The 109,543-nt window shown below is 43.9% G+C and overlaps 3 protein-coding genes across 6 annotated transcripts; 2 read left to right on the forward strand and 1 right to left on the reverse strand.

Annotated features, from left to right (window-relative positions):
• Positions 1-41,460: 41,460 nt before the first annotated feature.
• On the forward strand, positions 41,461-67,778 carry ift22 (intraflagellar transport 22 homolog (Chlamydomonas)). Of its 4 annotated transcripts, none has more exons than XM_060848076.1 (6): positions 41,461-41,539; positions 45,811-45,893; positions 49,983-50,072; positions 51,506-51,708; positions 66,786-66,977; positions 67,077-67,778. In XM_060848076.1, exons 1-5 carry the CDS (start codon positions 41,501-41,503, stop codon positions 66,932-66,934), a joined length of 564 nt encoding a protein of 187 aa, XP_060704059.1. In that variant the 5' UTR covers positions 41,461-41,500; the 3' UTR covers positions 66,935-66,977; positions 67,077-67,778. The 4 variants fall into 4 exon arrangements, with proteins under 4 accessions (XP_060704059.1, XP_060704058.1, XP_060704060.1 ...); XM_060848075.1 differs by having other exon boundaries at positions 66,786-66,955; XM_060848077.1 differs by lacking the exons at positions 66,786-66,977; positions 67,077-67,778 and adding an exon at positions 57,153-57,233.
• Positions 67,779-76,626: 8,848 nt separating this feature from the next.
• Positions 76,627-79,059, reverse strand: mis12 (MIS12 kinetochore complex component). The gene is made up of 2 exons (XM_060848032.1): positions 78,955-79,059; positions 76,627-77,746 (listed from the first exon to the last, which is right to left on the reverse strand). Exon 2 carries the CDS (start codon positions 77,736-77,738, stop codon positions 77,052-77,054), a length of 687 nt encoding a protein of 228 aa, XP_060704015.1. The 5' UTR covers positions 77,739-77,746; positions 78,955-79,059; the 3' UTR covers positions 76,627-77,051.
• Positions 79,060-79,088: 29 nt separating this feature from the next.
• Positions 79,089-97,941, forward strand: derl2 (derlin 2). Its single transcript, XM_060848031.1, has 7 exons — positions 79,089-79,214; positions 85,287-85,352; positions 86,765-86,838; positions 87,066-87,159; positions 88,213-88,408; positions 94,663-94,753; positions 96,141-97,941. Exons 1-7 carry the CDS (start codon positions 79,122-79,124, stop codon positions 96,244-96,246), a joined length of 720 nt encoding a protein of 239 aa, XP_060704014.1. The 5' UTR covers positions 79,089-79,121; the 3' UTR covers positions 96,247-97,941.
• The last annotated feature ends 11,602 nt before the right edge of the window (positions 97,942-109,543 follow it).

A 109,543-nucleotide genomic window follows, 5' to 3' on the forward strand; every position in this document is an offset into this window, starting at 1 on the left:
ACCGGCATCTCCAAATCATAATTTTATAGACTTCTATCAAGTCTCCCCTCAGCTTCCACTGCTCCAGAGAAAACAACCTGAGTTTTTCTAGTCCCTCCTTATAGCTCATACCCTCTAATCCAGGCAGCATCCTGGTAAACCACTTCTGCACTCTTTCCAAAACCTTCACATCTTCCCTGTGATATGGCTACCAGAATTGAATGCAATACTCTAAGGGTGGCCTAATCAAAGTCTTATAGAGCTGCAGCATGACATCCTGACTCTTGTATTCAATAAAACCAAGCACATTATATGCCTTCTTTACCACCTCTATCTACTTGCATGGCCAGTATCAGGGTGCTATGGACTTGAACAAGATCCCTCTGTACATCAGTGCTGTTCAGGGCCCTGCTGTTACCTGTACACTTTTCCTTAACATCTGATCACCTAAAGTGCAGTACTTCATGCTTACCCAGATTAAACTCCATCTGCCATTTCTCTGTCCATATCTGCAACTGATCTAGATTCCTCCATATTCTTTGATAACTTTCTACACTATTCACAACTCCACCAATCCATCATCTGCAAACTTACTAACTCACCTAACTATGTTTCCATCCAAGGCATTTATATTTATCACAAACAGCAGAAGTCCAGTATGAATCTCTACAGAACACCACTACTCACAGACCCCAGCCAGAAAAGCACCCTTTCATCTCTCACCTGTTTTTTATGGGTAAGTCAATCCTGAATACATGCTGCCAGGTCACCATGGATTCCATGCATCTTAATCTTCTGCATGAGCCTACCATGAGGGATCTTATCGAAAGGCTTTCTGCAATCCAAGTAGACAACATCCACAGTTCTACCCTCATTGAATTTTTTAAGGAGGTAACAAAGATGATCAATCAAGTTAGTAAGACATGACCTACCCCGTACAAAGCCATGCTGACTGCCATAATTAGAACATGCTTTTCCAAATGCGTATTAATCCCATCACTAAGAATTCACCGATGAGAGACTCACTGATCCATAGTTTCATGGATTATCCCTATTTTTCTTCTTGCATAGCGAAAGAACATATTGCATTCTTGAACAGAGGAACAACGGTATGTACTTGCCAGTCTTCTGGGACCTCTCCAGTGGCTAGTGAGAATACAAAGTTCTTAGTCAAGTTCCCAGCAACTCCTTTCTTGCCTCTCTCATAACCTGGGGTAGATACTATCAGGACCTGAAGACTTATCCACCTTAATGCTCTTCAAGAGACCCAACACCAGTTTTTTTTTTGATCTCAAAATGTCCTCGCATATTAGCATGCTCCACACAAGTCTCACCATCCTCCATATCCTTCCTCTGGGTGAATACCGATGCAAAGTACTCACCCACAACCCCTGCTTTCTCTCTATGGATGCTGCCAGCCCTGCTGAATAGGTACATTGAACACAGAATGTAGAATGTACAGCACGGGCTATTGCCTATCCACACTTCTTCACCCGCTCCCTGAGAGCAGTTGAACCATCATCATGCCATACCTTTAGCTCTGGGTGGTTTCTCTGAGAGACTGTCATTCTCTGGTATTTTCTAAGCCAAAAAACAATTTGAGAGTGAGACACATTTAGGGGATTCCCTCACTACCTGTCTGGAACCCTTCTATAGTATGGCAGTCCCCCATTCCTGCTTTCCCTCCACTTCCTTCAGTTGCATGGTGACCACATCCTGAAACTTACAATCACAAACCTCACAGCCTCATGAATGTACCATGGTGTCCCCAGCCTCACTAACTCCAGAATTGCTCCCGCTGGAGGTACTTGTTGCTCATGAACATTCAGACCATCAGGGCGTCAAGTATCTATTACATATTGCAAGATGTCAAATCATAGCTCCCCAGATGTATCCGAACTAAATCAAACATAGACCGTTGCCTTGATCTTAACCTTTCTCCTACTCAAGTGTAGACTCGAACAGTCCTATTCCTATCTGATGAGCTCATGCTCAAAACATCAGGCAGCAAAAAGTGAGAATGGTGTGATACCTCCCTGGTGCCAGGATCAAGGATGTCTCAGAGAGAGTACAGAATGTTCTCAAAGGGGAGAGGGACCAGCAGAAGGTCATTGTACACATTGGAACCAATAGCCAAAGAAGGGAACAGGATGAGAATCTGAAGGACGAATACAGAAAGTTAGGCAGGAATTTGAAAAGGAGTCCTCGAGGGTAGTAATATCTGGATTACTCCTGGTGTTACAAGCTAGTGAGGGGAGGAATAGGAGGCTGGAGTAGATGAATGCATGGCTGTGGAGCTGGTACAGGGGAGAAGGGTTCATATTTTTGGATGATTGGAATCTTTTCTAGGGTAGAAGTGATCTGAATTGGAAGAGGACAGGGAGATTTGCTCAAGCTGCTCAGGAGGATTTAAACTATTAAGATTGGAAGGTGTGTGGGTGGTGGTGATGGGGGGGGGGGGGAGTGAACCCAGTGATCTACTGAGGAAAAAGATCAATCTGAGACCGGTATAGTTGGGGAAAGGAGCAAGTCAAATAGTCAGGGCAGACAGGGACAAAGCAGAGAACAAGGTAGGACTGATAAATCAAACTGCATTAACTTCAATGCAAGAGGCCTAACAGAGAAGGCAGATGAACTTATGGCATGATTGGGAACATGGGACTGGGATATCATAGTGACTACAGAAATGTGGCTCAAGGATAGACAGGACTGGCAGCTTAATGTTCCAGGATAAAAATGCGATAGGAAGGATAGAAAGGGAGGCAAGAGAGGAGGGGGAGTGGCATTTTTGATAAGGGATAGCATTACAGCTGTTCTTAGGAAGGATATTTCAGAGAATACATCCAAGGAAGTTATTGGGGTGGAACTGAGAAATAAGAAAGGGATGATCACCTTATTGGGCTAGTATTATAGATCCTCTAACAGGTAGCAGGATATTGAGAAACTAATTTGTAAGGAGATTTCAGTCATCTGAAGGAATAATAGGGTGGTTTTCGTAGGGGATTTTAACTTTCCAAACATAGACTGGGACTGCCGCAGAGTTAAGGGTTTGGACAGAGATATAGCGTCAAAGAGATGTACGGCACAGAAACAGACCCTTCAGTTCAAATCATCCATGCTGACCAGATATCCCAAACTAATCTAGTCCCACCTGCCAGCACCCAGCCCACATCCATCCAATCCCTTCCTATTCATATACCCATCCAGATGTCTTTTAAATGTTGCAATCACACTAGCCTCCACCATTTCCTCTGGCAGCTCATTCATTACACTGTGAAAAAGTTGCTCCTTAAGTCTCCTTTATATCTTTTCCCTCTCACCCTAAACAAATGCCCTCTGATTCTGGACTCCCCCAACCCCAGGAAAGAGACTTTGTCTATTTACCCTATCCATGCCCCTCATAATTTTATAAACTTCTATAAGGTCACCCCTCAGCCTCCAATGCTCCAGGGAAAACAGCCCCAGCCTGTTCAACCTCTCACTGTAGCTCAAGTACTCCAACCCCAGCAACATCCTTGCAAATCTTTTCTGAACCCTTTCAAGTTTCACAACATAGGAAGGAGACCAGATTTGCACACAATATTCTAAAAGTGGCCTAACCAATGTTTTGTACAGATGCAACATGACCTCCCACCTCCTGTACTCAATACTCTGACCAATAGAGGAAAGCATACCAAACACCTTCTTCACTATCCTATCTACCTGCAACTCCATTTTCAAGGTGCTATGAACCTGCTCTCTAAGATCCCTTTGTTCAGCAACACTCCCTACGACCTTACCATTAAATGTATAAGTCCTGCTAAGATTTGCTTTCCCAAATGTAGCACCTTGCATTCATCTAAGTTAAACTCCATCTGCCACTTCTCAGCCCATTGGCCCGTCTGATCAAAATCTCATTGTAATCTGAGGTAACCTTCTTTGCTGTGCATTATACCTCACATTTTGGTGTCATCTGCAACTTACTAACTGTACCTCTTATGCTCCCATCCAAATCATTTATATAAATGATGAAAAGTAGTGGACCCAGCACTGATCCTTGTGGCACTCCACTGGTCACAGGCCTCCAGTCTGAAAAACAACACTCCACCACCACCACCCTCTGTCTTCTACCTTTGAGCCAGTTCTGTATCCAAATGGCTAGTTCTCCCTGTATTCCATGAGATCAAACCTTGCTAACAAGTCTCCCATGGGGAACCTTGTCAAACACCTTACTGAAGTCCATATAGATCACATCCACTGCTCTGCCCTCATCAATCCTCTTTGTTGTTTCATCTAAACACTCAATCAAGTCTGTGAGACATAAATTCCCACACATAAAGCCATGTTGACTATCCCTAATCAGCCCTTGCCTGCCTACCTTTTACCTGCGAACATCTGCATCCAATCAGCTTTTGAAAGTTCTTGCCTAATACTGTCAAAATTGGCTTTTCTCCAATATAGAAATTCAATGTTTAGATCTGGTCTATCCTTTTCCATCACTATTTTTAAACTGATAGAATTATGGTCTCTGGCCCCAAAGTGCTCCCTCACTGACACCTCAGTCACCTGCTCTGCCTTATTTCCCAAGAATAGGTCAAGTTTTGCACCTTCACTAGCAGGTACATCCACATACTGAACCAGAAACCTTTCTTGTACACACATAATAAATTCCTCCCCATCTAAACCCTTAACAATATGGCAGTCCCAGTCAATGTTTGGAAAGTTAAAATCCCCTACCATAACCACCCTATTATTCTTACAGATAACTGAGATATCCTGACAAATTTGTTTCACAATTTCCCTCTGACAATTGGGGATTGTATAATACAATGCCAATAAGGTGATCATCCCTTTCTTCTTTCTCAGTTTCACCCAAATAACTTCCCTGGATATATTTGTTCTTTCCTTTATTGGTCAGAACATTGACAACATTGTTGGAAGGTCATGTTGCAGCTGTACAGGACATTGGGTCAGCCACTTTTGGAATATTGCGTGCAATTCTGGTCTCCTTCCTATCAAAATTATGTTGTGAAACCTGAAATTATTCAAAAAATTTACAAACATGTTGCCAGGGTTGGAGTATTTGAGCTATAGCGAGAGACTGAATAGGCTGGGCTGGTTTCCCTGGAGCGTCGGAAGCTGCGGGATGACATGATAGAGGTTTATAAAATCATGAGGGGCATGGATAGGATAAGTATAGAAGGCCTTTTCCCTGAGGTGGGGGAGTCCAGAATCAGAGGGCATAAGTTGAAAGTGAGAGGGGAAAGGGACCTAATGGGCAACTTTTTCACTCGAGGGTGGGGTGTGTATGAAACGAGCTGCCAGAAGAAGTTGTGGAGGCTGGTACAACTACAGCATTTGAAAGGCATCTGGATGGGTATATGAATAGGAAGGGTTTGGAGGGATGTGGGGGTCGTGAGTGTGGTGCTGGAAAAGCACAGCAGGTCAGGCAGCATCTGAGAAGTAGGAAAATCAATGTTTTGGGCATAAGCCATTCATCAGGAATGAGGCTTGTGGGCCGGGGAGAAGGGGCGCCGAGATATAAATGGATAAATGGGAGGGGATGGGGCTGGGGGCAAGGTAGCTGGGAATGTGATAGGCTGGGGGGGGGGGAAGGTGATAGGTCAGAGAGGAGGGTGGAGCGACAGGTGGGAAGGAAGATGGACAGGTCAAGAGGGCAGTGCCAATTTGGAGGCTTGGGACTGGGATGGGTGGGGGGAGAGGAAGTGGGGAAACTGGTGAAATCCACATTGATCCCGTGTGGTTGCAGGGTCTCAAGGCGGAGGATGGGGCATTCTTCCTCCAGGTGTCAAGTGCTCAGGGCGATGGAAGAGGCCCATGACCTGCATGTCTGTGGTGGAGTGGGAGGGGAAGTTTAACTGTTCAGTCATAGGACGGTAGGGTTAGTTGGTGCGGGTAACCCAGAGATGCTCTCTGAAACAATCCACAAATTGGAGTCCTGTCTCCCCAATGCAAAGGGGACCACATCGAGAGCATCGGTCACAGTAGGTGACATGTGTGCAAGTACAGGAAAATTTCTGATGGATGTGGAAGGATCTTTTGGGGCCTTGGACAGAGGTGAGGTGGAGGAGGGGGGGCAGTGGGGAGGAGTGTGCACAGGTTTTGCACTTCTTGCGGTGGTAGGGGAAGGTGTCGAGAGGGGAGGGTGGGCTGGTGGTGGGCGTGGATTTGACAAGGGAGTCGTGGCCTTACCCACGCCCTTCACTTCCTCCAAGACTTTTCTTTCCTCAGCCCCCAATACATCCAGCTCCTGTCCACATCTCTCTGCCATGACGAAGGCCCCCAAGTCCTCCATTTCTTCCTCTCACACCAACTCAATCAGTACCCTTCCACTGACACCCTCATCTGGATTGGGCTGAATTGATCCTCACCCTTAACCTCTCCTTCGAATCCTCCCACTTCCTCTAGACCAAAGGGGTAGCCATGGGCACCTGTATGGGCTCCAGCTATGCCTGCCTCTTCATGGGTATGTGGAACATTCCATCTTCCACAGCGACACTGACACCATTGCCCACCTTTTCCTCTGCTACATCAATGACTGTATCGGCGCGGCCTCATGCTCCCATGAGGAGGTTGAACAATTCATCAAATTCACAAACATATTCCACCCAGACCTTAAGTTCACCTGGACCATCTTGGACATCTCCCTCCCCTTCCTAGACCTCTACACCTCAATTTCTGGCAGCCAACTAACCACGGATATCTACTAAAAACCCACTGACTCCCACAGCTATCTGGACTACAACTCCTCTCATCCTGCCTCCTGTAAAAATGCCATCCGTTATTCCCAATTCCTCTGCCTCAGCCATGTCTGTTCCCAGGAGGACCAATTCAACCATAGAATATCCCAGATGGCCTCCTTCTTCAAAGACCGCAATTTACCTCCCCATGTGGTTGATGATGCTCTCATGCACATCTCCTCCACTTCCCGCACCTTTGTCCTTGAACCCCAACCCTCCAATTACAACAAGGACAGAACTCCCCTGGCCCTCACCTTCCACCTCACCAACCTCTGGATACATCGCATCATCCTCTGCCACTTATGCCACCTAGAAACAGACCCCACTACTGGGGATATATTACCCTCCCCACTCCTATCTCCGTTCTGGAGAGAAAATTCTCTCCGCAACTCCCTTGTTAGGTCCACACCCCCACTAATACTCTCCACTCCTAGCTCATTTTCCTGCTGCTGCAAGAAGTGCAAAACCTGCACCTACACCTCCCTGCTTACCTCTGTTCAAGGCCCCAGAAGAGCCTTCTACATCCGACAGAGATTCCACACATGTCACCTACTGTGTTCAATGCTCTCGATGTGGTTTCCTCTGCTTTGGGGAGACAGGATGCCAATTTGCGGATTGTTTCAGAGAGCATCTCTGGGACACCAGCACCAACAAATCCCAAAGCCGAACACTTTAACTCCCCCTCCCGCTCCACTAAAGACATGCAGGTCCTGGGCCTCCTCCATTGCCAAACGCTAACCACTCGCGCCTGGAGGAAAAATGCCCCATTTTCCACCTCGGGACCCTGCAACCACACAGGATCAATGTGGATTTCACCAGCTTCCTCGTTTTCCCTCCCCCCACCTTATCCCATTCCCAAGCCTCCAACTTGGCACCGCCTTCTTAACCTGTCCATCTTCCTTCTCATTTATCCATTCTACCCTCCTCTCCAACCTATCACCTTTCCCCCAATTTCATCTACCTGTCACATTCCCAGCTACTTTCCACCCACCCCCCCAGCCCCATCCTCTCCCATTTATCTCTCAGCCCCTCAGGCCACAAGTCTCATTCCTGCTCCTCAGATGCTGCCTGAATTGCTGTGCTTTTCCAGCACTATACTCTCGAATCCGATCTTCAGCATCTGCAGTCTTCACTTTCTCCTTATGGACCAAGTGCTGGCAAATGGGACTAGATTAATTTAGGATATCTGGTTCGCTTGGACGAGTTGGACTGAAGGGTCTATTTCCATGCTATACATGTCTATGAATCTGTGACTCTATGACTCTCCTGCTCCATGGATGCTGCCTGACCTGCTGTGCTTTTCCAGCACCATACTTTTTGACTCTGATCTCCAGCATCTATAATCCTCACTTTCTCCTATTTCTATTTGTGTCAGACAACCACCAGAACCCCCTAACATTATCAAGCAAGTGAAGAAATTTAGTTTTGAAATTCTAAATTATTAACCACCTGTGTTAATAGAAATCAATATCCAGTCACAAGAGCCTAGACAGAAACCAGGCAATTACCTACGACATCACACATGGATCATTTTGACACAGCTCCAGCCCGTCTGGTTCTAAGAACTCTCCACTCTCTGGCGTAGATTGACAGTAATTGATGGAGGGATTATGTCAGGTAAAGGGTATTATACCTTTACACCAAATAAAATTCCTGAACATGTGGAAAAGGAGCTTTGCCTTATGATGTCAGAGCACAAGGAAGTGGGGCCCAAGGCTCCAAGACTAATGTCCTTTCTCTGTGAGCTCTATGTATAAAGTTTTATAAAATCTCTTACTGCTCACTCATAAGAGTGTCCATCTCATGTCACTACGTGGTTGTAGCTGTGGAGAGTATTCAAGGATCAAAAGAATTCTATAGTTGGGAACAGGGAGCAGACAGTATTCAGCCTCAAAGCTGAAGCAGTACAGCAAGTAAAACACGGGCCATAGCAATCTAGATTCACAGAAATAGGGGCAAGGCAGAATGTACTTCTGCTTGGGAATGTGATAGACACACAGTAAGAACTTAACTTCCTTGATGGTACAGATCCACAGGATGAAGTTTGGGCTGTCTCTCCTCAGTCTCCCTTCAGTTTCTGATCCATCTGCCCTCAGGCTCTGATCTGTCACTCGTCAGTCTTCCCTCAGTCTCCTTGCAGTCCTCTGTCTGTCTCCCCTCAATATCTGGACAATCTTGCTCAGTTTCCGGTCCATCTCCCCTTAGTTTCTGGTCCATCTCCTCTCAGTCTCCTGTTTCTCTCCCCTCAGTATCTGGTCCACCTCCCTCAGTCTCTCCTCAGTCTCTGGCCCATCTCCCCTCAGTTTCTGGTCTGTCTCCTCTCAATCTTTTCTCAGTCTCTTTTCCATCACTCCTCTGTCTCCCATTAGTCTCTGGTCCACCACTCCTTAGTCTTCCCTCAGTCTCTGGTCCATCTCTGGTCTGCCACTATTGGTTGATGTGTTGTGTTTCCTGAACCTCCTGTTTTCCTACATTAGCCTTCCTGCTCCCCTCCTCTCTCTCTCCACTATTTACCCCCTCCATCACCCAAAATCTTCTTTGTCCAACTCAGTATTTACCCCCCCACTGCAACAATTAATTTCACCACAGTCCAATCATTACTCCACATCCCAGACAAATAGTTAGCCCTTATCCCATCCATGTAATTATCCCCCCTCCCATTCTCAATCATTACCCACTCCTCCTGTCTCCATGATTATCTGCACCTATGAGCCTGATAACTCACTTTTCTCTCAGTGTGATAATTAGCCCTCTTCCCAGCTCAATTGCCTCCTGACCAGCCAATGAACAAAATTTGGTTCCTGACAGCTGTTTCCAGCTGCTAAGAAGTTCCCATTCCTGTTCTCTTCTCGCTGGTATTCCCAGCTGAATCTGGCTGTAGCTAAAATGACTCCTCATACAGCACAGGTGAAATCGGGGTCAACAGGTTCATTTCTTGTTCTGAGGAAAGTGCTGCTAATGCACAGAGCTCAGTTATAGCTGGTTCCAAACACTTTTAAAACAAATCCACTGGGCTCTTGTACAACCAGCTGTGAGCTTGGAAACACTGACTATGCACCTACTGTGTTATGCTCAATTGGAGACCCTTTAACTACCAGGTTGCCTGTTATATAGGAATACAGCCAATTATGAAATATGACTTTGTCTCAAAGATTTGAAACACGGTCATCAATTAAACTCACCTTTCCAGGCTCATTCTGGAAACATCACAACCTCCAAACCACTCACCATCCCAACTTGCAAATATATTGCCATTCTGTCAGTGTTGCTGGGTCAAAATCCTTGAATTCCCTTCCTCAAGGCATTGTGGGTCAACCTACAGCAAATGGACTGCAGCAGGTCAATAAACCAGCTCACCACCCCCTGCTCAAGAGCAACAATAAATATCCATGAAGAAAAGACATGATAACCTCAGCAATACATTATCAATAGACAATAGACAATAGGTGCAGGAGTAGGCCATTCAGCCCTTCGAGCCTGCACCGCCATTCAACATGATCATGGCTGATCATTCCTAATTAGAATCCTCTTCCTGCCTTATCTTCATAACCCTTGATTCTACTATCTTTGACAGCTCTATCCAACTCTTTCTTAAATGAATCCAGAGTCTGGGCCTCCACTGCCCTCTGGGGCAGAGAATTCCACACAGTCACCACTCTCTGGGTGAAGAAGTTTCTCCTCATCTCTGTCCTAAATGGTCTACCCTGTATTTTTAAGCTGTGTCCTCTGGTTTGGCACTCACCCATCAGCGGAAACATGTTTCCTGCTGCCAAAGTGTCCAATCTTATATGTCTCAATCAGATCCCCTCTCAGTCTTCTAAACTCAAGGGTATACAAGCCCAGTCGCTTCAGTCTTTCAGTATAAGGTAATTCCGCCATTCCAGGAATTGACCTCGTGAACCTACGTGAATCAAGAAAACTCAGTGAATAATGTAATTATAGAGACATGTACTTGTGAAATAACTCCGCAGAGGCCGGAATTCAGTTACCAAGTCACCCTTTATTTACACATGCATAGTACTCGAGCTCGCTCCGAACCAGCTCACAGAGTGAACAGAACCTCAGATGCTCCTGTGTGTGGTTTTTTTTCTTTTTCACCTAAAGGGGACTGGAGTATATTTTCCTGAAATCACCTATGTGCGTATATGTAGTCATGCAGTAAAACGATGTCATTGTGCTAAAACTTCATTCTGTATTTTCCACCACCAGGAAAGTACCCATGTGGCTATTGAAACATTAACAAGCTCTGCCAGTTTGTGACTGTCAGCCAGGGCTCCTTGATTGAGCCAGATTAACAGCTCCAATCAGTGAATTTATTTATATGATGTCCACCTGACAGGCGTTATTGCGATCACTACATCCCTCTCCCACTGAGTGTCAGGATGTAGGCCTATCCTTTTTCTTGAAGTGCTTCCTGGTCAAGTCATTTTAGCACCAGGTCAGGTTCCTTTAACACTGCATGGGATAGATGCGACATGTAATGCACAGGAGCTCACTTCTTGTGCTGGAATGTCTCGGGAGAACTTTGACTCTTCTTCCAGTGACAAAGGTGGCGATGCAGCAAGATCCACTGTGTCCATCTCAAATTCAGAGATCTCTTTAATGCTTGACAAAGAAGGAGGATCTTGGGTTCCAACACCCTTGTGACTGTTCTGAGGAGCTAGGCATATTTTGCTCCTACACCATTTGCAAGTTCAGGTCTTTCATATGGTCCACGTGCTTGTTCATGACTGTCGTTTCTATCCAAATATTATACATCATTGCTCCTGACCTCATATCGACCATGCGTCTGACACATACAGAGCCATTTCAGTGGTTCCTATGCTAAATTTCCTCCCCTGTATGAAACCCTCTCTCACCCTTGGCAGAGTCTGGCATCCAACACTGATGTTCCTGAGGCCATTTCACCCTCACCCCAGGTCTGGAAAGATTAGATTTAATCTGGTGCGTTGTCTTCTCTCTATGAGCAATGCTGTTGGAGCTATGCCTGTAGTTGTGTGTGTATGTGTGTGTGTATATATATATATATATATATATGTACACACACACACTAGGAGCGGGAACAGTTTGGTATATTGTGAAACTTTAGTCTGTTTCTTCAAGCCTGTCTTCAAAGCTTGGACTGTTCTCTTTGCCAGGCCATTGGCTGATGGATGGTATGGAGCTGTAATTACATGTTAAATCCCATTCAACTTTAGGAAATACTCAAATTCCCTGCTCGTAAACAATGGCCTGTAATCTGTAACCAAGGAAGCACTGCTGCTTCACAGCGCCAGAGACCCAGGTTCAATTCCCGCCTCAGGCAACTGACTGTGTGGAGTTTGCACGTTCTCCCCGTGACTGTGTGGGTTTCCTCCGGGTGCTCCGGTTTCCTCCCACAGTCCAAAAATGTGCGGGTCAGGTGAATTGGCCATGCTAAATTGCCCGTAGTGTTAGATAAGGGGTAAATGTAGGGGTATGGGTGGGTTGCGCTTCGGCGAGTCGGTGTGGACTTGTTGGGCCGAAGGGCCTGTTTCCACACTGTAAGTAATCTAATCACTTCAGGGAGTTCGTGTATTGGAAAATAAGCACGCAGTCTTTCTATCATCATTCCCATGTTTAACGAATGAACACTATGCAAGCCCAACCATTTTGAGTGGGCATCAGGACTTGCAAAGTCGACATGTAACCAAGTCCAGGGTTTACCCAGCTATTCCCATGAATGTGGGGAAGCTGCAAGTGGTTACTTTTGTCCTTGTGCCCCACCAAACAGCTATGTCTGCATTCAAGACTGGCCACCAGACATAATATCTTCATTGCTAACATTTTCATTGTGGAGACTCCTGGCTGAGTTCATCCAATACCTTTGTTCAGGACAATCACTGTTGTTCCCCATAATAATATGCCATCCTTTACTGTGATCTGGTCTCTCCAGGTCCAAAAGGGTTTCAGTTCTGGTTGTGACAGCCCTTTGATTTTCCCCATCACCACCAGCTGGTTCAGTTTTGCCAGGACTGGATCTTTCTGTGTCCAAAGTTTGGTATTGAAATCCTTAACTGCAAGTGTGTTCAGAAAACTTTGTTTGGGAGTTTTGCTGTGAGCTGACTTCACGTTCTTCTGTTCAGGATATGTCCTGAGTGTGACTATGCAATTGCTTGCACTCAAGTACTGATCCCCAAGCTCAGTCAGACCGGTGAGGACGTCCACTTCCACAGAATACCCTGCAACTCATATGATCCTCTTGTCACATTTTCCAGTGATAAAGCCAGATTTTGGGTCTTTGAAGTCTGGGTGGGCTTCAGCTGGTAGGCCCTTTTGCATGGTTACATCATTAATCCCACATACCAAATGGTTTCTCAGTGCCTTACCCGGCAAAGACGCGTTAACCTGTCCTCACCCAATGTGTCTTTGTCAGAGTGCGACGAGTAAACTAGTCCAAAACATACAATTTCAAAAACAGCCACAGACGAGTTTATACGTCAATTCTCGGCATTTCTGGGCCCTTCGCAGCTAGAAACGAGGATACTCGGTGACTCATACGTCTGTTAGCTGTGTCTCTTTCGCCTCAGGCATTGCAAGAAGCGTCGCGCACCACTTTTGGGCACACACTATCATTCATTTTTTTCTGTTTTTTTTTACAAATTACGCCCAGATGTCGAGCTCAGAAGATGACAATGAGTATGAACCTTCTATTAGAAGCTTGGATACATCAGATGAGAGTACAAGCATTAAAAATACTATTAAAAAAAGCAATACAAAGATTTGTCTGAAAATGAAACGTTTTCTCCAAAAAAAGACACTGGGGAAGGGGTTAAGGGTTAAACCAAAGTCACATGCCTCTATGCCTCTGCCAGTCATTGTAACCTTGTCAATAATCCCAATACGGACACCCCTGGTTCTTGAACTGACAAGTAAAAATGATCGTCTTTCAGAATTAGAGAACACTTAACTTTAATTTGTCAGCTCTTAAAAGGGTTAGTGCTGAAGATGTGTTGCTGGTTAAAGCACAGCAGGTTAGGCAGCATCCAAGGAACAGGAAATTCAACGTTTCGGGCCAGAGCCCTTCATCAGGAATGAGGAGAGTGTGCCAGGCAGGTTAAGATAAAAGGTAGGGAGGAGGGACTTGGGGGAGGGGCGATGGAGATGTGATAGGTGGAAGGAGGTCAAAGTGAGGGTGATAGGCTGGAGTGGGGTGGGGGCGGAGAGGTCAGGAAGAAGATTGCAGGTTAGGAGGGCGGTGCTGAGTTGACGGAACTGACTGAGACAAGGTGGGGGGGAGGGGAAATGAGGAAACTGGAGAAATCTGAGTTCATTCCTTGTGGTTGGAGGGTTCCCAGGCGGAAGATGAGGCGCTCTTCCTCCAACCGTCGTGTTGTTATGTTCTGCCAATGGAGGAGTCCAAGGACCTGCATGTCCTCGGTGGAGTGGGAGGGAGAGTTAAAGTGTTGAGCCACGGGGTGGTTGGGTTGGTTGATCCGGACGTCCCAGAGGTGTTCCCTGAAGCGTTCCGCAAGTAGGCGGCCCGTCTCCCCAATATATAGGAGGCCACAAATGTAAAACTTGCGCCCACACCACCTCCCTTACTTCTCTCCAAGGCCCCAAGGGATCCTTCCATATCCGCCACAAATTCACCTGCACCTCCACACACATCATCTATTGCATCCGCTGCACCCGATGTGGCCTCCTATATATTGGGGAGACGGGCCGCCTACTTGCAGAACGCTTCAGGGAACACCTCTGGGACGCCCGGACCAACCAACCCAACCACCCCATGGCTCAACACTTTAACTCTCCCTCCCACTCCACCGAGGACATGCAGGTCCTTGGACTCCTCCATCGGCAGAACATAACAACACGACGGTTGGAGGAAGAGCGCCTCATCTTCCGCCTGGGAACCCTCCAACCACAAGGGATGAACTCAGATTTCTCCAGTTTCCTCATTTCCCCTCCCCCCACCTTATCTCAGTCGGTTCCCTCAACTCAGCACCGTCCTCCTAACCTGCAATCTTCTTCCTGACCTCTCCGCCCCCACCCCACTCCGGCCTATCACCCTCACCTTGACCTCCTTCCACCTATCACATCTCCATCGCCCCTCCCCCAAGTCCCACCTCCCTACCTTTTATCTTAGCCTGCCTGGCACCCTCTCCTCATTCCTGATGAAGGGCTCTGGCCCGAAACGTCGAATTTCCTGTTCCTTGGATGCTGCCTGACCTGCTGTGCTTTAACCAGCAACACATCTTCAGCTCTGATCGCCAGCATCTGCAGACCTCACTTTTTACTTAAAAGGGTTAGTATCTGGTACATCAGGGAAAGTTAGGTTCCTAATAATAAAAGAAACCTGCAGGTCCACAAGCTATCTAGAGAATTATTTATTGCTTTTCAACTGCTTCAATGTCATTTGTCTAGACAAAACGTTTTTCTACATCTGGGTCCAGGCTTTAACAGCAGGGTCAAACAAGTCAAGCTTTCCAAATAACAACTAAAGCTCGAAATGTTTACCCCAATTCAAAGACAACTGTTACGAGTGAGTTTCTTCAGGAGCCTGCTTTAATTTTGTTGCCACTGAAATAATTCCATGGAGGTCAGTATTCCATCATCAAGTCGCTCTTTATTTACACATGGACAGTCCTTGACATTGGTTCAGTTCCCTCAGAGCCGGCTCTGAAAGTGTCAGAATGTCCTGACACTCCTTTTTTTTATCTAACAGCCAGAGCTCCCTAATTAGACCAGATTAACAGCTTTAGTCAGGGAACTCATATTCTCTGGCTGAGCTTGGTATAATCACTGCAATTTGAATCATTTATTTTATATCAGTAATTATTTATTTATCCTCAAATTACAAAGAATTATTTCACTTTGTACATTTAAATTGTGTTGTACAAATTCCCATTTATGAAAACGTTAGTTTTTGGAATGTTTTGTAATTGATGGAACATCTAGAAATCAAATAATACGTGACTTGAATATTGCTGTCACACTGAACAATCTGTGCCTTGATGAAAGATTGCACTTCTGTTATATAACATCATTTAACTAGCTCCCATTGGCAAGCGAGTCTTATTTTAATTGATTCCCAAAGTGTGGAAACAGGCCCTTCAGCCCAACAAGTCCACATCGACCCTCCGAAGAGTAACCCACCCTGACCCATTTCCCCCTGACTAACGCACCTAATCTATGGGTAATTTAGCATGGCCAATTCACCGGACCTGCACAACTTTGGACTATGGGAGGAAACCAGAGCACCCTGAGGAAACCCACGCAGACACGGGGAGAATGTGCAAACTCCACACAGACAGTCGCCCAAGGCTGGAATTGAACCTGGTACCCTGGTGCTGTGAGGCAGCAGTGCTCACCACTGAGCCACCGTGCCACCCCAAGTCCTGGGAGTATTTATGTATTTTATAATCTGTTCTATTCTTTCATGCATGTTTATTCCATCTTCATCCCTGGTCATTTATAAACATTCTGAAGAGGTCATACCATGCTTAAAATATTAACTCTGGTTCTCTCTCCACAGATGCTGCCAGACAGATTGAGTTTCTCTTGCATTTTTTGCTTTATTTCAGATTTCCAGCGTCTGTAATGTTTTGCTTTAATTTATAAATTTGGTTTATCTTGTCTGATATAAGTAAATATTTCTAACATAATTACATACAAAATAGGAGTGGATGGAGACCCTTCGGCCCTTTAAGCCTGCCCCTCCATTGAAGATGTTCAAATTTTAAAGTCTTTGTCTTTGTTTCAATTTCATGTTCACATTTATCTTCCTCCATTAATCTTTGATTTGTCTGCCTAATAAAAATCTAACTACCTCTGCTTTGAAAATATCCAGTGACCTTGCTTCTCGAGCCGTGTCTGAACTCCTTTATTTTTCCTCCTCAGACCCTGGCTGAGCTGCTGAATATTTCCAGCGCTTTCTGAGTTTCTGTCAGACAGCTGAGTTAGCAGCTTTTGTTTTCCTCTGCACTAAAGGAAAATGACACCAGACATTCAGTGAGTATCCAATTCAAAAAAGTGGAATCTTTCCATGAACCAGTCTAGCCATTCTCTTCCATGGTCCACACACAGAGGGTGGTTCACTTGGCCAAAGTTTAAATAACCGGTTTCCACTCATTACTGAGATCAAAGATTGTGTGTGAATTAATGGTTGGGTAATGATTTTAAACAAAAACATGTGACTTGTTTGAGCCACGTCGACAATGTGACCTGTTTTGAAAGGGAAAGTGTTGTGCTGAATTAACACCGTTGTAAATGAGATGAAATAAAGAGCCAATACTGTTTCCTCCACTGAACTTTTTCCAATAGTTAGATTGCCAATTATGCTTTGTTTTTCAGGCACTTGTGACAATATCACTAACATCACCTTAATTTCTTTATCTTTCACTATCTTACTATATTAGTTGAAGGTGCAGCATAAGGACCAGACAGAGACGGTCAAAAGTCACACAACACTGGGTTATAGTCCAACAGGTTTATTTGAAAACACAAGCTTTTGGAGCCTCACTCCTTCTTCAGGAGCTAATGAGAGATGTCAGTAGCAAGCCCAGTGGGACAACCAACGAACTGGAACAGTGGACAGAGAGATCCGTGGTGTAACAGCCAAAGAAGGAGTCAAGTTGGATCCCTGTGAAGGACTGTGGCCCTGGGCATGACTTTTGTGCTCAAACTATCAGGAAATACTAGATTCATCAGCCGCATTCTAAAGGTAGTGCAAGAACAAGCACAACGCAATGCCATCCATGCTCTCCATACCAAGCTCAACATTGTCATCAAACCAGCAGCCAAAGGAGGAGCGATTGTCATACAGAATAGAACAGACTACTGCAAAGAAGTGTACCAACAAATGAACAACCAGGAATACTACTACCTGCTGATCTGACCAAAGAACACACCTGTGAACTCAACAGACTGTTTAAGATTAGATTACTTACAGTGTGGAAACAGGCCCTTCAGCCCAACAAGTCCATACCAACTCGCCGAAGCGCAACCCACCCATACCTCTATATTTACCCCTTATCTAACACTACGGGCAATTTAGCATGGCCAATTCACCTGACCCACACATCTTTGGACTGTGGGAGGAAACCGGAGCACCCGGAGGAAACCCACGCAGACACAGGGAGAATGTGCAAACTCCACACGGTGGCACAGTGGTTAGCACTGCTGCCTCACAGCGCCTGAGGCGGGAATTGAACCCAGGTCTCTGGCGCTGTGAGGCAGCAGTGCTAACCATTGTGCCACCGTGCCGCCCACTAAGAAGGGTGGTAAAGACAAGCCAGGGAACTATAGACCAGTGAGCCTGACCTCGGTGGTGGGCAGGTTGTTGGAGGGAATCCTGAGGGACAGGATATACATGTATTTGGAAAGGCAAGGACTGATTCGGGATAGTCAACATGGTTTTGCGCATGGGAAATCATGTCTCACAAACTTGATTGAGTTTTTTGATGAAGTAACAAAGAAGATTGATGAGGGCAGAGCAGTAGATGTGATCTATATGGACTTCAGTAAGGCGTTCAACAAGGTTCCCCATAGGAGATTGATTAGCAAGGTTAGATCTCATGGAATACAGGGAGAACAAGCCATTTGGATACAGAACTGGCTCAAGGGTAGAAGACAGAGGGAGGGTTGTTTTTCAGACTGGAGGCCTGTGACCAGTGGAGTGCCACAAGGATCGGTGCTGGGTCCTCTACTTTTTCTCATTTACATAAATGATTTGGATGCGAGCATAAGAGGTACAGTTAGTAAGTTTGCAGTTGACACCAAAATTGGAGATGTAGTGGACAGCGAAGAGGATTACCTCAGATTACAACAGGATCTGGACCAGATGGGCCAATGGGCTGAGAAGTGGCAGATAGAGTTTAATTCAGATAAATGTGAGGTGCTGCATTTTGGGAAAGCAAATCTTAGCAGGACTTATACATTTAATGGTAAGGTCCTAGGGAGTGTTGCTGAACAAAGAGACCTTGGAGTGCAGGTTCATAGCTCCTTGAAAGTGGAGTCGCAGATAGATAGGATAGTGAAGAAGGCGGTTGGGATGCTTTCATTTATTGGTCAGGTTATTGAGTACAGAAGTTGGGAGGTCATGTTGAGGCTGTACGGGACATTGGTTAGGCCACTGTTGGAATATTGTGTGCAAGTCTGGTCTCCTTCCTATCGGAAAGATGTTGTGAAACTTGAAAGGGTTCAGAAAAGATTTACAAGGATGTTGGCAGGGTTGGAGGATCTGAGCTACAGGGAGAGGCTAAACAAACTGGGGCTGTTTTCCCTGAAGCGTTGGAGGCTGAGGGGTGACCTTATAGAGGTTTACAAAATTATGAGGGGCATGGATAGGATAAATAGGCAAAGTCTTTTCCCTGGGGTTGGGGAGTCCAGAACTAGAGGGCATAGGTTTAGGGTGAGAGGGGAGAGATATAAAAGAGACCTAAGGGGCAACTTTTCACGCAGAGGGTGGTACATGTAAGGAATGAGCTGCCAGAGGATGTGGTGGAGGCTGGTACAATTGCAACATTTCAGAAGCATTTGGATGGGTATATGAATAGGAAGGGTTTGGAGGGATATGGACCGGGTGCTGGCATGTGGGACTAGATTGGGTTGGGATATCTGGTTGGCATGGACGGGTTGGACTCTATGACTCTATGACTCTATGATTCTATGATACAGTCCTTCAGAGTTCCCTACTCACTCTCATCCCACGTACTTCTCACATGGGGGTCTTCTACCGCCTTCTGAAGATACACCTGGACGTCGCATCACATCAGGCAAAGGGACTCTGTGTGAGAACCTCTCTGTCTATGTCGAAGGCAACTTGAAACCCACTGCACAGAGAACCCTCAGCTTCTGTCCCGACACTACAGATTTCTTACAGAAACTCAGCACCCAAGGACCAGTTGAACCAGTAATATTTCTCATCACAATGTACGTTTCAGCACTCTACACCAGTATCCTCCACGGTGACAGCATTGCTGCAACAGCCTCAGTACTCAATACCAACAAATGCCAATCTCCAGGCACCATCCTACAACTCATCCATTTCATCATTGACCACAAGGAATTCACCTTCGACAACCAGTTCTTCATCTACACAGATGGAACAGCTATGTGGAACAAATTTGCACCCCAATGTGCCAACATTTTCATGCACAAGTTCGAACAAGATTTCTTTGCTGTGCAGGACCTCCAACCAATGCTATACACCACATACATTGATGATATTGTCTTCCTTTGGACTCTTGGTGAAGAATCACTGAAACAACTATTAGCGAAACCAACAAGTTTCATCCCACCATCAGACTGATCATGGACTACTCTTTAGAATCACCCTCAATCATGCATCTCCATCAAAGACAGACACCTCAATAGCTCACTCTACCACAAGCCTATGGATTACCTCACAATGTTGCACTTCTCGGATTTCTACCCTAAACATAGTCAAAAAAACCATCTCCTATAGACAAGCCCTAAACATGCACAGGATCTGTTCAGATGAGGAGGAACGTGACTGACACCTGAAGATGTTGAAGGATGCCCTCATAATAATGGGATATGATTCTCAACTCACTGATTGCCAGTTTTAATGTGCCACAGCAAAATAACAGTAATGACATCCACAGAGAACAGACTGGGATATTACCAATATTCATTGTTCAGTACTTCTCACAAGCGGAGAGGTTACACTGTGTTCTTTGCAGCCTGCAACACATTATTGCTGATGAAAAGCACCTCACCAAGATCTTCGCTACACCTCCACTTCTTGCCTTTAAACAACCGCCAGACCTTGAATAAACCATTGTTCACAGCAAACTATCTAGCTTTCGGAACAATATTGACCATGACACAACGGCAACCATTGCAAGACAAATCAGAGCACTGAAATGGATTACACGTGGAGACACCACCGACCACATGCATGGCAGATTCTCTTCTGACTCAGCCAACGTTGTCTATCTCATACGCTGCAGGCAAGGATGTCCCGAGGAATAGTATATTGACGAAACCATGCAGACGCTATGACAACAGATGAATGAACACCGGGCAATATTCGCCAGACAGGGATGTGCCCTCCCAATGGGGGATCACTTCAGTGGTCAAGAACATTCAGCCTCAGATCTTTGGTTAAACAGCGACCTTCATTTGCAGCAGTGGGAATGGTGAGAGTATGGACCAAGGGGCTATCAGGAAGGTACATTTCCCTCTTAAAGACTTACCTTGTGAATAGGTGGAACAAACGCTAAACAGGAGTGAACATGGACACAGGGATTGCTGGGCTCAGTACTCAATACCAACTGTTTGGGCTGTGGGTAAACCCGAACCATACACGTATAGTATCTCCCACCCGTCCTCCTCCTCTAACTAAAAAAAAAGACCATGTGTGGAGGGTAAGTAAGGTAAGGATTTTTTTCACTTATTCAATCTCTCTTGGCAATTTAGAGCAGAGGAGATTAGAGGCTAGGGCAGTTGCAAGCTCCTCTTGCAGGATGTGGGAGGTAAGCGTCACCACTGGGATCTCTGCTGACTTTATTGCAAGAAGTGCACCCAACTCCAGCTCCTCACAGACAGCGTTAGGGTACCGTTTTGGATACTGCTGGGGGGGGTGGGGAGGAGGGTATGGTGACTTACCAGGGGAAAGCCGCAGTGGCCAGGTATCTGCCACTTCACCTGGCTCTGTGGCTTAGAAGGGAAGAAAGGAGAATAGGAGAGAGATAGTGTTAGGAGATTCAATGGTTAGAGGAACAAGACTCCCAGATGGTATGTTGCCTTCTGGCTTCCAGGATCAGGGATGTCTTGGATTGAGTCTATAGGATTCTTAAGGTGGAGGGTGAGCAGCCAGAAGTCATGGTACACATTGGTACAAATGACACAGTGAGAGAAAAGAATGAGGACCTGAAAGGAGTATATAAGGAGTTAGGTTGGAAGCTAGGAGGCAGGATTGCTAGTAGTACCATGGGCTAGTGAGGCTAGGAAAAGAGACCAAGTGCAGATGAACACATGGCTGTAGGACTGGTGTAGGAGGGAGGGATTTATATATGTGGATCATTGGGAGACATTCTGGGGAGGATGGGACCTGTACAAGAAGGACAGGTTACACCTGAACTGGAGAGGCACCAATATCCTGGGCTGGAGGTTTGATAGAGCTCTTTGGGAGGGTTTAAACTAGATTGGCAGGGGGTGGGAACCGGAGCTATGGATCAGATGATGGAGTAGGAAGTGAACTGCCAGATACAACATGCAGAGAATTTGTGAGGAGGGATAGGCACCTGGTAGGGGCAGGAGCAAATGTTGGATGTTGCAGAATTTAGATGTTTCAAAAGGAATGAGGAGGGGTTAAAGAGGTGGGGGAAGTGTATTGTTAATCACGCATAGTATCACAGCTGCAGAAAGGGAGGTCATCGAGGAGAGTTTGTCTACAGAGTCAGTATGGGTCGAAGTCAGAAACAGAAAAGGAGCAGTACTGTGTTGGGATTTTTCTGTCGACCCCTAAGTAGCAACAGAGGCATGGAGGAGCAGATTGGGAGGCAGATTATGAAAAGGTGCAGAAATAACAGGGTTGTTGTCATGGGTAACATTCCGTAATATTGATTGGAACCTCCTTAGTTCAAATAGTTTGGATGGAGCAGTTTTTTCAGGTGTGTCCAGGATGGGTTCCTTACTCAATATATAGATAGGCCAACTAGAGGGGAGGCCATATTGGATTTGGTGCTTGGCAATGAACCAGGCCAGATATCAGATCTCTCGGTGGGAGAGCATTTCAGTGATAATGATCACAACTATCTGACCTTTACTATAGTCATGGAGAGGGAAAGGTATGGGAAAGTATTTAAATGTGGGAGGGGAAATTACAATGCTATTAGGCAGGAACTGGGGCACCTAAAATGGGAACAGATGTTCTCAGGTAAATGCACGGCAGAAATGTGAAGGTTGTTTGGGGAGCACTTGCTGATAGTGCTGGATAAGTCTGTCCCACCGAGGCAAGGAAGAGATGGTAGGTTGAAAGAACGTAGGGTGACAAGAGATGTGGAACATCTAATCAAGAAGAAGAAGGAAGCTTACTTAAGGTTGAGGAGGCAAGGATCAGATAGGATTCTAAAGGGTTACAAGGTAGCCAGGAAGGAAGTGAAGAATGGACTTAGGCGAGCTAGAAGGGGGCATGAGAAAGCTTTAGTGAGTAGGATTAAGGAAAACCCTAAGGTATTCTACACTTATGTGAGGAAGAAGAGGATGGCCAGAGTAAGAGTAGGGCCAATCAGGGATAGTAGAGGGAACTTGTGTCTGGAGTCAGAGGAGGTAGGAGAAGTCCTTAATGAATACTTTGCTTCAGTATTCATGAGCGAGAGGACCTTGACGTTTCTCAGGACAGTATGAAACATTCTGAAATGCTCAAACAGGTTGATGTTAGGAAGGAGGATGTGCTGACAATTTTGAAAAATGTAAGGATAAGTAAGTCCCCAGGGCCAGATGGCATATACCTTAAGTTATTACACGAAGCGAGGCAAGAGATTGTTGCGCCACTGGCGATGATCTTTGTGTGCTCACTGTCCACTGGAGTAGTGCCAAATGATTGGAAGGTGGCAAATGTTATTCGCTTGTTTAAGAAAGGGAAAAGGGATAATCCTGTGAATTACAAACCAGTCAGTCTTGTGTGGGCAAAATATTGGAGAGGATTCTGAGAGACAGGATTTATACATGAGTAACATGCGAGGCCCCTTTCAGGTCATGGCTGACCATGGGCTGCATCCTTGCTGTTCTAGCTTTCAGTTCCCTGAAGCAACGTTGCTTGTGACTGAAGACACTGATGCTAGAGTGACAGTCCCAATCACAGAGGTCCCATCTCTTTGTGGTCATTGATCTGCTCGAGCTGCTGCACCCCTTCCTTGGTACCCGCTTGTCTGCTGCAGCACTCATCAGCTTCTTTTCCCCTGTTTTGAGGTGTTGGTTCAGGGTGCTTCTCCGTCTCATGCGGTCAGCTGCAAGCCGCACCCAAGGCTCCGTAATGATATCAAGCGCCTTCGTGTCCCTCATGCAGATGTCCTTGTCGTGTAGCTGGGGACGCCGAGTGGGTCTCTTCCTGGATACGAGCTTTCCATGGAGGATATCCTTTGGGATGTGGCCGTCCTCCTTGTGGTGGACGTGGCCCAGCCAGTGAAGTCTCTGCTGCCTGAGCAGACTATACATGTTGGGAAGGCCAGCACCAGATAGACCGATGCACTGGACACTCTGTCTTGCCAGGATATGCCCAGGATATGGCAGATACTCCCCAAGTGGAAGGTGTTCAGCCTCCTCTCCTGTCTGGCATATCTAGTCCATGTTTCACTGCCGTACAGCAGTGCGCTTATAACGCCGGCATTGTAGAATGACATTTTTGTCTTCACTGTCGGCTTGGAATTTGACCATACTTGAGTCGTGAGGCAAGCAAGGATTGAGGCTGCTTTCCTGATCCTCTTGTTGATCTCTGTGTCCAAGGAGAGGTTGTCAGTGATTGTAGAGCCAAGGTACATAAACTGATGGACAACATTGAGTTTGTAGCCTTTGATGGCGATGATCAGCGATGCCTCTGTGTCCTGTCCCAGGACGCTCGTCTTCTTCAGACTGATAGTCAGCCTGAATCCCTTGCAAGTGTGAGAGAGGTGGTCTGTCAGTAACTGGACTTCCTGCTGGGTGTGTGTTGTAACTGCAGCATCATCGGAAAACAGCATGTCCCTGATGAGTGCTGCGTGTACTTTTGTCTTGGCCCTGAGGCAGGCCAGGTTGAAGAGCCTGCTGTCTGATCTAGTGCGAAGGTAAATCCCCACCGTTGTGGTGCCAAAGGCATGTTTTAGGAGCACGGCAAAAAAAATCCCAAAGAGTGTGGGAGCGAGGGCGCAGCCTTGTTTAATGCCACTGAAGATGTTGAAGGGCTCAGAAGAGCTGTCATTGAACTGCACTGTCCCTTTCACGTTACTGTGGAAGGATTCGATCAGCTCAGTAGTTTTGGTGAGCAGCCGATCTTCAGGAGAACCTTGAAAAGGCCATTTCTGTTGACCAGGTTGAACATCTTGGTGAGGTCGATGAAGGCGACATACGGGGCATTTTATGTTCTCTGCAATTCTCCTGTAGTTGGCGAAGGGAGAAAATCATGACTACTGTTGACCTTTTAGCTCAGAAGCTGTACAGTGATTCTGTATATACACTTTCTACCAGTTTCTGCAGCCAAGTCAGAATGACCCGAGCAAAGGCGTTGCTGACAGTGTTGAGGAGAGAGATGCCTCTGTAGTTGTTGTAGTCATTTCTCTCGCCCTTGTTACTGTAGAGGGCAATGATCTTGGCATCCCTCATGGCCTGCGGTATAGCTCCATCTTGGCAGCATTGGCAGACACTTCATGCAATGGGAGCAGTAAACTAGTTTTGCAGCATTTGGTCAGATCAGGAGGAATCCCATTGCTACCCGGGGCCTTACCTGAGGACAGGTTGTCAATGGCCTTGCTGAGCTCTTCTATTGATGGGTCTGCATCTAGCTCGTTCATGGTCAGCAAGCACGTGATGCACAGGATTTATAATTACTTTGGAAACCACATTTTGATTAGAGATAGTCAGCATGGCTTTGTGAGGGGCAGGTCATGCCTCACAAACCCTGTTGAGGATGTGACAAAACACATTATTGCAGGTAGAGCAGTGGATGTTGTGTACATGGATTTTAGCAAGGTGTTTGATAAAATTTCCTCTCGGTAAGTTCATTGAGAAAGTAAGGAGGCATTGGATACAGGCGAAATTGGCTGTCTAGATACAGAATCAGCCGACCCATAGAAGACAGATGGTGGTAATATATGGAAAGTATTCAGCCTGGTGCTTTGTAACCAGTGGTGCTCTGCAGGGATCGGTTCTGGGATCTCTGCTCTTTGTGACTTTTATGAATGACTTGGATTAGGAAGTGGAACAGTGGGTTAGTAAGTTTGCTGATGACACGGTGGTTGGTGGAGTGGTGGATAGTGTGGAGAGCTAGTGTGGGTTGCAATGGGACATTGACAGGGTGCAGAACTGGGCTGATAAGTGGCAGATGGAGTTCAACCTGGAAAAGTGTGAAGTGATTCACTTTGGAAAATTTGAATGCAGGATAAAGGGTTAAAGGCAAGATTCTTGGCAGTGTGACAAACAGAGGGATCTTGGGGTCCATGTCCATAGATCCTTCAAAGTTGCCACGTAAGTTGATAGGGTTGTTAAAAAGGAGTATGGTGTGTTGGCTTTCATTAATGGGTGGATCGAGTTTAAGAGCCGTAAGGTTATGCTGTAGCTCTATAAAGCCCTGGTTCGACCACATTTAGAATATTGTGTTCAGTTCTGGTTGCCTCATTATAGGAAGGATGTAGATGCATTACAGAGGGTGCAGAGGAGATTTACCAGGATGCTGCCTAGACTAGAGGTCATGTCATATGAAGAAAGATTGAGAGTGCTCGGGCTTTTTTCATTGGAGTGAAGAAGGATGAGTGGTGACTTGATAGAGGTGTACAAGATGTTGAGAGGCATAGATAGAGTGGATAGGCAGAGATTTTTCCACATGGCAGAAATGTCTATCACAAGGGGGCATAATTTTAAAGTGATTGAGGAAGATTTAGGGGAAACGTCAGCGGGAGGTTCTTTACACAGAGAGTGGTCGGTACATGTAATGCACTGCCAAAAGTGGTAGTAAGTACATTAGGGACATCTAGGTGACTCTTAGATAGGCATGGAAGATAGTACAATGAAGGGAATGTCTGATCTTAGAATAGGATAAAAGGCTGGCACAACATTAAGGGCCGACGGGTTTGTACTGTGCTGTACAGTTCTATGTTCTAAATGTTTTATCCAGGAGTGTGTGCTGAGGGACAGACTAAAGCTGGAGCCAGCTGCCACAGAGGTGCAGTGGGAGCAGGTCAATGTCTAAAGCTGTTCAGGCACAGTACACTGAGATCTAACCTATCAGTTTCCCTCAGGCTGTAAAGAATATTCAGTGTAAATCAAGATATTGGAATGTGTTGAGACACTTCAGCATGATAGAGGAAAAAAATGTATGTTCATTGCATTTTGTGTCATTTCTAATTTGTCATGAGTTTGGTCTTAGATTATGTACCCAACATATAATGTATTTTGTAAATATTAAGACTATTATAATTATATTGAAAGGGAATGCTGTACAGGGAGAAGTTGAATGTTCTTGCAACTTCTGTAATATTCATGTTGAAATGTTTAGTCATGTATTTTTACCAATTTTATGATTAAATTATATATTTAGGGGTTAAAGAAGTGTGTCACTGGATTGCATCATTTGTCTAATTATAGTCTCACAATATTTCGTTTGTAAGGACGACTGATTATTTATATTATATTTTAATTTTGTTCTTTTGAAATACAAACTGGAAAATGGAATTCTGAGCAGCTTTTTGTAGAGGATGAACCCATTTTCCTTATTCCAGATGAAAGGAAATGTTGAATGGCTTGGTCATTTATTCGTTATACAAAGGCATGTAATTTTTTATTGAGAAGCTGGGTTTGATTATTTTGTGAGAATTGTTGGCATGAGGTACTTTTCGGTTCAAACTAAAATAAACTGCCCAGCAATATCTTTTGGATTGGGTCTAAGTTGTAAATTGTCACAACCAAGATGAGAGACAGCTGTTAAACTGAGAATTCCAAAAGCCTACAAACAAACAAGATCTCTCTCTTTCTCTCTGAAAGGAAAAGAAATAACATTTAGAGGCTTTGAAAATACACAAAATTCTAATTCAACCTGATTTGGATTCTTCATCAACAGAATGTATTCCTTTTTGCCTGTGTTTTCCACCCACATTTCTGCTAAACAGTCTTATTTGATAGAGTTGTGAATGAATGTGAGTCTGTTTGGATTTAGAGGGGGTTCGTTGATAAAGGCTGGAGTGAGTTTCTTTTATCTTGGAAAGTGCCAGAGCCAGGACTTAACCACATTGGAAATTAAACTGGTTATGTCTCTTGTTTGTAATGATTTGTGGAACAGTAGAGCTTGACTTTCATCAGGGTCCTGATTATGTGAGGTTCTACAATCAGCACCAGCAACCTTCCAGACTAATAAAGGCTAAATGTTCAGATCATGGATATCCGCTGGATGCTGCCCTGAGACTTATCCTTAGGAGATCTGTCCTTGCTGACTTCTTAAAGGAAGACAGCAAATACATAAGAAAATGTTTATTCGTATTTGTCATGGATAATCACTACACTGGAACAAATCCTAGATCCAAGTTCATGGCCCTCTTTCAGAGTTGTCACTGAGGGTGAATGTGTGGTCATCACTGCAGCAGGGAGTTCACTTTGGAATTGCAACTTGGATGTGAGTCATCAGCTCTCTATAAATGTTTACAGGTTTTACTGTCACAGAGGGTGAAAACACAAAGTATGACAAGGTCTGAGTGTGACAAAGAACTTTGGAAATTGGATATAACGGGAGCTCCTTGCAGAGGGAAGGGGAATGCTGTATTTTATGTACTGTCAGCCTCCATAACGCCGGCTCGCGGACGCCTCCTCTTATCGCCCCCTTGACCACGACCCCACCTCCCACCACCAAACCATCATCTCCCAGAACCCTTAGAACGTGCAGCCCTCCACTCCCTCCGCTCCAGTCCCAACCTCACCATCAAACCCGCAGACAAGGGAGGCACGGTGGTAGTTTGGCGCACTGACCTTTATACCGCTGAGGCCAAACGCCAGCTCGCGGACCCCTCCTCTTATCGCCCCCTTGACCACGACCCCATCTCCCACCACCAAACCATCATCTCCCAGACCATCCAGGACCTCATCACCTCAGGGGATCTCCCATCCACAGCCTCCAACCTCATAGTCCCACAACCCCGCACCGCCCGTTTCTACCTCCTGCCCAAAATCCACAAAACTGCCTGCCCCGGCCGACCCATTGTCTCAGCCTGCTCCTGCCCCACCGAACTCATCTCCCAATACCTCGACACGGTCCTGTCCCCTTTAGTCCAAGAACTCCCCACCTACGTTCGGGACACCACCCACGCCCTCCACCTCCTCCAGGATTTTCGCTTCCCCGGTCCCCAACGCCTTATTTTCACTATGGACATCCAGTCCCTGTACACCTCCATCCCCCATCACGAAGGACTCAAAGCCCTCCACTTCTTCCTTTCCTGCCGCACCAACCAGTACCCTTCCACTGACACCCTCCTTCGACTGACTGAACTGGTCCTCACCCTGAATAACTTCTCTTTTCAATCCTCCCACTTCCTCCAAACTAAAGGAGTTGCCATGGGCACCCGCATGGGCCCCAGCTATGCCTGTCTCTTCGTAGGATATGTGGAACAGTCCATCTTCCGCAACTACACTGGCACCACCCCCCACCTTTTCCTCCGCTACATCGATGACTGCATCAGCGCTGCCTCGTGCTCCCACGAGGAAGTTGAACAGTTCATCAACTTTACTAACACCTTCCATCCCGACCTTAAATTCACCTGGACTGTCTCAGACTCCTCCCTCCCCTTCCTAGACCTTTCCATCTCTATCTCGGGCGACCGACTCAACACAGACATCTACTATAAACCGGCTGACTCCCACAGCTACCTGGACTACACCTCCTCCCACCCTGCCCCCTGCAAAAACTCCATCCCATATTCCCAATTCCTTCGTCTCCGCCGCATCTGCTCCCAGGAGGACCAGTTCCAACACCGCACAGCCCAGATGGCCTCCTTCTTCAAGGACCGCAGATTCCTCCCAGACGTGATCGACGATGCCCTCCACCGCATCTCCTCCACTTCCCGCTCCTCCGCCCTTGAGCTCGAAACGTCGAATTCCCTATTCCTGAGATGCTGCCTGGCCTGCTGTGCTTTGACCAGCAACACATTTTCAGCCTCCATAAGACCATAAGACATAGGAGTGGAAGTAAGGCCATTCGGCCCATCGAGACCATTCTACCATTCAATCATGGCTGATGGGCATTTCAACTCCACTTACCAGCGTTCTCCCCGTAGCTCTTAATTCCTCGAGACATCAAAAATCTATCAATCTCTGCCTTGAAGACATTTAGCGTCCCAGCCTCCACTGCACCCTGTGGCAATGAATTCCACAGACCTACCACTCTCTGGCTGAAGAAATGTCTCCACATTTCTGTTCTGAATTTACCCCCTCTAGTTCTAAGGCTTTGTCCACGGGTCCTAGTCTCCTCCCCTAATGGAAACAATTTCCTAGCGTCCACCCTTTCCAAGCCATGTATTATCTTGTACGTCTCTATTAAATCTCCCCTTAATCTTCTAAACTCCAATGAATACAATCCCAGGACCCTCAGCCGTTCCTCATATGTTAGACCTACCATTCCAGGGATCATCCGTGTGAATCTCCGCTGGACACATTCCAGTGCCAGTATGTCCTTCCTGAGGTCTGGGGACCAAAACTGGACACAGTACTCCAAATGGGGCCTAATCAGAGCTTTATAAAGTCTCAGTAGCACATCGCTGCTTTTATATTCCAACCCTCTTGAGTTAAGTGACAACATTGCATTCGCTTTCTTAATCACGGACTCAACCTGCATGTTTACCTTTAGAGAATCCTCGACTAGCACTCCCAGATCCCTTTGTACTTTGGCTTTACGAATTTTCTCACCATTTAGAAAGTAGTCTATGCTTTTATTCTTTTTGCCAAAGTGCAAGACCTCGCATTTGCTCACGTTGAATTCCATCAGCCATTTCCTGGACCACTCTCCCAAACTGTCTAGATCCTTCTGTAGCCTCCCCACTTCCTCAGTACTACCTGCCTGTCCACCTAACTTCGTATCATCTGCAAACTTCGCTAGAATGCCCCCAGTCCCTTCATCCAAATCATTAATATATAATGCGAACAGCTGTGGCCCCAACACTGAACCCTGCGGGACACCGCTCGTCACCGGCTGCTATTCCGAAAAAGAACCTTTTATCCCAACTCTCTGCCTTCTGTCAGACAGCCAATCCTCAATCCATCCCAGTGGCTCACCTCGAACACCATGGGCCCTCACCTTGCTCAGCAGCCTCCCGTGTGGCACCTTATCAAATGCCTTTTGAAAGTCGAGATAGACCACATACACTGGGTTTCCTTGGTCTAACCTACTTGTCACCTCTTCAAAGAATTCCAACAGGTTTGTCAGGCATGACCTCCCCTTACTAAATCCATGTTGACTTGTTCTAATCAGACTCTGCTCTTCTAAGAATTTAGAAACCTCATCCTTAATGATGGATTCTAGAATTTTACCAACAACCGAGGTTAGGCTAATTGGCCTATAATTTTCCATCTTTTGTGTTGATCCTTTCTTTTACAACAGCGATCTTCCAATCATCCAGGACCTTCCCTGACTCCAGTGACTCTTGAAAGATCTCAACCAATGCCTCCGCTATTTCCTCAGCCACCTCTCTCAGAACTCTAGGGTGTATCCCATCGGGGCCAGGAGATTTATCAATTTTAAGACTTTTAAACTTTTCTAGTACTCTCTCTTTTGTAATGACAATCATACCCCCTGACTCCCTTTAATTGTTGGGATATTACTCATGTCTTCCACTATGAAAACTGATGCAAAGTACTTGTTAAGTTCTCCTGCTATTTCCTTATCTCCCATCACTAGGCTTCCAGCATCGGTTTGAAGTGGCCCAATGTCTACTTTTGCCTGTTGTTTGTTTCTTACGTATTGAAAGAAACTTTTACTATCATTTCTAATATTACTGGCTAGCCTACCTTCATATTTGATCCTCTCATTTCTTATTACTCTCTTTGTTATCCTCTGTATGTTTTTGTAATCTTCCCAATCTTCTGATTTCCCACTGTGCTTGGCCACTTTATAAGATCTCTCTTTTTCTTTAATACATTTCCTGACTTCCTTTGTTAGCCATGGTTGTCTAATCCCTCCCCGGATAATCTTTCTTTTCTTGGGGATGAACCTCTGTACAGTGTCCTCAATTATACCCACAAACTCCTGCCATTTTTGCTCTACTGTCTTCCCCGCTAGCCTCTGCTTCCAGTCTATTTTTGTCAGTTCCTCTCTCATGCCCACATAATTACCTTTATTTAACTGTAACACCATTACATCCGATTTTGCCTTCTCTCTTTCAAACTCCAGACTGAACTCTACCATACTATGATCGCTACTTCCTAAGGGTTCCTTTACTTTAAGATCTTTTATAGACTCTGGTTCATTGCAAAGCACTAGGTCCAGAATAGCCTGCTCCCTTGTGGGCTCCATGACAAGCTTTTCCAAAAAGCCATCCTGTAAGCATTCCATGAATTCCCTTTCTTTGGATCCACTAGCAACATTATTTACCCAGTCCACCTGCATATTGAAGTCTCCCATAATTGATGTGACCTTGCCTTTCTGACATGCCTTCTCTATTTCCCGGTACATGTTGCGTCCCTGGTCCTGACCACTGTTAGGAGGTCTGTACACAACTCCAATTATGTTTTTTTTTTGCCTTTGTGGTTCCTCAATTCCACCCACACAGACTCCACATCATCCGGCGCTATGTCATTCAGTGCCATAGATTTAATTTTGTTCTTAACTAACAAGGCAACACCACCCCCTCTGCTGACTTCCCTGTCTTTTCGATAAGTTGTAAATCCTTGTAAGTTTAACTGCCAGTCCTGACCCCCCTGTAACCAAGTCTCTGTGATGCCTACCACATCATAATCATAAGCTGTTCAAGGCTTTAATCAGGTGAGCAGCGGGGAGGCTGTTTCAGGAGACTTTAAAATGCCATCCTTTCAAAAGCAAACAGTAGTTTACGTTAGCCCTGTGCCCCAAGGGATCCTTCCATATCCGCCACAAGTTCACCTGTACCTCCACACACATCATCTATTGCATCCGCTGCACCCGATGTGGCCTCCTCTACATTGGGGAGACAGGCCGCTTACTTGCGGAACGCTTCAGAGAACACCTCTGGGCCGCCCGGACCACCAACCCAACCACCCCGTGGCTCAACACTTTAACTCTCCCTCCCACTCCACCGAGGACATGCAGGTCCTTGGACTCCTCCACCGGCAGAACATAACAACACGACGGCTGGAGGAGGAGCGCCTCATCTTCCGCCTGGGAACCCTCCAACCATAAGGTATGAATTCAGATTTCTCCAGTTTCCTCATTTCTCCTCCCCCCACCTTGTCTCAGTCGGTTCCCTCAACTCAGCACCGCCCTCCTAACCTGCAATCTCCTTACTGACCTCTCCGCCCCCACCCCACTCCGGCCTATCACCCTTACCTTGACCTCCTTCCACCTATCCCACCTCCATCGCCCCTCCCCCTAGTCCCTCCTCCCTACCTTTTATCTTAGCCTACTTGGCTACTCTCTCTCATTCCTGATGAAGGGCTTATGCTCGAAACGTCGAATTCCCTATTCCTGAGATGCTGCCTGGTCTGCTGTGCTTTGACCAGCAACACATTTTCAGCAATAGATATTATGTTAACTTTATTGCTTAACTAGTTATATTAGGTATTACAATTACAGACAACGTTTGTGTGATATTTATGAGCTTTTCCAGCAGTACAGATTCAATGGGTCAAAAAGCCTCTTCTGTACTGCATTATTCTATACAACCTAATATATTAATTTCTTTTTAGCTTGTAACATGTCACATGGGGTTACTTGGTTTATCACCTTGGTGTCAACCACTATTTTGGATCTGTATGCTAGTTTTATAATTTGATGCCCTTCCTGCCATTAAATTCCACCTCTATCATTTACCTGGCTGGCTGACTGGGGATCTCTGCTGCTCTTACCACTTGCCATTGGCCCATTGGAAGAATTTAGAAATTGATGTAGAGGTTGTTGTTCAGCGACATTATGCTCACATCTCCTTGGCCAACAAGTGTTGAAGGAAGAATCGAGTACTGGCAAAGTTGTATAGCTAAGGCTGTAGAGGGAGCTTTAAGCTAAGTAATGTAGGGGAGTTTGAGTTTGATTTATTGTTGTAACATGTCCCAAGATACAGCGAAAAGTGTTGTTTTGTGTGCTCTACAGGCAGATTGTACAATACAAAATGCACTGGGGTAGCAGAACAGAGTGTTATGCCTGCAGAAAGAGAGATCCATTCAAATGTCAGATTGTAGCAGGAAAGAAGCTAATCTTTAATTTGATCATAGGCATATTCAAACTTTTACATCTTCTGCCCAATGGAAGAGAATATAAATGAGGTAGGAAGGTCTTTGATTATGCTGGTTACTTTCAGCGGGAAGTATAGATGGAGTCAATGGATGGAAGGGTGGTTTACGTAATGGACTGGGCTGTGTTCATGACAGGGATCATTTGGCCATATCTGCAAACTTAAAAAGCAAGGTCAAGGCAATAGTACAGGATATTATCATGGATAATGATAATCAAAGTATCACAGGGAGGAACAGAGTGTACATACATAAGACTGCACCAGTATATAGGGTCAAAAGAAAGAAAAGTAAAAAGACAGAACTAAAGACTCTTTATCTATATGAGTGCAGAGTTTGTAGACAGATAAATTGAAAGCTCAAATAAAAATAAATCATTATGATAACATAGTAATTACAGGAATGTTAGCAACGTAAAATTTCCATGTCTGACATTTTTTATGACATAAAACTGCTAAAATATAAAATAAAGCATACCAGCTTTCATTTATTCTTTCCTGGGATGTGGCTGTTTTTGTCTGTTAATCATTAATTGCTAACACAGAATCCTGACATTGCAGAAAGAGGCTGCACCAACCCTCTGAAAAGCATCCTACCTAGACTCTTACCTTATCCCTGTAACCCCAAATTTACCACCGCTAATCCACTACACATCCCTAGACACTACAGACAATTTAGCATGATCAATGCACATCTTTGGACTGTGGGAGGAAACTGAAGCACACAGCAGACAAATGTGCAAACTCCACAAAGACAGTTGCCTGAGATTGGAATCAAATCCAGGTCCTTGGCATTGTGAGGCAGCAGTGGTAACACTGTGCCACTCTTGGAGATGAATGGTGGTGAGCTGCCTTCTTAAACTGCTGCAGTCTATGGGATGTAATTGGACCCCAGGACAGTACTGACAACAGGGGAGTGGTGGGTTTAAACTGAGGAGGATGAGGATATGGAGATGCCAGTATTAGACTGGGGTGGACAAAGTTAAAAATCACACAACACCAGGTTATAGTCCAACAGGTTTATTTAAAATTGCAAGCTTTCGGAGCTTTCCAACTTCCTCAGGAATGGTATGGTAGAGAAGTACGAGACACAGTATTTATAAGCAAGAAGTTAACAACTTTAAAACGAGCTTCCCTTGTTGAATCCTTAATTAATTAGGAGATAGACTGCTGATTAAATGCAAAATCCAGATTCCTTTTCAGTCTTTGTCCCCAGATAATTAATGGTTTTATCAATGTACAAGAGGTGATATCTCATGTTAGACAAAGCACTTTGGGGGGAGGTCCGCTTCGAATCTATTTATGTTTTAAGCCGACGCCTGGTGTTTTTTTGATAGAAAAGAATCTTGAATGAAATAGCTTCCCCCAACATGTGTCTGTGTGTCTGTATGTATGTGTGAGTGTATGTATTCGTGTGAGTGTGTGACTGTGTATGTGAAGAGAGAGAGAGGGTGTGTGTGTATGAATTTGAGAGTTGTGTGTGTACACATCTGTACATGTGAATATGAGTGTCTATGTGTGCGAGGTCGTGGTGGCTCAGTGGTTAGCACTGCTGCCTCACAATGCCAGGGACATGGGTTTGGTTCCAGCCTCGGGCAACTGTCTGTGTGGAGTTTGCACATTCTCCCCATGTCTGCGTGGGTTTGCTTCCACAATCCAAATATGTGCAGGTTAGGTGAATTGCCATCCTAATTTGCCCACAGTTTTCAGGTTAGATGCATTGGTCAGGGGTAATTATAGCATAACAGGGTGGGGGAATGGATCTTGGCGGGTTACTGTTCGGAGGGTCGGTGTGGACTTGTTGGGCCGAAGGGCCTTTTTCCACATTGTGATTCTATGAGTGTTAGTGTGTGGGAGAGAGTCTGTGTAAATGTGTGATTGTCTGTGTGGGAGTACTTAGTGATGGGGTTCATGGTGTGACCTGAACCCAAGATCACAGTTGAGGCTGTGTCATGGATGTGGAACTTAGCTATCAGCCTTTGTTCAGCAATTTTGCATTGTTGCATATTTCAAAATCCATCGTGGAGGATGCTCACCTGAAGATTGAAGGCTGAATGCCATGGACCGCCAAACCACTCCACCACTGGGGTGTTGATTATTTTGTGGTGTCCATTCATCTGTTGTCATTGTGTATACACAGTCTCGCCAATGTACCATCCTCGGGTCACCCTTGTCTAGATTGTACAAGATAGGCGACATTGACTGAGTCACATGAGGAAAAATGAGGATTGCAGATGCTGGTGATCAGAGTTAAGAATGTGGTGCTGGAAAAGCACAGCAGGTCAGGCAGCATCCGAGGAGAAGGAGAAGCAATGTTTCGGGCAAAGGCCCTTCATCAGGAAGAAAAGCATTTGCCCAAAATATCAATTCACCTGCCCCTCGAATGCTGCCTGCCCTGCTGTGGTTTTCCAACACCATTGGGTCACATGAGTACTTTAACTGTTTAGGAACACAGGAACAGGAGTAGGCAATTCACAGGCTGACCTGTGACCTCACTCCATAAAACTGCCTTGGGCCCATGTAACAGAGCTGAAAATGTGTTGCTGGAAAAGCACAGCAGGTCAGGCAGCATCCAAGGAACAGGAGATTCGACGTTTTGGGCATAAGCCCTTCTTTAGGAATGAGGATAGTGTGTCCAGCAGGCTAAGATAAAAGGTAGGGAGGAGGGACTAGGGGAGGGGCGATGGAGATGCGATAGGTGGTAGGAGGTCAGGGTGAGGGTGATAGGCCAGAGTGGGGTGGGGGTGGAGAGGTCAGGAAGATGATTGCAGGTTAGGAAGGCGGTGCTGAGTTCAAGGGATTTGACTGAGACAAGGTGGAGTGAGGGGAAATGAGGAAACTGGAGAAATCTGAGTTCATCCCTTGTGGTTGGAGGGTTCCTAGGCGGAAGATGAGGCGCTCTTCCTCCAACCGTCGTGTTGTTATGGTCTGGCGGTGGAGGAGTCTAAGGACCTGCATGTCCTTGGTGGAGTGGGAGGGGGAGTTAAAGTGTTGAGCCACGGGGTGGTTGGGTTGGTTGGTCGGGGTGTCCCAGAGGTGTTCTCTGAAACGTTCCGCGAGTAGGCGGCCTGTCTCCCCACTATACAGGAGGCCACATCGGGTGCAGCGGATGCAATAGATGATGTGTGTGGAGGTGCAGGTGAATTTGTGGCGGATATGGAAGATCCCTTGGGGCCTTGGAGAGAAGTAAGGGAGGAGGTGTGGGCGCAAGTTTTGCATTTCTTGCGGTTGCAGGGGAAGGTGCCGGGAGTGGAGGTTGGGTTGGTGGGGGGTGTGGACCTGACGAGAGAGTCACAGAGGGAGTGGTCTTTTCGGAACGCTGATAGGGGAGGGTAGGGAAATATATCCCTGGCGGTGGGGTCCGTTTGGAGGTGGCGGAAATGACGGCGGATGATACGCTGTATATAGAGGTTGGTGGGGTGGTAGGTGAGAACCAGTGGGGTTCTGTCCTGGTGGCGGTTGGAGAGGCGGGGCTCAAGGGTGGAGGAGCGGAAAATGGAGGAGATGCGGTGGAGGGCATCGTCGATCACGTCTGGGGGGAATCTGTGGTCCTTGAAGAAGGAGGCCATCTGGGCTGTACGGTATTGGAACTGGTCCTCCTGGGAGCAGATGCGGCGGAGATGAAGGAATTGGGAATATGGGATCGCGTTTTTACAGGGGGCAGGGTGGGAGGAGGTGTAGTCTAGGTAGCTGCGGGAGTCAGTCGGTTTATAGTAGATTTCCGTGTTGATTCGGTCGCCCGAGATAGAAATGGTAAGGTCTAGGAAGGGGAGGGAGGAGTCTGAGATGGTCCAGGTGAATTTGAGGTTGGGGTGGAAGGTGTTGGTAAAGTGGATGAACTGTTCAACTTCCTCGAGGGAGCACGAGGCAGCGCCGATACAGTCATTGATATAGCGGAGGAAAAGGTGGGGGGTGATGCCAGTGTAGTTGCGGAAGATGGACTGTTCCACATATCCTATGAAGAAGCAGGCATAGCTGGGGCCCATGCGGGTGCCCGTGGCAACTCCTTTGGTTTGGAGGAAGTGGGAGGATTGGAAAGAGAAGTTGTTCAGGGTGAGGACCAGTTCAGTCAGTCGAAGGAGGGTGTCAGTGGAAGGGTACTGGTTGGTACAGCGGGAAAGGAAGAAACGGAGGGCTTTGAGTCCTTTATGATGGGGGATGGAGGTGTACAGGGACTGGATGTCCATGGTGAAGATAAGGCGTTGGGGATCGGGGAAGCGAAAATCATGGAGGAGGTGGAGGGCGTGGGTGGTGTCCCGAACGTCATGGTCAAGGGGGCAGTAGGAGGAGGTGTCCGCGAGCTGGCGTTTAGCCTCAGCGGTGTAAAGGTCGGTGCGCCAAACTACTACCACCCCTCCCTTGTCTGCTGGTTTGATAGTGAGGTTGGGGCTGGAGCGGAGGGAGTGGAGGGCTGCACGTTCCGAGGGTGAGAGGTTGGAGTGGGTGAGAGGGGTGGATAAGTTGAGGTGGTTAATGTCGCGGCGACAGTTGGCTATAAAGAGATCGAGGGCAGGTAAGAGGCCAGCACGGGGCGTTCAGTGGATGGGATGAGTTGGAGGCGGGAGAAGGGGTCGTCAGAGGGTGGGCGAGAATCTTGGTTGAAGAAGTAGGCACGGAGGCGAAGGCAGCGGAAGAATTGTTCAATGTCTCGCCGTGTGTTGAACTCGTTAATCCGAGAGCGTAGGGGAATGAAGGTGAGGCCTCTGCTGAGGACTGATCTTTCATCCTCAGAGAGGGGGAGGTCTGGAGGGATGGTGAAAACACGACAGGGCTGGGAGCTAGGACCTGCTGTGGGGCTGGAGCTGGGAGTGGGGTTAGGCACGGGGGCGGGGACGGAGATCGGTGTGGGGGCAGAGTTAGGCGTGGAAACGGAGATCGGCGAGGGGGTGAGGTTAGGTGTGGTGTCGGAGATCAGCGTGGTAACGGAGTTCGGCGTGGGGGCGGAGTTCGGTGTGGGGGCGGAGTTCGGCGTGGGGGCGGAGTTCGGCGTGGGGGTGAGGTTAGGTGTGGTGTCGGAGATCGGCGTGGTGATGGAGTTCGGCGTGGGGGCGGAGTTCGGCGTGGGGGCGGAGTTCGGCGTGGGGGCGGAGTTCGGCGTGGGGGCGGAGATCGGTGTGGTGACGGAGTTCGGCGTGGGGGCGGGGTTACGCATAGTGACGGAGATAGGCGTGGGGGCGGAGACACATGAGGCGTTGTGGTCGTGCAGGTTAGTGATGTCACTGGGGGCGGAAGTGGCTGCGGCGGCGGCAACCCAAGGGTTGGAAGTGGCTGTGGCGACGAAAGAAACCCTGTTATTCTCGATAGCCGCGGGGGTCGCGAATCCGTCGGCGATGGTCTTCCTGGCGATCGTGGAGGCGGTTGTCTGGGTGGCGATTGCGGAGGCTGCGAGGTCGGTGGGGGCGGAAGTGACGCCATGGTCGGCGGCGGCGGTTGCTGCCGCGGGCGCTGTTGCGGCCGCGTGGTTAATGGCGCCCGACTGATTTCGGAGGCAGATGGAAGATTCTGGAACAGTTGAGGAACCCAGAGTGTGGGGGTAAGTACATGAAAGTTTTTGCTACTTACTGTCTTTAATTTCCGATATGGCTAGGAAGACCTGTTTGTTTAGTGTATGGATTCTTCTGTGGATGAAGAACAGTAGAGGTCCTTTGCAAGTCTGTGACAGTGTTGTCCTGAGCTAGGGTAGGTCTCATTGCAGGGAATGTAGGTAGCAACGCATGGCTGCAAGTGTGGAGCGGAGGATCCGGAGGGAGGTCTGTTGCTGGAGACTTCGGATTTGTTGTAGGTACTGGTTGTCCTGGTTGGGTCCAAATTTTGTTGGTCGGAATGTAGTCTGGAGTCCGTGCGGGATCAGTCGGTTCCGTAGACAGGTGCTGAGAAAGGAGATGTGGCTGTGGTAGTGAGACTGTTTGAGAACGTGGCTGAAGAGCTTCTGTGCAGAGGAGATGACCTGGGGGGTGCAGTGAGAGAGGGACGTGCAGCCCTGCACTCCCTCCACTCCATCAAACCGGCAGACAAGGGAGGAGCGGTAGTAGTTTGGCGCACCAACCTTTACACCTCCTCCCACCCTGCCCCCTGTAAAAACGCCATCACATATTCCCAATTCCTTCGTCTCCGCCGCATCTGCTCCCAGGAGGACCAGTTCCAATACCGTACAACCCAAATGGCCTCCTTCTTCAAGGACCACAGATTCCCCCCAGACGTGATTGACGATGCCCTCCACCGCATCTCCTCCACTTCCCGCTCGTCCGCCCTTGAGCCCAGCCCCTCCAACCGCCACCAGGACAGAACCCCACTGGTTCTCACCTACCACCCCACCAACCTCCATATACAGCATATCATCCGCCGTCATTTCCTCCACCTCCAATCGGACCCCACCACCAGGCATATATTTCCCTCCCCTCCCCTATCAGCGTTCCGAAAAGACCACTCCCTCCGTGACTCCCTCATCAGGTCCACACCCCCAACCAACCCAACCTCCATTCCCAGCACCTTCCCCTGCAACCGCAAGAAATGCAAAGCTTGCGCCCACACCTCCACACTCACTTCCCTCCAAGGCCCCAAGGGATCCTTCCATATCTGCCACAAATTCACCTGCACCTCCACACACATCATTTACTGCATCCGCTGCACCCGATGTGGCCTCCTCTATATTGGGGAGACAGGCCGCTTACTTGCGGAACGCTTCAGGGAACACCTCTGGGACACCCGGACCAACCAACCCAACCGCCCTGTGGCTCAACACTTTAACTCTCCCTCCCACTTCACCGAGGACATGCAGGTCCTTGGACTCCTCCATCGCCAGATCATAGCAACACGACGGTTGGAGGAGGAGCGCCTCATCTTCCGCCTGGGAACCCTCCAACCACAAGGGATGAACTCAGATTTCTCCAGTTTCCTCATTTCCCCTCCCCCCACCTTGTCTCAGTCAAATCCCTCGAACTCAGCACCGCCTTCCTAACCTGCAATCTTCTTCCTGACCTCTCCGCCCCCACCCCACTCCGGCCTATCACCCTCACCTTGACCTCCTTCCACCTATCACATCTCCATCGCCCCTCCCCCAAGTCCCTCCTCCCTACCTTTTATCTTAGCCTGCTTGGCTACTCTCTCTCATTCCTGATGAAGGGCTCTGGCCCGAAACGTCGATTCTCCTGTTCCTTTGATGCTGCCTGACCTGCTGTGCTTTTCCAGTAACACATTGTCAGCTCTGATCTCCAGCATCTGCAGACCTCACTTTCCCATGTAACAGGGGTCAGTGTGGGGACCGGCCGGTGCGTGGAGGCGGGGACAGTGGTTGGGGGCGGGGCACTGGCTGGAGGCGGGGACAGTGGTTGGGGGCGGGGCACTGGTCTGGAGGCGGCGGCAGTGGTTGGGGCGGGGCACTGGGCTGGAGGCGGGGACAGTGGCTGAGGGCGGGGCCATTGGTCTGGAGGCGAGGGCAGTGGTTGGGGGCGGGGCACTGGTCTGGAGGCGGGGGCAGTGGTTGGGGGCGGGGCACTGGTCTGGAGGCGGGGGCAGGGCAGTGGCTGGGGGCGTGGCCGATGGCGGGGTTTGTACCTGGGGACAGGATTACTGCTTGGGGTGGAGTCGATGTGATGACACCGATGAGGTGATGGGGGTGGGGTCAGTAGCTGGGGGCGGGGTCTTCATTCACGGCGGCATGACGCCATTTCCATGGTAACGGAAGCGGTGGTGACCTGACCAGCCGCCATGTTTAACATCAAATTATTGCTGCTCGGACCGCGAGAGGTACCTGAGAGTGTGGCAAGGAAAGGGGCACCGGGGAGGGTGGATAACAGAGAGTGTGTGTGAGACTGAGAGAGAGAGAGAAGGCGAGGGGGTTGTCGTGAACATAGAACAGTACGGCACAGGAACAGGCCCTTTCGGCCCACGATGCTGTGTCAAACATGACGAATTCACATCTATCTGCCCTTGGTCCATATCCCTCCAACTCCATAAATGGAGGAGGTAAAGAGACAGGGTTTAGCAGTCGAAGTTCGCGCTGTAGAAAGCACTGCGTGGGAATGTGGTGAAGACAAGTTGAATTGAGGCATTCAAGAGGACACTGAATGGTTATTTAAATAGAGAGGTGGTGGCCGAGTGGTTTTATCACTACTTCGTCCAGAGACCCTGGTAATGGTCTGGGGAGTCAGTTCAAAACCTGCCTTAGCAGATGGTGGAATTTGAATTCAATAAAGATCTTGATTTGGAGCAATTCGGGATGGGTAATAAATGCTGGCCTGGAGCGACACCCATCCCTCACCCATGCATGAATAAATAAAAACAAGATGTGTGGGGGATATGGGAAAAGCAGGAGATTGACACTAGGAATAGACTCAGTGGATGCATGATGGACCAAATGGCCTCCTTCTGCACATAACATTTCTGTGATAGATTCTAGATAGTTCCAGGAAATTCAGAGCTATCTGCCCCTCATTCCCTCTCTCTGTCAGTATGTGGGCTCTGCATGACGTGATAATTTGTCTGATTTTAACTGAAAATTATAGAGCACTTTTAAAAAAAATCAGTCATGGGGATATGGGCACTCCAGGCTGGCCAGCAATTATTACCTGTCCCCATTTGCCCTTGAAAGGGTGGTGGTGAGCTACCTTCAATTATTGCTGTAGATCAGTGTGCTGTAAGTCAACTTGCACTGCTCTTAGGGAATTCCAGGATTTTGACCCAGTGACAGTGACGCCTCATCTTCCACCTCGGAACACTTCAACCCCAGGGCATCAATGTGGACTTCAACAGTTTCCTCATTTCCCCTTCCCCCACCTCACCCCAGTTCCAAACTTCCAGCTCAGCACTGTCCCCATGACTTGTCCTACCTGCCTATCTTCTTTTCCACCTATCCAATCCACACTCCTTCCCCACGACCTATCACCTTCATCCCCTCCCCCACACACCTATTGTACTCTAAGCTACTTTCTCCCCACCCCCACCGTCCTCTCACTTATCTCTCCACCCTTCAGGCGCTCTGCCTGTATTCCTGATGAAGGGCTTTTGCCCGAAACGTCGATTTTACGGCTCCTCGGATGCTGCCTGAACTGCTGTGCTCTTCTAGCACCACTAATCCAGAATCTGGTTGCCGGCATCTGCAGTCATTGTTTTTACCTTTATATTTCCAAGTCAGGATAGAAAGTAGCTTGGGGGAATGAGAGAGTTTGCTGAGGATGGTATTCCCATGTATCTACTGCACTTGTCCTTTTCGATGGAAGTGGTTATGAGTTTGGAAGGTGCTTCTAAGGATCTTTGAATTTCTGCAGTGCATCATTTAGGTAGTATCCACTGTTGCTATTGTGCAATGGTGATGGTGAGAGTCGATGCTTGTGGGTGTGATGTTACTCAAGAAAATATCTTAATAAATATGCTGATGAGATGTCAATGGGTAAACTGGGGAATACAGCTGGAATTGAATTGTGGAATTTTCTCAATGAATCTACTGTTGTCAAATATGTCAAATGATACACACTGGTAGAGAAAGCCTAGAAAAAATGGTTTACAGCACGTTCCTATATTTGTGACACATGTGATTTCAGCACTATGATAGGCACAGGAAATCTGTTTGGGGGATTTGAAATATTGAGTTCTAGGGAAGATGGGAACAGAATTGAGAAGTGACAACATGGTAAATGGAACACCTGTATGCAAGAAAGGAGAGATGTGGAAAGCCAGAAACTGTAGGTCAGTGAGTCAAACATCTGTCGTATTGATGTTGCTAGAATAACTTGTTGAGATTATAGCAGGATAGTTAGAAAATCACAATTTCATCATGGCTTTGTGAAAGGGGAAATCTGTTTAACTAATGGAAGTTTTTCTGTCAAAGTAGCTTCCATGGTGCACAGAGATGAGCCAGCAGAGGTGGTGTTCTATTGTATTCTTGATCATATCTCCACTAGATGACATCATAACATGTGACAGTGATGTAAAAATCTCCATTTTTTGTCTGTCTATTTCATTAGCAGTTCATCTGCTAGTAGTTAGTCAGTTCTGTGTGGTAGAATTTGTGGGTTTGGAACGTGATGTTGAAGAAGCCTTGGTGATTTGCTGTATTCCATCTTCAAGATATTGTATACTGCTGCTACTGAGCATTGGTGGTGGAATGAGTACAGAAGTTGGGTGTCAGTCAATTGGGCTGCTTTGACCTGGATGATATCAGGCTTCTTGAATGTTGTTTGAGCTGCATTTATCCAGGCAAGTAGGGAATTTCCATCACACTCCTGACTTGTATTTTGTAGATGGAGAGTCAGGATGTTTCAGGATTCCTAGCTTCTGATCTGCTATTGTTGCCACTGTATTTATATGCCTAGTCCCCAGATCAGTTTCTAGTCAATGTTTATTCCCAGCATATTGATAGTGGGAGAATCACAGAGGTTTTATTGTGCAGAAAGAGGCCAGTTGGCCCATCATGTTTGCTCCAGTTTTCCAAATAAGCATCATGACTTACTATTATTCTTCTCATTTCCGAATAACCTTACACATTATCTCTATTTGAATACTCAACTAACACCCTCTTAAATGGCTCAGTTGAACCTGTATCCACTATACTTCCTAGGAATGTATTCAAGACCCACACAACCCATTGTGTGTTAAAGATTTTATTTTTCCCTCATCTTTATTTACTTATTTTGCCAAATACTTTAAATCTGTGTCCCATCATTCTTGATCCTTTTATGAGCTGGAGTAAATTCTCCCTACCTACTCTATCCAGCCCTCTCGTGTTTTGAAAACTTCTATGCACTCTCCAACCTCTCCAATCTCTCCTCATAACTGAAGTTCCTCATACATGGAACCATTCTTATAAATCTCTTCTGCACGCTCTCTAATGAGTTCACATCCTTCCTGTAATGTGCCATCCAAAACTGTACACAGTACTCCAGCTGAGATAAAACCGAGTCTTATACTCTATACTCCATGTCCCTGTTAATAAAGCCCAGGATACTGTATGCTTTATTAACTGCTCACTCCGGCTGTCACTCTTAAATGATCTGTGTTGATATATAGGAGAAAGTGAGGACTGCAGATGTTGGAGATCAGAGCCGAGAGTGTGGTGCTGGAAAAGCACAGCAGATCAAGCAGCATCCAAGGAGAGGGAGGATCGGCGTTTTGGGCATAAACCTTTCCTCAGCCTTCATTCGTGTCCTTTTCTCTGTGTTCTTTTGGAGTTCTATGTTTTCTTCATAGATTAGATGCTTCCAAGTTAATATCATTTGAAAAGTTTAAAATTGTCCCCTGCGTAGAAAGTGTTTATAGCAATAGTAATGCCATTGAATATCAAGTTAAAATGATTACATTCTGACTTCTTGGAGATGGTCATTGCCTGGCATTTGTGTGGCACAAATGTTACTTGCCACTTATCAGTCCAAGCCTTGAAATTGTCCATACATGACATCTACTTGTTCCCCTTTTTGTTACATATTTAAGGAATTCTACTGAATTAACAAAACAATTTCCCTTTGACAAACCATGTTGACTTGATTGTATTCTAATTTTCTAAATGGCAAACTTGCTTAAATGAGTATGAGGTAGTAAATTAATAGCTGTAAGAATATGGTCAGTGGAGGATCCCCAAAGGCTAAATTGTTGGTGATTTAAAAGACCAAAGTAAGTGATTTGGGGGCTAGTTCTTTTGCAAGGTAGTGACAGAGGCTCAATGCAGAAACTATGGAAGAAAGCAGTGAACCTGTATCCATGAGAAGATATTTCTCGTATTTGGGAGGATTTTAATTGGGAGGTGAGAGAAGTGGAGCAAGGTGAGATGCTCAAAGAGAAATGTGCCAGAGGATTAGGAACTCTGCCTAAGGCATTTGGTGACGAGAACTAGACTGTTATTGAGATGGCCTTAATCGACAAACAGTTAAAGATGTAGCCAGGAAATGGGGGTTCATTAAGCAGAAAAGTATAGTCAGCCCTAGGCTAGATTTCTGTTAACACTATGTTGCTACTGCTGTCATCCACAATAACTTCCAGTCGGGTTGCTGCACACTTATACAAACTCTTGAATTTCTCACTTGCAGAGTGGAAAAACTGTTCTGGCCAATTTTCTGTCGGATGCAACTGAAGCCATTGGTGGTGATTACAGTCCAACACAAGGTGTCAGGTCTGTGAGGAATTTTGTTTAAAGTGGCACTTCCTGTCTGACCATCTTCTATAAAACCAGATTGCTGCGTTGACAGCAGATATTTACCAGTTTATTACACATTCTGTTCAGCAAAGTTCACTGAACCACAGCACCTTGAGACTGTTGAAGTTTGCAGTTTATAGCACAGGTGGCAAACAGATTGATTTAGATTACTTACAATGTGGAAACAAGCCCTTCGGCCCAACAAGTCCACACCGACCCTCCGAAGAGCAACCCACCCAGACCCATTCCCCTACATTTACCCCTTCACCTAACACTACCGGCAATTTAGCATGGTCAATTCACCTAACCTGCACATTTTTGGATTGTGGGAGGAAATCAGAGCACCCGGAGGAAACCCACACAGACACAGGGAGAATGTGCAAAATCCACACAGACAGTTGCCTGAGGCAGGAATTGAACCCAGGTCACTGGCGTTGTGAGGCAATAGTACTAACCATCGTGCCACTCGTTGGTTACTGAGATCAGGGGTGGTGAGGAACAGAAAATTTCCTGCTCCAAGCTGCCATCTAATGGTTATTGTGAAACAGGTATCTGACAAACATAGATTAGACATTCCTGTGATGATTATAAGACCGTAAAGCGAAGAAATAGTAATGAGATCATAGCAGATCTGATAACCCTTAACTACTTTTCTTCATAACTCTTGATACCCCCCTTCAATATACTTAACAACCCAGCCTTCAGAGCCGGATGCATTAAAGAATTGGATAGGGAGGAATTTTTTTAAGTGATTACATAAAACTTTCTCATTCAATGTGTCAATGTACCTACTAGAGAAGGAGCAATACTTGACTTTCTGTTCGCAAAAAAGACAGGGCAAGTGACTGTGGTGTCAGTGGGGGAGCACTTTGGGACAGGCGCTCATAATTGTATTAGTTTTAAAAAGATCTAAATTGAAGAAAGGCTAATCTTGACGGTATTAGCTAGGAGCTTTCAAGAGTTGATTCCAGGAGGCTAGACATAGGAAAAAGGACATTTGGGAATTGGTAGGCCTTTAAAAATGAGATAAGGAGAGCTCAGAGATAGTATGTTCCCGTTAGTGTGAAGGGCATGGCTGGTAGGTGTAGGGAATGCTAGATGACTGGAGAAATTGAGGCTGTGGTCAAGAAAAAAGAGGCGGCATATGTTAGATATAGACAACTGGGATCAAGTGAATACCTCGAGGAGTATAAGGGCAGTCGGAGTATACATAAGAGAGAAATCAGGAGGGCTAAAAGGAGTCATGAGATTGCCTTGGCAAGTGGAGTTATAGTCATACGGTCCTACAGCATGGAGACAGGCCCTTTGGCCCAAATTGGTCCATGCTGACCAAAATGTCTACCAACTCTAACACAATTTCCCTGCACTTGGTCCATATCCTTCTAAACCCTTCCTAAACATGTATTTGTCCAAATGCTGTTTAATTGTTGTTAATGTACCGGCCTCAACCACTTCCTGGCAACTCATTCCATATGCATACCACTCTCTGTGTAAAAACATTGTGCCCCTCAGGTTCCCTTTTGTTCTTTCCTTTCTAACCTTAAACTGATGCCCTCTAGTCCTCGATTCCCCAACCCTGGGAAAAAGACTGAGTGCATTCACCCTATCTATGCCACTCATAACCTTATACACTTATGTATTCTCCCCCTCAGTTTCATATTCTGTAAGAAAAAAAAGTCCTAGCTTGTCCAACCTCTCCTATAGCTCAGACCCTTGGGTCCTGGGAATATCCTTGTAAATTGCTTCTGCACTCTTTCCAGTTTAATAACATCCTTCCTGTACTAAGATGATCAAACTGAACACAATACTCCAAGTACAGCCTCACCAACATCCTGTACAACTGCAACCTTAAGGAGAATGTAGAGATTCAATAAGTACAATTAAGGACAAAAGAGTAACTAGGGAGAGAATAGGGCCCGTTCAAAATCCATGTGGTAGTCTGTGTGCAGAACCACAGGAAATGGTTCAGATACGAAACAAATATTTTGCATCAGTATTCACTGTGGGGAATGATGCAGAAGGGAACTTGTGGAAATCAATAGCGATGTCTTGACAAGAACACTGTGGGGAGTTAGGGAAGGGATTGCTGGGCCCCGAGCAGAAATATTTGTATCACTAACAGCTGTAGGTAAGATGCCAGGACTGAAGGTTGGCTAATGTGGTGCTATTATTTAAGAAGGATGCTGTGAAACCTGAGAGGGTACAGAAAAGATTTACAAAGATGTTCTGGGCCTGGAGGTTTTGAGTTATAGGCAGAGGCCGAATACGCTGGGGCTTTTTTCCCCCTGGAGCATTGAGGGCTGAGCGGTGACCTTATGGAGGTTTATGAAATCATGAGGGGCATAGATAGAATGAGTAGTCAAGGTCTTTACCCAGGGTAGGGAAGTCCAAAACTAGGGGGCATAGATTTATGGCGAGAAGGGAAAATTTTAAAAAGGACCTGTGGTAACCTTTGCATGCAGAGGATAATGTGTGTAAGGAAGGAGCTGGCAGAGAACGTGGTGGAAGTAGATACAATTACAATATTTAAAAAGCATCTGGATGGATATATGAACGGGTTTAGCGGGATATGGGCCAAATGTTGGCAAATGGGACTAGTTCAGATTGGAATATCTGGTCAGTGTGATGAATTGGATCAAAGGGTCTGTTTTCGTACTGTATGACTCCAATTCCAGAAATCCACTACCCTCTGAGACAAGAAATTGCTTCTCACCTCTTTCCTAACCAGGCAGAACTAACTGTCGGGCGACTGTCTGTATGGAATTTGCACAGTCTCCCCATGGGTTTCCTCCGGGTGCTCCAGTTTCCTCTCTCAGTCCAAAGATGTGCGGGTTAGGTGAATTAACCATGCAAAAATTACCCATAGTGTTCTGGGATGTGTAGGTTAGGTGAATTAGCCAGGGGTAAATGCAGAGTAATAGGGGAATGGGTCTTGTTGTGTTACTGTACGGAGAATTGGTGTGGATTTGTTGGGCATAATGGCCTGTTTCCACATGGTAGGGACTCCATGATTCTGTGTATCAACAAACAACCTGATGAGCCTCCACTTTCCCCAAAACAACACAGGAAAGACAAACAGCAATCATGATGCATATTCATGGTGCATACACATTTTCAGTTGATTGGGCAATTTAAAGCTTTGTACATATTGCACTTTCTGGTGAAACTATGGTAGGCACAACAGCTGTGCAATTTTTAATTTTTGCATGCCTGTCTTGGCCAGTCAGTTCTAGCTGTTTTTGATTCTATGCTTTCCCTATTGGTGCACTTTACATGGTTATGCTCCCAGTCTTAAGAGACAAAGTCTCCTTCTCCTCCCTAATTTAGGTTGGATGCTGTTTCTTTAGATTTGAGGCAAATTTTCTCCTTATTTTAGATTCCCTTTTCCCTGGAAATAAGTCAATCATCTTCCCACCTGTTCTTTCACATCCTGTTACAAGAACTAAACCCAGGTAATGTCATTGAAAGGTAATTTTAATGTGTTCACGATATGTATTTATTCCATTCCGTATGTGCTGACAGTGGGTCCTTGACTCATTGGCTGCCGATGATTCATCCTGAACTGTTTTGTTAGTAGTAGCTTGCTATTGCTTTGTACTCAATTTGGGGAGAGGAGTGGAGAGGTCCAACGTCTACATCAGCAGGAACAGGAATTGAATCTGTGCTTTTGGCATTATTCTGAACGAGCCAATTGAGCTAACCTCCCAACCTGTATTTAGATTGCACCTTTAATGTAGTGTAGCACCTTAAGGTTCAACAAAGGGCTGTTAGTCCTACAGTAACTGAATTTCTTGCCTTTATTGGTTTCAAGCATTACTGTGGGCTACATTAGGGATGGGCTACAAATGTTGGCAACGCCAGCGTTACACGAAAGAATGAAAAGAAAGAAATAATTAAGGTTTGCAATAAAACAGAATAAATGAGGAAATATTAGTTCTGATTAATACGTTACATGCACTTCAACTGGACCTGTCAGCCTGAGGTAATTTTGAATATCATTTTATATATTTTAAATTGTATGTAAATTGACTTTATTAATGCTAAGCAAACAATCTCATCTTCTAGGATTCTAGAGTATGAATGTCCAAATGTGATTGCCAATGGGAAAAATATTGGTTGTGAAGTGGAACTCTGGGACTGCTCTGGTGATCAGAAGTAAGTCGTATGTTCATCAAATGAGTGTCCACAAGCTTCAGAGCATTCAAAATTTCAAACATTCAGAAGATTTTGTGTAAAGAAGTTTGTCAGTCCCAAGTGATCGTCCACATATCCTCAGACCATGTTCTCGATTCTCCAGCCTGGGGGGGGGCGGGGGAATTCAACTGCACCATGTCCACCCTGTAAGATCTCTTCACAGTCTGGTACAATAAATGAGATCTTCCTAAGTTGCAGCTAAACCAGTATGAGAGAGAGAGTTCCTGGGGGGGGGGGGGGAGGAGTGAAAAGGGAACTTGTTTCCATTGGGACAGTTTTATGAGTGAAGGCATTAACCTGATTTCAGTTAGAAACAGGAATTGATGTTTTGTTTCATTAGGGGAAATCACCATAGCTTGCAAAGTATTTATATTTCAGTTTGCAGAAGTCCTGTTTGAAGTAAGGTGTATGAAGAGTTTCTCCTAGAGAAAGCAGTTAGTTTAGAAGAGTTAGGAAGTAAGTTACCTCACTGTTAGTTCCAGACCAGAAACGTTTAGTTAGAATCTTGAAAGGGGTATTTTAAGCTGGGAGCGTCTAAACTCTATTATATGAATATTTGAAGAAGGGGCTTATAGATTACCAAGACCAGGAATTAAAAGGAAAATTCATGTCAAACCTATAGATATGATTGGAAAGGAAATTCTCTTTGGTGTTTGAGGACAAAAGAAGGGTGCTGTTGTTAAATGGAATTTTTACTGTTTCAAAATCTTTCAAATTGTGTTTCATGAAAATAACTTGGTTTCTTCAATTTTATCTTTCTCTTTTACGTGATATACATATGTTTTGTTGTTAAAACCAGATCTGCATTATTTCATGCTTGTGTTTCAGTGAAAGATCACCTTGTTAAATTAAAACCATAGAATCTTTCAAGCCATATTTCAGTCTGAGATCTAACTAGTCCATTAATAACGTCAGTTGGGATCATTACAATATATAGAATTACAGAGAAGTTACAGCACAGCTGAACCAGCCCATGCTAGTATTTATGTTCCATTAGAGATTCCTTCTATCCTTTCTCATCTGACGATTTGCATAACCCTTCTTTCTTTGTCTTTCAATGATTATCTAGTCTCAACTTAGATAAGCACTCACCTTTGTGGAGGTAAATGCCAGCACAGACTTGACAGGGTGAATGGCCTATTTGTGTCTGTATATTTCATGTAATTCACCAAACAGATATAAGGCAATGAGAATGTGAATCAAACTCCATAAACAGCTTCTTTAACTATTCTGAAAATGAAATTGCTCATTGATTAATCTATAACTGGAGATGTACTTGAATATGTAGTAGATCTGACACATTGATGATTTATAATCTGTGTGCATGTATCTCCCCTCCTATTTACTATAAGAATTAAGCTAAGTTTGTGAAGTTGTTTGTTTCCTCTCTGAAGGTTTGAGACTTGCTGGCCAGCTTTAATGAAGGATTCCAATGGAGTTGTCATTGTGTTTAATGTCGATGTACCCAGCCACCTGAAGGAAATCGAGATGTTCTATTCTTCCTTTGTGCAGCAGCCACGGTTGCATGACTCTCAGTGTCTACTAGTTGCTCACCATAAACCCAACTCAGCAGCTGGCAAAGGGCGACCTAATCTTGGTAAGTGTGAAGGAATGACATTACTCTTGACAACAGCTAAATGACACATTGCTCTCCAATCAACAATCAAACACCTTTGATATCAAATCGAACTTGTAGAGGAATGATTCTATGACTCTTGACACTAATGCTAAAACTTTAACATTGAAAAAAAACACATAATTTCTAGTTTCCCTTAAAAAAAGGGGACAGATTATCTGAGGCATGAGATTGCTACTCTGCTCCTATATTGTTGTATTAGGACAGAACTCTATATTTCTCACTAACAACTCCAATCCCTAATCCTTTAGCAGCATTCTGGCTGCGGTGGTGTGAGGACTCAGGGCACCTAAGTGTTTGCAGACTGGGTGGACTTGATGGCTTTGTATTTCTGATGGCGAGAACCTGTGGTGGAGGCGGGGGAGTGATCAGGATGTTTCTTTTTCTTTTACCTGTTCCTTTTATTTCTATTTTGGTTTTTAATTCTGTCTTTTGTATACTAAGATGGTGCCGGATAATGGCAATTTTGTACAGTTTTCAGTGTACTCCTGTATTCTTTACTTGAGTACACATGACAATAAAATCTAAAATCTAGTATATCTGAAATCTTGCTGTTTCCATGAAGTTCAGGACAGTCAGGGTATAACAAACCTTTGTCACAGCAGTAGTTCCTGTATTCTGTGATATTAAACCACTTTGGGCACTTCAGTTTCTATGCAAGGGTGAACACATAGGTAAGTGTGGGATAAGTGACAGTTGTTTAAGGGGTTAGGATGCCAGACAATGAGTGAGTGCTTAGGGTAGGTTGAGGAGGGTTTGGCAGACTTAATGGAGGTAGAGGTAGCATTGAATCCAGTGGGAGTGATGGAGACCACTCAAGGTTTTGTCCTTGCAACTTTCTTGAAGGTAAACAATCTCAATTTCTCCAGTGTGTACATAGAATTGAAGTTCTCTCTCTCTCTCTCTCTCCATTTCTCTTTGTCTGTCTCTCTCTGTCTCACACACACACACACACACACTCCAGTTGAGGCTAAATCAGAGTTTTATGCAAGATTAAAATACTTTCAGCATTGTGCTCTGAGCAGACAGGAAATCCACTGGGTTTGAAAGGTAGAGCTGGCAGAATCTGCAAGAGACCCATGGAAATGTTACTAACTGCTGTCAGCATATTGGCTGGGATTTCAGATTTTGACCTAAATTGGGAGAACCCGCTGAATCTATAATTGTGAACCCATAGCAACAGGACTGAGAGTGCACAGTGAGCAGGCTGGTGCATGTATGGAATGAGCTGCCAGAGGAAGTAGTAGAGGCTAGTACAATTACAACATTTAAAAGACATCTGGATGGGTATATGAATAGGAAGGGTTTAGGGGGATATGGGCCAAATGCTGGCAAATGGAACTAGATTAGGATATCTGGTCAGCATGGACGAGGTGGACTGAAGGGCCTGTTTTTGTGCTATATATTTCTGTGACTCTAAACAAAATTACTGTCTGTTTCTTTGACTATTTCTGCTGACTATACAAATCTAGGTGGGAATACAAGTTGTGAAGAGGACATAGGCTGCAAAGAGATATGGAAAGGTTAGGTGAATCGAAAACAATGTGGCAAATTGGGAACAATGTGGGAAAGTGTGATGTTATTCACTTTGATAGTAATAATAACATAGTATTTTTGAAATTGTGTAAGACCTATAAGTGTGTATAAGTGTACAAGGGACACAGTTTGAAAAGACAACAAGCTAATTCTGTGCCCCTTGTACACTTATACATCTACAATCATAGAACATAGAACAATACAGCACAGAACAGGCCCTTCGGCCCACGATGTTGTGCTGAACATTTGTCCTAGCTTAAGCACCTATCCATGTACTTATCCAATTGCCGCTTAAAGGTCACCAATGATTCTGACTCTGCCACTCCCACCGGCAGCGCATTCCATGCCCCTACCACTCTCATCATTAAGCAAGGCAAATTGCAGTTTGGTGTTCATTGTAAAGGTACTGATGTTGTCATTGGCTGTCAATTTGAGGATGATGTCCGCTCAACAATAAGTGTTTTGTTGTGGGTTTTCATGTGACTGTGTACAGGCCAATTCTCACCCCACAGATCTATGGACACATTGACCAGGAAGGTTCCACTTCCATGAGGAAGTGGAATCTAGAGTAGGATTCTCTTTCCTTTGCTTCTCTGTCCCTGCTCTGCCTCATCATTAGGACTTCTGGACTCGGGGTGATGCAACTTCATGAGTAATTGAGTGATTAATGACTTTTGAGTAATTGAAAACAAACTCTGATAATTGAATAATGTTCAGTATCAGTCACAATTTCTCAGACACTGAAGCAGACCGCATTCAAAAGACCTGAAAGATATCCAGATTTGGGCTTATGAGTAGCAAGTGACAATCGCACTATGAGTGCCAGGCAATGACCATCTCCGACAAGACAGAATCAAATCTTCAGCCCTTCAAACCTTCACGTTCAATGGCATTTCCATTGGCACCCCCAACATCCATTGACTATAGACGTAACTATACCATCACTACAAGAGGCTAGGAATACTGTGGTGAGTAATTCACCTCCTGATTCCCCAAAGACTATCCACTAGGTATAAGGTGCAAATCAGAAATGTGATGGAGTGGACCCTATTTGCCTGGATGAGTGTAGCTCCAACAACACTCAAAGTTTGATACCATCCAGTACAAGCAGCCTGCTGCATTGGTACTACATCTACAAGCATCCATTCCCTCCACCACTAACGCTCAGTAGCAGCAGCATATACTATTCCAAGATGCAGAGCAGAAAGTCACCAAGGCTTCTTTGACAGCACCCTTCAAATCCATGATCACTCCCATCCAGAAGAACAGAGGCAGCAGATACATGAGAACACCACCACCTACAACTTGCCCTCCAAGTCACTCACATTCTTGATTTACATGAAAAAATAGAATCAGGAGGACGTCATTCAGCCCTTTGAATCTGGCTCTCCATTCAATATGATCATGGCTAATCATCCAACTCAATACCCTGTTCCTGTTTTCTCCCCATACCCTTTGACCCTTTCGCCCTAACTTCTCCTTGAATAGTTAGATATAGCTCTTATGGTAAAAGAGTCAAAGGATATGGGGGGAAAATGGGAAGATAGTGCTGAGTTGGATGATCAATCATGATCATATTGAATGGTGGAGCAGGTTCAAAGGACTGAATGGCCTACTCCTGCTCCTATTTCCATGCTTTTGTTTCTCGAACATTCAATGTTTTGACCTCAACCACTTCCTGTGGCAGAGAATTCAGCAGGTTTATCATTCTGTGGTGAAAAAATTTCTCCTCATCTCAGTCCTTAGTGGCCATTCCTAATCCTTGACATCCTGGACTCGCTGGTCATTGCAAATATACTTCCTGTGTTTATTCGATCTAATCCTGTTAAAGATTTATAGGTTTCTATGAGATTTCTTCACCTCATTCATCTAAGCTCCAGTGAATATAGTCTTGTCCGTCTCCATATATTAAGCTAACCGTCCCGGGAATTGGTCTAGTAAAGGACACCATAACTGCGTCCAGTACTTCAGGTGTGGTTTCGCCATGACCCTATATAATTGCATGAAAACATCCCTGCTCCTGTACTCGAATTTTCTCACTATGAAGGCCAACATGCCATTTGCCTTTGTAAAAGATCATAGAATTCCTACAGTGTGGAAACAGGCCATTTGGCCCAACAAGTCCACACTGACCCTGCGAAGAGTAACCCACACAGATCCATTCCTGACCCTATTACTCTACATTTAACCCTGCCTAATGCACTTAGCTTACTTATCCCTGAATACTATGTGCAATTTAGCATGGCCAATTCACCTAATCTGCACATTTTTACATTGTGGGAAGAAACCGGAGCACCTGGAGGAAACCCACGCAGACATGGGGAGGATGTGTAAACTCCATACAGACAGTTGCCCGAGGCTGGACTCAAATCCAGGTCCCTGGTGCTGTGAGGCAGCAATGCTAACCACTGAGCCCACTGCTTGCTGAACCTTACAGCAAGTGGTATACAAGGACTCCCAGGTTTCATTGCACCTCCCCCTTTTTCCAATCTATTGTCATTAAGATATTACCTGCCTTCCTGTTTTTGCTACCTTGGTATCTGCAAAAAGCATATTACGCTTCATCTGCCATACATATACCTGTTCTCTCAACTTCTCCGAATCACATTGAAGCACCTCTGCATCTTCCTCACAGTACATCCTTCCAATGAACTTTGTGCCATCTGCAAACCTTTAATTCCCTCATGTAAATCATTAATAAATATTGTGAATATCTGGGGTCTAAGCACTGATCTCTTTGATACCCCACTGATCACTGGCAGCCACTGGGATAACAAAACAAATTATTCCTTCACTTTGTTTTCTGTCTGCTAACTAGTTCTCTAACCATGTCAATACACCACCCCCAGTCTCACGCGCTTTAATTTTATCTGCTAATCTTTTATGTGGGACCTTATCAAAAGCATTTTGAAAGTCCAAGTGAACAAGATTCACTGGTTTCCCCTTATTAACTCTACTATGTATATCTTCAAAATTACAGTGGATTTGTCAAGCAGGGGATTTACCTTTTGGAAGTCCATGCTGACTTGGATCTTGTTACTGTATTTTAATTTCTGTCCTATTAAATCTTTTATAATGGACTCTTGCATTTTACTCATTAAGGAGGAGAAAGTGAGGTCTGCAGATGCTGGAGATCAGAGCTGAAAATGTTTTGCTGAAAAAGTGCAGCAGGTCAGGCAGCATCCAGGGAACAGGTGATTCGACGTTTCGGGCATAAGCCCTTCCTGAAGAAGGGCTTATGCCCGAAACGTCAAATCTCCTGTTCCCTGGATGGTGCCTGACCTGCTGAGCTTTTTCAGCAACACATTTTCAGCATTTTACTCATTACCAATGTTTGGCTAACTGGTCTGTAATTCAATTTTTTTTTTCTACCTCCTTCTTCAAATAAGGGAGTTACATTAGCTCCCTCCAATCCATAAGAACTGTTCCAGAGCCAACAGAATCTCTGAAGTATGTAGCTGTTCCTTCAGTGTCGCTGGGCCAAAAAACTGGTTAACATCCTCACTAACAGCACTGTGGGGACACAAAGCACATGGACTGTAGTGGTTGTAGAAGGTAGCTCACAGCCACCTTCTCAAGTGCAACTAAATACTGGCTCAGGGTGATGCCTTTATCCTGTGAATGAGTAAGAAAGGACAATTCAGTAGTTCTACTTTTTGACATGCAGAGATCTTTATTATCAATGTTGTATTCTCTAGTTTGTAAAAGGCTGAAATAGCACAACTGGGTTCTTTTCATTAAAGAGTCTTGAGAGATGTGGCTGAGAAGATACTCCAGGGAATTTCCCCTTAACAATTAGGTGAATGGAATATTGGTCTGACATTTTATTTTGGCAATATTCAAGTCCAACCCAAGTTCCTTTTCTGCAGAATTGAAGAGATGTCAACAACACAGGAGGGTTCCACATACTGTAGGTCACGTATGACTATGGTGGTCAATTTAGTTTCAGTAAGGTATGACCAAGTTTTTTAAAAGATTGTGTTTAATAATCTCACTAGAAGGCACATGATGTCATGAATATTGTAAATAGTATGCAGGCTACCACACACGGACAATTCTGACACCAGTGCAGATTTCCCTCCCCTCCCCTATCAGCGTTCCGCAAGGACCACTCCCTTCGTGACTCCCTCGTCAGATCCACACCCCCCACCAACCCAACCTCCACCCCCGGCACCTTCCCCTGCAACCGCAGGAAATGTAAAACTTGCGCCCACACCTCCACACTCACTTCCCTCCAAGGCCCCAAGGGATCCTTCCATATCCGCCACAAGTTCACCTGTACCTCCACACACATCATCTATTGCATCCGCTGCACCCGATGTGGCCCCCTCTATATTGGTGAGACAGGCCGCTTACTTGCGGAACGCTTCAGAGAACACCTCCGGGCCGCCCGAACCAACCAACCCAATCGCCCCGTGGCTCAACACTTTAACTCTCCCTCCCACTCCACCGAGGACATGCAGTCCTTGGACTCCTCCACCGGCAGAACACAACAACACGACGGCTGGAGGAGGAGCGCCTCATCTTCCGCCTGGGAACCCTCCAACCACAAGGTATGAATTCAGATTTCTCCAGTTTCCTCATTTCCCCTCCCCCCACCTTGTCTCAGTCGGTTCCCTCAACGCAGCACCGCCCTCCTAACCTGCAATCTTCTTCCTGACCTCTCCGCCCCCACCCCACTCCGGCCTATCACCCTCACCTTGACCTCTTTCCACCTATCCCACCTCCATTGCCCCTCCCCCTAGTCCCTCCTCCCTACCTTTTATCTTAGCCTGCTTGGCTCTCTCTCTTATTCCTGATGAAGGGCTTATGCTCGAAACGTTGAATTCTCTATTCCTGAGATGCTGCCTGACCTGCTGTTCTTTGACCAGCAACACATTTGCAGCTGTGATCTCCAGCATCTGCAGACCTCATTTTTTACTCGCAGATTTTGAAGATGTCTGTTTCAGATTTTCTCAACAGTTGCAGTCATATTTAGAATTGAGATGAACTTTCTTGTTCACCAAAATCTTTGGAGTACAATTCACAGAGCCTTGTAATTTGCTGAGTCAAATGCTTTGGTCAGGTCACTGAATGTAATTGTTGTGTTGTTGTTATATTTATTTTGATATGTCTGACAAGAAAGACCATGTCAGGGGTTCCTCTGGAAAGTTGAAAGTCACACTCTGACTCTGGGCGGGTGTCCTCAGACACAGGAATTGGTGTTTCGGGAGAATGTAGGTCAGGACCTTCCTGCTATGGACAATAGGGAAATATCTGTTTCCACTGCATGATTAATCTCTCTTCATGAAGATAGAAAAGTAGATTATTTTTAGAAAGTGTGAAACTTAAATGTTGTTCAAAGAGACGTGTGCGTAGTTGTACAAAGACACGAATTAACATGCAGGCAATTGGGAAGGCAAATGACGTGGTCATCTTTACTTCAAAGGAATGGCAGTACAAGAATCAGAAATGAATACTTCCACTTGCAAGAAGGATTCAAATGAGGGAACAATGCTTAAAAATAAGTTATTGACCATTTAAGATGACAATGAAAATTCTGCTTTCTTTAGGAGGGTAGTGAATTTTCGGAATTCTGTTCTCCAGAGGGTTGGAGGTGAGTCATGGAATACTTTTCAAAGTTAGTTGGATTCTTGACTAACAAAGAAGCCAAAGTTATCAAAGGCAGGCCAGAATGTGGTGTAGTGGTCACAATCAGATTACCTCTGATCGTATTGATTGGCAGAGCAGGTTCAAGGGACTGAATGGCCTATTTCTGCCTCTAAGTCATGTTCATTTGTCTTCTTACAATTGACTTTTCAGACCTTTGTGATTCTTTGTCTATCTACTTTTCTCTGCTTTGAAAAACCTTCTTAAAACAACATTTTCACTCAGGCTTCAATCACCTCCCCTCATGTCTCTTCCGTAGTTTGGGATTTCTGTTCTTTCCAATAACCTTGTGTGCCTAAAAGTGTTTTGAATGTGAAAGTTATTGTATCGCTGAAAGTTCTTGTTGCCTGGGGAAAAAATACTTAGAGCAGAAAACAGTGTGATAAATCTTGATTTAAGCCATTTGATACCCATGCTTCTTATCAAAAAGGGTTCTGATACAGGGCTTTATTAGTCTAAAATATCACACTACCAAGGGAGGATAATAATCTGAAACCTATGCCTAAGTCTCACTGGTGTCCTACTGCAGCTGAATTTCTCAATCTAAAACGTTTTGGGAAATTTTCCAAGATTTTGCATTCTCACACAAACTCCTATTCTAATGCTTTGCAGACCCCAGTGAACAGAAAAAATGCAATTGCTCCTTTATCAATTGTTTTTGGTAAGATTATTGTCATCTCTCAGAACTATGCTTCTGAGACAATCTTAATCTACCACTCTTTATGAGTAAAGAGAGCTCTGTGTTTCTGAAAGGCGACTCCAATTAAGGTTCTTTCAAAAATGTGGAGTTGTATTTCCATTCCAACAATTCTTTCATTGTGCACAACTGTCAGGGAAAGGCAAATCATGCCTCCTCTTCACAACAGTTAGCTACTATTTTCTAAAATTTAAAGGTCCTCACAGCCACCTTGAGAGCTGCTGTGGAATGGTAATACATAGAACATAGAACAGTACATCACAGTGTAGGACCTTCGGCCCTTGATGTTGTGCTGACCTTTTATCCTAGTTGGGAATGTGATGTTGGAAAAGCACAGCAGGTCAGGCATTCCTGATGAAGGACTTATGCCTGAAACATCAATTCTTCTGCTCCTGGGATGCTGCCTGACCTGCTGTGCTTTTACAGCACCACATTCTCGACTCTGATTTTCAGCATCTGCAGTCCTCACTTTCTATTAGACCTTTTATCCTACCCTTAAGACCAAACTAATCTACATACCCTTCATTTCACTGTCATTCATGTAAATGTCCCTCGTGTATCTGACTATGCTACCATTGCCAGCAGTGCATTCCCAGCACCCACCACTCTATGTAAAGAACCTACCTCTGACATCTCTCCTAAACGTTCCTCCAATCACCTTAAAATTATGCCCCCTCATGATAGCCATTTCCAACCTGGGAAAGAGTCTCTGGCTATCTATTCTACCAATGCGTCACATCCTTTTGTACACCTCAATCAAGCCATCTCTCATACTTCTTCACTCTAGCCCTAGAGAAAAGCCCTAGCTCCTTCAATGTTTCTTCATAATTCCTGCCCTCCAATCTAGACAGCATCCAGGTAAATCTCCTCTGCACCCACTCTAAAGCTTCCACATCCTTCCAGGTGACCAGGACTGAACACAATATTCCAAGTGTGGTCTAACCAGGGCTTTATAAAGCTGCAGCATAACCTCGTAGCTCTTAAACTCAGTCTCTCTGCTAATGAAAGCCAACACCATACGCCTTCTTAGCAACCCTATCAACTTGGGTGGCAACTTTGAGGGATCAATAGACATGGAACCCAAGATCCCTGTCGCTCCACACCGCTAAAATACATATGATAAGTGTGATGTTAGGGTATTGGGATGGTAGAATGCCAAGGCGTAGGGGTAGGATGCCAAATATGTTGGGTGCCAAATGGGAATGGGTTGGGTGCCGGGATTCAGGCAAATAATGCAGATACATGTGAGAATTTTCTTTTTGTTTTGTGTGCAAGACTTATCCAGGCAATTTTCCATGTTCATGGGTAGATGCCAGTGTTGTAACTGTACTGAAAGAACTTGACAGGGAAGCTGCAAGTGCTATTGCCAGAATGCTGTCAGGGCCCATATCCAGTGCCTTCAACCTTGAGATCATGTGTAATTAATCAAATTGACTAAAGATTGGAATCTAAGAAAGAGAATCATTGGAGGAGGCTGAGATGGATCATCCAGTTGGCACTTCTGGCTGAAGATTGTTGCAAATGCTTCAGTCTTATCTTTTGCACTTATGTGTTGGGCTCTTCCATCATTGAGGATGGGGATATTTGTGGAGCCACCTCCTCAGCTGAGATATTTAATTGTCAGCGAGCTCTGTCTGTGTTGTTTTGGCATGTAAGTAGTCCTGTTTGGTAACTTCATCGGTTGGCATCTCCTTTTTAGATATGGCTGGTGCTGCACTCTTCATTGAACCAGAGTTGAGTGAGAGATATGCCAGGCCATGAAGTTGCAGATGGTGCTAGATTGTGCCCAGTCTTGAGTTGCTAGATCTGTTCCAAAATCTGTCCCATTTAGCCAGGTGATAGCACCACAAAACAAGATGGAGGGTATTCTCAGTGTGAGGGCAGGCTTCGTCTCCACATAGACTGTGCAATGGTCTCTCTCGTAGATAATGTCATGTACAGATTGGTAGGGATGGGGCCAAGTGTGTTTTTCCATTATTGTTGGTCCCCTCGCCACGTGCCACAGATCCAGTCTAGTTGCTACATCCATTAGGACCCGACTGACTTGATCAGTAGTACTGCTGCCGAGCCACTCTTGATGGTGGACATAGAAACAACCCACTTATAGCACAATTTGCACCCTTGCCAACCTCAATGCTTCCTCCAAGTGTTGTTCAATGGAGGAGTATTGATTCATCAGCCAAGGGAGAACAGTGCATGGTAACCACCAGGAGGTTTCCTTGCCCATGTTTAACCTGAAGCCATGAGACCTCATGGAGTCCAGAGTCAATGTTGTGGACTCCCAGGGCAATTTCCTCCTGACTGAATATCACTGTGCTGCCACAGTGTGTTTTTCCATTATTGTTGGTCCCCTCACCACGTGCCACAGATCCAGTCTAGTTCTGGATCCAGTCCAGATCTGCCCAGTCAGTGAGAAAAGTCTGAAGTGTATCTGGGACATTGTCACAAAATCATACCTTACAGACAATGTCAGATTGTTGCTTGACTAGTCTGTGAGATAGCTCTTACAATTTTGGAACTATCCCCCAGATATTAGTAAGAGTGACTTTACAGGATCAAAGGGTTGTTTCTGCAATACCTTCTCTGGTGTCTAGGTCAATATCAGTTTCATTTCTTTGTTGAATTCGTAATAACTGATTCAACTGAGTGGCCTGTTAGGTCATTTCAGAGGGCAGTTTGAGAGTCGACCACACTGCTGAGGGTCTGGAGTCACATCTAGACCAGACCAGATGAAGAAGGCAGATTTCCTTCCCCGAAGGACATTAATGAGCTCTCTAGGAATCGCAACAGCAGCAGCCAGATCAGTGGCACCACAATTACTCTGTCATACAGCAAGGACGATTGAAGTATAGTAGCAGTGGTAGTGATAGCGGACCTTATATCAGGCACTGAAGGGCATTTCTATGGTGTGTGTAAGACTCCAGAATTATACGTTATCTCCCTGATGCCAGGGTCAAGGATGTCTCTGAGTGAGCACAGAATATTCTGAAAGGGGAGGGTGAGCAGCCGAACGTGGTCTAATTGGTACTAATGACATAGAAAGAAAGATGAGGTCCTGAGGGAAAGTTGAAAAACAGGAACTCCAGGATTGCAATCTCAGGATTACTCCTTGTGCTGCATGCTAGTGTTGCCAGAAATAGGAAAGTAACACCGTTGAATGAATGGCTGAACAGTTGGTATAAGAGGGAGGGCTTTAGATATCTGGAACATTGCGATCTCTTCCAGGGCAAGTTGGATACCAACTTGTGGAATGTTTCAGAGAACATCTCTGGGATACATGCACTAAACAGCCCCATTGCCCTGTGGCCGAACACTTTAACTTCCCCTCCCAATCTGCCAAGGACATGCAAGTCCTGGGCCGCCTCCACCACCCAACTAGAGCCACCCGACACCTAGAGGAAGAACGCCTCATCTTCCACCTTGGGACCCTCCAAACACATGGGATCAATGTCGATTTCACCAGTTTCCTCATTTCCCCTCCCCCCACCTTATCCCAGATCCAATTTCCAACTCTGCACTGCCCTCTTGAACTGTCCTGCCCATCTATTTGCTCTACCCTCCCCTCCAACCTATCGCCATCGCCCCCCTCCCATCTACCTATCGCATTCCCAGCTACTTTCCCCTCAGCCCCACTCCCCCCATTTATCTCTTAGCCCCCTTGGGCCATCCCCTCATTCCTGATGAAGAGCTCATGCTTAAAACATCAACTCCCCTGCTCCTATGATGCTGCCTGACCTACTGTGCTTTCCCAGCACACACTTTTCGACAATGATCTTCAGCATCTGCAGTGCTCACTTTCTTGTGATAGGCTAAGGAACGTGGTGGGATTAGCAGTTTGAAGTGTATTTATTTGCATTCAAGGAGTATAACAGATAAGGTAGATGAGCTTAGAATTTGGATTAGTACATGGGATTACGATGTGGTAATTATCCATTATACAGGAACTTGGTTGCGAGAGGGGCAAGACTGGCAGCTCATCATTCCACGGTTTAGATGTTTTGGTAGCTGAACTAAGAGATGCTTAATCAATGAGGCCATATGGATACAACCTGGGAATGAGAAAGGTCCAATCACTATGGTGCGATTATACATCAGGTCTCCCAATAGCGAGCGAGAGGTAGAGTAAGAGATGTGTGAGCAGATCATGGAAAGATGCAAAAACAACAGTTGTTGTACTGGATGTTTATAACTTCCTCAATATTGATTGGGACTGCCATAGTGCCAGATGCTTAGATGAGGTAGAATTTGTTCGGAGAGTTAGGAAACAATATGTAGGTAGTTCAACTCAGGAAGGGGCCATATTCGACCTTGTACTGGGGCATGAGCTTGGTGAGGTGATCAAAGTTTCAGTGGGAAAGCATTTTGGGAACATGGATCATAATCCCATAAATTTAAGGTAGTTATGGATAAGTATACAGCTGGTCTTCAGCTGAATGTACTAAATTAGGGGAAGGTAAATTACAACATTAGGCAGAACCTGAAATTAGATTGGAAGCAGCTGTTTGAGGTTAATTCCACATCTGACATATAGAGTCACAGAGATATACAGCACGGAAACAATATGGGAATCTTTTAAAGGCCAGTTGATCAGAGCTCAGGATCAGCTATTTCTATGAGGATAAAAGATAAGGATGGCAAAATTCAGGAACCTTGAATGACAAGAAAGGTTGAAAGTTTAGTCAAAAAGATAAAGGAAATATACATAAGATTTAGTAAACTGAAATCAGGCAAGGCCCTTGTGTATAAAGGAAGCAAGAAAGAACTTAAACAGGAAATTAGGAAAGCTAGAAGGGGTCATTAAAATATCCATGGCAAGTAGGATTAAGCACAAGGCATTTTACACATATATGAGGAGCAAGAGAGTAACTAGGAAAAGGGTAGATCCATTCCTGGACAAAGGAAGGAATTTATACCTGGAGCCAGAGGAGGTGCATTAAAGAGTACTTTGCATTAGTATTCACCAAGCAGAAGGACATAAATGATGGTAAGTTAGAGATGGGTATGTTGACTCTGGCCATGTCAGTATTAAGGAAGAGGAGCTGTTGAGTGTTTTGAAAAACATTAATGTCGATGAGTCCCTTGGGCCTGATAGGACCTATCCTAGGATACTGAAGGAAGCAAGGGAGGAGATTGCTGGGACCTTGACAGAGATCTGTGTATCCTCTTTAGCCACAGGCGATGTCACTGAAGACTGGGGAATGGCCAGTTGTTTCTTTGTTTAAGGGCAATAGGATTCATCCTGAAATTATTAATCAGTGGTAGGGAAATTATTGGAGAAGATTCTTAGGGACAGGATTTGTCTGTATTTGGAGAATGTTCATATTAGAGAGAATCAGTCTCTGAAATTTGATTGACCTTTTTTAATAAAATGACAATGATGATTGAGGGTAGGACAGTGGATGTTGTCTAGTGTAACTATCACTGTATTCTAACAGATGAAAGGCTAAACAGAAAATCAATTTTTCAATGTATAATTTCAGTTACATCACACTGTAAATTTTTGCTATAAATTCTGTGTTACGATCGAGCCCTCCACTATCACCTGATGAAGGAGCATCACTCCGAAAGCTAGTGTGCTTCCGATTAAACCTGTTGGACTATAACCTGGTGTTGTGTGATTTTTAACTTTGTACACCCCAGTCCAACACCAGCATCTCCAAATCATGACTTCATCAGTCAGGGCATTGAGTATGAAAGTTGGCAAGTCATGTCGCTGTGCCTAGAACATGCTGTAAGGGGAGATATTAGAAGCAGATTTGTTAGCCAAGTTTGAGACATTTATAAGGAGACAGGGAATAGAGAGCTGTGGACCATGTAGAGAAAGATGGGATCAGTTTAGAATGGCTTAGTTGGTCTGTTCCTGTGACGTTCTGTTCTGTTTATTTTTGGTGATATACACTCAATGGGCTGAAGATCCTGTTCCTGTGCTGTACTGTTCTATATTCTAACTCTCGGCCTAAATCACGTTCACTGCATTTTTTTAGTCACTCGGTCTTTTTCCTATTTAAAATAATTTGAATTCTGCTTCCCATTACAAGTGCATGTTTCATCAGATTAGTATCCAAGTTGTTTGCACACAAACCAATCCTAAAAAATGTGTCTTATTAATCACTCGCTCAATCTGCCTAGCCATCCTTAATAGTTTGTGCACATGCTCACTGGGTCTCTATCTTCCTTCATCTCCTACCAACTCTCACTTTTTCTACCAAACTAGGTCTCTACACATTTCTCTGCATTATCATCTGCTACTTTTGCCCATTTAACCCAAACTATGGTCTTTTGAAATTCACAATACTTCCAAGCTTAGTATTATCTGCAAATTCTGAAACTGTGCCCCAAACACCCAAATCTAAGCAATCTATACAGATCAAGAAAAGCACTGCCTTTCATCCATGGGGATGAACTCCACTGCAAACTTACCCCAGTCTGAAAAAAATTGTCTCCTCTCATTCAGTCAATTTTGTTGCCACTATCCCTTTATTCAATAGGTTTCAACTTTGTTGGCAAGCCTATGATGCGACATTTTATCAAATGTCTTTTGGAAGTCACTGTGCAGTACATCAATTGCAACACTGAACAAAACTGTAACCGTATCAAGATATTCTAAATTAGTTGCAATTTGTCTTTAGCAAATCTGTGAACTTTCCTGCATTAACTCACCGATTGTCCAAATTATCATTCTTGGATTATTTTTACTAAAAGCGCCCATGCCAGATTAAACTGACTAGACTGCAGTTGCTTGGCTTAGTTTTATACCTTTTTATTTTGAACCAGGATGTAGCATTCACAATTTTCCATTCCTCTTGCACCACCCTTCCGTTTAAGGAGAAAAATTGGCCAGTGCCTCTTCAGTTTCCAGACTTGCTCCTTCTGCATTCTCTCCCCTTTTTAAAACTGACAATTCTAATTTTCAAATCTCTCCATGTCTTCACCCTTCCCTACCACTGCATTTTCTTCCTGCGCCATAATCCTTTGAGATACTTGCACCCCTCTAACTCCACCCTTGAACATCCCAGATCTAGGTGTCCCACCATTGGTGGCTGTTCCACAGAATATTAATGGTCAAGAAGGTGCTGTGGTGAGCATGGCAGGATGAAAAAGTAACCAAATGCAGGAATTTTGTTTCTATTCCTAATGATATTGCATTTCTTGTTAGCCCAGCACCTGAACAAATTGACTTTGATCCATTCAAACCTAGAGGATGATCCAGAACAAGTGCGCACAGCTTTTCGGCAGTTCTTGGGGGCAGTCGTCAGTTCTCTATCCGAGAGCAGAGACAAAGAGGAGATGTCAATCATCACCTAAGAACACCACTAAATCCTAAAGGTTTTCAAATTTTTTGTTTGCGGTAATCACAATCAGACTCCTAAATCATTTCCACTGCATTTTTTTACTCACTCAGCCTTTATCTCATTCAAAATAATTTAAATTCTGCTTCCTATTACAGGTGGACTTTTCATCAGATCAGTATCCAACTTGTTTGCACACCAATCCTAAAAGACAGAGAAGTGCTTGTAAAAGTATACACAAATTAGGAAATATTTTTTGGTGAAAACCAGTCAGCAACAAATTGGCAATTTGCATATTATCCATAATATTGATTCCATACAATGATATTATTGGATTTACTTAGGTTGGAGTTTCTACAGGTTGGTGTTTAAACAATACATTATTGAGCAGTGCCATACTTTTTACAGAATACACTGGTCAGTGGCAGCATGCCATCATTGTTTCTGCGAGTTGCAGGTGATTCTTATCAAAGCTGGCTGTTAAGTATTTATAATATCTACTTTGCAATGTAAGTCAAATTGGCAATTAGTTAGGCACATTCAGATACCCAAACTAAACATTATCTTTGTGTATAACTCTGAATAAGCAATACAAATTCCAAACTCCCTGTACCTTAATTGATGTATTAAAATATATATTTTGTAAAAAAAATTGTCTGATTTCTCCTGTGTAATAAACATGAAGATTTAAACATGAGTCTGGTACCTTAATTAGTTAATGAAATAATAAAACTGACTCTTAAATGTGATTCATTTATTCCATGTATTTGCCATTGATATGGCATACCTAGCAATGGCAATTGAAGGATAGTGAGTGAATTAATTTTTTGACTGTTATAAATAAATGCCTGTTTTCACTGCTTGTGATATTCTTTGTTTTGTTCATCAGAGGAAAAAGATTTAAGTATTCAGCCTTTTATGCTTTGTAGAATTATTTGACTGGATACCTGGTGAGTTCTGATCAGGTTTGCAGATCCTTTTTGAATTTTGACATCATATTTTAGTCAATTGTTCAGAAAGATGGTGCTAGATTTTCTCATTGAATGATTATGGTAATGGGTGAAAATATTCTTGCCTGGTTACATTCTTATTTACCCAGTCACAAATAGCTTAGAAAATATTTGCTTCTCACTCCTACCCTATGAAAACCCTGAAGCATTTATACTTTATCCAAAATCATACCATGTGGGATATATATGCTAATGACATCATTTTCTAATTCTCTTTCTCTGTTTCCAATTTGTGGTACTGCTTAGAGTCATAGAGATGTACAGCACGGAATCAGAACCTTCAGTCCAAATTATCCACGCCGACCAGATATGGGCCAGCACTTGACCTATATTCCTCTAAACCCTTCAGATAACCATCCATATGCCTGTTAATTGTTGTAATTGTACCAGCCTCCACTATTTCCTCTGGCAGCACATTCCATTCACGCACTATCCTTTGCGTGAAAAAGTTGCCCTTTAGGTCCTATTTCAGATTTTTCCCTTCTCACCTTAAACTTATGCTCTCTATTTTGGACTCCCTCACCCCAAGGAAAGGACCTTGTCTGTTTACCTTATTCATGCCCCTCATGATTTTATAAATCTCTATAAGATCACCCCTCAGCCTTCGATGCTCCAGGGAAAATAGCCCCAGCTTATTCAGCCTCTCCATATACCTCAAACAGAGAGTGTGGTACTGGAAAAACACAGCAGGTCAGGCAGCATCCGAGGAGGAGGAGAATCGACGTTTTGGGCATAAGCCCTTCATTAGGAATGGCCTACTGATGAAGGGCTTTTGCCCGAAACGTCGATTCTCCTGCTCCTCAGGTGCTGCCTGACTTGTGCTTTTCCAGGACCATACTCTTGACTCTGATCTCTAGCATCTGCAGTCCTCACTTTCCTATACCTCAAATCATCCAACCCTGGCAACATTCTTATAAATCCTTTCTGACCTTCAAGTCTCACAATATCCTTCATATTGCAAGGAGACCAGAACTGCATGCAGTATTCCAAAAGTGACCTAACTAATGTCCTGTACAGCTGCAACATGACCTCCCAAATCCTATATTCAATGCACATTGGATGAACAGACATTTTCTCTTGCTAAATATTGAGATGAATTGAAGCCTTCTGCCCAAGTCCTTCCTTCCTGGCAACAGTGAGGCTGAGTCAATGTTTGGAAGTTCAGTATCATTTGGCTCAAAATGAACTTTCACCCACTTATGTTATGGACCAGATCAAACTCCCTCAAAATATATAAAGTGTGTAGACCCTGACGTTTTCTTATTTTAAAGGCAAGTCTAAGGGATTGTATTCTGGTTGCAATTCAGTTGATCAAAGTACCAGGTTTGAAACAAAACACACTTTATTCATACGCTTTAATTAAAACGCAAATAAAACAAAAATTAGCTTAACTCTATGAAAATGCTTAAAGTAATATATATTAACTACTAATTAGCTGTCCCAATATAGTAACATCCCATAAACATAAACACACCCCTGTTAAAGGCAAATTCAATACAGTAAATTAGATTGTCTCACATGCAATTCTACCAGCCCAAGAGGAAAGACATCAAAATAAAACTCAAGAATTGCAGGGAGAGATGCACTGTAGCTTCCAAACCCTGTTTCAAGACCCCAGCAACAAATGCTGCTGAAAACTAAAACTAGAAAAAATTCTGGTTCTGCAGGATCTTTTCACCAACCATTCAAGCTGCTTCTATTGTAACAACTTAAAAATCCAAAGCTTCACAAGCTGTTTACTTTATTGGATTCAAATAGTCAGCTCAGCAGCTCTGTCTTAAAACATTTTTTCAAAAAAGAACAAAATACACCTCTTAAAGCCACTGTATTATCACATTTATTCATACCATTATAACAAGACTTCCACTTTGTATTCCACTTAGAACCATAGAATGGTTAGCACAAAGGAAGTGGCCAGTCAGTCTGTCAAGTCTGTGCTGGCTCTCTGTGACTATTCACCTGACCATTGCAAAGTTTCCCCTTTCAGATAGTTATCTGAAAACTTTTTAAATACCTTCCTCTACCACAGCCTCAGACAATGCATTACAAATCCTAAAATGTTTATTTCTTCATTGCTTTAAGCATTTTCATTCTTTTTTCAAATAGCTTAAATCTGTCCTCTTGTTCAGAATCCTTGCAACTAATGAAAACAGTCTCTCTGTCCATCCCCCTCATGATTTTAAAAATTGCAAGTCTTCTCCAACAGTTTAGTTCCAACTTCTTCAATCTTCCTGCATAACTGAAGTTCCTTATCATAGAGCATTCATTTGAATTTTTTCTGCGCCATCTCTAATACCTTCTCAGCATTCTTAAGAGTGTGGTGTCCAGAACTGGATGCAATATTCCAGCTGAAACTGAACCAGCATTTTAGACACAAGTTTAACATAACTTCCCTACATTTGTACTCTATGACCATATAATTTTTCACTTTTGCCAGTAATGCTTTGAAACTCACTGAAGTCTTTTTAATCTTTAAATGCAGTTTGTAAAGGGACAGGACAAAAATACATTAGCATCCATACCTTAAGAACTGAAATTTGCAATACAATATCTTCAAGTCTGTTCCATTTCAGGTTCACCAAAGCTGCAAACTGAATTCCAGGCTGTCAACTTTATGACCTATAGAAAGTCCAGCTCTTTGTGTGAATCTGGAAAATGATTCTAGCACAAGACTTCAGTTGTTGAATTCATCCAAATTTTACTTTAGGAGAAAATACATCTTTTCTACAAACTAGGAACACATTTTCCAGAACATGATGAGAACTGTGAACTGCTCCTTTTGGTTATAAATAATCAATCAACTTTCATTATTTAATCCCATGAAGCACACCATTAGTTATTCAGATCCATTCTCACCCCATTGAAGTTGGCTTTACCCCAATTAATTATTTTTACTCTGGAATATCAATTGTCCTTTTCCCATCGTCAATGTAAAAATTATATTGCAATGATTTGTATCATTGTAATGGAAAAGAGGACTGAGTGTCATTACGTACGCCTTTCCAGCTTCCGCCTTCCTTTCCGGACCAGCCCGACAACTTCAGGTCTCACCCACATCATGTAGTGCAGTTGTAGTGTCCTATATACAGTCCTGCAGCCCTCTGGCCCAAACTGGTCCATGCTGACCAAAATGTGTGTCCACGCAAACTCCATTTCCCTGCACTTAGCCCATATCCTTCTAAGCCTTTCCTATCCATGTATTTGTTCAAATGCCTTTTAAATGTTGTTAATACCTTATACTCTTCCGCTGGTAGCTCATTCCATATGTGTCCCATCCTGTGTAAAATAAGTTGTCCCTCAGATTCCCTTTTATTCTTTCCCCTCTAACTTTAAACTGATGCCCTAAAGTCATTGATTTTTTTGTATGAAAACCAACCATATGAAAAACATCGAGTGCATTAAACGTGCTTCTTATGATCATACAACCCTCTGTAAGGTCCCCCCTCTGTCTCCTACACTCTAAAGAAAAAAGTCCTAGCTTGTCCAACACTCCCTATGTATAACTCAGGCCATTCAGTCTAGGCAACATCCTTATAAATCTTGTCTGCACTCTTTCCAGTTTAATAACATCCTTCCTATAACAAGGTGACCAAAATCGAACACAAACCCCAGGTGCAGCCTCACCAATGTCCTGTAAAACTGTAACACAAGTTCCCAACTTCTATACTCAAACCCTTGACCTTCATCATCGCTTTATGAGTGGGAGATAAATTTGTTAAGAGTCCTTTAATGAAGTGGCCAGTGTGCCAAAAGCCTTCTTCACTGCCTTGCCTACCTGTGACTCCACTTTCAGTGAACCATGCACCTGAAATCGAAGATCCCTCTGTTTCACTACACTCAAGGCCCTAGCATTCACCACAAAACCCCTACCTTGATTTGACTTTCCAAAATGCAAGACCTCACACTTATGTATTTGCCATTTCTTGGCCCACTTTACCAAATGATCACGGTCCTGCTGCAATTTCTGATAACTTTCCTCACTGTCCATGATACCTCCTATTTTAGTGTTATCTGCAAACTTACGAATCGTGCCTTGTATATTCTCATCCAAATCATTGATATAGATAACAAATAGTAAAGGGCCCAGCACCAATCCCCGAGGCACTCCACTAGTCACAGACCTCCACTCTGACAAGCTTCCTTCCACTATTACCCTCTACTTCCTACCATCAAGCCAATTTTGTATCCAATTTGCCAGTTTACCCTAAATTCCATGTGATCTAACCTTCCAGAGCAGCCTATCATGTGGAACCATATCCAAGGTCTTACTGAAATCCAAACAGACGACAAGAAAGTAAAGATTGCAGATGTTGGAGATCAGAGTCAAAACGTGTGGTGTACAGCCAGCCAGGCAGCATCCGAGGAGCAGGAGAGTAGATGTTTTGAACATAAGCTTTTCATCAGGTCTACATCTATTGCCCTGCCCTCTTCAATCTTCCTGGTCACTTCATTAAAGGACTCTTAACAAATTTATGAAGTATGATCTCCCACTCATAACGCGATGATGACTACTCTTAATCAAACCCTCTCTTTCCAAATGGATGTATATGTTATTTCTCAGAATGTTCTCACGTAACTTACCTACCACAGATGTTAGGCTTATTGCTCTATGGTTCCCAGGCTTTACTTTGCAGCCCATCTTGAATAATGGCACAACATTAGCTACCCTCCAGTCTTCCAGGATCTCACCCGTGGCTAACAATAATGTAAAAATATCAGCCAGGGCCTTATCAGCTAATCACAATTAGTTTGATAAAAGATCAATGTAAGGAAAATCAAGATATAAAACTATGATATTGCAACTGCCAGAAAGTCTAGCTCAGTTAAGCACAAAAATAAACGTAACGAATAGTGTAAAAAGGGAAGAAGTGCGGACTGCAGATGCTGGAGACCAGAGTTGAAAAATGTGGTGCTGGAAAAACACAGCAGGCCAGGCAGTATCCAAGGAGCAGGAGAATCGACGTTTCGGTATAAGCCCTTCTTCAGGAATGAGGCTGGTATGCCAAGCGGGCTGAGATAAAGGTTAGGGGTAGGGGGGAGGGAGAGAATTTGGGGGAGGGGCGCTGGGAATCCTGGTGGAAGGAGGTGAGGTTGAGGGTGATAGGCCGGAGAGGGGGTCGTGGCGGAGAGGTCAGGAAGAAGATTGCAGGTCAAGAGGGCGGTGCTGAATCCAGGGGTTGGGACTGAGATAAGGTGGGGGGAGAGGAAATGAGGAAGCTGGAGAAATCTACATTCATCCTGTGTGGTTGGAGGGTTCCTAGGCGGAAGATGAGGCGCTCTTCCTCCGGGCGTCGTGTGGTCAGGGTCTGGCGATGGAGGAGGCCAAGGACCTGCATGTCCTTAGCGAAGTGGGAGGGGGAGTTAAAGTGTTCAGCCACGGGGTGGTTGGGTTGGTTGGTGCGGGTGTCGCAAAGGTGTTCCCTGAATAGTTCCGCAAGTAGGCGGCCTGTCTCCCCAATGTAGAGACCACATCGGATGTAATGGATACAGTAAATGATTAGATTAGATTAGATTACTTACAGTGTGGAAACAGGCCCTTCGGCCCAACAAGTCCACACCGACCCGCCGAAGCGCAACCCACCCATACCCCTACATTTACCCCTTACCTAACACTACGGGCAATTTAGCATGGCCAATTCACCTGACCCGCACATCTTTGTGACTGTGGGAGGAAACCGGAGCACCCGGAGGAAACCCACGCAGACACAGGGAGAACGTGCAAACTCCACACAGTCAGTCGCCTGAGTCGGGAATTGAACCCGGGTCTCAGGTGCTGTGAGGCAGCAGTGCTAACCACTGTGCCACCGTGCCGCCCACACATGATGTGTGTGGAGGTGCAGGTGAATTTGCGATGGATATGGAAGGATTCATTGGGGCCTTGGAGGGAGGTGGGGGGGGGCGGGGAGAGGTGTTTGCGAAAATTTTGCACTTCTTGCGGTTGCAGGGGAAGGTGCCAGGAGTGGAGGTTGGGTTGGTGGGGGGTGTGGACCTGACAAGGGAGTCGCAGAGAGAGTGGTCTCTCCGGAATACTGATAGGGGTGGGGAGGCAAATATATCCCTAGTGGTGGGGGTCTGTTTGGAGGTGGCGGAAATGACAGAGGATGAAACGATGTATCCGGAAGGTGAGGACCAGTGGGGTTCTGTCCTGGTGGCGATTGGAGGGGTGGGGTTCAAGGACGGAGGAGCGGGAAGTGGAGGAGATGCGGTGGAGAGCATCATCGACCACATCAGAGGGGAAATTGCAGTCTTTGAAGAAGGAGGTCATTTGGGTTGTTCGGTAGTGAAACTGGTCCTCCTGGGAACAGATGCAACGGAGGCGAAGGAATTGGGAATATCGGATGGCGTTTTTACAGGGGGCAGGGTGTATAATCTAGGTAGCTGTGAGAGTCGGTCGGTTTGTAGTAAATGTCTGTGTTGAGTCAGTTGCCCGAGATAGAAATGGAGAGGTCTAGGAAGGGGAGGGAGGAGTCTGAGATGGTCGAGGTAAATTTGAGGTCAGGTTGGAAGGTGTTAGTAAAGTGGATGAACTGTTCAACCTCTCGTGGGAGCATGAGGTAGGGCCAATACAATCATCGATGTAGCAGAAGAAAAGGTGGGGGGTGGTGCCGGTGTAGCTGTGGAAGATGGACTGTTCCACATATCCAACAGAGTCAGGCACAGCTGGGGCTGGGGAATATCGGATGGCGTTTTTACAGGGGGCAGGGTGTATAATCTAGGTAGCTGTGAGAGTCGGTCGGTTTGTAGTAAATGTCTGTGTTGAGTCAGTTGCCCGAGATAGAAATGGAGAGGTCTAGGAAGGGGAGGGAGGAGTCTGAGATGGTCGAGGTAAATTTGAGGTCAGGTTGGAAGGTGTTAGTAAAGTGGATGAACTGTTCAACCTCTCGTGGGAGCATGAGGTAGGGCCAATACAATCATCGATGTAGCAGAAGAAAAGGTGGGGGGTGGTGCCGGTGTAGCTGTGGAAGATGGACTGTTCCACATATCCAACAGAGTCAGGCACAGCTGGGGCCCATGGCTACTCCTTTGGTTTGGTGGAGGTGGGAGGATTGGAAGGAGAAGTTGTTAAGTGTGAGGACCAGTTCAGTCAGTCGGAGGGTATCAGCAGAAGGGTACTGGTTGGGTCGGCGGGATAGGAAGAAGCGGAGGGCTTGGAGGCCTTAGTGATGGGGAATGGAAGTATACAGGGACTGGATGTCCATCGTGAAGATAAGGCATTGGCGGGGGGGGAAGAGAAGCGAAAATCACGGAGGAAGTGGAAGGCATGGGTGGAGAGTGTAGGTGGAGAGTTCTTGGACTAAGGGGGACAGGACAGTGTCAAGGTAAGCTGAGATGGGTTCGCTGGGGCAAGAGAAGGCTGAGACAATGAGTCGGCCGGGGCAGTCTGGTTTGTGGATTTTGAGCAGGAGGTAGAAACGGGCAGTGCAAGGTTGTGGGACTATGAGGTTGGAGGTGGTGGATGGGAGATCTCCTGAGGTGATGAGGTTATGGATGGTCTGGGAGATGATGGTTTGGTGGTGGGAGGTGGGGTCATGGTCAAGGGGACAGTAGGAGGAGGTGTCCGTGAGTTGGTGTCTAGCTTCAGCGGTGTAAAGATCGGTGCGCCAAGCTACCACTGCGCCTCCCTTGTCTGCCGGTTTGATGGTGAGGTTGGGGTTGGAGCAGAGGGAGTGGAGGGCTGCGCGTTGTGAGGGTGAGAGGTTGGAGTGGGTGAGAGCAGTGGACAGGTTGAGGCGGTCAATGTCGTGGCGGCAGTTGGATATGAAGAGATCGAGGGCGGGTAAGAGGCCAACATGGGGTGTCCAGGTGGATGGGGTATGTTGAAGGCGGAAGAAGGGTCGTCAGAGCGTGGGCGAGAGTCCTGGTTGAAGCAGTAGGCACGGAGGCGAAGGCGGTGGAAGAAATGCTCGATGTCTAGCTGCGTGTCGAACTCATTGGTCCGGGAGCGTAGGGGGATGAAGGCGAGGCCTCTGCTGAGGCACACTCCCCTGCAACCGCAAGAAGTGCAAAACTTGCGCCCACACCTCCCTCCTCCAAGGCCCCAGTGGATCCTTCCATATCCGTCGCAAATTCACCTGCACCTCCACATACATCATTTACTGTATCCGTTGCACCCGATGTGCTCTCCTCCACATTGGAGAGACAGGCCGCCTACTTGCAGAACCATTCAGGGAACATCCACACCAACCAACCTAACTGCCTCGTGGCTAAACACTAAATCCTCCTCCCACTCCACCAAGGACATGCAGGTCCTTGGCCTCCTCCATCGCCAGACCCTGACCACGTGACGCCTGGAGGAAGAGCGCCTCATATTCTGCCTAGGAACCCTCCAACCACACGGGATGAATGTAGATTTCTCCAGCTTCCTCATTTCCCCATCCCCCACCTTATCTCAGTCCCAACCCCCGGATTCAGCACCGCCCTCTTGACCTGCAATCTTCTTCCTGACCTCTCTGCCCCCACCCCCTCTCCAGCCGATCACCCTCACCTCCTTCCACCTATTATATTCCCAGTGCCCCTCCCCCCTACCCTTTATCCCAGCCTGCTTGGCACACCAGCCTCATTCCTGAAGGGCTTATGCCCAAAACGTCGATTCTCGTGCTCCTCGGATGCTGCCTGGCCTGCTGTGCTTTTCCAGCACCACATTTTTCAAATAACAAATAGTGTGTAAATACCAAGAAAACTAAAGACAACAGTCAAGTAGCCGTAACAATTTTTATTCATATAAATGTTCAGTTCACAGAGGAAAGATGTCTGCACAGGATTTGAAATTATCTTTGTTCACACTCTTGCTCACACCATCAGACTCTGTTTCATACCAGGATGGCATACCGTAGAGTAGATACAGGATATCATTTCTACTACCAATCCAAACGTATCTCATCGCCTCCCTGAAATATAAATTGCCTGTAAATATTGTTGCCCAGTTTCAAATGGAAGACTATCCTTCAAATAGGACCAATAAAATGCCAAATTCTAATCATTTCTTGACCATTGGTTGCCTTACATCAGGAATGTGAAGAGTTCTCAACTCACTTTCCCAGCCAGAGATCTTGGAGCCCCTCAGATTGAGGTGGGAATGACAAGCAGTGTTCAAATGCATTATACCAACCAGTCCCAATGCCTTTATAGTTTAAGTCGCTTCTTTCTTGTTTCCTTTCCCTCCTCCTGTTCGCGTCCACTGGGTGCTCTTGATTGATTTTGCTCATCCTTGTATTTCTCTTGGATTTTCTGAAGCATAGCCGGGACCTTGCAGGTCAATCCCTGAACAAAGGCCAAGCTCTCACGAACATTGCTGACTGCATTACTTTTCCAAGTGTTATCCAGATTGCTGAACCAGTGAATTCTCTGCTCTAGTTTCAGTTCAATCAACTTTTGGTCTTCTAATTCAGTCAGGAGTGCATGTTTGGCAATAATTTCACATCGGTAGCAGTGCTCCAGTTCAGCTATTTCTGATTGCAAGTCTTTGAACTGTTCCTCAGTGTACGGGTACTTTTCCTGGACATGGTCTTCAGGAAGCAGGATATTTTCAGGAATGTAGAAGATATGTTGCAGAATTCCTTGCTCGACCCTCTCAAAGATCATATCAAACCGTTCTTTCATTAATCGTAGGAAGCTCTCTGTACAAGTACGGATCTGAGATGGAGTCACACTGCTATCTGACATTTCCTTCAGTTTCTTGAAAATGACACGTTCCACAACCAGCATGACATCAAGGAGAGAATCTTGGATTCCACTGGACACTCTCAGAACACAGGTTTGGGGGGAGAACCCAAAAAATTGGGTCTCATATGTCATCAACCTGTCCGCCATTTTAAAACCTAAACAGATAGTGAATGGGGGAAAGCAATGTTTAAAAAAAATCAAATACTGCAAATAACTAAATAAATGTGGCCTAAGAAAGAAAGCTCAAAGTGTCTCATAATCCAAGCAGCAGAAAATATTTCCTTCTATTTATTTTTAAAGGTAAGGACACTTATAATGCAGTGATAATACCCCCCATGGTCCAGAAAGCCCTGATTCAAGTCCCACCTATTCTAGAGGTGTGTAAAACATCCAAGTGGCAGTCTGTGACTAGTGGGGCACTGCAGGGATGAGTGCTTGGACCTTAGCTATACACAATAATATATTAATGACTTACATGGAGGAATAAAATTTATTACCTCAAAGTTTGCAGGCAACACAAAGCTGGGGGTACTGTGAACTATAAGGAGAATGCAGAGCTGCTTCAGTCTAATTTCAACAAGTCGAGTTGGCAGGCAAACGCATGGCATATTGTGTATGATCTGGATAAATGTGAGGTTATCCAGTGGAAGGCAATTGCACAGGGACTTGAAGAAACTACATCTAGAGTATTGTGCGTAATTTTGATATCCTTAACTGAGTCAGAAATTTATGGGCAAAACTGGAAATTGCTGAATAAACACGGACCCTCTGAAGATTAACAGACCTACCTTAGATTCCCCTACATTTACCCTTAACTTATGCAGCTAATCCCTGAACACTACGGGCAATTTAGCATGGCCAATCCACCTGACCCGCACATCTTTGGACTGTGGGAGGAAACCGGAGCACCCGGAGGAAACCCACACAGACACGGGGAGCATGTGCAAACTCCACACAGTCAGTCACCCCGAGGCTGGAATCGAACCGGGGTCCCTGGCGCTGTGCTAACCACTGAGCCACTACTCAGGACTGAACCGAGATGGTGAGAAATTTCTCCATCTGGCAAGTGGGGATTGTGTGCAATTCACTGCCACAAAAACCTGGCTGAAGTCAAAACATTGAATGTTTTCAAGAAATTAGATCAAAGATTAAGGAGAGAAGTCAGGGACAAGGCATTGAGTTGGATGATCAGCCGGGATCACATTGAAAGGCGCAGCCAATGGGCCTACTCCTGATATCTTTATGTTTGCCCCACTCCTTCCCTCCCCCCTCCCCCCACTCCATCCTCTCCCTCTCCTAAACCTACCATTCCCTCTTTGCCCCATCTCCTCACTCAGTCGCCATTAATTCTCTATCCTCTCACCTTTCCGCTGTTTTCTTTCAGCGCTTGTTGTTTTTCAGCCTCGAGCTTCCCGCCCAACGAACCACCTTCCTCGCTGCGCATGCGCTGTCCGGACCTCAGGTGGGGGCGGTGCCCGTTTCCGGAAGTGATGCCAGGACCGGAAGCTGCCCCCCGCGGTCGGGCTGAAGATGGCGTATCAGAGCCTGCAGCAGGAGTACTTGCAGATCCCCCTAGTAACGCGGGCCTACACCACCGCCTGTGTGCTCACTACTGCCGCTGTGGTAGGTGCTTCGCCTGGGCCTGGGGGTAGGGGACTGGCTGGCGACTGGAACACAGAAGGGGCAACCATGGCTGATTGGACTATTTGGGCGGGGAAGAAGAGAGTGAGAGTGTCCGTTTGTTTCCCCTTCCCCGGGACGAGGTCTGGGGAGGAGGTGTCTGATCGCCTTTCCACCACCACCCCTCCCGACCACGAAAAGGTGGCGGATCAGCACTTTGGAATGAAATACAATGCAAAATAAATCAGCAATGTGACACCTTGTGATACATGTGCAGTACAAATTAAATGCTACTGTTTAAATGGTCTTCAAGGATGGGGAGTCCTGGAGGTGCTCAGTTACCAATGTTTGAAGGTGACCAAATAAGTTTTTATCATGATTTGGAGGTGCAGGTGTTGGACTAGGTTGTACAAAGTTAAAAATCACACGACACCAGGTTATAGTCCAACAGGGTTATTTGGAAGCACTCGCTTTCGGAGTGCCGCTCCAGTGCCCCGAAAACTACTGCTTCCAAATAAACCTGTTCGACTATAATCTGGTGTTTTGTGATTTTGTCAAAATAGTCATTGGCATATGAATCTTTACTTGCTCAGTAGGTGCAGTGAGTAGCTAAAAAAATTATCATAGGATCCCTGTGGAAACAGGCCATTCAGCCCAACAGGTCCACACCAACCTTCCAAAGAGTAAAACTGCCCCTCAGGGTCATTCTGCTAACCTATAACTCTCCATCTATCCTCTGACTAACACATCTAACGTACTCATTCCTGAACATTATTGGAAATGTAGCTTGGCCCTGCACATCTTTGGATCATGGGAGGAAAGCGAAGCACCTGGAGGAAACTTGCACAGGGAGAATGTGCACACTCCACACAGTCAGTTACCCAAGGCTGGAATCAAACCTGAGTCACTGGCGCTATGAGGCAGCAATGCTCACCACTAAGCCACTGTGTCGCCCTTATGCTGAATGTGGCCTTTGTTGGAGTATGACACCATTTCTGGGCAAAGTTAAAAAGCATACAACATCAGATTATAGTCCAACAGGTTTATTTGGAAGCAGTAGCTTTCCAAGCAGGTTTACTTGGAAAGCTAGTGCTTCCAAATAAACCTGGTCCAATACCGCATCTCCAAATCATGACCATTTCTGGGGATCACTATTCAAGAAGCAAGTGAACATTTGGAAAGGGTGCAGAACAGATTTTCTGAAATAGTTCCAAAGAAGGGAATTGCATCTCCGGACAACCTGCAGTTTACTGTAGAAAAGGGGAAATAGCAAACCTAAAATCCAGAGGAAATTAATAGTGGATCAGAGATGGGAACTGTACTTTTTTTTAACATAGTGTGTCTTGTGTGTAGAATGAACTTCCAGAAGAAGTGGGGATGTGAGTACAGTTACAATGTTTAAAAGATAGTAGAGGTGGCAGATCGCGTGTGAGCCTCTTAAACCCCCCCCCATGCTGGATAGGAAAGGATTAGAAGGATATGGGCCAAGTGCAGGGAAATGAGGTCAGCATTGATAGACATTTTGGTCGTATGGACCAGTTTGGGCCAAAGTGCCTGTCTCTGTGCAGTAGTACTCTATATTTACATGAATAAGAAATGTTTGGAGGGATATGGGCCAAGCGCAGGCAGGTGGGGCTAGTTTAGTTTGAGGATATGGTGTACTGTCTGTACTTCAAGAGCTAAATTATGAGGAGAGATTATTACAAGTAAAGTCTGTTTTCTCTACAACATAGAAGGTACTAACAGGAAAGTTCCATCATGTAACTGGTGAAAATACTGCCACATTAAAAATAAACTAGATTACACACCTTGGTATAATAGTTGTAGCCTTTGATTCAGACAGCTTTCATATTTAGCAAAAATTCTGCATTTTGAGACCAAATAATTTTTGAATTGTAGTTTTAAATAGAAAGTCAATAAGAGCTACTCATTCCAATTCCTCTTCCCAGTATCCTTCTCGATTCTGTTTTCAAATTCTGCAGCCACTACTAATCGAGCAGTTTGCATTACAGTAACCCCATGTTAATACACCCATTTACCCTTCATTGTTCAGAACAAAGAACAATACAGCGCAGAAACAGGTCCTACAGCCCTCCAAACCTGCACCAACACATTTTGCCCTTTTATACTAAGACTGTCTTCACTTACATGATCTGTATCCCTCTCCTCCCTTCCTATTCATGTATTCATCCAGGTGCTCCTTGAGTGCTGCTATTGTGTCTGCTTCCACCTCCTGTGGCACTTACCACCTTTTGTGTTTTTTTTTGCTTCGTCTGATCTACCTTTCTTACCAGGTTTCCAGCCATTGCACAGTTTAATTCAGGTTCATGGATGATTAGAAAGTAACAGAATAACTGTCCCACAACATTGTATCAGTGATTATACAGTTGAAACTCAGTTGAAATGAGTTTGTCATTGTGAATGTCACACTACAACTGGGGAGCTAAATTGACATGACTGCTGAGGATTGTGTGTGACACCCCACATAGCTAGTCTCACCCCATTTAATGTTTCTGATAAGGACCCGGGTTTTACATATGTCCAGATAATTCGCTGGAGCAGCTAAAATTAACTGTCTGGAGCAAATTCTAGGTATACCCCCATATAATCTCTCTGTTACTGCGTTCAATCGAAACTGTTTCCCAATATAACTTGGATGTGCCCAAACATCTACAGGACATGACTGCACGTTTGGATTTAAAGAGATTTGCATAATGCTATCTATTTGTGCTTATCATCGCATTTTAAATGTCTTTTTGCTAGTATACCATTACTGGTCAAATCTAATAATGTCATGAATGTCTTATTTGTTAGATTCAAGCCATTCTTCAGAAGCATAAAACCATAATCATGGCTTATTTCAAAACTGAGGTCATGCTTCACTCTCCGAAATGTCATCTTAAGGGTGAAGTTTTAAACTGAGTCACCATGTGCCTTCTCAATTAGGTGGGAGAGATCCCATTCCTCCACCTAAAGAGTGTTTTCCAGGACCTGATTCATCTTCAATCAACATCACCAAACCAGATTAATGGTTTCTGTCATTGACATCTCAAAGCCACTCATGATTTTGAATACAAGTATCAAATCTTCTCTTGCCTTTCTCAGCTGTAAGAATTACCTGAGTTACCCTAGTTTTCCCAGACTGAAGACCTTCATCTCTAGCGTAACTCCTGAGAATCCTACTTTAACCACATCCAGAATTCAACACACTCCTTGAGCTTAGATTCAGCCAGTGCTTTTTGAAGGTTGAACAAGACATCCTTGTTTTTGGACCAATACTGTGAATATTGAAAAAGTGAAGTAAAATCAATCAGTGCTGGAATTCACAGCAGGCCAGGCAATGTCAGCAAAGGGAGAAACAGTGTTAGCATTTGAGGTCTAATACCTTTAATCAGAACTGAAGAAAGATAGAAACATTTTAGCTTTTGAACCAGTGAAAGGGGAAAGAGGCAGGAAGAAGAAAAGGGTACCTCTGTGACTGGGTGGAAAGCAGGAGAAATTAACTAAGTCCTTTCATTATGTAAAAGCTGTGGTCACAGACCAGACTGTCAACTTTTGACCAGATCATTTGATCCCAGACTAAATAGCTAAGTTATGATGTAATCTGGTTAGGAACAAGTAGCTTTTATTTTTATAGTAGCTGAAAAGTAAGATGCAAGGGTCTTCCCAGGAAAGTGAAGACACAAACATTTTGTGAATTTGAACAAAGCAATAAATTTTACAATATTAATGCAGAAATGCAGACTACAATGTATGTACACCTTATATTGTCATCCAGAATTAGACATGGTGAGTAATTAAACAACTAATTAGTTCTGGGTATGAGTAACAATCTGATTAAGCACCTTATGGTGCCCATCAAATAAAAAATGCCATCATGAAAAACACCACAGCACCTCACCCCCTCCCCGGATATCAATGCAAATTAAGCCATCAAATCTCAAAATTTCACAAGGGATTCCCAATTCTTCACTTTCTTTCTGTTCTTCACAATCTGACTTTGAAACTCCCTCGTAAGTGTTTCTTCCTCATGGACTGCTTCACAGACTGTTCCTGTTCTCGTCAATCACCCACCTATCCTCTAACATCATTCCCATTTTAAAGGAGGCTTTAAAACCTCTTTGGAACCAATTCCTGTAAGATTTCCATCCTTGTTTCCTTTGGTCACCCAGGATGCATCACATCAAGACCTCAGGATTTTCCTGCTTTGAGAATTGGCTTTCTTTTATTTTCTTCTCCTTCACTGATTTCAATCTTATCCATTTTTTTTCCACCCCTCTTCATTTGCAGTTGTTCTGGTAACATCTTTCCCTTGTGAGGCCAGACTAAAAATGCTCATTTAATGCCTCCACCAGGCCCACTGCTTCCAGATGAAGATCTGGAAGGCTCTGATTGAATGGCAGCACATTCCAGATCCTACCCGCTTATTGAAAATGTTTTTTATTATGTCACCAATGTTTTGTTTTGTCAGTATTGTTAAGTCCATCAGTTCCTGACTTATCACCCATGGGAACAGTTTCTTTCCATTTTGTCCATTGGCTTCATGATTTTGAATACTGATGCAAACATTATCTCAAACTTAAAGAGAACAGCCCCAGCTTCTCCAGTCTATCCACATAATGAAGCTCCCTCATGCCTGGAAGCACATTCATAAGTATTGGCTGCACTGTCTTTCTGTGTATTTTGTTTATCCTCTACTTGTGCACACCCGCCGCTAAATTAGTTGAAACGCTGCCTCAAGGATATTAAGTTAAAAATCACATACCAGGTTATAGTTCAACAGGTTTAATTGGAAGCACACTAGCTTTCGGAGCGACGCTCCTTCATCAGGTGGTAGTGGAGGGCTCAATCCTAACACACAATTTATAGCAAAAAATTTACAGTGTGATGTAACTGAAATTATACATTGAAAAATTGATTGTCTGTTTAGTCTTTCATCTGTTTGAATACCATGATAGTTTCACTTCTTTCATGTGTAAATCACAAAACCTTTTTTTTAAAATTTGCAGTCTCAGGTTAGCTGTTAACAATGGTGATAGCTAGACAATATGTTGAAGGTGTTAGCCCCCTGTGTTCTCTGTCTGTGCCATGATGTTTAGATTGATTCTAATCTAAAAAGTGAGCTAACGGAGTTTTACATGAATTCATGCAGTTTTTGAGCAAAGTACAATGTAACCCTGCAAGTCCAAATCAAGAATATTACAACTTGCCTCCACCAACAATCTCTCATTCCTCCCATTGACCAACCATGTCGTACCTTCTACCTTTCCTCACCTATCCTCACTTCACCACTCAGCTCCTGCCACCCCCTTTATTTGCAGCTCCCCCTTCATCCACACCCCCCCCCCCCCCCCCCCCCCGTCCCGAAGAAGGGTTACACCAGAAACGTCGACTTCCCCACCTCCTGATGCTGCTGGCTTGCTGTGTTCTTCCAGCCTCTTGCCTGTTTACTTTGGATTCCAGTATCTGTAGTTTTTTTTTGTCTCTAATCAAAGATATTGTTAGCAGCATTGTTCAAGTGCGACTTATTTACCTCCTGAACCCACTGCCTGAGGAATTTGAAGTCCTTCATTCTGCAACTGCATGTTAACCTCTTTTAATTTACTATTCCTATAAACAAACTTGTGTGTAGCGCTGGGAATGATTCCAAGATTATCTGTGAAATCCTACTCTTTAATTTCCTTCAGAACTAATCAAATTTGGCAGATCTCAAACCTTTTGCCCCCTACATTCCTGGTTCCCAAATGAGCTTCTGTAGTCCTCCCCCAAAATGTTCTGAGTGCTGTTAGCCCTTTACTGTGGAATGAGAGGAGCAACAGACAATGCAGGGGTTTCATGTCAGCAGTTGCAGAAACAATTGTCTGTCATAACTATGGAGTCTCCTACAGCTATTGTGTCTTGCAGTTCCTTCTACCATCATTTATCCCATTGTATTGTGGGTGGGCTTTAAGACCGCACTTCAAAAGTACATCATTTGCTGTAAATTGTTTTAGGATAATGTGAGGTGCTATGAGGTACAATTTTCATCCTTGTTTTGTAAAGTAAATCTCTAATGTCTTGTTTACTTTCTTTCAGCAATTAGAAATAATCACACCATTCCAGCTGTACTTCAATCCCGAACTTATATTTAAACACTACCAAGTAAGTTTGTTTATTAGATTAATGCATAACACTGCATGGTTTGTATATACTCACTATTCCTAATATTTCCAGTTCAGCCACAGTTATTCCCCTTATAATGTTCTGATAATGTCAGAAAATGCTGAATTACACAGGCTGTCATGGCTTTGTGAATTGTAAGTTGAACAGTAAAAATCTAAAATGGCGATGTGAATTGAATTGAATTGAATTTATTGTCATGTGTACCGAGGCACAGTGAAAAGCTTTGTCTTACAAGCAAAACAGGCAGATCACAGAGTTAAATAGCAGAGATAAGTAAATAATAGGTAAACAGCGGCACAAACAAAAACACAAGTACAGGTGAATGTTAAGTGTTTGTGAGTCCATTCAGTATTCTAACAACAGTAGGGTAGAAATCGTTGCCAAACGGGCTGTGCGTGTGTACAGGCTTCTGTCCCTTCTCTCCGATGGTAGAGGTTGTGGAAAAACATTGCCAGGGTGGGATGGATCTTTGAGAATGCTGGCGGCCTTTCTTTGACAGATGGATTCTATAGATGGGATGTTGGCCTTTGTGATTGTCCAGGCAGAATTCACACTCTCTGTAACTGTCTTCGATCTTGAATGGCACAGTTGCCATACCAGATAGTGATACATCCAGACAGAATGCTCTTGATGGTGCACCTATAAAAGTTGGCAAGGGTATTCGCCGTCATGCCAAATGTCCTCAGCTGCCTGAGGAAGAAGAGACGTTGTTGGGCCTTTGTAACCAGTGCGTTCACATGAAGAGTCAAAGAAAGCTTGTTGTGGATGACCACTCCCAGGAGCTTGACACGCTCCAAGAGCTGATTTTTATCAATAGCTATGGTGTCTTTAGTAAGTTATTTGTTCATTTCTCACCCTGTCCCCTGTAGTGTATATCATCGCTCGCCTGCCTACAGTAGTATCTCAATGCTGGGATACATAATTGGCTGCAGGTGACTGATTCCCCAACCTGCATTTAGCAGCTGCCGAAACATCACAGTAAGCATCAGCAACTCTGTCCTTCGAGATAGTTATTGTGAACCTGAAAACATAGTGCTCGCACACAATTATGTCCTTTAGATGTCCTCCTTAGTCTGTTTGTTTTCTCACGTCATTTTAATTGACAATTGTTGGAGACACCCAGTCCTTGCTTTCTTTGCCCCATCCAAAGTTTCTGGTGTTCACTCCTTATTAGTTGATGTTACTAGGATTTTGACTGGCATTATGATGTTGACATTCCCAAAGAACCTTCACAGTTCCAATTTCCTCCTTCCTCAGTACACTGAGTGTCAGTGCTGTGATTTAGCTGAGTACTATCGAGAGGAGCGAGGAATTTTTTTAAAAATGAATCGTAAAGGAATTGAAATGGATTTCCAGACTGTAACATTAATCCGTGTTTTCTTTTCTTGTAGGTTTGGAGATTAATTACAAATTTCCTGTTTTTTGGTACAGTGGGATTTAATTTTTTGTTTAATATGATATTCCTGTATCCTTTTGACAGCTGTTGAAATTACATGTAGAAATTTTTAAAAACTGCTTTTTGTGTAAGAATCAAACTGATTGATGATTGCTAAAGATGTCTGTTTACAAATTGCATTTGCAACAGGTAAAGAAATCAGGTTTAAGGAGAGTGTTTATTCCCTCCAAAAACATTTTTTTGCTTTCATAATTTTTACTTTGATACACCTTGTGTTTTCTTAACCATTACTGCAGATATCGATACTGCCGGATGCTTGAAGAAGGGTCATTCAGGGGTCGAACTGCAGACTTTGTCTTTATGTTTCTCTTTGGTGGATTTTTGATGACTGTATCCTTCAGCTTTTTCTTTAGTATATATGATACCAAACTATTTTCAAAGATCAGTAAATTAATTAATTATATTTTAACAAGCATATAGCTGTCATTCAATAACATCAACATTTTGCCACAGAACTCACTGGCTTCCACTGTCACTCATACCCTTATCCCATCTAATGATAGCTTCCCACAGGCTCCTGGTGAAGATCAATGAATTCAACACAAACTTGAATCACATTAAGGAGTTTCATACCTCTTTAAATCCATTGGTCATTGATCTTAATAACTGGCCTTGGTCTGCTGTGTTTTTATTTTTAATCCATTATTCTCCTCATGCAAGCAATCTCTAGGTTGTGACCTGGTTCCATTCTTGAGTCCATTCAGAAGTGGACTTGTAGGCAAGTCAAACACAAAGCAGGACACTGTAAAATGGCCATTCATAAGTACTGTGAAGTATACATCATATCTTTGATTATTATTTTTAGTTATTATTAATATATCCCATATGGGATTCCATTAATCAGTTTTGTAAGTTGGATGTTCATAAATCATGTATCCCTGTAATGTGTTTCTCAGGTGTTGCAGGTTTTCTATAGTTCTCATAGCTTCCATGCCTTGCATAGCTTCCACCTTGCCCATGGCACTGTCACATCTGGCAGTGACTGATGTATACGTCTTCATCATTTGCTTTAGTGCTTAAAATATTCCATTGTTCCATTTTTCTGGTGGAGTTGCCTCATTGAGCATTTTGATCCAACCAGGACAGCTTGAACACAGGGGAAAATTGCAAGCAATCAAAGAGCACAGTAAATTATTAAACCTAAGCTTTACTTACATCGGGTAGATCATGGTGCCTTACTGAAATGGGTAATGAGGGCAACCTCTCCCTGTTCTCTCCCTCCTCTGACTTTCCCCCAATTGTCATCCATGCACCTGTTCTCTTGTTCTTGTTCTTCTCAGTCCACTCCTTTTATTCACCCCACCTTACCTTCTTTGACACAGGCAGAAATCTGCTAATCCTGTTGAAAATGTTTGACTTTTTTCCTCCTTAACTTTATGTCAGATCTTTGGCTTGTTTGTCAATCTAGTGTTCCTGGGTCAGGCCTTTACTATAATGCTCGTCTATATATGGAGCAGGCGAAATCCTTACGTCAGGATGAACTTCTTTGGGCTCCTTAATTTTCAGGCTCCATTCCTGCCCTGGGTATTAATGGGCTTCTCATTGTTGCTTGGGAATTCAATCATAGTGGATTTGTTAGGTAAGCAAGCAATGCTGTGTCAAGGAAAAGCATTGAACAGTGTGTAAGTGGTATTTTTTGAATGTACATGTGATATGGTCTGATCATTTCATGGTATTATTTGGAAAGGAAACTGGAAATTTGGTGTGGTTAACTGTTGGTGCGATGCTGCATTCAAATCAATTCTGAATTGTATCCTGCTCACATACTTCCTAATGTGTAGAAATTACAGTGACCTGTAAATCTGCTTACAATTATCTTTCTTTTAAGTAGCCTTTTAATCATTTGACCACCATCTGCTGTCTTTAATATTGTTGGAAGATAATATATCCCTGGATTAGTAGGTTGAATAGAAACACAAATAGCATAAGAATAAAAATCCTGTACAAACAAAAGTCTCAAACCTAATAGATCCACTTCCTTTATTTTCTGTTTTATCAGTTCATTTATATTTCCAGCATATCTTTAGTTATTCATTCAGATAGGAAAATGATGGCAGTCTTGTGCAGATGCATCCACTACAGGTCACCTGTGCCCAGTCTGATTGTCTAATCATGTTTCTAGTGTCCTAGCAATGCAAATCCTTCCCTTTCTAGCTACGTATTTACCTGTCTTGTACTGACTTGGGCACACAATCCCTGGAGATCATGCTTCTGATCTCACATTTAATTTGCACAGTCACTCTGACATTCTGCGCACAATGATCGGTTTGTCCACATTGACTTCCTGTTGTGAAAGTCACTACACACATGGATCTGACAGCCTTGCACAGCAGAATTAGTAATACGAATTACTAATGCTAGTTATGATCCCAGCTGATGGTAATACAAGTCAGATCCTAGAATTAAACCTAGCTTGATGGATCGTATTTTGCCACTTCAACACATCACCATGTCCCCTTGCTAACATCCCTAGCTCAAGCTTACTACAGTGCTCAAGCAAAGCTCAGCACAAGCTGAAAGATCAGCACCTCATTTTCTTTTTAGGAACTCTGTAGCCTTTTGGATTCAATAGCGAGTTCAACTATTTTAGAGCTTGAGGACATGTCCTTACCCAAACCTGCACACACCCAGTCTTGTCTTCATGTGGGCTGCTACTACACACAGCCCATTGCCAGCTACCAATAGCCCCCATCAGCAGCTATTCATTTTCATGATAGACTTTTAATTGTTCCTTTGTTTTTCTCTCTCTTTGGGCTCAATCTTTATTTATTGTTTATTCTGTACCTTTTCCCCACACCATCTTCTGTGTAAGTATTAATCTTTCCTCAGCTACCATCAGTTCTGAAAAAGAGTCATTAGGATCTGAAGATTGACTTTGATTTCTGTCCAGAGATACTGTCAGACCTGTTGACCTTTTCCAGCAATTTCTGTTTTTGTTTCTGATTTCCAGCGTCTGCAGTACTTTTGGTATTTTGTGTATGTGTTGACAAAATGTTTTTATCTGTTTGGTTAATGAACTTGGTAGTTAGTCACAGAGACATATCCTCTTGAGGTTTAGACTTTCTTTCAGAGCGCAATAGATTGTTATTACATAAAAGTTTGTATTTTTAATTATTCTATCTAAATGTAGATGACAATTAGCAAGTTCCAACTAGAATCATAGAATCCCTTTGGCATAGAAGCAGGCCATTCTGGGTGTTCAGGTCCATTGTTCCCTAAAGTTGGCAATGCAGGTAGATCAAGTGGTCAAGAAAGCATACGGCATGCTTTCCTTCATCGGATGGGGTATTGAGTACAAGAGTTGGCAGGTCATGTTACAGTTGTATAGGACTTTGGTTTGGCCACATTTGCAATACTGTGTACAGTTCTGGTCATCACATGCTTAAAAGGATGTGGATGCTTTGGAGGGGGTGCAGAGGAGGTTCACCAGGATGTTGCTTGGTGTGGAGAGTGCGAGCTATGAAGAGAGTTCGAGTAGATTAGGATTATTTTCATCAGAAAGACAAAGATTGGAGGGGGCACCTGATTGAGGTCTACAAAATCATGAGAGGTATAGACAGGACGGATAGCTGTTTCCCAGAGTGGGGAACTCCATTACTCGGGATCACGAGTTCAAAGTGAGGAGGGGAAGTTTAAGGGAGATATGCGTGGAAAGTTCTTTACGTAAAGGGTAGTGGATGCCTGGAACGTGTTGCCACCGGAGGTAGTAGAGGCGGGCATGATAGGGTGTATCAAGACGAATACATGAATGGGCAGGGAGCAGAGGGATACAGATCCTTAGAACATAGGTGACAGGTTTAGATAGGGGATCTGGATCGGCGCAGCCTTGGAGGGCCAAAGGACCTGTTCCTATGCTGTAATTTCTTTATTCATTCGGTCCATCAAGTACACATCAACCCTCCCTAGACCATCCTGCCATACCCATCCCCTGTAATCCTGTTTCCCAAGGCTAACTCGCCTAGCCAGTATATCCATGGACACCATGGGCAATATAGCATGGCCAATCCATCTAACCTGCACATCTGTAGACTGAGAGAGAAACCAGAGCACTCAGCAGAAACCCACACAAACACATAGAGAATATGCAAGTTCCACACAGACAATTGCCTGAAGGTGGAATCAAATCTGGTTCCCTGGTGCTGTAAGGGAACACTGCACAGCTAAATTTTAACCTTTTTCCCCAATATCACTGTCCATTGTAGACACTTTAAAGTCCAGAAAAATTATACCATTATCTCAGCTCTTTAAGTTTCTATTTATTGACATAAATGTTTCACAAATCTGAGAATTGAAATTATTTTAGTTTTAATAACGTGCAGATTTCTAACCAAATTCTCCTGATTTGGAAGTTTCATGAACTAAAATTTCGGATCAAATTTCGGTATGAATTATACTGTAAACCCTTAGGAACATTAACATACAGACGGGATCTGGGCCTGCAGGTCCACAGTTCCCTAAAAGTTGTAACTCAAGTGACCAAGGTGATTAAGAAGGCATATGGCATGCTTGCCTTCATCAGCCTGGGCATGGAGGACAAAAGATTGGCAAACATGTTGCAACCCTTGTTAGGCCTGGAGTATTGTGTGCAGTTTTGGTAACTGCACTACTAGAAGGATGTGGAGGCTCTGGAGAGAGTGCAGAGAAGGTTCATCAGGATGTTGCCTGGTCTCGAGAGCATCGGCTATAAGGAAAGGTTAAAAAGACTGAGATTGTTTTCACTGGAAAGTCGGCGGCTGAGAGGAGACCTGATAGAGGTCTACACAATTATGAGAGGCGTAGATAGGGTAGATAGTCAGAGCTCTTTCCCAGGGTTGGAGTTTCAATTCTAAGGGGATACCGGTTCAGGTGAGAGGGGGTAAGTTGAAGGAAAACGTGCGAGGGAAGTTTCTCATGCAGAGATTGGGAAGAGCCTGGAATGCACTGTCAGAAAAGGTGATGGAAGCAGGCAAGATTTAAGAGGCATCTGGATGGTTACATGATTAGAGGGATATGGACCGAATAAGGGCAGAAAGTTTGTTTTTTAGTTTATTTAGGGCACAATGATCAGCACAAGCTTAGAGGGCTAAAGGCCCTCTTCCTGTGCTGTACTTTTCTTTGTTCTATAAACTCTTCTGCAGAATGATTTGTCACAAGGAACTCCTTCTAGGAAAGAAACTAAACTTGCATCTGCATTCGAGTTTGGCAATTTCTGAATTACATTTTTTTTAAACTTGCTCAATTCTAGCAAGGTTAGATCTCACGCAATACAGGGAGAACTAGCCATTTGGATACAGAACTGGCTCAAAGGTAGAAGACAGAGGGTGGTGGTGGAGGGTTGTTTTTCTGACTGGAGGCCTGTGACCAATGGAGTGCCACAAGGATCGGTGCTGGGCCCTGTACTTTTTATCGTTTACAAAAATGATTTGGATGCGAGAATAAGAGGTATAGTTAGTAAGTTTGCAGATGACACCAAAATTGGAGGTGTAATGGACAGTGAAAAAGGTTACCTCAGATTACAACAGGATCTTGATCAGAGGGGCCAATGGGCTGACAAGTGGCAGATGGAGTTTAATTCAGATAAATGCGAGGTGATACATTTTGGGAAAGCAAATCTTAGCAGGACTTATACACTTAATGGTCAGGTCCTAGGGAGTATTGCTGAACAAAGAGACCTTAGAGTGCAAGTTCATAGCTCCTTGAAAGTGGAGTCGCAGGTAGGTAGGATAGTGTTGAAGGTGTTTGGTATGCTTTCCTTTATTGGTCAGAGTATTGAGTACAGGAGTTGGGAGGTCATGTTGTGGCTGTACAGGACATTGGTTAGGCCACTGTTGGAATATTGCGTGCAATTCTGGTCTCCATCCTATCGGAAAGATGTTGTGAAACTTGAAAGGGTTCAGAAAAGATTTACAAGGAAGTTGCCAGGGTTGGAGGATCTGAGCTATATGGAGAGGCTGAACAAGCTGGGGCCGTTTTCTCTGCAGCGTCGGTGGCTGAGGGGTGACCTTATAGAGGTTTACACAATTATGAGGGGCAAGGATAGGATAAATAGACAATGACTCCCCCACCCCAGGGAAAAGACTAGAACTAGAGGGCATAGATTTAGGGTGAGAGGGGAAAAGATATAAAAGAGACCTAAGGGGCAACTTTTTCACACAGAGGGTGGTACATGTATGGAATGAGCTACCAGAGGAAGTGGTGGAGGCTGGTACAATTGCAACATTTAAAAGGCATCTAGATGGGTATACGAATAGGAAGGGTTTGGAGGGATATGGGCCGGGTACTGGCAGGTGGGACTAGATTGACTTGGGATATCTGGTCAGCATGGACAGATTGCACGGAAGGGTCTGTTTCCATGCTGTACATCTCTATGACTATTCTTCTGAACTGAAAGCAATGACTTTAAGTGTTTACCCTATCTGCCATAAACCCAACAGTATGAGCGTATTTCAAATAACACCACTGAGGTGTACAGTCAGCTGCTTTTTGACAAATGCTGGATTTAGCTCACTCCCATAATAACTCACTGACCTTTCTCATTGTAAATAAAACATTTCACAAAAGTAACCAACACCCATCTGCTTCTATTTTGAAGTATAAATTCAAAAATTATTTTAATATGGAAATATAACACATCCTTTTTTATCCATAGAGTTCCTTCCTTCTCTCACACCTGTTGTACAGTGTTGATGATACACTTAGCCTGAGGATTTGAGAGAATTTTTACTTTTCCATGAAGACTTTTAACATCAAAAGGAAATTGCACTCTCAAAGCAATATTTCTAACAAGCATTTCATTTAAGTGAACAATCCCTTTGAGGTCCTTAAAAGGTGTCAGACCACATTTCAGGGATTGAGAGAGCTGATTTGGCAGCATATTTAGGAAGGGAATATTGACCGGAAAATGTGTAGATTCATCATTGTGATACCTGGACTCCAAAAGTTAAATTACAATGTGAGAAGAAAATGGGGCAGTGTTTCCTGGAACTTAGAAGGCAGCAGGGACGATTTGATAGTTAAATAGGACAGGTAGAAACTATTTCTTTTCGTCAGACATCTAGGACAAGTAATCATCATCTAATCACTTGATCCAGATCTATTAGGAATTAATCCAGGAAACACTGCATGTGTGTACAAGTTTGGAATTCTCATCCACAACCAATAATTGATGCTGGATCAATTATTAATTTTAAATCTGAGATTAGTTTTGTTAATGATGGTATTTGGGAAATATGGGGTAAGGTGGTAATATGAAGTTAAGTCATTGAATAGCTTGAATATAATGAATGGCTGAACATACTTGAGGGACCAAATAGCCCTACTCCTGTTTCTAGATGCTGGCACCATATTCTCAGTCCTGCCAAACCTTGAGCCTTCTTTCTGATGCCCCAAGAACCCCCTCTGTGCCCTAAGGATCCTTATTCTCAAGGCATCCAGTATTTATAAAACCTTCCATGGACCCAGAGTAAATGAGGTGTTTTGATGGAGCAGAGAAGGCAAAACCATTTCCACTGACAGAGTTGAAATAATTGGTTTAACAGACGCTGGGGAAATGTGGAGAAATTATTTTATGCAACAAGTTGTTTCATCCGGATTGCACAGCCTGAAAGGAAGGCAGAAAAACATTCAGTGCATTGGATAAATACTTTGTGGATAAACAACGGGGAGTGAACCTGATTGGATAGCTTCCGTTATAGGCCTAAGATTCCACAATGCAAGAGGTCTGAAAAATCCATTGCAAGTTGATGGTAATCTGGAGGAAACAAGTCCTGTTGACAGCGTACTTCACTATGCATTTAAGGTCGTGCTGCAGCTATTTTGTCTTTCTAGCTTTACCTAGTTGTTGTTTGATTTTAGGAATCGCTGTTGGTCATATCTATTATTTCTTGGAAGACGTATTTCCAAACCAACCTGGTGGGGGTCGGCTGCTCAGGACACCAAACATTTTGTAAGTTGTTTTTATTGAAGTGATCATTGTTTGGGATATATGATAGAATCTCTAAAATGTGGAAGTAGGCCATTGAGCCCATCAAGTTCACAGCACCCTCCGAAGAGCATCCCACCCAGACCACCCCCAACACCCCACCCTATCCCTGTAACCCTGCATTTCCCATGTCTAATCCATCTACCCTGCTCATCCCAGTTTGCTATGGGCAATTTAACATGGCCAATCCACCTAACCTGCACATCTTTGTACTGTAGGAGGAAACCAGGGTACCAAGAGGTCTTCTAGAGTTACTGTAATCTCCCTTTCAGAAATATTATCACTGCCCACCTCCCTTCAAGACTGTCCTGAGCTGAGTTAACAAAGAGGCTGAATGTGACTGCAACATGCCTCTCCTTGTTCTCATTACAGTCAATCACTCCATGCTCCTCTAGCTCTCCCCTGTATTAATGATATACAGGTAGCATGGGGAAGCAGGACCCAGAGGTTGAGGTTTGGATGGTGAGCGATTGATGCATGTTGTGGGCGAAACTTTTGAAGGGGTTTAGATTTTCAGAGGCATCCTTGTGGTTGCCATTTTGCTCGCTGGGTGTATGACAGCAGGTGCCTGTTATTATCTCAGAACTACCTCACAATGTTTGTGTAACACACAGTGTGTAAGCATTGATGCAGAGACAGAGCTGGGGTTTACAACATAACTCGCTTCTGGCAAATCCATTGACCAATCATCACCTACTTTGGCCTACTTTGCCAGCTTGGAGAGAAGAGTCCACTGTTGCCTTGTTGGCACCCTGAGCTGATCCAATTGGTATGGCCACCTTTATTCATCTTGAGTAGTACAGGATATCATACTGCTGCATTTATTCCAGAAACAAAGACTGATTTTGTGCTTTGTTCCCATTGTGAACCACAGTAGTCTCTCCGTACCTGCGGGGGATGTGTTCCAAGACCTACAAAACCACGGATAGGTGTGAACCCATTCATTTAAATGGGAAACGTACCTTCCCAGCAGTCCCTAGTCCCTGATTCCAGAAGGTAAACTGCAGGTAACTGTAACCATGGAAACTGGACCCCTGGATATGGGGTCACCCTATACTGTGAAGATTGTGACCTGATCTGATAATTCACACCCAGCCTGATGTGCAAGTTTTGCTATTGACTATTGTTGTTATTTGGGAAATATGGGGTAAGGTGGTAATATGAAGTTAAGTCATTGAATAGCTTGAATATAATGAACGGCGGAACATACTTGAGGGACCAAATTGCCCTACTCCTGTTTCTAGATGCTGGCACTATATTCTCAGTCCTGCCAAACCTTGAGCCTTCTTTCTAATGCTGTTATGTTGTTTCCATAACTAATCCCAGGAATGGGGTCTGTTTTCTCTGGCAGGAAAATTGTTTTTGATATTCCGGAAGAAGACCCCAACTACAATCCATTGCCTGAGGACCGGCCTGGGGGTTTCAACTGGGGTGAAGGACAGCGACTTGGGGGCTAGATGCAAACCAGCTGTAAGCAGCAAACACTCTGCAGGACCTCAAAGGATGTATTTGTTCTCTTTTGCCTCCCTATGTTCCCTGTCACTCTGGTTCAGTTCAATAAATGCCACCTTGCAGACTGCCAATGACTCACCCATCAGCAAGCACATTCTGTATGATGGATACCTGTCAAATCTCGAGGGCATATTATAATTGGCCAATAGTGCCTGCAGCGTTGTTTGTTTTACTGGAATCACTGACATTTCGATGAGATTTATTCCATCAAACTGGAGATCTGAGTGTTCACATTACTTGTCTCTTGGAAGATCAAATCTCTGAAGTCGCATTCACCTCAATTGAATGTGTAGCCATAATTTTTATATAACTGATCGTTTTTATGAGAAATTGCTGACTGCTGTAAGAATTCTTTTACAATGAAAACAGAACTCAACCCATCAGACCTCACTGTGATCAGAGAGATCAAATTTCCGAGCAAAAAGACAGCAGATGGAGTCTTTGATCTATTGTCAGCAGGATTAATGCAAGAATATGTTACCTAAGCACAGTCAACCTCCACAGTCTTTCCATTGATCTATTTTGTCAGTCACACATGTGGACAGCTAAGCCCAGTAGATGTCAGTTTAGCCTGTAGCTAACCAGTATTGGTTAAACAGACTAATCAGTTGGTATTACACATTCTTTCCCTGTTACAGGCTGGTGTCAGATGTGTAACCTGTTCAAACACAGAAAACTTTACACAATTAGCTACCAATAATCTGAGAATACCTTCGGAACTTTATCAGTGTTGCAAAGCCTGGCAACTAGGTAACGTAAACCTGCAGCTAGAAATGTGTTTGCTTGTGATATGTTAATTCTGAGATTCACACAACCCAATATAAGCTGCCCAAGTAATGGAGTGGGTATGTAATCTTACTGTCAGAAATGATTTGACAGCAGAAGGCAAACATTTCAGATGCATGCAATGGGAGGCTGAGATATCGTTTTCTGTAAACTAATCCTCTATTAAATTCTTACAAATTAATTAGCAGCACCCAATTGTAGAGATATCTCAAACAAATTGCCTTCAAATCCAAATATTAAGAATGTGTGGTCTATATTACAACTGCCAACTTGGATAAATTCCATTAAATGAAGCATGTATAACACGATTCTCGTGTTCACAATGTCCCACATGAATCTTAGCTGGGCTGGTGTCCTTGCTGACAGAAGTTGATTGCAGGCTGGAATTACTAGCTTTTGATTACAAAGCAGTGTTTAATTTCAAGGTCCAAGAACCAGAGGAAATGCTGTGAGCACAACGGGACTAACAGCAGATCAACCAAATGACTGTGAACCAAGAGCAACTCTGTAATCGGGCAGGGAGATTGACAAGCTAAAAACTGTTCTTCTCATATAAACGAGAAAACATCGCAGATGTTGGAAATCTGAAATGTGAAGATGCCGGAAATACTCCGCAGGTCAGGCAAAATTTCTGAAGAGAGAAGGCTAACATTTCGTAAAATGGTTTGGACACTGGGGAGAACTCCCCTGCTCCTCTTCAGAATGGTGTGTAGATATTTTATGTTGGTGTGAAAACCTGTACTCCAGTAAACCACAGACTTGTACTGCAAAGTTTGAAACATTTTAATCAATTCACACTTGTGCCAAATCTGAAGTACTTTGGATGATTCTAATCATAAAATTTGATTTGCTAATTGTGAAACTGTTGAGTATAATCTGTGCTTACAGCAGCTTATTGAGTGCTCTAACAGAGCTACATTCTTAACTGGTTTCTTAACTATTTCAGCATATCTGATAGAGTGAACAGGAGTCTCATGTTTTTATCCTCTCTAGTTATTTTCATCAAAGCCTTTTGACAGAAATTAAATTATTTCAGTTAAAATATTTATCTCAAGATTCCTCTTTATACATGTTCCACTCCAAATCCTGCAGTGAGGGGTAGTAGGAGTAATGAGAGAAACTATTCAGTGTCTAGAAATATTCCTGACTGATAGATACTGAGATACAGCTACAGATATCTTCGTGAGACGGGACTGCAAAATGCCAGCTGGTGTCCAGATATGTTTCTGAGGGAAATGGATTAAGATACAATAAACAGTGTGCAGAAGTCTCCCTGAGAGTCTGGAGATAAAGGGGTCTGAGTATAGAGATGCACAGAAATCACTGAGGGAGAGGAAGTGAGAGACTGTAGTCTCTAAACAGATACCTCCTTGAAAGAAAGACTACAAAGACCAGATGAAGAAATGGCAGTTGTGACAGTGATCAAGAGTCTTGCAATTAAATAGTGCTTTTCACGACCTCAGAATGTTCCAACTATTCTCTAGCTAATGAAGGACTTTTGCAGGACTCTCACTATTGTGATGTTGAAAATTCTGATTTGTGCACAGCAATATTCCACTCTCAACAATGCGGTAGTGACCAGATAACTTATTTTTAATTATGCTGATAGGGGATCAATATTGATCAGAACACCAAGTAGATGTAATGGACAAGAGAAATTGCAGTCTGCAGATGCTGGAGATCAGAGCTGAAAATGTGTTGCTGGAAAAGTGCAGCAGGTCAGGCAGCATCCAAGGAGCAGGAGAATCGACATTTCAGGCATGAACCATTCCTGAAGAAGTGCTCATGCCCGAAACGTCGATTCTCCTGCTCCTTGGATGCTGCCTGACCTGCTGCGCTTTTCCAGTAACACATTTTCAGATGGAATGGACAGACAAGTGATAAGTGAAATTTAATGCAGAAAACTGAAGCAATTTATTTTGGTAGGAAGAGCAAGGAGAGAATATTCTAGGGGAAGCGCAGGAATAAAGAGCTAGGGTATAGGTGCAGGAATCTTGACAGTTTTTGAAAAGGGTTAAGGAGGCTGGGTTGTAAAAAATGAGGTGAAGGCTATAAAGACAAGGACATTATGGTGAACCTTTCTAAAATACTGGTTAACCTCAAATGAAATGTTGTTCAGTTTTGGGTACTGCACTTAGGAATGGGAAGGATTTGGAGAGGGTACAGAAAAGATTCATAGTTATGTGGATAGATTTCCAAGATAGCTACCGGAAAAATACCATAGCTGCTGTAAATACGAAACAAACGCAGAGAACACTGGAGAAACTACATATCTTGCAGCATCTGTGTAGAGGGAAACAAAGTTAACATTTCAAGTCCACTGGCACATCAGGACTGAAGAAGATTCACAGAAGACTTCTCTTTTCATAGATGCTGCCAGGCATGCTGAGTTTCTCCAGCATTTGTGTTTGTTTGGATAAATTGGGATTGTTCTCCTTGGGAGAAGGATGAGAAGAAAAGAATAGGAATAAACCATTGGTGATCCATTGGTGAAAGGATCTAGAGCAATGTGGCACAGGTATGTTGGAATTGGGGAGAAAGGAATAGCAGGAGTAACAATAAATGCAAAGATGTCACACAGCGTATGGTTCAAATCTGGAATATGCTGTTTGAGTATTATGGTGAAGGTAGATTAAATTGAGACTTTCAAAAGGGAATTAGAGAATTACTTGAAATGGGAGAATATGCAGGCAATGGGATAAAGGCAGGGCAGTGGCTGTAGGTGAATTACTCCTTCATAGAGTAATTATTCAGTGGTTTGAATGGCCTCACTCTGGGTGGTAAACGTTCTGTGACTCATTTATGAGAATGGATCCAGGGATGAGGGACTTAATTACAAGGAAAGTTTAGAGAAACTTGTTCGATTCTGCTTTAGAGAGGGTTGGAGGGAATTTTGATGTGACATTTAAAATCATGAGGGATCTGGACAGAGTTCATTGAGACAAATTATTCCTAAAAGTGAGGTTCAAGAACCTGAGAGCATAGATTTAGAGTGATTGGCAAAAGAATCAATGTCTAAAAGAAGAAAAACCACTTAAATGCACTATGTTACCTGAGAATGTGGTGGAGCCAAATTCAAAAAGGGTTTTCAAAAAGAAATTGGATCAGTATCTGAAATGAATATACTTGTGGGTTTGTGGGAAAAGGGCAGGGTTGTGGGACTAGTTGAGTGCCTCATGCAGAGCTTCAGTAGACCAAATGGTCTCCTTTGCTGTAACTATTCCACAATTCTTTTAAAAACTGCAGCATACTGGAAGATTATAACCAGTTCATCACAATCTCTGCAATTACTTCTTTCACATAAGGATGCAGATCATGATGTATTTGTTGCCACTTAATTCCATTGATTTCACCAGGACTACGACTAATGCTGGTTTTAAAGTTCCTCATGCCTGCTACACCCTTGGTTCCTCATGATTCCAGGATTATTTTTGTGTCTTGTGAGAACAGATAAAGTTCATATCTGCTGTCATTCCTCTATGTGCTGTCTGACCAGGGCTTTTTGTTGCTTCAATCTGATTTCACCTCTTTGTTTCTAGTCCTCAAAATATCAAGGCCCACATTCCATTAGCTCTATTGATCATTTTCTGAACTAAGTTTTCATTTATGTCTTTGGGATTTGCACCAAAGTTTTGCACTAGTTACAAATCTCCTTATTCCCTCCTTATGTGCAAAGTTGCCTACACTGAAAACCATTTACTATGGTTTAAAGTCTCTGCCATTTAATTCCACCTGTCTTAGCCTCTAACAAATTCGTATTTACTTTCACCAGTGCATTCCTATTTACAAAGCTATTAACATGTTCACAATTTGCTTTTGTATCTCTTTCGAGTATACTTTCACACTCTCGTGCTTGTCAGGTTCGTGGTTGTCCTTTGCCAAATTCTAAAATCCTCCCAATCTTCAGACTTACTAAATCTTTTGGCAGCAGTATAAGGTTTTTGTTATGATCTGATACCATCCTTAATTCCTGTTATTAACTGTAGTTATCCACCATCATATCTTCTAATGTAGTTTCCAAATCTATCTTAACCAAGTTGCCCCTCATATATTGTATTGTTTAGATTTGAGACCCTAGCTAAATCACTTTTAAGCTCATCATGAAATTCCATCATGTTCTGGTCATCCCTTTCCATAGATTATGAATTCTGCTTTTCTCATTGCACAATAATCAATACCAACTAGCTCATTTTCCAGTTGGGTCTTTATTGTACTGCTCTAGAAAACTAACTTGAATTTATTGCATGAACTAATCTTCCACAATATAACTGCAAATTTATTTGGCTGGTCTTTAAGAAGAATTATGATACCATGATTACAATATTATGGTATTAAATGTACATTTATTTTCCTGATTTATACTCATTCATATACAGCAATCACTTAAAGCCCAAAAGCAATGCAATCCTAGTTTGTGGAATCTGTCCTTATAATTTAGCCTTTGAAATGCAGGTATAATTTTGGTAAACTTATGCTGCTCTCTCACCAAAGCCTTTTTTTTAATCCTTTTTACAGATCTGCTGTCATTCCTCTATGTGCTGTCTGACCAGGGCTTTGTGCTGCTTCAGTCTGATTTCACCTTTTTGTTTCTAATCCTCTACAGTTAAAGACCTGTATTCATTAGCTCTGTTGATTATTTTCTGAACTTCATTTTCATTTATAACTCTGGGATTTGCATCAAAGTGTTGCACCATTTACAAATCTTCTTAATCTCTCCTTTTTAGGTGCAAAGGTGCCTACACTGAAAACCATTTACCACCATTTTGGCTATTAATCTATCAGTATCATTGTAAATTTTACACTTCCATTTAATTTGTTTATAATTTCATTTATCTTTGTCCATCAGGAAATTTGGATATGTCGTTATCTATCAAGTAGAAGATGATTGCATAGTGGTAATGTCACTAGTAATCAATCACTCCAGACTAAACAATTGCAAAATATGAATTTGGATCCCACCATGATAGGTAATGAAATTTAGAGTCATAGAGATGTACAGCATGGAAACAGACCCTTTGGTCCAATCCATTCATGCCGACCAGATATCCCAACCCAATCTAGTCCCACCTGCCTGCACCTGGCCAATATCCCTCCAAACCCTTCCTATTCATGTACCCATCCAAATGCCTCTTAAATGTTGCAATTGTACCAACCTCTACCACTTCCTCTGGCAGCTCATTCCATACACGTACTACCCTCTTTGTGAAAAAGTTGCCCCTTAGGTCTCTTTTACATCTTTCCCCTCTCACCCTAAACCTATGCCCTCCAATTCTGGACTCCCTGACCCCAGGGAAAAGACTTTGTCTATTTACACTATCCATGCCCCTCATAATTTTGTAAACTTCTATAAGGCCACCCCTCAGACAAGCTAGTCTAGTGGTGACCATTTAACTTTTGTTGATTATTGTAAAAGCCCATCTGGATTAATAATATCCATTAGAGAAGGAAATCTATCATCCTCATATTGTATCAAGGTAGGATTAATCTCATTGCGAAGGCATTCCCGCGGTGTCAGCGACCATAATATTATTACATTTTACATTCAGTGTGAGAGAGAAGAGGGAAGGCTGAATTCAAATAAGGGCAGTTATGAAGGTATGAAAGCAAAAATGGCTAAAGTGATTTGGCAAATGAAATAGGTCAGCAGGTATACAGTGGGATATTTCAGAATAGACACATTCCAACAAGTAAGCAAAATTCCTACAGATCCACCAACTGTGGTTAATTGAGATGTTAAAGATGGCCTCAAATCAAAAGAAAAAAAGAATATTTGTGCAAAGACAAGTGGCAGGTCAGAAGATGGGACAGAATAAAGAAACAGCAAAGAATGACCATGGGCGGCACGGTGGCACAGTGGTTAGCACTGCTGCCTCACAGTTCAATTCCCGCCTCAGGTGACTGACTATGTGGAATTTGCACATTCTCCCCGTGTCTGCTCGGGTGCTCCAGTTTCCTCCTACAGTCCAAAAATGTGCAGGTTAGGTGAATTGGCCATGCTAAATTGCCTGTAATGTTAGGCACAAGGGTAAATGCAGGGGTATGGGTCTGGGTGGGGGCGGGTCAGTGTGGACTTGTTGGGCTGAAGGGCCTGTTTCCACACTGTAAGTAATCTAATCAAACTATAAATAAGAAGGGAAAAATTGATAGTCAGAAATATAAAAACAAATAAGTGTTTCTCTAAATATTTAGAGATTTAACAAGGTGAGTGATTGCCAAAGTCAGATTGGAAAGTTAATTGCAGATTAATTGATAAGGTGTTTTGTATCAGTCTTCACTATCGAGGAGCTGAAAAGTGCAGCACTGGAAAAGCACAGCATGTCAGGCAACAACCAAGGAGCAGGAGAGTCGATGTTTCAGGTATAAGCCTTTCATCACTAGAGAGAATACAAGTAACATTCCAGAAGCAGCAATGGAACTATGGAAAATCACAATTGCCAGTGAAATAATACTACATAAATTGTAGGAACTGACAAAAACTCAGATCCTATTGGACTTTATCCTAGAGTTTTAAAAGAAGTGCCTGATGAGCTAGTATCAGTTAAAACCAATGCATTGCTTTTAATTTTCCAAGATTCTGTTGGTTCAGGGATTGTTCCGTTAAATTGGAAGATAGTTAATAAACCAAAGGAACATATGTTAAATGGTAGGACCCTAGGGAGTATACCCTTGAAGGTAGGTAAGGTGGCTAATGAGGTATTAGGATACTTGCCTTTATTAGTCAAGAAGTTGAATACAAGAGCAGGGAGGTTATGATAACTGTATGAGATATTGTTTAGGCAACATTAAAGAAGTGAAGTAAAAGCATAAGAGAGGGTGCAGAGGATGTTGCCTGGGTTAGAGAGTTTCAATGATGGGATTAGATTTTCTTAGAGTTGTTTTCCTTAGCAGAGGAAGCTGAATAGTAGATGCTAGATAACAGGCATGAACACAATGAGTCAAAGGGCCTTTCTCTGTGCTGTAAAAACTGTATGACTGAAGTGGGGGGGTGAGAGGTTATCAGGAGTATGAGGGTGGACATAAGATTATGATCAATTCAAACAGGATCTTAATGAACAGCAAAGCAGGCTTGAGGGACTAAATGGCATACTCTTGTTTCATATTCATATGTTTGTATCCTTACCTGGTCTGCCCTACATATGACTTCAGATCCACTCTTAAGTACCCTCTGAACAAATCAGAGATGGGCAATAAATGCTGGTTTGATCAGTGATGCCACACTCCATAAATGAAAAAAACAAATCCCATCAGCAAAGTCATTATTGAAAATGGGATAATTGACATCCCAACAGATGCAGGACATCATTAATCACATCCTGCCAATCAGAAATAATCCACTCTTTGGACTTTCTGTCTCCCGTCACTCTGTAATTTTTAAAAATGGACTAATAACTTTCCTTTGATTCCACAAGCTTCAATTGTGGCTAACAGTCTCTTAAGAGGGAATGACTACCTGACATTTACAGAAATAACAAAGAAATGTGCCTGTTTATTATTTGATTCATCTCTTCAAAACATGTTATCAAGTTAGTCAGGTGTGATCTACTCTTTATAAATACAGTCCTTTGTGACTAACTGAAACTCTAGGGTTAGTCACTCTAGGCTTCATTTTTGTACTCTAGCAATTTCCAGATAGCAAATGTTAGACTATCTGGTCTTCCATTTTTTCTTTCTCATCTTTCCTAAGTGTTGGAGTTACATCTGTAATTTTCCAATTTAAAGGAACAGATCCCAACTTGATGGAAATTTGCAATATTTTCATTAGGGCATCTGTAAAAGCCTTCAGAATCTTTCAAAACCAGAAATGGCGACCATCTTCTCCTGGAGAATTGTCTCCGTTCTCTACATTCCTGTTATTTTGCTGAATGTTAAATTTGATAGATCTCTGCCGCTGATTCGATATTAGTTTCCTTTTCGGTATCAAATGGGTTTTAAAATGCTATAGCGTGTCCTGAGAGTTTAAAATATGCTACCAAATACAACTTTTCTTTGTTATCTATAAGATAATATAAGAGTCTAAATGTCCTTCCTTTTAGTTCAGCACTGGGCAATGTTTATGTTTCCAGCTAACTTTCAGTGTTTCATTACTATTGGAAAAATATTTTAAAAGCTGCTCTGGCTGTACTTTGTGGCTGACAGAGGAATGGAATTCAGATTCCGCAGAGAGGATATTCCCATAGATTGTGGGAATCTTGGTAACTCTCAGATATTCTAAATATTGAGTTCTGCAGAAATGTTCATTCATTTCTGAGACCACCATCTTTACAATGCACATACAATTGTTAATAATCTGATGTTATTCAAATACTAGTTACAGTAAGCTGCAGCTGCTCTGATTGGAGAGATGAGTTCTACTGTGGATTATACACACTTTCCTCGTCTGGAAATGCTGCTCTTCAACTAAGCAGAATATTTTTGTCCAGACATTATTGGTTAGGTGATTTTTACTATAAATTGTTATATTTTCTCAGGTATACAAATACATCAAGTTTTGTTTTCAATGTTAAGCCTTAATTTATTTAAACTATTTGAGAGAGTTTTGAATCACTTTATATTGCATGAATTGTCAGAGAAAATGGATTCCTGGAAGTATCTCTGGCCTGTATAGATAAATATATTACACAAGCTGCTTGAATTACTGACCATCTTAGTACGAAACAGTGGTGGAAGTGGGGTCTCAAATCCTGTTGAAGTTTTATACTGACACAGACATTAATGAGTTTTCTAGGTATCTGAACCAAGCTGAATTAGAAACAGAAGTAGGCCATTTGGCCCCTGGTTCTGCACACACATACCTTCGGGAACATCCTCCCTGAATCTATGCTGTCTAGTCCTGTTAGAATTTTATAAGTTTCTATGAGATCCCCCTCATTCATGTGAACTCTGGCAAAAACAATCCTAACCTCATTAATCTCTCCTCGTACATTAGTCCCGCCATTTCCAGAATCAACCTGCACTCCCTCGAGCAAGAGCCAAACTTTTACCTATGTTAATTACAGAATCTTTGATACTCTCAATCTCAATATATTTAACCCTTTAAACTCCACACCTTATTCATAGAATCCCTAGTGTGGAAATAGACCAGTTTAGGAGAACAGCCCAGGAAAATTTAGACAGTTTAGGAGAGTGGTCCTGGAAATGGCTGATGAAATTCAACATGAGCAAATGATAGGTCTTGCACTTTGGAAAGAAGAATACAGGCATGGACTATTTTCTAAACGGTGAGAAAATTCATAAAGCCGAAATACAAAGGGATCTAGGAGTGCTAATCCAAGATTCTCGAAAGGTTAACTTGCAGATTGAGTCTGTGATTAAGAAAGCAAATGTAATATTGTCATTTATCACAAGGAGGTTGGAATATAAAAGCAGTGATGTGCATCTGAGACTTTATAAAGCTCTAGTTAGGCCCCATTTAGAATACTATGTCCAAGTTAGAGCACCACACCTCAGGACATACTGGCACTGGAGCATATCCAGGGAATGATCCCTGGAATGGTAGGCCTAACATACAATGAACGGCTGAGGATCCTGGGATTGTATTCATTACAGTTTAGAAGGTTGAGGGGAGATCTAATAGGAACTTACAAGATAATGCATGACTTAGTAAGGGTGGACACTGGGAAGTTGTTTCCTTTAGGCGGGAGACTCGGACTCATGGGCACAGCCTCAGAATTAGATGGGGTCAATTTAGAACGGAAATGAGGAGACATGTCTTCAGCCAGAGAGTTGTGGCCTGTGGAATTCATTGCCTCGGAGCACAGTGGAGGCCAGGACTATAAATGTCTTCAAGGCAGAGACGGATAAATTCTTGATCTCGCAAGGAATTAAGGGCTAGGGGGAGAGTCTGGGTAAGTGAAATGCCCATCAGCCGTGATTAAACGGCAGAGTGGATTCGATGGGCTGAATGGCCTTACTTTCACTCCTATGTCTTATGATCTTAAGTTTAAACTAATTCAGCAAGGGGATGCGATCCTGAATTGTAGCTCCAGTGTACAGGAGGTTGAGAGTAGTGAGGTCATAAATCAGGTTTCAAGGTCGCAAGAATGTACCGGCAAGCAGGAAGTTGGTTTGAAGTGTGTATACTTCAATGCCAAGAGCATCTGGAATAAGGTGGGTGAACTTGCAGCATGAGTTGGTCCCTGGGACTTCGATGTTGTGGCCATTTCAGAGACATGAATAGAGCAGGGACAGGAATGGTTGTTGCATATTCTGAGATTTAGAAGTTTCAGTAAGTACAGAGAAGGTGGTAAAAGAGGGGGAGGTGTGGCATTGTTAGTCAAGAAAGAGCAGAAAGGACATTGGATGAGGACTTGTCTACTGAAGTAATGTGGGCTGAGGTTAGAAACGGGAAAGGAGAGGTCACTCTGTTGGGAGTTTACTATAGGTCTCTGAAAAGTTCCAGAGATGTAGAGGAAAGGATTGCAAAAATGATTCTGAATAGGAGTAAGAGTGACAGAGTAATTGTTATGGGGAACTTTAACTTTCCAAATATTGACTGGAAATATTGTAGTTTCAAGAACTTTAGATGTGTCCAATGTGTGCAAGAGGGTTTTCTGACACAATATGTAGATACGCCAACAAGTGGCAAGGCCACATTGGATTTGGTGCTGGGTAATGAACCAAGCCAGGTATTAGATTTGGAGGTAGGTGAGCACATTGGTGATAGTGATCACCATTCAGTTATGTTTACTTTAGCGACGGAAAGGGATAGGTATGCACCGCAGGGCAAGACTTATAGCTGGGGGGAAAGCAATAATGATGCAATTAGGCAAGATTTAAGATGCATAGGATGGGAGGGAAGCTGCATGGGATGGGCACAATTGAAATGTGGAGCTTATTGATGGAATAGCTTGATAAGTATGTACCCATCAGACTGGGAGGAAGTGGTTGAGCGAGGGAACAGTGGTTTATGAAAGAAGCTGAATCTCTTCTTAAGAGAAAGAAGGAGGCTTATGTGAGGACGAGACAAGAAGGATCAGTTGGGGCACTTGAGAGTTACAAGTTAGCTGGGAAAGACCGAAAGAGAGAGTTGAGAAGAGCCAGGAGGAGACATGAAAAAGCAGGTAGGATCAAGAAAAACCCTAAAGCTTTCCAGAGGTACGTCAGGAATAAAAGAATGACGAGAGTAAGATTAAGGCCAGTCAAGGACAGTAGGTGGAAGTTGTGAGTGGAGTCTGAGGAGATAGGAGGCACTAAGTGAGTATTTTTCATCAGTATTCATAATTGAAAAAGCCAATGTTGTCGAGGAGAATACTGAGATACAGGCTATTAGACTATATGGGATTGAGGTTCATTAGGAGGAGGTGTTAGCAATTCTGGAGAGTCTGAAAATAGATAAGTCCCCTGGGCTGCATGGGATTTAACCTAGGATTTCCTGGGAAGCCAGGGAGGAGATTATGGAACCTTTGGCTTTGGTCTTTATGGTGTCATTGTCTATAAGAATAGTGCCAGATGACTGGAGGATAGCAAATGTTGTTCCCTTGTTCAAAAAGGGAAGTACAGACAACCCTGGTAATTATCAACCAGTGAGCCTTACTTCAGTTGTGGGTAAAGTGTTGGATTATAAGTGACAGCATTTATAATCATCTAGAAAAGAATAATTTGAATAGGGATAGTCAGCTGGTTTTGTGAAGGGTAGGTCATGCCTCACAAATCTTATTGAGTTCTTTGAGAAGGTAACCAAACAGGTGGATGAGGAAAAAGTATGGTGTATATGGATTTCAGTAAAACATTTGATGAGGTTTCCAACGGTAGGCTATTGCAGAAAATATGAAGGTATGGAATTAAGGGTGATTTAGCGGTTTGGATCAGAAATTGGCTAGCTGAAAGAAGACAGAGGGCAGAGGTTGATGGGAAAGGTTCATTCTGGACTTCAGTTACTAATAGTGTACCACAAAGATCTGTTTTTGAGCCACTGCTGTTTGTCATTTTATAAATGACCTGGATGAGGACATTGGGGGACGGGTTAGTAAATTTGCGGATGACACTAAAGTCGGTAGAGTTGTGGACAGTGCCAAAGGATGTCGCAAGTTACAGAGACATAGATAAGCTGCAGAGCTGAGCTGAGAGATGGCAAATAGAGTTTAATACGGAAAAGTGTGAGGCGATTCACTTTGGAAGGAGTTACAGGAATACAAAGTACTGGACAAATGATGATTCCAAGCAGTGTGAATGAGCAGAGAGATTTTGGTATCCATGTGCATAGATCCCTGAAAGTTGCCACCCAGATTGATAGGGCTGTTAAGAAGGCATATGGTGTGTTAGCTTTTATTGGGAAAGGGATTGAGTTTTAGAGCCATGAGGTCATATTGCAGCTGTACAAAACTCTGGTACAGCCACGCTTGGAGTATTGTGTACAGTTCTGGTCACTGCATTATAGGAAGGATGTGCAAGCATTGGAAAAGGTGAAGAGGAGATTTACCAGGATTTTGCCTGGTATGGGGAGAAGGTCTTATGAGG

The sequence above is a fragment of the Hemiscyllium ocellatum genome, chromosome 31, assembly GCF_020745735.1.
Source record: "Hemiscyllium ocellatum isolate sHemOce1 chromosome 31, sHemOce1.pat.X.cur, whole genome shotgun sequence".
In the NCBI taxonomy this organism is placed as follows: Eukaryota; Metazoa; Chordata; class Chondrichthyes; order Orectolobiformes; family Hemiscylliidae; genus Hemiscyllium; species Hemiscyllium ocellatum.

Coding starts and splice junctions, on each gene's coding strand:
- mis12 (XM_060848032.1), bottom strand. CDS start 77,738: ATGGCGGACAGGTTGATGACATATGAGACCCAATTTTTTGGGTTCTCC.
- derl2 (XM_060848031.1), top strand. CDS start 79,122: ATGGCGTATCAGAGCCTGCAGCAGGAGTACTTGCAGATCCCCCTAGTA. Junction 86,839..87,065: donor TTGTTTAATATGATATTCCT/GTATCCTTTTGA, acceptor CCATTACTGCAG/ATATCGATACTGCCGGATGC. Junction 87,160..88,212: donor TTGGTGGATTTTTGATGACT/GTATCCTTCAGC, acceptor ACTTTATGTCAG/ATCTTTGGCTTGTTTGTCAA.
- ift22 (XM_060848076.1), top strand. CDS start 41,501: ATGTTTAACATCAAATTATTGCTGCTCGGACCGCGAGAG. Junction 41,540..45,810: donor TGCTGCTCGGACCGCGAGAG/GTACCTGAGAGT, acceptor TCTCACTTGCAG/AGTGGAAAAACTGTTCTGGC. Junction 45,894..49,982: donor AGTCCAACACAAGGTGTCAG/GTCTGTGAGGAA, acceptor CTCATCTTCTAG/GATTCTAGAGTATGAATGTC.